At 47.4% G+C, this 103262-nt stretch overlaps 2 protein-coding genes and 1 non-coding gene across 4 annotated transcripts; 2 read left to right on the top strand and 1 right to left on the bottom strand.

Moving 5' to 3' along the window:
* Nucleotides 1-7314: 7314 nt before the first annotated feature.
* Rtl10 (retrotransposon Gag like 10) lies at nucleotides 7315-10880 on the top strand. Its single transcript, XM_036197982.1, is given in 10 exon segments — nucleotides 7315-7374; nucleotides 9196-9537; nucleotides 9539-9610; nucleotides 9612-9679; nucleotides 9682-9747; nucleotides 9750-9821; nucleotides 9824-9990; nucleotides 9993-10094; nucleotides 10096-10268; nucleotides 10270-10880. Coding segments are annotated over 9 exon segments (1092 nt in total). The 5' UTR covers nucleotides 7315-7374; nucleotides 9196-9385; the 3' UTR covers nucleotides 10490-10880.
* Gnb1l (G protein subunit beta 1 like) lies at nucleotides 7331-81541 on the top strand. Of its 2 annotated transcripts, none has more exons than XM_036197983.1 (7): nucleotides 7331-7374; nucleotides 53610-53749; nucleotides 54099-54224; nucleotides 58677-58839; nucleotides 62762-62860; nucleotides 66934-67149; nucleotides 81019-81541. In XM_036197983.1, exons 2-7 carry the CDS (start codon nucleotides 53625-53627, stop codon nucleotides 81268-81270), a joined length of 981 nt encoding a protein of 326 aa, XP_036053876.1. In that variant the 5' UTR covers nucleotides 7331-7374; nucleotides 53610-53624; the 3' UTR covers nucleotides 81271-81541. The 2 variants fall into 2 exon arrangements, with proteins under 2 accessions (XP_036053876.1, XP_036053877.1); XM_036197984.1 differs by lacking the exon at nucleotides 66934-67149 and adding an exon at nucleotides 63364-63508.
* On the bottom strand, nucleotides 58322-58427 carry LOC118590450. The gene has a single exon (XR_004945752.1). It is a non-coding gene; the product is annotated as a U6 spliceosomal RNA (small nuclear RNA).
* Nucleotides 81542-103262: the final 21721 nt, after the last annotated feature.

Genomic DNA, 103262 nt, shown 5'->3' with positions numbered 1-103262 from the left:
CCCCAATTAACTGCTTTCTGTTACTATCCTGTTAATTAACTCCCTAGTTCAGGGTAGAGGGCTGGGTATGCCAGCAGGTAGGGGCTGAGTGAAGCTGGGAGAGCCTGGTGGCCGGGTCTGCTTTGATCTGTTAAATAGGCCCCTCAGCCATTTGTCCCAAGGTTTGAGACTTCACAGATATAGGCACTGGGGGACTAGTAGAAGGCAATGGAAGCACCCGCCTAGCATGTGTGACCCCTCAGCACATCCCCAGTGACACATGTGCACACATGCACACTCATGGTGATGAGGTAATAAAATGAACAAATTTATTTCAACAAATTGGACAATTTAGATGAAGTGGACAGGATCCATAACTTACGTAAGTAGAAAATATAAGGAGCCCTATATGTATTAAGATGAAATTATTTGTATTAGTTTCATAGCATGTATACTAGTGAGCTTCATTATAAAACAATGAGGTTTGTTTTTAAGGTTTTATTTTATTTACAGGTGTGAATTTTGCTTGCACATTATGTGTATATGTTATGTGTGCCTGATGCCCTCAGACAACAGAGGAGGGTGCTGGACTGAAGTTAGGGATGGTTGTGAGCCACCATGTGGGTTCTGGGAACCAGATACAGTTCCACAATTAAATTCCTTAAAGGTTGGGGATTTAGCTTGCCTAGCAAGCACAAGGCCCTGGGGTTGGTCCTCAGCTCCAAAAAAAAAAAAAAATTAAGGATTTTTTTTTTTAATTTACTTAATTTTTTTGAGACAGGGTCTCATTGTGTAGCTCTGGCTGACCTGGAACTCACATCCATCTGCCTTCCTCTGCCTGCCAAGTGCTAGGATCAGGGGCATGGACTTTCATGCCCAGCTCCACAATTAAATTCTTGAATCTAGATATGGTGGTCTGGAATCTTTTAACACTCAGACTGAGGCAAAAGGCTTGAGTTCAAAGCCAGCCCAGGGTATACAGTGAGATACACACACACACACACACACACACACACACACACACACACACACACGGAGGGAGGGAGGGAGAGAGAGAGAGAGAGAGAGAGAGAGAGAGAGAGAGAGATATGCAAGCACATGAGAGAGAGAGACAGAGAGAGGCAGATGGAGAATATGTCATAAAGAAAACTCCCAGACCAGGTAATTTAACCAAATTTTGTCAAAAAGTGAGGGAAAATGTCAGCCACAGTAGTTATTATAGAAAATACAGGAGAAAGAAACGCTTTCCAACTTTTGATCTGATATTACCTTAATAGGAAAGCCAGACACATCCCACCCTAGGGGTTCACATCAATAATCCTAGCACTCTGGAGACTGAGAAGGGAGTATTGTGAGGACTAAGCTAGCCTTGGATGTAGAGTTGAGACTTCCTGTCCCAAACAACAACAACAGAAGGATGGGAGAGATGGCTCAGGGGTTAAGGAGGACCCTCACAGGCACCTGCACACACACACACACACACACACACACACACACACACACACAGAAAAATATAAAAATAGGAAAAGCCTATATAAATAAAAATGAAGAGATGCTGGGTGGCAAGAGCACCTGTTGCTCTTGCAGAGGACCCAGGTTCCTTTCTCACCACCCATGTGGTGGCTCACAGCCATCTGACTCCAGCACAGGGGATCCAATCTGAGGCCCTCTCTGACCTGGGAGCACACCAGCTGTGCACATATACATGCAAGCAAAACACTCACACAAAATAGGTAAATCTAAGACAATTTTTAAATTAATTCATTTATGCATATGTGTGTACCTGTGTGAATGTATGTGCACCATGTGAATGCAGGAGCCCCTTGAGGCCAGAGCAGGGCATCAGACAATAACATTACAAACAGAGAAAGTTACAAACAGATACCTGTTTCATATGTACATGCTGAATTCCATTTAAAATATGAACACATTGAAGTTAGCAACACATACAAGGGATTTATTGTGACCAAATGGGATTTCTCAAAGGAATGCAAGATGGTTTCTTTTGAACATTCTATCTGTATACTTTACATCTATATAATTTAGTACCTTAGCCAAATGGTAAATAAAATATCATAATTACATCGCTAGAGGAAGTGCCTTTGGCTAAGTTTATCGAACATTGTCTTGAAAACCACTCTCAGAAAACAACAACAACAACAACATTCTGGGGCTGCAGAGATGGCTCAGCAGTTAAGAGAAGAAGTGCTCTTCTGAGCACCCACACAGTGACTCACAGAGGTCTGTAACTCGAGTTCCAGAGAATCCCATGTCCTCTCCTGGCCTCTGAGAGCACCAGGCGCACATGTGGTACACAGACATATATGCAAGGCAAAACGTCTTGCATATGAAATAAAACTCCTTCAAACTAGCAAAAATGTGGGATGAGTGAACTAGGAACAGGTCAAAGGTGTCCACTGCTACTACCTTCCTTGTGTCACTGAAGTTCCTGAGCACTTCATGGGCAATAATAATAATAATAATAATAATAATAATAATAATAACAACAACAATGTATGTGTGCGATATGCACAGTATAGGATAACTATTGTGGCTTGAAAGAAAATGGCCCCCAAAGGGAGTGGCACTATTAGGAGATGTGATGTAATTAGACATTTCTCTCTCTCCTGCCTGTTCCCAATTATCTGGTAGCTGCTTCCCAAATAATTGACTTGGAGGCTTAATATTACTTATAAATGCTGGGTCAATAGCTCAGGCTTGTTACTAGCTAACTCTTACATTTAAATTAACCCATATTTCTATTTATGCTTTGCCATGTGGCTGTACCTTTATTAGCATGGTATGTTCAACTCTTGTTCCCTCTGCATCTGACTGGTAACTCCTGACCTTCTCTTTCCCAGAATTCTCCTAGTCTGGCTGCCCTGCCTATACTTCCTGCCTGGCTACTGGCCAATAAGCATTTTATTAACAATTCGAGCAATTCACATTCACAGTGTACAAAAATTGTTATGGTGGAGGCAGGCTTTGAGGTCTCATATATGTTCGAGCTACACCCAGTGTCTTAGTTCAATTCCTGTTGTGTGCCGATCAAGATGTAGGATTCTCAGCTCCAGCACCATGTCTGTCTGCATGCCACCATGTCCCATCATGATGATAATGGACTGAATCACTGAAACTGTAAGCCAGTCCCCATTAAATGTTTTCCTTTATGAGAGTGACTATGGTCATGGTGTCTCTTCACAGCAATTTAAACCCTAACTAAGACAACGATATACAGGTGCCCTACATACAGTCTTCCATGTCTATGGATTCTGAATCAACACATTCAGCCAGCTGTGACAGAAAGTATTTGGTGAGGGGGTGAGATCAGTGGGTAAATATGCTTCTTGCCAAGCCTGATGTCCTGTTTGATCCCTGGGACACAGACAGTGGAAGGAGAGAATCTCCCCCAGAAGTTGTCCTCTGACCTCCACACATGTGTGTGTGTGCGCACGCACACACACACACACACACACACACACACACACACACACACTGATAATAAACATTTAAAATAATCTTTGGATACACTCTTGCTATAAAGATCAAGCTAGCCTCAAACTCAGGATCCTTCTGCCTCGCCTTTCTGAGTTGAGATTATAAGCGCTGATATTATGCTCAGTTCTGCTGAAAAGTGTGGTATTGTGTTTCCCCAAAATATTGTGCACCCTAATAAATTTATCTGAGGTCAGAGAACAGACAGCCACTAGATACAGAGGCTAGAAAATGGTGGTACTCACGCCTGTAATCCTAGCATTTCAGAGACAGAAATCCCTCTGTTCAAGGCCACATTGGAAACAGCCAGGCATGGTGACACACGCCTTTAATCCCAGGGAGTGATGGTAGAAAACAGAAAGGTATATAAGGCATGAGGATCAGAAACTAGAAACATTTGGCTGGTTAAGCATTCAGGCTTTCCAGCAGCAGTTCAGCTGAGAGCCATTGGGATGAGGACTCAGAGATTCCCAGTCTGAGGAAACAAGACCAGCTGAGGAACTGGCAAGATGAGGAAACTGGTTTGTTCTGCTTCTCTGACCTTCCAGCATTCACCCCAATAACTGGCCTCAGGTTTGATTTTATTAACAAGACTCTTTAAGATTCCTGCTACAGAAAAGGATTAAAGAAGACTTAGAAAAGAAAGGAAAAGACACACTATGCTCACAGATTGGAAAACTTAATATTTTGTGCTGGTCTCATTCATACCGGGCATGTGAGCTACTGAGCCACAACCCTAACCCAAACCACCTGTTGGCAGGTGGTGGAGGAACTGGAACCCTTGGATACCACTGCTGGCAACCGGCTTGGAACACTGGAGTTCATCACAAACAAAACAGAATCACTGTGAAACTTGGCAGTTCTGCTCTTTTTTGGTGTATAGCTAAAGAATTAAAACCAGGGCTGGAGAGACAGCTCAGTGGTTTAGAGCACCGGCTGCTCTTCCAGAGGAACTAACCCACGTGGCAGCTCACAACCATCTGTAGATCCAGTTTCAGGGGATCCAACACCACCCTCTTTTGTCCGCAGAGGGTGCCAGGCATGCACATGATGCAGACATAAATGAACATAAAACATTCATAACATATACATTTTAAACATTAAAACCAGGGACTCAAACAGATCTTTTACAGCGTGTCCTGGATAGTTTTATGTCAATTTGATACAAGCTAGAGTTATCTGAAAAGAGGGAACCAATTGAGACAATGCCTCCATAGGATCTGGCTGCAAGGCATTTTCTTAATTATCAATGGGGGAGGCCCCGCCCATAGTGGGTGGTGCCATCCCTGGGCTGGTGGTCCCCAGTTCTATTAGAGAGCAGGCTAAGCAAGCTAGTAAGCAGCACCCTCCATGGCCTTTGCATCAACTCCTGCCTCCAGGATCCTGCCATTTGAGTAGTTCCTGCCCAGACTTCCTTCGATGATGTATAGTGTGTGGAAATGTAAGCCAAATAAACCCTTTCCTCCCCAACTTGCTTTTTGGTCATGGTGTTTCATCCCAGAGATAGAAACCCTGACTAGGACACAATGATTCCACAGCACTATTACCCACATGGCCAAAGGTGTAGACAATTCATTGTCATGAGGGATGAAGGGTAAACAGAATATGGACACTCAAAGGAAGGACCAGTCACTTTTTTTAAAATTTTTGGATGTTTTTGAGATAGGGTCTGACTATGTAGACCAGGCTGGCCTGTAACTCATTCTGTAGACCAGGGTAGCCTGAAACTCACAGATCCACCTGCCTCTGCCTCCTGAGTTCTGGGATTAAAGGCTGACTCTTTTTAAACAAAAAGTTTTTATTTTTATATGTAAGACTGCTTTTGCCTGAATGCTTATATGTGAGCCATGCATGTGCCTGGTTCTGAAGAAACTAGAAAAGGTAATCAGATACCATGGAACTGGAGTCATGGATGGCTGTGAGCCACAATGTGGGTGCTGGTAAACAAATGGAGGCCCTATACAAGAGCAGTCAGTGCTCTTAATATCTGAGCCACCTCCCCAGTCCCTCAGTCAACGCGTGAAAGGAAGGCAATTCAGACACATGCTATGGCATAGGTGAACCTTGAAAACATACTAAATGAAACAATTCACAAATGAACAAATGTTGTGTGAGCACCAAGTATGTGGGGTACACAGTCAAATTCAGACTCAAAATGGCGGGTGCTCAGGGTTTGGAGAGGAGGACTCCGCGTTTAATGGGTAGTTTCTAGTTGGATGAAATGGCTCTTGGAATGGTGGTGCTGGGTGCATGCCCTTGTGAGTGTATTTGTTACTATGACTACTGCATTGTATGCTTTACAGTGGTCACTACAATAAATTTTGTCATGCACATTTGAGGTAATGCCCTAAAATAAAACTAAAAGGCAATTTGAAAAAAGGCCTTTGTAGGAGGGGCTTGGTTGTGTGGTCTTTCGCACAAGCCTGCTGCTCACTCTGCTGTTTAGTCATGAGCTGGTTCCGGCTGCTTGGGGCCGGAGGGTGATCGGAATTCACAGAAACAACCCCTCCTGTAAGGGAGGAAGTTTAAATTATCAGGTCAATTAGGAAAGATACAACTGAAAAAAAATCCAGGTTTCATTCACACTTCAAGGAGGTGTTTCCTGGTTGGGTGCCACTTTTATTATCTTTGGCCCAGGCTACTGAAAACCCTACAGACCCTTGAAAAGTACAATGTGATCTTTGATTCCCGTTTCAAGGATCAAAGCGAGTGAGTTTGGGTGTAAATGCAGATAACATTTCAGAGCTCTTTCATGAAAGGAGTCACCAGAGCAGGGCAGACCGGGAGCTGGTGTGTTATACACGTGCTTGATTTCAGGAGTATTACCGTGCAGCAACGCCTTCTGTTCCTGGTCCTTGGACCATCTAAACACTATGTCTGGGTTGTGGGATGACACACGAGGACACGGAGGAGCTAGAGGGACAAATCCTCATATGCATATGAGGGGCACACAGGCTCATTTCCTGGTCTTTCTAAAATGCCCCAGTGCTGGGCCCCACGCTGGACTAGGCACTGTCCTGTCCAACAGGCGTTGACAGCCAGCCCTCATCGCCCTCTCTGGGTCCAGACACACAAAGACACACACACGCGAGACGAAGGAAAGCCACAGGCCTTCCCTGCAGCTGTTAGCTATGATTCCAAGCAGAGGGATGTGCTGCCTGCCAGCTTGCCCTGCTTCTCGCGGCTGGGGTGGAGATATGCAGACATTGGACCTCATTCGGCTCTGATCATGGGCACCAGGCGGTGAGAGGTACTATGTGGACCTGCCACTCGGGGAGATGCGCCTGCAGACTCAGCAGCTTCTCAGTACCGGGTCCCTCCCGACCCATGCTGGCCCTGGGCAGTCCTCCAGATGACAGCAAAAAATGAGAACGCAGCAGCCCCGCCTCTGCTCCTGTGGACCAGCTGGCGCCTGCGCACACGGCCTCTCGGCAAGCTAACTGAGTGCGCACTCCCATCACCCCTCGCGCCGGGCTGTTGCGCTGGCACCGAAGGGAGGTCTGCAAGGCAGAGGCCTCACGGTTCACGGCGCAGGCGCGGCGAGCCGAGCGTGCGCGCGCAGCCCTGCCGGAAGGCGAGCGTGGAGTGTCCGGGGCGCCCGAGCGCACGCCGGAGGGGGGCGTGGCTGACGAGGCGCTCGGCAGAATCCTAGGAAGCGGCTCGGACCTCGGCGGCGGGTTAGTGGGGCTGGGTCCGCTTGGCGGCGCGAGGTCGGGGGCGGGCTGAGGTGTGGGCTGTGTCCGGAGGAGTCATGCTCCCGCTCCCCTGATCTCGCTCAGGCTCTCCTCGCCCTTCACTTTGCAGGTGGCTGTGGGATCCTGGTCTCAGAAGCCCGCCGCTCTCTCCGGGGTCCGCCAGCACATCCTCTGACCCCGGCGGCCTCGCTTTGCGCATCCTCAGGTAGGTGGGCTTCATTGACCCCGAGCTTGTGAGCCGGATGCTCTGCATGGCGGTGGCTGGATGGCAGGTGGGCGGTGCAGGTTACCTCCATTCACTTTTTGACTTTGGGCAAGTTCTGTTCCCCGGTCTCCTGGGTCTTAGAGCAAAGAGCTCAGCCAATGTGTCAGGTACTGCCCAGCCTGCGGAGGAAGATTCCCACGCGCCCCTTCTAGTAGATTGCTGTCCAGTCAGGAAAAGGAGCGAAACTACCTAGTGTCAGGGAGGGTTGATGGAGAGAAGAGGGAGCGTTCCACAGACTGATAGGCAGGGGCGGTGTGGGATGATCTTGAGGCTCAAAAAGTGAGTGAGTGGCTCAGGGTTAGGAAGACCTAGGCTAAAGCAGGAATTGACTGTTTGTGCAAGGGTGGGGGTGCTTCTCTCCTAGGTTGCCAGAGGCACTCAGGCACCCAGGTGAGTGGGCAGATAACATCTAAAGTTAGTAGTTGGGGCAGGAGGTATGGGTGGCATACTGGTTTCTGGGCATGTATGACATGATGTTTGTGGGCAGCCTGATACCTAGCTTTGGGGCTTGGGGCCTGGCTTGTGGGCACTACTTTTTGAGAACTCACTGAGAGACTGGATCTGGCTCATGATTATGGAGAGAATCTCAGGTCAAGGGCTGGGCTTTCAGGTGTTAGTTAGGGGCCTATTTGAGATGCTCCAGAATGCTTGGGTGGGAGAGGTAGGTGCTGGTGGTACTTCCAAGCCACTAGGGAGGTGCTGGCACCAAGATCAACCTTGCTGAACCTTTCTGGGGAAACTGACTCTGGGTCAGGGGTAAACACATAGAAAACCAGGTGTGAAGATATGTGCTAGACTTGGTGCTCCTAGGAGAGAGCTGGGGAGAACTGGGCTGTGTGTGTGCAGGACGAAGCAGATCGTTGCGAGGAGGTCTCAAGTGTGGGCTTCCTCTCTGGAGAGACTGGAGCAGTGTGTGAGCTGCAGAGAGGGCTCCTTGTCCTACTTCCTTGTGTGGCCTTGTGACTACAGCTTGGAAGAAGGGTGGGTCCAACCGTGAGAGGGAGCTCTGGCCAGGTCTGGTGGTTACAGGAGAAGACTCCAAAGTGGAATTGCAGATTTTCACCTTTGGGGTTTAGGGTGCCAGGGTATTGACTGGGATGAGGGTGAGGGAGGTGTGCTGAGGATTGGGTAGCTTTGCCTGCAGGTGGTCTCTGGAATCCTGGGAGCAGGAGGAAACAGACCAAGCGAGGCAACCTGTCATGTGTACCTGGTCTGGGTGTGCAGGGATGCTTTGGCGTGCTCCGTTCCAGCTGTGTACAGTGTTCCGGCAGCTGGGAGCCCACTCATTCCACTCTGAAGGGTAGTCCGCAGCCCGTGAAATGGTGTGTGGTTACATGTGTCTCCACAGACGGGGTCTGCCCCTTCCTTGGCATTTACTAATTGGTGTGTGGCTGCACCACATCACCTTGCCACTCTTCCTCGGCAGTAATAGTAGTACCCAATTTGTGGGTGGCGGGTGGTCAGCATTCAGCACGAATGGTACTGTGACACACACAAATGGTACAAATGACAGTGCTACTGTCATTGCCCTGGAATTCCTTGATGCTCTGGATTGACAGCATCTGTCCTTACACCTTGAAAGTCACAGGCAGCATTTGTCTGTTTCCTTTACCCCCTCCCCACTCCCAGCCCCTGGGCCTCTCCTTCTACTCAGAGCAGCTAGTCAGGTCTCCGGGGGTTTTCTGCCTGCTGCTTCCTCCTGCCAGCTCAGTGATGATGGTTGGCCTGGTTCCTGCTCTTCCCTACCTTGTTTTTGGACAGATTCCCTTGGATGATGGCCTGCATCTGACAGTCCCTCCACTCTTACCGGCTTGGCACCCCGGTCCTCAGCATTTCCCTGGAATGGCAGTCTGCCACACCCTGTCCAGCTGCATCTTGGCCCGCTGTGCTGTGCCTGCCTCTTCTGTCCACACCAGGCCTTACGTGGGCCTTTCCTTCCTCTACTCCTGGCATGCTTCATGGCAGGAACCGTTGGCAGAGCCCTGGTAATGCTGTGAAGGTGACAGCCAGTTTCACCAATGCACACCCTTGGCAGCAGCAGATGGATGGTACCTCATGGCATGACCCCTTTGTGGATTCCTGGATTGAGAAATCCTGCTATGGGAACCCTGTGTGTGTACACCACCATGGATTGGAATAGCACAGCTAAGGATTCTTCTGGCACTAAGCCTACAGAAGGGGCTCTCCAGCTGGATGCATACCAGACCCCTGCCACTCAGGATGGACTTCTGCTGGATTCCTGGCTCCAACCTGGTACCGTTGATAGCTTTCCATGGCTGCTAGACTACTTTTTAACCCAGCTGGGAGATTATATGTCTTCCACTTTGAACACTATCAGGACAATCTCAACTGTGTCCGTGAGAGCCTCAGCTGACTGCCAGGCCTAGCCTAGCTTGGGCCTAGGTGGCTCCTTACCTCAATAGGGACCTGCCCTTGCCTGATGATTATGGACTCTCCTGCCAGGATCTCAAAGAAGTTATTCAAGACGCAAACAGTTTTGTTGAGTACCATGCCACTGTGTCTTGTCCTCTGCCTTCCACAGCAAGCCAGCCACCAGTGTGGTTCCACAGCTGCCCACAGTAAAGCATTACATAGTTCGGTTCTCAGTGGCCCTAACACTCAACATGGTGGCCTTGAGGCCTGCTTTAGCTGCTCTCTCCAACCCCTGCTTGTTCAGGCCTAACTATATCCAGAAGTTCTTGGCCTGAGCAGCAGCTGGCCAGGAAGAGCTCCTCTGGACCCCAAGAGCCCCTGAGCCAGTCCGGCTGTGCATGTAGCCTTGATTATAGTGCTGCGAGGCCAGCTGCCCCCATCCAAAGGACACAGATCCAAACTTGTCTCAGTATCTTCAAGATTTATTAACTCTTATTCTTAGAATCTAGAGTCAGCTCATCTGGGGATCTGAGAACCCCAGAAAATAGAGAAGAGCTCTAAAGCCGAAGGAGACCAGGAAGAATCTCTGGGTACCCCATGGTGGCTGGATAGTGTCTCAGAGATCCCACAAGATCCCAACCCTGCGTTCCCTCCTCATCCTTGCGTTCTGCACAAAGACTAGGTGTGCAGCAGTGCTCCTTGTGAGAAGCCGTGCACAGCAAGGGAGTCCCACAGCCATGACTCCGCTGACCCGTGGCTGGATAGCTAGACAGACAGGCATGTGAGCTTGCCCAACTCCTAACAAGAATGGGAGCCTGTGTTGGGCCCCTAGCTGAGGTCCCGTCCCACACCTGGAAGTTCCTATAGGAAAGACTGTAGATTATCCCCCATCAGGTGTAGCACTGGGGCCAGACGCTGCCCCCACAAAGAACCCTGTTGGTGTTTCTGCTCTCTGTGACCTCTGATGGTAGCCTACAATGGAAAGAAGGCTGCTTGAAGGATGCCATGGCTCCTTTGTAAATCCTTTGGTTGGTTTGGTTTCTTGTGTTTGAGACAGTGTTTCACTATGTAACTTTGGCTGGCTTGGAACTTGCTATGTACCAGGCTGGCCTTGAATTCACAGAGAACCACCTGCCTCTGCCTTGTGAGTGCTAGGACTAAATCTTTTTGTTTTTTAAATGGTGTATTTATGGAGTATAATATAATTGGATACATAGATGTATAATGATTCAGTTTGGTGATTGCTATTCTCTTTTCTTAAACATTAATCATTTCTTTGTATGGGATTGTATTTGCATACAATACAATACAATACAATATGGAATACATTATTGTCAAGTCTAAGGGCACACTGTGCCGTGGAGTTATCTGAGCTTCGTGTCTCCTGCTCTTTTCTGTCCTGTTACTATTATCTGCCTTCTCTTTCCGCCAAATCAACTCTGATAGCGTCCTCATACAGACGTGTGTGACATTTATCTCTCTGTACCTGGGCTTATTTTACTTAATAGTGCCTTTGGTTCCATGTTGCTTGGATTTGTTTTGTTGTTTATGGCTAAATAATACCCAGTTGTATGTATATGCTGCCTTTTTAGACAGCCACTCATTTGTCATTGTACACTTTGGCGGACGTATTTCTTATGAGCAGTGCAGAAGCAGCCATTTTCATCCTTCTGAGGGATAAGGTGACATCTTGGCTGAGAACCATGCTTCCTGGGGTCTTATTGAAGCCCTGGCCACCAGCTGGGAGGTTTGGATGCAGGAGGGTGGGAGCTAAGCCTCTTGCTCGGTTCAACTCTAGTCATTCTCCTTTTTACATGGCAATGTTCTCACTACACCTGGTTATGCTTACAAAAGCCCTGCCCCCGCTCTGCAACCCCTCTCTCTCTCTCTCTCTCTCTCTCTCTCTCTCTCTCACTCTCTCTCACACGCACACGCGCGCACACACACACACACACACACACACACACACACACACACACACACACGGATGCTTCAACACTTCACGCTGCTGATGGGAATGACTTGCATCTCCTGGCAGATTGAGCTTCCATTGCTGGCTCAATAAACCTGAGTTGACTTACTGCTGTGTTATGGTGGCTGCTCACAGTCTTCATTTAGTGAACAAAAGTTCTATACCCATTCTGTTAGCAGAGCCCAGCCAAGTGTCACAGGTGTGCATTGGTGGTCCCCAATGGGGGCTAGGAAGGTGAGAGGGTCTGACAGGAGGAGGTGGAGCTAGATGGAGGAGGGAGTGCCAGGTGTTGGGTGGCCTTGGGATCTGACTTCTGAGAGCTCTAGGTAAAGAGAAGAGCGGGTAGCAGTTGGGAATGTGAAGCCTGGGATTGGAATGAAGAAAGACCAGTTCTGCACAAGGATGAGTTTTTAGAGAGAGCTGAGCATGCACACTCCTTTGAGCCAAGTCGGTCTGAGGATGGAGATGTAGCTGCCCAGTACACAGCATGTGCCTACTTAGGAGTTCTTAGACGAGAGAGGAAAGCTTCCATAGACAGACTGCAGCTGGCTGCCTTCGGAGAGGCCGTGATGAACAAACATCCACTGAGCCTTAGAGCAGGTTGTTGGATTGTTTGGTAACTTACTAAGGAGACGTTTTGGATCCAAGTGGTTTATTTATCAATTGTTTCTAAGCACAGACATTGTATACACAAAACAGCTGGGAATGTTGCTAACAGAAATGATTTTGCAGTAGTCCTAGGCTTCTGTTCCAGGTTGCCCAGCTGTTCCTATGAGTGCTCGTCACTGGAACGGACTGTTCTGTTACTCTTTAGTTGTCTGTGGCTGGGCCTGTCTGTGGCTCTGATGGTGGAACCTGGATTGGCTCTCTGGGATGATGGCCTAGTTACTCGTTGGCCCTCACCATCTTGCTGGCCCCTAATGCATCTACCCTCCCACCTCTGTTGGACCTGAAATGAACTCTGCTGCTTGAAATTGCCATTGTTCCTGCTGACCCTGATCTTCCTAGACTGCCTGTGTCCAAAGGCCCACTGCTTGGCATCTCTGGTTGGCAGGCTTGAGAGCAGTCAGCAGAGTCTAGGTGATCTAGAAAATTAGTCTGGTCCTGTTTAGAAGAGGAGTCTACTCTCTGTGGTTGGGTTCTTGCTTCCTAGGAAAGAAGGGAGGGCCTTTTAGCTGCAGTGACCAGCTTGTCTGTTCCTAGGTGTCTGTAGGAAGAACAAGAGATTGGACTGTGGTCTTCAGACCATTACAAAGTAGCTTGTCTACAGTGGCATCAGCAACAGTGACAACAGCAACCCCCCTTGGCCAGGTGATCTAGTCCTTGGGAGGGAAGGCGATCAGATTAGACCTGTGTGCAGGGGGCTGGCCATTTACCCTTGCTGGCACTCGGACAGACGGTCTAGAGGAGGACTCCCCTGGAGCCAGACAAGAGGGCAGACAAGCCTCTGATTAGTGTGTGCTGCTCACTTCCCTGGGAAACATCCCGACATCTTATCTCTTAAAAAATAGACCTTGGGCATTAGCAAAAAGGTTTTTAAAAGACCTATCTCCAAGGAAAACCTTAGACCAGAGAAGACTGGTAATAAAGTCCTCTGAGACACTGGAGTACTTTGTAAAGCTGCAACATTTGAAGCACTTGGATTTTGGAATAGAGAGAAACAATAGTGAGGAAAACCATGTTAGAGCCATACAATTGAACATTTAGAACATTGTTGGTGGTGTTTCAGATGCATGTCAGTAAAACCACTTGGATAACTGGTTGGCTTTCTGGAATGTAGTAGAGCAGGATGCCTATATCAGTGTGCCAGCATACACTAAAGATGGACTAAAGATGACATTTTTTAAGGTCATAAAAATACTCATTAGCTTTCTTCAGTAATAAGGGCTGACTGAGATAATCAGTTTTGGAGGTTTTAGTCCACTACTTGTTGGTAGCTTATCATGGTGGCAACATGTAGCAAAACCATTCACCTCAGTCCAGGATGAGAAAAAAAAATGATAAGAAGGGGCAGAAGACCCAGTATCCCCTTCAAGGGTACTTCTGTGACTTGAAACCTTCCATGAGGCCCCTACTAAGGTTCCACTACCTTTCAGCAGAGCCAAGATGGGAACCAGGCCTTTAACACATGTGCTTTGCAGAGCATTTAAGACCCAAACTGGAGCCATGCTACAGAAAATGAGTAGTTCCATGAGTTTATGCTTTACACGTACGGAGTTGCCAGGGGTATGGCAGATGGGCTTCTTCTTACTATTGGTAGGGATCTACAATGCTTAGATTCACCACATTAACAGTTCTAGGCATGCATATGTCTGACCACTAGCCTACATGCTCACGCCGTGGTAGTTGTGGTATGTAATCATGGTGTGTGAGATCTGAGAGTGGGCTTGAGTTTAGTCACACCTTGTTTCTTCACCTGACCCCTGTTAGGTATTAAATAGTCTGTCCTCACTGGGTGCTCAGGAGGGCTGAATGAAATGAGGTTATCCACTGTGCCCTGGCTGAGGCCTACGCCCCTGTGACTGTCTGTCATTACATTGTGATCAGCAAAACTAGAAGAATTCAAGATCCAGCAGTAGGGCAGAGCAAGTAAAGCTGTCATTCTTACAGCTTCCGTCAGGATCGGCTAGGACTTAAAAATCTCAGGGACCTGAGTAGGCACCTCGTTTGCTGTCTACCCCGGGTGTCTGGGAATGGACTGGATATGCTCTGCTTGCTGCTGTACCTCAGAAACACTTACCAGCAGGTCCCCTATCTGCACATACTACTACACAGTCCAGTGATGCTGTCACCCCACTTACACTACTGCAGCCAAAGGAAGCCACAGCTGCACCTGAGTTACAAAGGTTCTCCTCATGTGGGCTGGTGTCTTAGGCACTGTTCTATTGCCGTGAAGAGACACTATGGCCAAGGCAACTCTTAAAGGAAAACAATTTTTTGTTTTGTTTTTGAGACAGGGTTTCTCTGTGTAGTTTTGGTAACCTGTCCTGGATCTTGCTCTGTAGATCAGGCTGGCCTCGAACTCACAGATCCACCTGGCTCAGCCTCCAGAGTGCTGTGATTAAAGGCATGTACCACCACCGCCTGGCTAAAGGAAGGCATTTGCCTAGGGGCTTGCTTACAGTTTCAGAGGTTTAGTCCATTTTCACCATGGTGGGAGCATGGTGGCCCACATGGCACTGGAGCAGGAGATGAAGAAATAGTTGAGAGCTACGTCCTGATGTAGAGAAAGAGACTCTGGGCTTGGCATGGGTTCTTGAAGCCTCAAAGCCCGCCCCAAGTGACACACTTCCTCCAACAAGGCCACATCTCTTAATCCTTAATCTCTAATTCTTTCCATTAGCGCCACTCCCTGATGACTAAGCATTCAGGTATATAAACCTATGGGGTCATTCTTATTCAAACCACCACAGGGGCGTTCGTTACTCAGTATTAAGCTGAGTAAGCAGCTGTTCACATTGGAGGCCATTGTGGAGAAAGGGTGGGCCTGTCATCTATGGTGTACATGTGTCTCTTCATGATTCTGGAGTGGAGAAATCCAAAGTCTACTTGCAGGCAGGATGGTTTTTCCTAAGACCTCCCCTTGGTTTGTGAGTGGCTATCTTCCCAGTGTCCTTGCCCAGTCATCCCTCTGAATGTGTTTCCATGTCCTAATCTACTGGGACACCAAGCATGCTGCATCAGGCCTACCTAAAGATACTCTACCTGTATCACTTCTTTAAGTACTGTATCCAAATATAAGCATGTTCTGTCACACAGTAGGAATAGGACTTCAGCTGAAGAATTTGGGGTACTTCAGCCTAGTACAATGCCCAAGACGTACATATGTACATATGTACGTATGTACGTATGTACGTATGTACGTATGTATGTATGTACGTATGTATGTATGTATTTTTTGTTTTTCAAACACAGGGTTTCTCTGTGTAGCTTTGGTGCCTGTCCTGGAACTCACTCTGTAGACCAGGCTGGCCTTGAACTCACAGAGATCCACCTGGCTCTGCCTCCCGAGTGCTGGTATTAAAGGTGTGCGCCACCACTGCCTGGTGATGAGTTTTATTTTCATTTTGTAGTTTTCAGCAGTGCTGTGGGTGGCTCTCTGTGCTGTGTGCAGCAAGGCCCCTCAGGGCCTTGGTCTTGGGGCCAGTGCTGAGGTGTGGAATTGCTAGTCTCTAACCTTAGTAGGCTGCTCCTAGTTGTTCTGTACATGGGCTTGTTTCATTTATTATTTAAGAAAATTTTCCCTACATGATGGTTCAAAGGCATTGTCCTGTTTTCCTAAAATCTCATGTGTTGCCTTTGACATTAAGCTGGAGTCTCCTTGTTAGTGTGACTGGGAGAAGGGAGGGTCTTCTGTCAAGGCCTGTGATGGGCAGAGAATCTGACAGCCATAATATAATGGCTGTGTAATCTGAGCATGCAATAAATTTTTCATGTGTGAGGCCACTAAGGGATGTGTGTGTGCGCACACACATGCACATGCCAGAGTACAGCCTGTTGTATCTTGACTGACAGAGGATCCTGTTTCTCCCTTTTCCATGGAGCATAGACTGGGTCTGGCCTCAGCCACTGACTGCTCCCTGGCTGCACTCTGGTCTAGTCTATCCTTAGTTAGCTGGTTTTATAAGGAGTCAAGATTTTATAGTAGAGAAATGTCCACCTGTCCTTGTTCCTCATGTTGGCTAATTTTTAAACCACATTTGGTCCCAGGGAGAGGAGAGTGTAGTGGGCTCTGGGGTGCCCTTTACCTAGCTCTTCAGTACTTGCATCTCACATCCTGGGATCACTGTGTCTGTGGGCAACATGCTTGAGCCTGCTCTCTAGGATGGCAGAATCCTGAGTTACCTTAGCGTTCCTTGAACCACTGTGTCCTCTGTAGCAGGCACTGAGCCCTGGAGGGCCCTGTGGGTGGGTGAGCCCAGCAAGCTAAGCGCCATGGCGTGGAGGTGGCTCTTAGATACTTGTCTGTTTGTCAGATTCTTCTGCTGTACCAAGGGCTGAGCTACCAGTGGCTGAGCTACCAGGCAGATGGAAAGAGACATCTGACTGCTCCCTTCCCCCGTCTGTCCCTGGTGTCTGTCTGTACAGTACAAGGGCCCAGACATTTGGCGCTGGTGGAGAGTGTCCCTACCACCATGGCTAAGGACACCTTCTCCAAGGGGCCTTGGTTACTGGGCCCTGAAGCTGGTCCTAGCACAAAGGATGGTCACACTTCCTGTAGAGCAGCAGGACTTGCCATGTGCTCAGACACAGAAGGGCTGTGGCCTGGTGCTAGCTGGGTTCCCCTCTGCCATAAGTGTCTCAGAGCAGGTTTCCTTCCTGACACCTCTTGGGCTCCTTAGACCACTCCTGAACAGTGAGTGCCCTTGGGTGCAGCTTGAGGTGCCTGCTCTGGGAGAACCCCTATCTGCCCTACAGCTCAGAAGCTCCATCCTGGCATCACCTTTTAGCTCAGTCACTGACTGGGAGCCTTTAGAGGCAGGGCTGACCAGTCCTCTGCCTCACATACTCCAAGAGATTTTTAAGCAGCAAGGGTGAGCCCACTCTCACTACTCTACTAGCCTGGCCTTGAACTGTGGCAGTTGTTAGCCATGAGGACTAGCTGTCTGTGTACCTGACAGGGACTTGATGGTGGCACTGCCGAGAAAAGACATAGATAGCTGGTGGGCTGGGAGGAGGCTTGATGACCTGTGCTTACTGTCCTGGTCTGTCACTTGGGCTGTATCTCCGTTGGGGCAGGCCTAATAGGAAGCTGGAGCTGGTCTCTGTCACCTAAGTCATTAGAGGGGCCTGTTGAGAGGGGCCTATGAGACCTGATGAGATGAGTGACCAGAAGGTACTGTTGTTGGCCAGGAGGTATGGAGGACTGGGGTTGGACACTGCCCCCAGGGAAGTACATGAATCCTGCTGGGCAGCAGCACCCCAGAGCAGAGCAGTGCTTGCCAGGTGCTAGGCCCCTGATGTAGAATGAGCAGCAACCTGTTTCTCCTGGAGAGATGTCAAGGCTCTAGCCCAGACTGCAGGGGTAGTCATGCCTGCTCAGGGCTTTCAGTAATATGGTGTCAGCTCAGCCTGGAGAACATCCTCGTGCAACCTCACAAAACTAGGTGAGGGCTTCCCTGGGCCTCAGGCCAAGCTGTCTGCCAAGGCAGCAGCCTGCCTGTCTTTCTCATGGAGGATGTCCCATGCAGCCCTGGGGGATGCTGCCCTCCAGGGAAAAGAGCCGCTGCCTACACATTCACAGACTGGTAGCAGTCAGCCCTGGAGTAAGTGAGGTGAGACCTTGATTGGAGTGTTGCCCTCCAGGCCTTGGGGAAGGTGCCAGTTCCCACGTTGGCACTGGGCTTCAGGCACCCACCTTCTTTGCTGTTTTCCTTATCATCCTGCCGTCTGTGCCTCCCTGCTGCCCCAGAGTGTTTCCTGGGTTCCGTATCTTTGAAGCTGCTGCCTCGCTGCCTGCCTTGGTACTTCCCAAGGCGGAGACTGACAGAGGATTCAGTGAATCGAAGGTCGCCAGTTGGGGCGCTGACAGATGCCCAGCCATGATACCATTTCTGATTTAATAACCGAATGGGAGGCTGGCCCTTTGTAATAATTAGGGCTAATTACTGAGGAGGTGTTGACAGACAGGCTGAGAGGAAACAAACTACCTTTATCCCGTGGCTTAGAGTCAGATTACTGGCCCAGTGCTATCTGCCCCTCAGAAAGTAGACGCTTCAATCACTCAGCGAGGCTTCAAAGGGGAAAGGCCCTGACAATGCCTGGGATTTGGAGAGCAGCAATGAAGTGCGCCTTTGACTCCGAGTCGTCACACGGAGCCCCATTCCAGGAATGGTTTCTTTGTGCAGCTTGAGTTACCTCGGCAGACCTGCTTCCCGCACACTTGGGGCAGGGAGGGGCTGCGTGGGCATGGGCAGGTCCAGCCTCCTGGAGTCTTTCCTGGGCTGAGCTGCAGCATCTGATGTAGGTAGAGACCAGGTCTCAGGACGCCAGAGCTGGCAGCACATGAGCCCTGCCTGGGAGTGTGTTGAGTTCTTTGTGGAACAGGGAACAACTTCACTGCCGCACTAGGAGGCAGGCCTTGCCCCTGTGGAAATGTTGGTGTTATTTATGGCAGGACCACCCCTCACAGGCCTTGAGGTCTCTCGCTGGGTTGCTCTGGAAGTAGCTCCCACCCATGTCTTGGGCTCAGAGCCAAGGCCACAAAAGTGATATTTCTCAGTGGCTTTCAGTCTCAGTGACTGAGAAGGTATTGGAACCTGGTTTCTGATGAACTGTATGGAATCCACGGGACAGAGGGCTATGCTCAATTCTGGGTGCCTGGGTTTTAAGATGAAGCACTGGCCACCAGGTCAGTTGTCTGGCTGGACAGCTCAGGGCCGCAGCTGCAGCTCCATGGAGGAGAGCATGTGGGACTGGCTTTGGCAGCAAGGATGCTGGCCAGAGCTGCATTGGGGGCCAGTTCTGAGCTTCAGGGCCTTGATGCCTCTGATTTCTTCCATCAGAGAGGCCTCTGCTCAGACCAGACCTGTTCAGGGAGTGCCTTCTCTGTTCTAGTGGATCCTGGAAGGTGCTGGCCAAGCAGGAGGTGGGAGGAAGCCCACTTGCACCCTTATGTGCATCTCCTGCATGTCTGCTTATGGCCTTGGCTGTGTTCCTTCAGCCTGCCCTGTTGGTGAATTCTGGATTCTGAGTCTTTCCCTGCACTGAAGGGAAAAGCTAACCTTTCTTTCCTGGCATGCTGCTTTGTGTCCAAAGAAAGTGCCTTCTGGGGCTAGGAGATGGCTTAGTGGTTAAGAGCACGTGCTCTTGAAGAAGACCTGGGTTCAGTTCTCAGCACCTTCATGGCTCTGGCTCCAGAGGTTCTAATGCCCTCTTTTGGCCTCATGGGCACTGCACACATGTGGTACACATACATACATGGAGGCAAAACACCCATACGCACAATCTTCAATCCAGCACTTGGGAGGCAGAGGCAGGAGGATCTCTGTGAGGCAGAGGCCAGCCTGGTCTACAGAGTGAGTTCTAGAACAGCCAAGGTTACATAGGAAAAATCTATCTTAATACCAACAGTAGCTGGGCGGCAGTGGTGGCGCGCGCCTTTAATCCCAGCACTCAGGAGGCAGAGCTAGGCGGATCTCTGTGAGTTTGAGATCAGCCTAATCTATAGAGAGAGTTCCAGGACAGGCTCCAAAGCTACACAGAGAAACCTTGTCTCGAACTCTCCCCAACCCCCCCCCCCAAAACCAGCAGCAGCAATGTTGTTTTTAGCCAGAAATGTCTAAACAAGAATTGAGTTTTCATCATATAGTGGTGGCAAATTAAGTACCATTAACCAAAGTACAAGAAAATGACCCCACATGTATTGCATCGTATGTTGTATTTGAATATAGACTTCCATAGACTGGCCAGGTGAGCAGGGGCCGAGCATGTTAGTGTACACAGAAGAGGGAGTCCTCTCTCTCTCATGGAGATCTTAAGTTGGGCGCCACTGAGGACGAAATCCAGGCTGAATGCAGACTCCTGAATTGAACCTAATGTCCTTTTCTGTCCCAGGACCTCTCTTGCATTTCCTCTCCTTGTGCCCTTAGCCTACTAACCCTGACGGTCTCCTCTCCTTACTATTGTTGCTAACCGTGGCAGTAGTGAGGCACAGCATCTTGGAGAATGTTCCTCGGATGGTCTGTCACTTGTTTGCCTCATGATCACACCGAGGCCGTGGGTGTAGGGAGGAAGAATGCCAAGATAAAGTGCCTGTATTTTCACATAAAATCATCAGTGTGTGTCGCCCATGTGACTCCGCACTGCCAGTGTTGACCTTGGTCGGCTGGCAGAGCTGGTGCTCCTCGGGCTTCTCCGCTGTGCTAGCTCTTTTCATCCTGCCCTTTGAGGAAGGGGGTCAGTGCATAGCCAGAGTGTACCGCGTGGGAGCCGGCTCTGCGCAGGATCTCTCTGGTTCTTTGTTTATCTCTCAGTTCTCTTTCTTCCTCTTCCTCCCACCCCCAGGGTCTGGCACTGTACCCCAGACTGGCTGAAATGTGTAATCCTCCTGCCTCAGTCACCCAGGTGCTGGAATTCTGAGTGTGTACCTCCATGCTTGGCTTCCATCAAATCTTTACCTCAGCATAGATTGGAAGACGCTTCAGTAGTAGTGGCAGCATTTGCAACAGTGAGGCGTAGCATGATGGCAGCAGCGTCAGGCTGCAGACAACTTGGTCCCGACCTGGCGGTCTGCCACCGGTCTCCTCCCTAGCTCCACTTTTGCCTTCTAGAATGCCCTAGAAACAGCCGAACACCAGGCATCCTTTTACTTACAGTCATTTTCTGGAAATTAGTCCACACCGTTGGATTTGTTGATAGCTTGGTCCTCGCTGTAGCCAGTTTGCTTGAGGAGGGTCATTGGGGTTGTTTTCTGTGGGGAAGGATTATGAGGGAAACTCAGCATTCATGGCGAGACTCTTGTTTGCACTTCATCTCTCTTGAGACACTAGAAATGGGGCTGCTGGGTAACACTTGCTGTGCACATTCAACTTTTCAGAGTGCTCACTCACCAGCCGCCACAGTTTCAGCTGCCACATTCTTGGCAGCATTTGGTTTCGTCTTTCTTACTTCTAGCCACTCAATAGGAACTTACTGATCTTGATTTTTGTTTAGTTTGCTTCTCCCTCATGGCTATGGTGAGCACCTTTGTCTGCTTATTTACCATTGGTTCATCTTAGATGGTGTTTGTGGTTTGTTGTTGTTGTTGTCTTTTTTTTTTTTTTTTTTTTTTTTTTTTGAGACAGGGTTTCTCTGTGTTCCTTTCCTGGAACTCACTCTGTAGCCCAGGCTGGCCTCGAACTCACAGAGATCTGCCTGCCTCTGTCTCCCAGTGCTGGGATTAAAGGCGTGTGCCGCTGCCGCCGCCGCCGCCACCACCACCCGGCTTGGTTTTTTGTTTTTTTGAGACAAGGTTTCTCTGTGTAGCCCTGGAACTCACTTTGTAGACCAGGCTGGCCTTCAACTCAAGTGTAGTACAGACCAGGCTTGGCCCTGAATTTAGAGAATGCCTACCTCTGCCTCCCAAGTGCTGGTATAAGACATACACCACCACCACCACCACCCGGCTTGTGGTTTATTTTTAAAATTATTTATTACTATTTTCGTTTTGTGTGTAAGAGTGTTTTGCTTACATGTATGTATGTGCACCACATGTGTACCTGATACCGACAGAAATCAGAAGAAGGTATTAGACCCCCTAGAGCTGGAATTACTGGTGGTTATGAGCCATTATGTGGGTGCTGGGAACTGAACCCAGGTCCTCTGCAAGAGCAGCAAGTTCTTTTAATCACTGAGCCATCTCTTCAGCCCCTCCCCGCTTTTTTCTCTTGATTTCTTGAGACAAAGTTTCACTGTGTAACAATCCTAGCTATCCTGGAACTTGTTTTGTTGACCAGGCTGGCCTCAAACTCACAGAGATCCTCCTGCCTCTGCCTCCTGAGTACTGTGATTAAAGGCATGCGCCACCATGGCCTGGCATATTCAGCCTTTTTAATGGATTTTTAAAATTGGTTTTAATTATTAAGTTTTAGAAAAATGAAACATTTATATACAATAAACTGCACATATTTAAAGTAATAGCTTGATAGTTTTCAACACCTGGGATAATCTGCCACACTGTCTTAAGCACAGTGGGCACATTGTCCTCAAAGTTTCCTCCAGGCCCCTTGTGTGTGTTCCCCTCCCCCTCCCTACACTTCCCTTCCCTGGGTTCCCAGTAGGTCAGTTAGCATTTCCTAGAATTTTATATAAATAGGCTCAGAGTCTTTACTCTTTTTGATTATTTTGAGACTCATTCACGGTGAAGCGTGTGTCAGTACTTCCTACCTCTTACAGTCGAGTGTGCATATGTTCCATTGTGTGGATATGTGGCTGTTTGTTCAGCTGTTGATGGATGTTTGGGTTGTTTCCAGTTTGGGACTGTTTTTAAAGAAATGACCAACTTTATTTCAGAGTGGTTGTACCACTGTGTAATCCCATTACAGAGTGTGCTGTTTGCTGCTTCACGTATTTTCCAGGAATTGGTGACGGCTTCTTCTATTTTAGCCCTTCTGCTAAGTACACAGTGACATTTTATTATAGTCTTGTTTTGTGCTTCTTTAGTGACCAAAAATACTATGTTTTCATGCTTTTGTCAATCACTTGTTTTAGGTGAAATGTTTGTTTAAATGTTTTTATTATTTTTAATTTTAAATATATTTTTATTGTCTTATTTGGAAAAATAAAATTCATTTTGTTGTTGTTTTTACTGTTTTTCCCAGGGGCTCTCTATGTAGTACAGGCAGCCCCCAAGGTGTTGGAATTACAGTTGTGTGACTCTGTCATTAATAATAACACTTTTTTGGTTTGTGCAGATGATCAAACCCAGGTCTCCTGGTAGGGTCTAGCACACCCAGGTCTCCTGGTAGGGTCTAGCACACCCAGGTCTTCTGGTAGGGTCTTGCATGGGAGGCAAGTGCTGCCAACTCAAGCTGCAGGTCAGCATTGAATTTATTAGTTTGTTTTTTGAGACAGAATTTCATTTTGTATCCTAGGCTGGCTTTCAACTTACTGTGTAGTTCATTCTGACCTTGAACTCTCACCAATCCTTCTGTATTAGCCTCTTGAGTGTTAGGAGTAGACATGTGTCACCATGGCTGGGACATGTTTAAAAAACTTAAAAGGACATTTCATTTATTTATTTATTTGTTTGTTTTGTGTATGTGTGTTTTCACATACATACTACCATTTATGTGTGCTAGCTCAATTTTTGTTTAATATTCAGTATACAAATTCTACCTTTCCACCTTGGAATCAAACTTACATACATTCTACCATTGACCTACATCATATCTCATCATACAGATTAATTATCAGATATACAGATATATGATTTGCAAGTATTTTTCCCAGGTGCTTATCTTTATATTTTCTTATAGTATTTTTTTAATTTTTCATAACTTGGGCTGGAGAGATGATCAGTGGTTAAGAGCTATTGTGGCTCTTGCAGAGGGCCTGAGCTCTCTTCTCAGCATCATGTCAGTTACGGCTCACAATTGCCGTGACTCTAGCTTCAAGGGAACACACACACACACACACACACACACACACACAAATAAACAAAAAATTCTGTGCAACTTTCAAGATAATCTGTTTTTATTTGTGTGTGTGTCACATGTGTACAGGTGTCCCAGGTGCCTCTGGAGACTAGAAGAGGATGTTAGATTCTGCCGAGTGGGCTCACAGGTGGTTGTGAGAGGTACAAGCAGTTTTGAGCTGCCAGTGTAGGTGCTGGGAACCAAGCTTGGGTCCTCTGGGAGAGCAGTGGGTTCTGTTGAAGTGCTAGGCCATCTCTCCAGCCCCTCCTAGTATTTTGTTTGTTTGGTTAGTTGGCGTGGTTTTTTGTTTGTTTGTTTGTTTGTTTTGACACAGGTCTCACTATGTAGCCCTGGCTGTCTTGAACTCACTCTGTAGACCAGGCTGGCCTCTAATTCACAGAGATCTGCTTGCTCCTGTCACCCAAGTGCTGGGATTAAAGGCATGCACCACCAGGCCCAGCCCTTATAGCATTTTTTTTAAAGAGCAAAAGTTTCTGATTCTGTTTAAGTCAAAGTTATTATTTTTCTTTTATGATTATGCCTCCTGAAAGTTTTTTAATGTATTACTGTGTGTGTGTGAGTACATGATGTGTGTGTGTACATATACTTGTCACAACATGCATATGGAGGTCAGGGGAGAGCTTTGTAGAGTTGGGTCTCTCCTTCCACTGTTAATGGGTTCTGGGACCAAACTTGGGTCTCCAGGCTTAAAGTGCCTTTACCTGCTGAACTGTCTTGCCAGCCCTGAAAGTTACTTAAAAATCATGAGTGAACATTGAATTATCCTGGGATGATCTCAGTCAGCTGGTGTGATTGGGCAGTTTTCTTCAGTGTTTTGTATTTATATCAGTTTGCTTTTGAATACTGACTCAGCTTCTCACTCCTAAGAGAAACTGTAGGTGGGTAGCCTGTACACTCTTGTTTGTTTTGGTTTGTTCGTGCCAAGGTTTCCCTGTTGTAGCCCTGGCTGTCCTGAAACTCACTGTGTAGACCAGGCTGGCTTTGAACTCACAGAGATCTGCCTGCCTCTGCCTCCGGAGTGCTGGGATTAGAGACGTTCGCCACCACTGCCCCTTGGTGTATGTGCTTTTGTAATGATGGGTTCTTTGCTATTTTTTTTCCCAGGATTTTGTTGTTGTTGTTTTGTTTTGCTTTTGTTTTTTGAGATAAAGTCTGACAAGCTAGCATTGGCTGGCCTGGAACTCAGAGAGATTCACTTGCCTTTGCCTCCTGAGTACTGAGATTAAAGGCATACCACACCGGGCTTTTTTTTTTTTTTTTTCAGGGTTTTTATATCTTATCTTCATAAGGGATATTGGTTTGTGTATTGGGAAAGTACCTCTCACCTCATAAGGCTAGTTAAGAACTACTGTGATCATCATTATTATTAATTGTTATTTTGTCTTTTTTTTTTCTTTCTGGAGCTGAGGACTGAACCCAGGGCCTTGCACTTGCTAGGCAAGCACTCTACCACTGAGATAACTCCCCATCCCCTATTAATTGTTATTACTATTGTTATTATTTATTGTTATTTTGATTTTCTGGAAGACATTGTGTAGAACTAGTATTATGTCTTATGTTTGGTAAGATTGTCTGATGATCACAGTGGTCTGTATTACTGTGTGTGTTTGGTTTTGCAGGGATTTGAGCAGAGCATGTAGCATGTGGGTTAGGAGTGAGAGTGTCTGCCTTGATTGTAGCAGCCCTGGGTCCTGCACCAGTGCTTCAGAACAAAACAAAGCCCAGAGTGCGGCTGCTCCAAGTCTGCACAGCTCTTAGGCCACCTCTTCTAAGCTGATCTTCACAGGCTCGATGCTGTGTTTGCAGTGTCTCACCCTTTCAGTGTTTGGTTAGTGTTTAATTTATTCCTTCTTTCTCTTCTTTTATTTCACTTACTTATTTATTGGTTTTTTGAGACAGGGTTTCTCTGTGTAACCACCCTGGCTGTCCTTGAACTCACAGAGATCCGCCTGGCTCTGCCTCCCGAGTGCTGGGATTAAAGGCGTGTGCCACCACTGCCTGGCTACGTTCCTGTATTCTTCAATGTTTCATTACACTTACCCATTGTAGGTATGTTTAGGCCTGTGTGTGCGTGGCATACATGTGGAAGTCAGTTCAGCCTGTGGTGGTTAGTTTTCCCCTTTGACCTGGGTCCCAGGAATGGAACTCAAGTCATCAGGTTTGGTGGCAAGTACCCTTAACTGCAGAGCATGTCTGGTCCCCTTCCTTCTTTTTAGTGTTGTTTTCTAATGCTCTGAATTCCCCTGTAGAAGAGGGAGGCTGGCCAAACGGAGTTGCCTTTTGCTCACTCTCCCCACAAAAATGAGGTCGAGTGGAGTGACCGCAAAGAGTGGGTACAGTGGAGCCCTTGCAGGGCACACCGCCAGAGCTGGCCTTCTGCTTACAAGGAGACCTCAGAGTCCCTGTTGTCTCGTGGAGAGGCTTCCACAGCCCTCTCAGGACCTGAGACATTTAGAGTTGTCTGGAGTTCATAGGGCTGTCACGCCAAGAGTAAGCTCACGTTTTTACATTCTCCACATACTGTGACCCAGTATCTGTGGTTTGGGCCATCAAGAGTCTAAATCTTCCTCTACAGTGCATCTACCCCCAGAGACCAGCAGATGCTGTGTGTCTCTGTTCTTGAGTATCTGCAATCATTCTGTCACAGTCCTTATCAGCTATTGTACCCCAGCCCCAGCTTCTGAAATTATAGACCTAGCAGAAGTGTCAGGACTCTGACTTCTAAACTGATGTGGTACCCCTGCCCCAGAGTACAGAGTGGAAACTGACATATAACCACAAGCCTGACATGCTGTGAACACTTGGGCATGACTGGTAGCCAGTCAGGTGGCAACCTTACTGTGCCCCTGTGAACCAGCTGGCCAACCCATAGTGCCCCCAAAGACACAAACCCAGTGTGACAGCCCCACCCACTGGAGAGCCTGCCACACAGCCACCAGTCTGTGCCTCAACAGTCTGCCAGGCCACAGCTTTATTCCTAGCAAAGCCATACCACACAACTGTATCACAGACACCCACAGGCTAGACCACTGACACAACCAAGTGTATCACCAATGAGCATCACAGTTAAACTACGCTACTGTGTCCACGTGGAATCTAAGCTAGCAATATGCCAAACTGATAAGGGAAGGTAGCTCCCATCGACAAGAAATGTCTCTCTTGGGGAAAGGATCCTTCAATAAAATTGAAGGAGGCAGCTTCTCTGCTTGCTTCTTGTGTAAAGTCAGAGATGAAAAGCGAAGGAATAGGAAAATATATTTAACAATAGAGAAGCCTGTTAGAAAATGAAGGTCATTATATAATGATAAAACGTTTCAGTTCATCTGTTGATAATGCATGTACCCAACACAGCACCACCAAAATACATAAAGCCAATGTTACTATGTTTAAAGGGAGAGATAGGATCTCACACAGTAATAGCTAGGATGTCAGCATCCCAGTAGACAAGTTACCCAAACTCGAACAATGAGACACCAAAGTTAAACTATAGTATAGACCAAATAGACTGGTATACATAGAACATTCCTTCTAGCAGCTGCAGAATACATTGTCTCCTCAGCACATGCAACTCACCAGTGTAAACCATATTGTAGACCACAAAACAAGTCTCTAAAAGAATTTTTGAAAATCAAAATTATCTCTCTTCTGACCACAAAACTAGAGACCAACAACAATAGGAGCTCTGGAAATTATAAAAGTAAACGAAAATTAGACAGTATGTTCCCAAGCAACTAGTAGGTTATTGAAGAAATTAAAAGGGAAATATTAAAAATGTTTTGAGATATATGAAAATAGAAATACAATATAGCAAAAATATGTGGGGTACAGCAAAAGTAGTATTAAGATGTTTGCCACTGCAGGTCCTACACCCACGAGGCAGAAAGGGTTCAGAAAGGGTGCAGAGCGTGTGGCTCAGGAACTAACCAAGGGAGGTGATTCAGCTGATGGCTCAAGCCCCAGAATCCACGTTAAGAACACAATAACAAAACCAAGAAGACACGGATGCTGTAGTGGTGTCTGTAATACTGTATTCCTACGGTGAGATGGGAGGTGGAGACAGAAGATTGTAGGCCTGCTAGCCTGGGGTGCTCATCACAGTGACGGAAACAAGACTGAACAAGGTGGAGGACGCAAACAAATGCTGTCCTCTGCCCGCTGCATTTCCGACAGTTCCTGGATAAAGACTCTCGGATGACAGGCTAGGCTCTGATCTATGAGTATAGTAGAATATCATTAGGAATCATTACTTTTTTTTTTTTTTTTTTTTTTTTTTTGCCAGTCGTTCATGTTTGGTTCTATCCTGGGTCTCCGGTGTTCAGCCTGTGGTTCCTAGCCATCCAGGCAGTGTCAGGTGTGGGCTCAAGTTGGACCAGACATGGGTCAGCCACTCCCACAAGTCCTGCGCCACCATTGTCCCAGCACTTCTTGCAGGCAGGACAGGTTATAGGTCAAAGGTTTTGTGGCTGGGTCGGTGTCCCAGTCCCTCCACTGGCAGTCTTGCCTGGTGACAGAACATGAGCAGTTCAGGCTCCATATCTCCTACTACTAGGAGTCTTCTCTAGGGTCACCCTCATAGGTTACTGGGAGTTTCCACTGCACTAGGTTTTTACAGCACCCCTCCCATATTCCTCCAATTCCAGTCATCTCTCAGTACTTTCTCCCTCTACCCCCATCCCTCCTGTTCCCATCCCCACCTGCCCCAGTCCACCCACAAAATCTATTGTTTCCCCTTCCCAGGGAGATCCCACCTTGAACCCTCCTTGTTACCTAGTCTCCCTGGTTCTGTGGATTGTGGCATTGATTATCCTTTACTTAACAACTAACTAATAACTACTTATAAGTGAGTACAAACCATGTTTGTCTATCTGGGTTTGGATTACCTCATTCAGGATTTTTTTTTCCTTGTTCCATACATTTGCCTACAAATTTCATGGTGTCATTTTTTAATAGCTGAGTAATACTCCACTGTATAAATGTATCACATTTTCTTCATCCGTTGTTCAGGTGAGGGACATCTAGGTTGTTTCCAGGTTCTGACTATTACAAATAAAGCTGCTGCGAACATAGTTGAGCAAGTATCCTTGCAGTATAGTGGAGTGACCTTTGGGTATATGCCCAAGATTGGTATAGCTGGGTCTTGAGGTAGATAGATTTCCAATTTTCGGAGGAACTGCCATATTGATTTACATAGGGCTGTACAAGTTTTCAGAGAGTCCCCTTGCTCCACATCCTCTCCAGCATGGGCTGTCACTTGTGTTACTGATCTTGGTCATTCTGACAGGTGTAAGATGGAATCTCAAAGTAGTTTTGATTTGCATTTCCCTGATGGCTAAGGATGTTGAACATTTCTTTAAGTGCTTCTTAGACATTTGAGATTCCTGTGTTGAGAATTCCCTGTTTAGATCTGTACCCCATTTTAATAGGATTATTTTGTTTGTTAATATCTAGTTTTTTGAGTTCTTTATATATTTTGGATATTAGCCCTCTGTTGAATGTGGAGCTGGTAAAAATCTTTTCCCGTTCTGTAGGCTTCTGTTTTGTCCTATTGACAATGACCATTGCCTTAGAGAAGCTTCAGTTTCATGAAGTCCTATTTATTAATTGTTGATCTTAGTGTCTAGACTATTGATGTCCTATTCAGGAAGTTGTCTCCTGTGTCAATGCATTAAGGTTATTACCCACTTTCTCTTCTGCAGGTTCTGTGCATCTGGTTTTATGTTAAGGTCTTTGATCCACTTGGACTTGAGTTTTGTGCAGGGTGATAAATATGGATTCATTTGCATGTTTCTTCCCCCCCCCCCCCCCCAGAGCTGAGAACCAAACCCAGGGCCTTACACTTGCTAGGCAAGTGCTCTCCCACTGAGCTAAATCCCCAACTCCCCATTTGCATGTTTCTACATGCAAACATTCAGTTACACCAGCACCATTTGTTAAAGATGCTTTTTCCTCCATTGTGTATTTCTGGCTTCTTTATTAAAAAAAAAAAAATCAGGTGTCCGTAGTTGTGTGGATTTACATCTTGTTTTTCTATTTGATTCCATTGATTAACGGTATCTGTTTTTATGTCAATAGCATGCAGTTTTTATTACTAAAATTCTTTAATAGAGTTTGAACTCAGGGATGATGATAACCTCCAGAAGTTCTTTTATTGTGCGGGATTGTTTTAGCTATCCTGGGTTTTTTTTGTTTTTTTTCATATGAAGTTGAATATTGTCCTTTCAATGCCTATAAAGAATTGTGTTGTAATTTTGATGGGGGTTGCATTGAATCTGTTGCTTTGGGTAAGATGGCCATTTTTACTGTATTAATCCTACCGATCTATGATCATGGGAGATCTTTCCATCTTGTGATACCTTCTTCAAAGACTTGAGTTTTTGTCATATAAGTGTTTCACTGTTTAGAGTGACCCCAAGATATTTTATATTATTTGTGGCTATTGTGAAGAGTGTTGTTTCTCTGATTTCTTTCTCAGCCCATTTGTCATTTGTATATAAGAAGGCTACTGATTTTTTTTTTTTTTTTTTTTTGCTGGAGCTGAAGACCGAACCCAGGGCCTTGCGCTTGCTAGGCAAGCACTCTACCACTGAGCTAAATCTCCAACCTTTTTTTTTTTTTTTTTTTTAGTTAATCTTATATCCAGCCACTTGGCTGAAGGCTGTAGGAGTTCCCTGGTAGAATTCTTGGAGTTGCTTATGTATACTATCATACCGTCTGCAAATAACGATACTTTGACTTCTTATTTACAATTTGTATCCGCTTGGTCTCCTTCAGTTGTCTTATTGCTCTGGCTAAAACTTCAAGTACTATATTGAATAGATATATAGAGAGTGGACAGCCTTGTCTTGTTCCTGATTTGAGTGGAATTGTTGAGTTTCTCTGTTTAATTTGATGTTGGCTGTAGGCTTGCTATAAATTACCTTTATTATGTTTAGGTATGTTCCTTGTATCACTAATCTCTCCAAGACTTTTATGAAGGGGTGTTGGATTTTGTCAAAAGCTTTCTCAGCATCTAATGAGATGATCATGTGGGTTTGTTTTTTTTTCTTTCAGTTTGTTTATATGGTAGATTACATTTACTGATTTTCATGTTAAACCTGCATTTCTGGGATGAAGCCTACTTGATCATGGTGGATGATCTTTTTGATGTGTTCTTGTATTTGGTTTGCAAATATTTTATTGAATATTTTTGTATCTATGTTCATGAGGGAAATTGGTCTGTAATTTTCTTTCTTTGTTGAATCTTTCTGTGGTTTGGGTATCAAGGTGACTGTGGCCTCATATTTGGCAATGTTCCTCCTGTTTTTATTTTGTGGAATATTTAAGGAATATTGGTGTTAACTCTTCTTTGAAAACCTGTTAGAATTTTGCACGAAAATCGTCTGGCTCTGAGGTTTTTTTGGTTGGGAGACTTTTAATGATTGATTCTATTTCCTTGGAGGTTATGGGTCTATTTAAATTGTTTAAGTGATATTGATCTAATTTTAGTAAGTAGTATCTATCAAGAAAATCATCAGTTTCTTTTAAATTTTCCAATTTTATGGAATACAGGTTTTTAAATTATGACCTAGTGAAACTTTGGATTTTTCTCAGTGTCTGTTGTTTTGTCCCCCTTTTCATTTTTTATTTTGTTAATTTGAATATTCTCTCTCCATCTTTTAGTTTAAAATTGGATAAGAGTTTGTCTATCCTGTTGATTTTCTCAAAGAACCTGCTCTTTGTTTCACTGATTCTGTGTATTTTTCTCTTTGTTTCTGTTTTATTGATTTCAGCCCTCAGTTTGATAATTTCCTGCCCTATATTCATTCCTCTTGGGAGAACTTTGCTTCTTTTTGTTCTAGCGCTTTTAGGTGTGCTGTTAAGTTGCTAATATGAGATCTCTCTGATTTATTTATGTAGGCATTTAGAGCTATCAACATCCTCTTAGCATTGCTTCCATTGTGTCCCATAAGTTTGGGTATGTGGTGAATTCATTTGCATTGACTTCTAGGAAGTCTTTAATTTCTTTCCTTATTTCTGCCTTTACCCAGGAGTCATTCAGTAGAGAGTTGTTCAGTTTCCATGAGTTTGTAGGCTTTCTGTTATTGTTGAAATCCAGCATCAATCTGTGGTGATCTGATAGGATTTGGGGGTTTATTTCAATTTTCTTGTATTTGTTGAAATTTGCTTTGTGATCGAATATGTGGTCAATTTTGGAGAATATTCCATGAGGTGCTGAGAAGGTGTATTCTTTGGTGTTTGGGTGAAATGTTCTGTAAATATCTGTTACGTTCATTTCATTTGGTTCATAACATCCCTTAGCTCCAGTATTTCTCTGTTTAGTTTTTGTCTGGATGACCTATCTGTTGGTGAGAGTGGGGTATTGAAATCTCCCATTATCATTGTGTGAAGGTTGATGTCTGATTTAAGCTTTAGTAATATTTCTTTTACAGATTTGAGTGCCCTTGAGTTTGGGGCATAGATCTTAAGAATGGAAATATCATCTTGGTGGATTTTTCCTTTGATGAGTATGAAGTCTCTTTCCCCATCTCTTTTGATTTTTTCCCCCCGGAGCTGAGGACCAAACCCAGGGCCTTGCGCTTGCTAGGCAAGCACTCTACCACTGAGCTAAATCTCTCTAATCCTTGATTATTTTTTGAAGTCTATTTTGTTAGATATTAAAATGGCTGCACCAGCTTTTTTCTTAGCTCCATTTGCTTGGAAAATCTTTTTCCAACCCTTTTCTCTGAGGTAATATCTATCTTTGATGTTGAGTTGTGTTTCTTATATGCAGCAGAAGGATGGATCCTGTTTTTGCATATATTCTGTTGGTCTATGTCTTTTTATTGGTGAATTGAGTCCATTGCTATTGAGAAATATCAATGACCAATGATTGTTAATTCCTATAATTTTGGAGGTGGTAGAATTTTTTTTTCTGGTGTGAGATTATTTTATTTCCTGGGTTTTTTAGTGTAGTTAACTTCCTTGGGTTGGAGTTTTCTTTCTAATATCTTCTGTAGGGCTGGGTTTGTGGGGAGATATTGTTTGAATTTGATTTTGTCATGGAATATCTTGTTTTCTCCATCTATGTTGATAGAGAGTTTTGCTGGGTATAGTAGTCTGGGATGGCATCTGTGGTTTCTTAGAGTCTGCAGCACATCTGTCCAGGCCTTCTGGCTTTTAGAGTCTTCATCGGAAATCAGGTGTAATTCTGATAGGTCTACCCTTATGTTACTTGCTTTTTTTCTCTTACAGCTTTTAATATCCTTTCTTTGTTCTGTGTGTTTAGTGTTTTGATTATTTATGAGGCCAGGAGACTTTTTTTTTTCCAGTCCAGTCTATTTGGTGTTCTGTAAGCTTCTTGTACCTTTATAGGTAGCTCCTTTTTTAGGTTAGGAAACTTTTCTTCTATGATCCTCTTGAAAATATTTTGTTGGCCTTTGAGCTGAGATTCTTCTCCTTCTTCTATTCCTATTATTCTTAGGTTTGGTGTTTTCATAGTGTCCCGGATTTCCTGGATGTTTTGTGTCAGGGATTTTTTAGATTTATATTTTCTTTGACTCATGTGTTTATTCTATCATATCTCCAACGCCAAATTCTCTCTTCCAGCTCTGGCATTCTCTTGGTGATGCTTGTGTCTGTAGTTCCTGTTCGCTTACCTAGGTTTTCCATTTCCAGAATTCCCACAGTTTGTGTTTTCTTATTTTTATTTTCAGGTCTTGAACAGTTTTGTTTCCTTCAACTGTTTGTTTTTTCTTGGCTTGTGTTATGGATTTCTTCATTTCCTCCAATCTTTTGTTTGTCTTTTTCTTGATGTCTTTGAGGGGTTTATTCACTTCTTTGAGGACCTCTGCCATCTTCATAAAGCTGATTTTAAGGTCTTTTTCTTATGCCTCATAATGTTGGAATAGTCAGGGCCTGCTGTGGTAGATTAGCTGGGCTCTAGTGGAGATGTGTTGTCTTGGCTGTTGTTGATTGTTTTCTTTTTTTTTTTTTTTAATTAAGAAAACTTTTTCATTCATTTTACAGACCAATCAAAGATCCCTCTTTTCCCTCCTCCCATTCCCCCAGCTTCCCCCAACCCCCCCCCACCCCTACCCCCCACAGGAAGGCAAGGCCTCCCGTGGGGAGGCATATCCAGTAGAGGCAAGTCCAAGCCCTTCCCCCTGCCTCAGGGCTGCACGAGGTGTCCCATCATAGGTAGTGGGCTCCATGTTGTGGATTGTTTTCTAATACTGGTGTCTAGGCATTCGGGTTTGGGGTGATTATAGGTCTAGGTGTCAATTTCTGAGTTTGTCTTTGTTGGATGGGTGATTTGTTCCTGGGTTTCTGTTTCCTCTCTGGTCTTCTGATCTGTGTAGCCAGCAGAGAGTTACCACATGTTTGCCCTGTTACTTGAGCAGAACAAGAGTTACTACTTGTTCTGGCTGGTGTGCCCTGTACTTGAGCAGGAGATGTCCACCTGCAGTTGAGCAGGGGTGTCCACCTGTACTTGAGCAGGGGATGTCCATCCACCTGCACTTGAGCAGATGTCCACCTGCACTTGAGCAGATGTCCACCGGCACTTGAGCAGATGTCCACCTGCACTTGAGCAGAGGGTGTCCACCGGCACTTGAGCAGATGTCCACCTGCACTTGAGCAGATGTCCACCGGCACTTGAGCAGAGGGTGTCCACCTGCACTTGAGCAGGGGTGTCCACCGGCACTTGAGCAGGGGTGTCCACTGGCAGTTGTGTAGGCACATAGCAGTAGGGGTGGGTGGTGGAGAGGGAAGGGAAAGACCCAGTGGATTGGGTCTTTGGGAACTGAATTGAGGCAGTGGGATAGTTTTGTAGGCGGACAGCTTATCTGTTCTTCAGTCAGCTTATTCTTAATGGAAGCACCAAGAGTGTGCAATGGAGAAATGACATTCTCTTTAGGCAAATGGGACTGGGAAAATTGACATCCTTATACAGAGAATAAACTAAGTACCATGCCTCTTATCATGTACTAGTCAGTTTTGCATTAACAAAGCAAATACCCAAGAAAATTGATTTATGAAAGAAAAGATTTATTAGCTCACAGGTTAGAGGTGCCAGTCCTAGGTTAGCGACAAGTTGTTTGGGCTTCAGGAATGCCTGATGGCAGCAACAGAGAGCATACAACAAAGCAGAGGAAGAGGCTGAGGTTCCACAGTCCTGCTCAGGGGTACACCCCCGCAGTACCCTAAGAGTCCCCCACTAGGTCCCATCTCCTAAAGATTCCATCACCGTCCAGTAGCAGCACTCTGAAGACCAAACCTTTAATGCATGTGAACTCTATAATTTTGTGTTGTTTTTAAAGAATTATTATTTCATATGTGTGGGTGTTTTCCTGTGTGTATGCCTGTGCACCATGTGTGTGCAGTGCCCATGGAGGGCAGAACATCTTCTGGGCCACTGGGTCTCCCAAAACTAAAGTTACAGATGTTTGTGAGCTAACTTGTGAGTGCTGGGAGATGATTAGACATTAACAGCCCAAGAAGAGGGTGGAGGTTGAAGAGGTGGCACTTGGTGAACAGCAGGGTAACTGGTTGATGATAGCCTATTTCAAACTAGCTAACAGAATGTTGTCCAGTGCAAAGAAAGGATGACTGTTTGAACTGGTGGATGTGCTAGTTACTCTGACCTGATCATGGTACCATGTGTGCATATATGGAGATGTCACACTGTGCCCATAGACTCATACATTGCTGATTCAAAATGAGGACATACAAGAGAAAGTTGTGTGAGTGTGGTACTGGGGGTCAAACCCAGGGTCTTGCTCATGCTAGGCAAGTGCTCTACCACTGAGCTACACTCTAGTCTGTTCCCTCTAGATGAGTGGTTCTTAACCTTCCTAATACTGCGACCCTTTAATTCTTCATGTTGTGGTGACCCACTACTATAAAATTATTTTCATTGCTACTTCATAACTGTAATTTTGCTACTGTTAGGAATCTTAATGTAAATATCTGTGTTTTCTGATAGTCTAACCCCTGTGAAAGGGGTTATTCAACTCCCAAGGAGGTCATGACCCACAGGTTGAGAACCACTGCTCTAAGCCATTTTAACTGCAACTACAAATATTCATATGTTGCATTTTTCATTTTTGTTCAGTTTAGAATATTTTCTAATTTCTCTCCAGATATCCTCCCCCTGACTCATAAAAATTGTTTTCAAATATCTGGAGATTTGCCTTTTTGTTGCTGATTTCCAGTTTCGTTCAATGTTCAAAGAATAGACTTTCTATAATTTTGATTATTTGAAATTTGTTGAAGTTTATTCTATGGTCCAGGATAAGGACTGTCTTGATCATGTTCTACACACATTGAGCTATTGGATGAAACTGTGTGTGGACCTTGTCAGGTGGATGGAAAAGCTGACTCAGCTCTCCATGTACTTGTAAGAGCATTTTAAATACTTTTATTACATTTATTTTGGTTGTATGCACATGTGCATGTATGTCACAATGCATGTGTGGAGGTCAGAGGGCAACTTTGTGGCATAGTTTGCCTTCTTCTGTCATGTGGTGTCTTAGTTAAGGTTTTTATTGCTGTGAAGATACACCATGTCAATGGCAGCTCTTATAAAGAAAACATTTAATTGAGGTGACAGCTTATAGTTTCAGAGGTTAAGCCCGTTATCATCATGGTGGGGAGCATGGTGTTGTGCAGGCACATGTGGTACTGGAGCTGAGAGTTCTTACATCTTGCCGCAGAGGCAACAGGAAATTGACTGAGTGTCACACTAAGGGAAGCTTGAGCAAAAGGGACCTCAAAGCCAGTCCCCACAGTGACTCACTTCCAACAAGGCCACACCTCCTAATAGTGCCACTCCTTTCAGGGGCCATTATCCTCAGACCACCACATGTGGTTTCTGGGGATCAAACTGAGGTGGTCTGTGTTGATGGCAGTACCTTTAACAACAGAGCCATGTCACTGGCTCCCAGTGGGCCTTTTCATGAAAAGTTCGGGTTTGTTTTTTTTTCTAGAGCTGAGGACTGAATCCAGGGCCTTGTGCTTACTAGCCAAGTGTGTGTGTGTGTGTGTGTGTGTGTGTGTGTGAGCATGGGTGAGGGACTGTTTATGGGATCGTGTGTGTGTGTGTGTGAGCATGGGTGAGGGACTGTTTACGGGATCATGTGTGTGTGTGTGTGTGTGTGTGTGTGTGTGTGTGTGTGTGTGAGCATGGGTGAGGGACTGTTTACGGGATCATGTGTGTGTGAGCATGGGTGAGGGACTGTTTACGGGGTCATGTGTGTGTGAGCATGGGTGAGGGACTGTTTATGGGATCGTGTGTGTGTGTGTGTGTGTGTGTGTGTGTGTGTGTGTGAGAGAGAGAGAGAGCATGGGTGAGGGACTGTTTACGGGATCATGTGTGTGTGAGCATGGGTGAGGGACTGTTTATGGGATCATGTGTGTGTGAGCATGGGTGAGGGACCGTTTACAGGATCATGGGCATTTTACCAGTGGATGTTCTACTGACAAAAAGTTTCCTTCCCTCCCCCAGTAATTATAAACTGCGTCAGTAAGAGGTGGAGCCTCATGAGTTCCTTCTCTCTTTTGTGACAAGATGTTGATGGGCCCAATCTTGTGCAGATAATTACAGCTGCAGTGAGTTCAAGAGTGTCATGGCTGTGTCATACCCAGAAGGTAGCATTCTGTGATACATCCTCTCATCCTTCGTCTCTTACCCTTTCTCTGTCCTCTCTGGGTGAGTTCCCTGAACCGTGGCGGGCCTGAGATGCGCTGTTTAGGGCATTCCACAGTCACTGCTCTCATCACTTGGCTCGGTCATGAGGAGCTCTGCAGTTACTGTTGACCACTGCACAAAGAAGCTTCTCTGACGAAAGCTGACAGCAGCGCCGCCCTTTAGGCTGGTCTACACATAGTTACTAGAAGGCAGTGTGATAGACAGACACATCGTGTCCAGTTAGCAAGACAGTAGCTGCAGCTTGCCCACTGGGGCCTGTGATTTCCCAGCCACAGGCTTTTAATCAGATGGATGGTTCAGACATGAGTTTCCTCCTGTGGAGCAAACCTCAGTTCTGAAGAAAGCAGTTGTTTAGGAGCTGGAGAGACGGCTCAGAGCACTGGCTGCTGTTCTTCCAGAGGTCCTGAGTTCAGTTCCCAGCAACCACGTGGTAATTCACAACCATCTATAATGAGATCTGGTGCCCTCTTCTGGTGTGCAAGCATGTGTGCAGATAGAGCACTCATACCAAAATAATAATAATAATAATAATAATAATAATAATAATAATAATAATAAATTTAAAAAGGAAAGCAGTTGTTTACACAAGTGTGCTGTGGGCACAGCTTCTCTAGCAGTAAACCAGTCCTCCCCAGCAGCCTATAGTAGCACTTGTCAGCCTTGTGAGAGCTAGCTGTTGAAGAACCTTCCATCTCAGTTCCAGTTGGATTTCTTTATGTCGTGGGACTGGGTCATTTTTTTTCTCTTTTAGGGGGCCTGCCGCCCTGCCCCCAAATAAATCACACATGGAGGCTTATACTTTCTTATGAATGCCGGGCCTTAGCTTGGCTTAGTTTCTAGCCAGCTTTTCTTAACTTCAAATTATCCCAACTACCTTTTGCCTCTGGGCTTTTCCCATTCTCTTAGTTCTGAAAATCCTACTCTTACTCTGTGGCTTGCTGTGTAGCTGGGTGGCTGGCCCCTGGATACTCCTCCTTCTCTGGCTGCTAGCTCTCTCCTTTTCTTCCAGATTTATCCTATATATACTCTCTGCCCACCAGCCCCGCCTATCCTTTCTCCTGCCTTGCTATTGGCCAGGTCTTTATTAGACTATCAGGTGTGTTAGACAGGCACAGTAACACAGCTTCACAGAGTTAAACAAATGCAACATAAACAAAAGTAACACACCTTAAAACAATACTCTACTACATTTCCCCTTTTTTATCTAAATAAAAATGAAAGGGTTTTAACTTAAACATAGTAAGACTATATACAATAACAATTATCAAATAAGGATTACATTCACAATATTCTGTCCATTTGTAGCTAGCATATTCAGAGAAAATAATGCATTATCTCTCCTATCTTAGTGAATCCAAAATTTTACACCTAATTTACTTTCCATCATAACTAAGGAAAACTTCAACTATAACTATTTAGTCTTTAACTCTATCAAAGACCCAGAAGGATATAATATTATCTAACAACAAAGACATTTGGCTACCTGGACAGTCACCCAAAGTTTCTCTGCAACATTGGGGCATCCATCTTCAACCTACAGGCCTAGAATATCTGGCAGACTCTTCTATAAAGCAGGAATTTTGGACTGTCCTGCCTTGTTTTGGCAGAGTTCAACAGTCTTTTTCCTGTGTGTCCTGCATGTCCAGTCTGCACATCATATTGTCATCCGTCAGAAGCATGAGCAGTTTCTTTGCCCAGTGGCTAATCTTGCCACAATGAAAGCAAACTCCATAAAGAATTTCTTCAATGCCCATCATCTTCTCTGAAATAAATTGATACTACCAGGAGCAGATGTGTCTATTGTCATGAAAAGCCCTAAGTTAACAAAACATTTTAACTGCCATATTCTGTAGGTCTTTGAAAGTTTTGAAGACCATCTATCTAAAATATGTCTCCATATGATCTGGAAAGCATACCTAACATTTCTACAAATTTGATTGTTACAAATAACTAACTAATGACCTATGTTTCTTGATTGTCCTATATAGTTTATAATAGCTTTCAAAAACTAGAATTCTGGGGCTGGGGAGATGGCTCAGTGGTTAAGAGCACTGAGTGCTCTTCCAAAGAACCCAGGTTCAAGTCCCAGCACCCACATGGCAGCTCACAACTGTCTGTAACTCCAGTTCTAGGAGATCCAATACCCTCATACAGACATATGTGCAGGCAAAACACCAATGCAAATAAAATAAAAATAAATATTTTTTAAAACCCCCAGGATTCTCTTACATTTTTAAATAAACTGCATGGGTACAATACCTTAAACAAGAATAGAAACATATATATACAATATGTTGTAACAAAATAACCTTAAATTTGTATCAATATACAAAAATCCTTTAAGCAAGAATAGAAACATATATATATATATATATATATATATATATATATATATATATATATACAGTGTAACAAAAATAACTTTAAATTTACATCAATATACTATATTCTCCTAAATTATAATATCCATAACCCACCAAATAACCAAAAGCCTCCCACACACCCCCAACTCTTGGGAATGTGGGTATAGTTTTCTCCATACTTCTTTCTGCTGTGACAGGTGTTTTTTAACTTAGTTTTTGTTTCTACTTAATGTACTAGCTGCTCCCCACTGCCTGGCAGAAACGGCACAGCCAAAATTCTTAAAGGAGCCACATAGTGTCTCTTTCTTTCCTTATCTTTTTTTTTTTTTAAACTCAGATTTCTTAAGCTCTGCATGGAAATAAGGCCCCACATTGGGCACCAAAATGTTACTGTTTTTTTGGCTCTTTTTTTTCTTTTTGGGATTCCACCACCCAACTCCCAAATATTCTTAATTATGAATGCCTGGCCTTAGCTTGGCATAGTTTCTAGCCAGCTTTCCTTAACTTAACTTATCCCATCTACCTTTTGCCTCTGGGGTTTTCCCATTCTCTTACTTCTGTATCTTACTCTTACTGTGTGGCTTGCTGTAGCTAGGTGGCTGGCCCCTGGAGTCCTCCTCCTTCTCTGGGCTGCTCAATCCTTGTTCCCTCTCTCCAGTTTTCTCCCTTTTTTTTGGAGCTGAGCATCGAACCCAGGGCCTTGCACTTACTAGACAAGTGCTCTACCACTGAGCTGAATCCCCAACCACTCAGTTTTCTCCTTTATGTTCTCTCTGCCTGCCAGCCCTGCCTATCCTTTCTCGTGTCTTGCTAACTGGCCAGTTCTTTATTAGACCATCAGGTGTTTTAGACAGGCACAGTAACACAGTCACAGAGTTAAACAAATGCAACATAAACAAAAGTAACACACCTAAAATAATATTCTACAACAGGGACACATATGTTTTCAGCAATAGGGTCTTACCCTCTGTCATAATTTGAATAAGATTGGCCACCAGAGGCTCATATAATTGACTATTTAGTCACCAGGGAGTAGAACTCTTTGAAAAGATTAGAAGGATTAGGAGGTGTGGCTTTGTTGAAGGAAGTGTGTCACTGGGGGTAGCTTTGAGGTTTCAAAAGCCCACACCAGGCCCAGTCTCTCTCTACCTATGATCAGGATATTAGTGCTTCTCTAGCACCATGTCTGCCTGCATCTACTATACTCCCCACCATGATGATAATAGACTAAACCTCTGTAATAGTAAGAGATCCCCGATTAATGCTTTCTTTTTTAAGAGTTGTCTTGCCAGTACTAGTTGGAGCTCACTGACTCTGGACTGACAGTTCGGGAACCTGCATGGGACCGAACTAGGCCCGCTGCATGTGGGTGACAGTTGTGTGGCTTGATCTGTTTGTGGGGTCCCTGGCAGCAGGAGCACATGAACTGGCTTTTTGGAACCCATTCCCTGTGGTGGGATACCTTGCTCAGCCTTGATACAATGGGGAGGGGCTAGGCTCTCCTTCAACTTGGTATGCCAGACTTTGTTGACTACCATGGGAGGCCTTGCCCACTCTGAGGAGTGGATGGGGGTAGAGTGGGAGGGAGGGGGAACTGGGGTTGGTATGTAAAATGAAAAAAAAATTATGGGTTGGGGATTTAGCTCAGTGGTAGAGCACTTGCCTAGCAAGCGCAAGGCCCTGGGTTTGATCCTCAGCTTAAAAAAAAAAAATTAATAAATAAATATATTTAAAAAAGGAAACAAAGAGTTGTCTTAGTCATGGCGGCTCTTCGCAGCAGTCGAGCCCTGACTAAGTCACCAGATAGTTCTGGTAGGTGACCAACCACTGTGGCAACTGCCTGTGTTGTTGGGGACTCAAGGGGCTTCCCTGACTAACAGCATGTGGAGACAGCTCACCCCTGGAACTCAGAATTTCATTTAATAGTTTATGGTTTCTGGGAGCATCTTCATCCACCCATTAGAGTACTTTTTGTTTCATTTATTTGTTTATTTTGTGTGGAAGTTGTGGCACGCTCATGTTGCGGCATGTATGGGGGTTGTGTGTCCGGAGGATACCTTAAGGGAGCTGGTTCTCCACTACTGGATCCCAGGAATTGAAGTTGGGTTATCACTTGGCAGCAAGGACCCCTACACTGTTGAGCCATCTCTATTTTTAAAATTTGCTTCATCAGATATCAGGTCTCCTTGAGCTTTTTCATATATCTTTAGTTTGCGTGACCCTCTGAAGCGCAATTCTAATTAGCCTTATTAATAAAAGCTCAGAGTTAGATACAGAGGGTGAAAGCTGAAAGATCAGAAAAGCAGAGCAGCAGCCACTAGAGACTTGTTACCTCTATGAATCTGACTGAATGCAGGGCCAGGATCCTGCCTCCACCTCCCTAGTGCTGGGATTAAAAATCTGCATCACCACTGCTCAGCTGTTTCTCTTTTAGACTGGTTCAATCTCATATAGCCCAAGGTGGCCTCGAACTCCTGATCTTCCTGCTTCCTCCTCTCAAGTGCTGGGATTAAAGGTGTGTGCTACCACTGTTTGGCCTTTAGGTTAACTAGTGGCTAGCTCCACCCTATGATCTCCAGGTAAGCTTTATTTGTCAGAACACAAACAAAATATCACACAACAACCTTCCCCTTCCTCCTCCCTTCTTCCTGATGTTTACATATACTCACTCCCACATAAATGCACAAATGCACATATATAAAAATTAGAAGCTAGGGTCTCTGCATGAGAGAATATGTTGTGTTGTCTTTCTGAGCCTTGGTTACTTCACTTAATATAATGTTTTCTAACTTCATTTTCCCAATTTAATTTTTCTTTACAGATGAATAAAATTCCTTTGTGTAGCTGGGCGGTGGTGGTATACTACCCGTCTACAGAGCGAGTTCTAGGATAGCCAAGGCTACACCACGAAAACCTGTCTTGAACAATTTTTTAAAATTCCTTTGTGTATATATACTGCATTTTTGTTAGCTATTCGTCAGTTGATGGATGTCTAGGCAGATTGTTTCCTATCTTTTGCTAATAGAGCAGCAATAAACATGGACCAGCAAGCATCTTTGTGATAGGATGTGGAATCCACATTTTAGTTTGGTTTTTCTTCAATTTTCCCATGAAGCACACTCTCAAGAAACTTGGACCAAGTATCATAGGACCACAGGCTAAAATTTGGCCAACTGAATGCTGGGAACAATGAAAAAAGTTTCAGTCCAGTCCACATGGCATTCAGGGAACTGAAAACCTGTTGAGAGTGAGCACTTTGCTGACTGAGCTATTCCTTGCCCAGCTGCTGATTTTGTAATATCTTGACACTTTGTTCAAGGTGTTTATGGTCCTAAGAGTTTTCTGGTAGAGTTTAGTGCCTTTTAGGTATAGATCATATCACCTGTACATAAGGACACTTGGACTTTTTCTTTCCTATCTATATTCCACTTATTTCCTTTTCTTATCCTGTTGATCTAGCTAAGACTTCAAGTACTATACTGAACAAGAATGGAGAAAGTAGTTGTCTTTATTTTGTTTTTGGTTAAGTTTTTTCCCCATTATAACATGTTGGCTATAAGTTTATCATATATATTTATTATGTTGAAGTATGCTCCTTCCATCCATAATGTCTTCATTATTATCATTAAGGGATTTTAGATTTTATCAAAGCTCCTTTTTAATCTTACCAAAGGCCATCTATTGAGGTGATTATAATGATCATTGTTGTTGTTTTTGTTTTTGACTTTTGAGACAGGGTTTCTCTGTGTCATTTTGGTGCCTGTCCTGGATCTTGCTCTGTAGACCAGCTGGCCTCGGACTCACAGAGATCCACTTGGCTCTGCCTCCCAAGTGCTGGGATTAAAGGCATATACCACTGCCGCATGGCTTCATTTATATATATATATACACACACATATATATATACGTATATATATGTATATATATGTATATATATTTTTTTCAAGAGTTATTTATGCATTATATGTAGTGTTCTACCTGCATGTATGCCTGCAGGCCAGAAGAGGGCACCAGATCTCATTATAGATGGTTGTGAGCCACCATGTGGTTGCTGGGAACTGAACTCAGGACCTCTGAGAGAGTAGCCAGTGCTCTTAACCTCTGAGCCATCTCTCCAGCCCCATTTATATATTTTTAATATGTATATTTTACTTTATATGTGTGGGTGTTTTGCCTGAATGTATGGATGTCCATCATGTGCATGCCTGGTACTTGGGAAGCCAGAAGAGGGTGTCATATCTTCTGGAATTGTAGTTACAGACAGTTGTAAACTGTCATGTGGGTTCTGGAACTCAAACCTGGGTCCTCTAGAAGAGCAACAAATGCTCCTAACTCCCTGTCGATCGCTATATCTCCTGTTTTTTGTTTTTTGTTTTTTTTTTGAGACAGGGTCTCTCTATGTAACCCTTACTGTCCTAGAACTTGCTCTGTAGCCCAGGCTGGCCTCAAACTCACAGAGATCCACCTGCCTCTGCCTCCTGAGTGCTGGGATTAAAGGTGTATGCCACTATACCTGACCAAGTGATCATTTTGATGTGTTCTTGAATTTTTTTCCCAAGTGTTTTATTGAGAATTTTTAATCTGTGTTTATCTGGCAGATTGGTCTGCAGTTTTCTGTTGTTACATTGTTATCTCACTTGGCATCACATTAATACTGACTTTGTAAAATGAATTTGAAAGCATCCTTCCATTACTATTATGGGATAATTTGAGGATTGGTGTTAATTTTTCTTCATAATAGCCGGGTAGAATTCTGCAGTGAATCCTTTAAGCCTAGACCTTTTTTTAGTTTAGAGGTTTTTTTCTTTTAAATTACTGTTTCAACCTTATTATTTGTTATAGGTATGTTTAAATTATTATCTTTTCTTGGTTTAACCTTGGTCCTAAATGTGACAAAATATAAGTTTTCATGTTTGCCCATTACAGTTTTTTGAATTTGATTGCTATCTGATGTACTATCTCCCTTTTAATCTCTGTGTTTACTAATTTGGGTGATTTCTGGGTCTTCTCTCCCTGTCTTTAGTTAGTTTGGCTGAAGACTTGCTGATTTTGTTTACCTTTTCAAAGAACTGGCTCGTTCTATTGATTCTTTGTAGTGAGTCTATTGTTGTTTCCATTTCAATCATTTTGCCCTGACTTTGGTTATTTCTTTCTGTCTGCTCCTTTTGGGTTTGGCTTGTTCTTATTTTTCCCAGGCTCTGAGATACACCGTGAAGTTCCTTGTGTGAGAGCTCTCTGATTTTTCTCTTGTGTAGGTGATTGCAGCTATGAGACGCTGGCTAGGACTCCTTTCCTTGTGTCACATGTTACCTTTTCATTTTCATTCATTTCTAGGGCTTTGTAATTTCATTCTTGAGTTTTTCAGTGACCTTTTCGTCATCCAGTACTGTATCGCTCAATCTCCCTGACTCTGAATTTTCTCTTGTTGATTTCTAACTTTTTTTCCCTTGTGTTCTGTTAGGACATAAGTAATTACAATTTCCTTTGTTGCTGACACTTGCTTTGTTTCCTAACAGGATATATTTTAGAGAAAGCTCTAGGGGCTGCCGAGGAGAAACGTGTACTCTGCAGTGTTTGGACGGAGTGTTCTGTAGATGTCTATTAAGTCCATTTGATTTTTATTCTGATGTTTCTCTGTTCTTTTTTGGTTGGGATGAGCTATGTACTAGAGAGATCGGGTGGAGTCACTCAGTATTATTATGCTTAGATTAATTCATTACCATATATTTAGTAGTATTTCTTGTATAAAATTACGTTTACCCCTGTTGAGTTTAAAATTACAATACCACATACACACTTTGCACTGAGCATTTCATTCTCCCACCAAAGCCAGGAGGTGCCGCCCAGACAGCGAGGCGCAGATCCAGGAGACTTGGGAAGTATAAATTGCAGCGTTTTTACTGCACAGTTTGCTGCCATTAGAAACAGAATAGTTTAATTGGAGAAAGGAAAAATTCCCAATTTTTTCCTACCATTATTCTCAATTAAGTATTGAAATTAGTGTATTATATTTGGATTGTATTTGCTTAATTTTAAAAGTTATTGGTTGAGTTGCATAAAATATGTTTAATGAAATTTAGCTTAGGATTAGGAGAGAATTTTTTGTTTTGTTTTGCTTTTTGAGAAAGGGTTTCTTTGTGTAGCCCTGGCTGTCATGGAACTCACTCTGTAGACCAGGCTGGCCTTGAACTCACAGAGACCCACCTGCCTCTGCCTCCTCAGTGCTGGGATTAAAGGCATGCGTCACCACCAACTGGCTCCAACAATTTTTGAAATAACTCTATAAACACACTTCTGCCATTTTGTTATATATTAATCTAAAGCCACGCCCTCAGAATCAACAATAATAAAAATCAAGTTCTCTATCAGCCCTGAAAACACTGACGATTCCTTATATTCTGCTGTATTAAATGTTCGGACAAGACTTAATTTTTTATATAAAAATAAGTGCATTAATCTCATTAGCATGTAATCTTGCTTTTATCTTTAATAGGTGTCTGTATATCCAAGAATTGTTTTAGAATAAATTTATGACTTACTATCAGTAAACCCACTGTGTGTATTTATAGACCCAAGGCTGTATAAAATTTTCTCAGGTAGAAGTGAAAGAAGCCTGGCTTTAAGGATGCTGCTTCTGCTTCTGTTACCACAGTGAAGTGCTTGCTGGATGCTAACTAGAACAGAGGGGCTACTTAGCACACAGTTTGGGGGAATGAAAGTCCCCATGTGGGCAGCCCCAGTGGTAGCCTCTGGTAAAGAGCCAGAGGAGATGGCATCATAGCGTATGTGTGTGCAAGAGAGAATGGGCCCTTCGTGGACAGGGATCCAGAGAGCTGCTGGGGGACCTGATTCTCTCTTGCTTTTCACGCCCAAAACCTGGAGACTAGTTCTAAGGGCAGGGCTCCCTCGACAGTGGGTGTGAATTGTTATAAATAGGAACTACCTTGTAAAGGTTCCACACTGCATTGGGACTGAGCTCTAATACAAATGTCCTTGAGAGAGAAGCCCACCAGATCAGCTGCCCTGGCTCCCATGGCTGTATTCCTGCTGCTTTTCAGAAGTTAATCATGATGTAGTCGTCAGTGGCTTGAAGAATGCTCATCTTTCCCAGGCTTTCAGTCATTGATTTAAGTGCTTCCTTTTGCTCTGATCTTGTCTCTCACATAGTTCTTAGACTTTATTGCCCTGAATGTCTCTGCTTTTCTGATGGTTTGTTTCAGTATTTTTTCTTTCCAATTTTATATTGAATCTCTCTTGATCAGTCATAATGTCCCCTGTTGTTTTCATGGTTTGTTACCACATTTCAAAACAAAACAAAACAAAGGTAACCAGTGGTGGCACCCACCTTTAATCCCAGCATTCAGGAGACAGGGACAAGTAGATCTCTGAGAGTTCAAGGCCAGCCTAGTCTACAGAGGAAGTTCCAGGACAGGCTCCAAAGCTAACCAGAGAAATCTCAAAAAAAAAAAAAAAAAAAAAAAACCCAGGAAAACCAAAACCAAAAACTAATGCCTGGAGAAATGACTCAGTGGTTAAGATCACATTTTGTCACAGAGAACCCAGGTTCAATTCTTTGTACCTACATGGTGGCTTAGAACCATCTATAACTCTAGTTCCAGGAATTTGACCCCCTCTTCTGACCTCTACAGATACCAGATATGCATATGCTACATAGACATACATGCAGGCAAAACATTCCTAAACATTTAAAAAAATTAATTTAATACAGATACACCACAAATATATATATATATTGCCATATGACCTATTGTCCATGCCCAGATTTTCTCAAATAGCTCCAAAATCGGATGTCCCCTAAATAGCCTTCATGTCTCTCCTTTGCTATGGGGGTGTCACAGCATGCATGTGGGGGGAATAACCTTGTAGAGTTCTCTTCTGCCACCATGTGGGTTCTGGGGCTCAACTCAGGTTGCCAGGAAGTACCTTTATCCACTGAGGCACCCTCCTGATCCTAGCCTTTCTTTTTTAACCCCCCCACCCTATCCCTGTTTTTGAGACAAGGTAGCTCTGTAGCCCTGTCTGTCTATCCTGGAACTCTGAGTAGACCAGACTGATCTCGGACTCACAGAGACTCACCTGCTTCTGCCTCCTACATGATGGGATTAAAGGTGTATGCCCTTGTGCCCAGCCTGGCTCTCTCTCTTTTGATCCTGTATCTGATTTAATATCTGAGGTTCACGTTACATTGAGTTGTGAGATCTCTCTGTCTCTCTCTATCTCTATGTCTTTCTCTCTGGATAGGGGTTGAGACAGGGTTTCTCTGTATAGCCCTGGCAGGCCTGGAACTCACTTTGTAAACCAGGCTGGCCTTGGACTCAGAGACCTGCCTGTCTCTACCTCCTGAGAGCTGCCCAGCTGGTTTTGATATCTCTACAATCTATTTTAATATCAAAGAATCACTGCCTTTTGTTTCTGTAGTTTCTCTTGACCTTAGCCATTTTCACATGCCAAAGCTAATTTTCTTATGCAGTGACCCATGTCTGGATAGGTCTGTTTCCTCATGGCCGGCTTCATGTTTGGATGTTGTCATCATGGGTTCATACAGATTGTGCCATGACATTTTATCACATATCATCAGGAGATAAGCAATGCAGCTAGGTGTCTTCATTGTAAAGGTACACTTTCCTTTGTGACTGGTAACAAAAAAAAAGAGTAACCCTGGAAACCTATTTCCCAGCAACTTTTTACCAGATTGGATCTTTTCAGACCTGATTTAGAATGCATCCCCTTCACCCCAGTTTGCTTTGGTACTGTGGTAAAACACTAGGACCAGAAGCAACTGGGGGAGTTTGTTTGGCTTAGTTGTCCTGATCACAGACTGTCATTGAGCGAATTCAGGGCAGGAACTCAAGCAGAGGCAGGAACTTGAGACCAGGGAGAAACACTGCTTACTGGCTTATCCTCCATGGCTTGCTCAGCTTGCTTTTTTATGCAACCTGGACTACCCGCACAAGCATGGTACCACCACTGGTGGACTGGACTTTCCTACATCAATCATTAATCAAGAAAATGCCCCCTACATACTTGCCTGCTGCAGGCCACCCTGATGGAGGCATTTTGTCAATTGAGGTTCCTTTTTCATGGATGACTCTAGCTTGTGTAAAGTTGACCTAGAATTAGCAGCACAGTAGAGTCATAGAGAGGGAACCTCTCCATGAGGGTGACCCTGAGGCCTCTAGACAAAGGCTGCTGTAATTTGCCCAGGGGGACACTGTTATCACTTACTGTGTGTGGGCCAAGGGCCTTTGGCACTTGTAACATTTATAGGAAAGGTCATCCATTTCCCAAATGGCCAGGTGGTCTCTCCTGTAAATTTTGAAAATAATCTATTGTGCTCCAACATCTTGAAGAGCAGGCAGAACCAAAGTGTGCTCTGCGTTGTTTTCTGATCTTTTGCCCTCCCACTCATGGTGGAAGAGACAAGAGGTACAGCCTCAGCACCACACAGCCACACTGTGCATGGGCCATGCACAAGGGCTGAGGCCTCCACTGGGGCGGCCAGGGGCCAGGAGAGATAGGATAATACAATTATTCTCAATTAGATTAATAAAGAATAATTAGGTGTCATAAATCAAGTAATCATAGGATATTGTCATAGGAAAAATATGTAGGTAGAATTAATTAGTTTTCAAATAAAGCGTTTATTTTAATTGCCTGAAATGATGGAGCCCTTAATTGTTGATGCATCATTTTGGCCTGGGCTTTTCGGCTGTTGTAACAGCGTGACGTGACGGGTTTGTTCCCTGCATTTCTGGGGAGACAATAGAGGAGATCTTGATTTCATCACCTCACAATGAGCCTTCTGCTGTGAGGTTCTGGAAACTCCCACCATGCCGCAGGCAGGCAGCAAGTGTGGGCTGAGCTTAGGCTGGCAATGCCCAGGGTCATGTGTGTGAGAACTCTTGTACATGTATATGCATGAGTGTGCATGTGAGCACAAGTGTGCACGTGTTTTGGTGTGTACTTGAGGGTCTGTATGCCCTTGTGTGTGGAATGCATCTGAAGGGGATGCATCTGTGTGTGTTGGTGTGTATGTATGCGTGTGTAAGAGTGAGCATCTGTGTGTCTGTGTGTATACCCATGCCTACAGTATGTGTGGTGTCTGGATTACACTCCATGCCTACCGGAGTGGCCTCCTACAGGGGGATAGCCTGTCAGACCTCATTGCTTGGACCTGTGTGACAGGATGCCCCTTTCCTGGCTTTGGGGCTTTCCTTTTGGGTGAACGTGTTGTAAGAGATTAAGTTCTTGGCAGTGGTGGAGCTAGCGCCTGTGGACCTGAATCTGGCAAGAACACAGGTGAGCTTTGGAGGGCCTACAGCTGCCCTCTGAGCCTGTCCTTTGTGCGCCCTGATTGAGGCAGGTCTTCCAGCCTTTGTGATCTTTGCAGGGTCATCTGTCTGTGAGCAGTGTGAGGTCATGTCTTCTCTGCAGAGGTCACCTCACATTTGCGAAGAGTTAGCTTTTAGCAAATGATGAGTTTTTGTTTGTTTATTTGTTTGGTGTTTTTTTTTTTTTTTTTGGTTGTTGTTTTTTGTTTGTTTTTTTGGTTTTTCGAGACAGGGTTTCTCAGTGTAGCTTTGCACCTTTCCTGGAACTCACTCTGTAGGCCAGGCTGGCCTCGAACTCACAGAGATCCACCTGCCTCTGCCTCCCGAGTCCTGGGATTAAAGGCGTGAGCCACCTCTGTAGGGCCTGGGTCTCCTGGGAGCCTGGCTTTGGCTGCTGTATGCCTTCCACTGTGGTATGGCTCAGAGCCCATACCTGCATTTCCTGTAACAGGAAAGGTGAGAGCATAGGACAGTGTGGAGGTATGGCACTGGGGGAGGCTGCCTTTGCCTCCCTGGCCTCTCTACTGCTCATAGCTGAGTGTGGCCTCAGCCTGTAGGCCCTCCTCCCACATTCCGCACCAGCCTTAAAGCCTAGTCTCCACTCTGGAAGAATCCTGCCCAGCTCTTTTGCTCCAATCTTTTCTTTGCTGTGTTCTTTTGACGGCTGCAGCTACTACCCAGGTTGGGCAGAGCTGCCCCTCCCTGCTGCATGTAAGTAGAGTAGGATGTGCCCCTGCCCAGTGGAAAGACTCCTGGAACAATCTGCTGCAGGCCTATGCTGCCTGCCTTTTCTCCTGTACCTTCATCCCAGCTCGTGGCTTTGGGGGCCACCCCTGCCTGTGAAGAAAAGCCAGCGAGGAACTGGGCTGGTGTGAGGGGCGGACTGCAGACAAGGTTGAATGTGTGGTCTAGGGCACTGGAAATTTCTCCTCTGCTGCAAGGTGTAGATCCTAGCAGGTTTTTTTTTTTTTTTTTTTTTAGCTTAAGATTGAACCCAAAAGAATTTTCTTTCTTTCTTTCTTTGGTTTTTTTTGAGACAGCGTTTCTCTGTGTAGTTTTGGTGCCTGTCCTGGGTCTCGCTCTGTAGACCAGGCTGGCCTCGAACTCCCAGAGATCCACCTGGCTCTGCCTCCCAAGTGTTGGAATTAAAGGCGTGCACCACCACCACCCAGCTCCTAGCAGGTCTTAAATACAAGTCCTGTGCTTTGTGGAGTGCTCTGTCTGCTAGGCCAGCAGTTCTGTGGATGTGGCCAGATGACTTGGTCCTGCCCCTTCCCATGTACTTTTCCTGGCTGCTCTGCCTCTTGGTGGCACATACCTTAAGAGCATTTCAGGCCCATTCCCAGGAATGTGGGGCAGCTCACCCAATCGTTTCCTGCCTCTGTTTCTCAAAAGTAAAGAATATGCTATTCTCAGAGTGGTTATAATTAGAAGTTTTAGCCTAGCAATGATGGTGCACACCTGTATTCCCAGCACTTAAGAGGCAGAAGCAGGCGGATCTCTGAGTTCAAGGCAGCTTGGTCTGTAGAGAGAGTTCCAGGACAGCCAGGGCTACACAGAGAAACCCTGTCTTGAAAACAAACAAACAAACAAAAATACTTAGTTTTGGCAGTTCAGGCCAAGATCCAGTTGGGCTGTTTGTTTCACTCTAAGGACCCCACACAGCTCTCATTTGTAAGCATGTCTGCTGAGCAGTGCTGGCACTGGGCACAGGGCAGGGGTGGCACAGCCCATACTCCCCAAGCTGGCAATGGGGCAGGAATGGTATCCGTCATCCAGGCGTGCCATTACTCTACTTTAGGGAGGAAAGACAAGGGACTCCAGAGTGGAGGGCTCCCAAGGGAGTCGCAGGAGTGAAGCCTGCTGGTAGGGTCAGCCCAGTGCATGTCAGGATGAGTACTATGAGTATGTGGGGTCACTGTGGGAGTGAGGGGTCACTGTGGGAGTGTGTGGGGTCACTGTGGGAGTGTGAGGGGTCACTGTGGGAGTGTGTGGGGTCACTGTGGGAGTGTGTGGGGTCACTGTGGGAGTGTGAGGGGTCACTGTGGGAGTGTGTGGGGTCACTGTGGGAGTGTGTGGGGTCACTGTGGGAGTGAGGGGTCACTGTGGGAGTGTGTGGGGTCACTGTGGGAGGGGCACTCTTGAATACCGACTCGTGGAACACCAAGGGAGAGGGACGTGGGCTCTTGTGAGAAAAAGAGATCAGGCCTAACTGAAAAGTGTGACAAGTCGGGGTTTATAGCAGGGAGCAGGTGGAAGTGTAACAAGTCTTTCTCTGTCCTGCCAGCTCCCAAATAATGACATGGAGACTTCTTATTAATTATGAAAGCTTAGCCTATAGCTTGAGCTTGTTCCTAACTAGCTCTTACAACTTAAATTAGTTCATTTATATATTAATCTGCACTCTGCCACGTGGCTCATGGCTGTTACCTCTCCTCCTGCACATCCTGTTTACTCTGCCTCTCCTGAGTCTCCATCTTTCTTCCCAGAGTCCTCTCTGTCCCCACAGTCCTGCCTATCCTCTCCTGTGTAGCCATTGACCACTCAGCTCTTTATTATACCAGTCACAGCAATACATCTTCACATAGTATACAGATATTCTGCATCATGGGGGCAGTGCATGGGAAAAGGTAGAGGATGTATCAGGTGTCCAGGGACCCAGACTGAAGGCAGACTAGGGTAAGCAGGTGTCACTTGATGGGTAGTAAAGGCTGAGGGGACCTGATTATTCTGAAAGCGTGCAGATAATGGGGGTGATATTAAATTGACTTAGAGTTTTTGCTAAAAGTGTTCACATGGGCCTACTAGAAGGACCAGGAGCCTGAATCAAACTTGGCCAAGCAAAGGCTCCTTTTCTGTGGTGACAGAAAAGGAACCCAGGGCCTTGAGCTTGGTAGCAGGTGCTCTACTGTAGAGGCAACAAGACCTCTATATGGAGTTCCCAGATTGTGCTCGCCAAGGAGGGATGACAGACTTGGATCTTTGTAACACCAGAGCTGACAGATAAGGTGGGGATGTGGGGTTGGGAGGCCTGGGGGTGCCCACCAGGAACATTGACAGGCTAGCAGTTGGGGTAATGATGGGCTGCACTTCTGGCAGCCCTGTGGTCCATGCGAAGAGCTGGCTCTTCTGCAGCCACAGAACCTGTCTGCATGATGGACAGCAGCATCCTTTTCCCAGAAGGGCCAGAAGTTGGATACTGAGCCAAAAGTTTCCTAAACCCTCTCTCCGGCTGCCTTCTGAAGAAATGTAGAGCTCTCTGTCACTCATACGTCCTCCCTTGCACCCCAGGTCTGCATCTACCACATGGCAGGCCTGTTCCCGCCACCGCCTGGTCCCAGATTTGTCCTCCGAGGCACACAGTCACCTGTGAACACGCTGCATTTTTGCCCGGCATCCCAAGCCCTGGGGAACCCACTCCTTTTCTCAGGGTGAGTAACAGCTGCCCCACCCCAAGCCCAGGGTGATGTCCAGCACTGGGCTTCACAGAGCGTGGTGCTTATCTAAGGTGCTGGCAGAAGACACTGCTTGCCACACCTTCAGAACCTGCCTGAGACACTGTCCATTCTGGAACTCCTTGGAGGAGCAGAGAGTCATGCCTCTGACTCACACCACTGAGTTCTGACAAAGTACCCCTCCTCCAGGCCCCCTGGTCCCCTTTGCTGACCTTCAGTTTGGAGTCTATTGCCTTCCACTGGATGTGTGTGGTGTTGGCCTAGAGCAAGTTCAAGATGTCTACTGACTGCAGCCCTAGCCCCTATCTATGCTTGACTCCAACAGGTCTCAGAGTGGCCTGGTGCACATCTGGAGCCTGCAGACCAGAAGAATAGTTGCCACTCTAAATGGCCACAGGAGCCAGGGTGTAACCTGGCTGAGGACACTGCCCCAGGGCCACCAGCTCCTCAGGTGGGTCACAGCAGCGCAAGGGGGCACCAGGTCCCAGGGGACTTAAGCTAGGACTCTTTGACAGACCCCTGTGACTGCCTTTAGCCAGAGCCGAAGGTGTTAGGAGCATCTTGCCAGCTTGGCTGCAGCTTGTGAAGAGTGTAGGACTAGCTCTAACCTTTGGGAAGTAGACAGGTCTGGGAGGTGCCATCTGAGGTAGCTGATACCAGCTCAGAAGGCAGCTGGTAGAAAGGCTCTGGGTTGTGGCTTAGAAGTGGGCACAGGTAATCACACCATGGATGAATAAAGCAGGGCCCAGGCTCAAAAGAGCTGAAAGTTCAGCCCTCAGGAGTCCCTGCTCACCCAGGCCCGGACACTTGGGTAGCCTGGGGCTGGCACTTACATAAACACCTATCTCCCAGCCAGGGTGGTGGTGCTGCAGCCCCTTCTGCAGTCCCCACTGAGGTCGGGGCTGCAGGTGTGGCTGCCCAAGTGCATTTGCACCGCACTGGAGACACGGCCCACCAAGGCTGCCTGGCCTCAGCTGTGTTTGGGTCCAGGTCTCTCCAAGAGGCCCTGGAAGGGGTTGTGTGCTTTCAGATCCCAGGGCTGGAGGAGCCCAGCCTTGGTTGCACCTGGGCCACAAGAGCTGCACCGGCTAGCGTTTCTTTACCTTCCTCATTATGAAACCACTCATTTACAGGCTTATGAGGAGTACATAAACCCTTGTAGCACCTGAGTAACCACTGCCGCCCAGTCAAGGACAGTACCACAGCACCGCCCACTGTGCCGTGGGCAGCAGCCCAGGACTGCTAAACTGTCTTGCTGAATGTCTGGAAAAAGAGCAGATTTTTTTTTTTTAATGAGTTTTTCCTAACTTTAAGTTAGGGAAACAAAAGACTACCAGGTACTTAATGCATACCTGTGGTCCCAGTGCTCAGGAAGCCAGACAGGATTGCTGAGTTTGAGGCCAGTTTGGGATACCCCTGGCTTCTGCCCATTTTTCTACTGGACTGACTGCATTTTTCTTATTGATATGTGAAGTCCTGTTTATTTTACATAGCATCATTATTCTATTGCAGATTATCTCTGCAACAGGGTGACATATATTTGTACTCTCCTACGGGTGTCTTCATAGTAATGGAGTCACACTGGTCAGGCCTTCCCCATGTGGTCGGGCTCCTGAGTCTTATGAAGGAGCTTATGCTAAGACATGGGTAACCAGCCTATCTCCAGAGCTCACTGTTGCTTCTTTTAGACTCCCGGTTCCTCTGTTGATGTGGTATGCAGACAGAGCCCACTGTCCCATCATCCTTCTGTTCTCCCTCCATATTCAGCCCTGTTGACAGCAGTACCAAGGTCAGCGACAGGAAGGAAATGCTAACAGCTGCATGTGGGTTCTGGGATCAGTTGCCTGGTCCTTGTTTCCCACGACCTGGTACTTTTCAGGTACTCTGTAGAATGCCCCCAGGGTCAGGGTGAGACAGGCCCTGGGTTTGGGGAGGAAGCCCAGTGTGGTGACTGCCAACCTTGTGGTGTTAGAGGTACATGAGTCCTGTGTCTCCTTGGTAGGTGAGACCGGCCTCAGTCACCCAAGTGTCTGCTGGCCCACTGTCAGCATCAAGAAGTTGAATTTCCCTAATCTGAAAATCTGAAAGCTTGCTTCTTGTTGGTCTTTGAAGCAGGGTCTCACTATGTATTTCTGGCTAACCTGGAATGCCTTATGTTGTAGACCAGGCTGGACCTGAATTCACAGAGATCCACCTGTCTCTGCCTCCTGAGTTCTGGGATTAAAAGTGTGTGCCACCACTGCCTCCATAAAAATCTGAAAGTTTTAGTGTGTCATGTCAGCTCTCATAAAGTTTCAGATTTCAGAGCGTTTCATGTTTCCTGTTTTCACAATAGAAGGTTTACCTAGTGAAGTTTACACAAATATTCCAAACTCTGGAAATATTTGAGCACTTGCAGTCCCACGTGTCTTGGAAAAGAGGTCCTCGTGTGGGCCTGATGGCCCTTAACAAAACAAATGAAGTGAAAATAAAAGATGCTGTTGGCAGCGAGGCCTTTAGAAAATGGGGAAGCAGGGGACTTATCCCAGGACTTGGGAGGTAGAGGCCCAAGGATCTCTGTGAGCTTCAGGATAGCCAGGAACTCTATAGAAAGACCCTGTCTCAAAATACAAAAAAAGGAGGCAGAGGAGGAGGAGGAGAAAAGAAAAAGAGGCCCTCAGCCCATGGTATTTCCTAGGTTCTTGAGAAGCAGGTCGTAGAAGGGGGCAGGGGTGTGCAAGGACATACAGGCCTGTTAAAGCCAGTCCAGGCCCTAGAAAATTCTGGGGCACTTTGAGCCTGTGCTCATACCTGGTTTTTTCCACTAGTAACTTCCTTCAGTGGCTCCTGCCTGCAGTAGTTCTGTCTGTGTTCTTGTGGGACTCTGTTTCCTCATCCCTCCTCACTCCGGTTGGCAGAATGCTGCTGTAATCAGAACTCAGGAACCCATGAGGAAGAGTGGTCCCTGGCTTGCTGCCAAGAGCATCTTCTGTTTCATTTGTTTGGTTGATGCTTCCTCACTTCCCACACTACAAGATACTTGAGCCCTATCCTGGTCTTCCCTTGCTCCAGCCCTAGAATCCACATCTCCAGAAACCTGGCTGTTGTGGTTAGAAAACTGATGAGTTTGAGCCCCGGGCTGTCCGTGGGTGGCACATGGGGACAGAAACTTGAACCTACATTGCCCATGTTGTCACATCCACCTATGTTCTGCTGTGTGTCCATCCTATCTGCATGTGTCTGGCCACACACATGTTCACACTGACCTCTCGGTTCTGACATGACCCACAGTTTTATATGCTCACCAGCTGTGCCACAGCTCTTTGGAAAGGAACCACATCCCTACATCCACTACTGGCTCCGATATTTGCTCTGCCAGAGAGGGTCTACTGTTTTTACAGTTATGAATCTTTAACCATATAGTCTCAGTCAGCACCTCTCCATGTGCCTCAGCTTAGCTTCCTGAACCAGTGTCCTGTCATCTGCATAGTTAGAGCAGTCCCTCACCTGCTCCTGGCTCTTGCTCAGCTGGCTGGGGCTGTTTTCATTGTACACAGTGACAGTCACACTGTCTGTGGATCTGTGGGTTTGGCACAGCACTGCCATGTGTCCATTTCCCCAAGGCCACATGAAGCAGCCTGTCCTCCCACAAAGCCTAGAGCTACCCACTGTGGGCCATTCTCTCATGGCTCTCTACCTCTGTGCCCATTCCTTTTCTAGAAACCACAGGGCTGCAGTTACACACTGCAGAGCCTTCAGATCTGGCTTCTTTCACTTAGCAAACCGTGGCTCAACTTCCTTCCAGCTGTTACGTGTGTCAGCTGTCGGCACCGTCCCTTGCTGAGTAGCACTCTGTGGCACAGAATACTTGGCTATTCTTTTGTGGCAGAGCAGCTGGATTGTTTCCAGCTCGGGTAGTGATGCCTAGAGCTGCTCTCTACATGCTTGCCTGGCATGTTGATTGACTGTAGGTCTCAGATATACTTTGGAAGAGACCCGAGTGAGATCTGAGTCCTTAAAGGCAGTTTACAGAGAAGAAGGGGTGCAAGGCATACTTTAGTGGCGTTCAGTGGCAGGAGGCTAGTCATAGGTGCACGCCTCAGTGTCCACATTCTTTTTTTTTCTTTTTCATTTTTTTAAATTAATTAATTAATTAATTTTTCTATTATCAGCTTGATACAGTATAAACTCTTATCTTAATAGTGAAATGTTTCATTGAGGCTTGCTCAGTAATTGAGTAAGACCAAAACTTATTATAAGCCACAATCCTAGGGTCCCCCTGCTATGTAGCCTCCCTGGTTCTATGGGTTGCAGTCTGATTGTTCTTTGCTTTCTATCTAGAATCTACTTATGAGTGAGTACATACCATGTTTGTCCTTGGGTTTGGGTTACCTCACTCAGGATGGTATTTTCTAGTTCCATCCATTTGCTTGCAAATTTCATGCTGTCATTGTTTTTCTCTGCTGAGTAGTACTCCATTGTGTATATGTACCACATTTTCTTAATCCATTCTCCAGTTGAAGGGCATCTAGTTTGTTTCCAGGTTCTGGCTATTACAAAGAGTGCTGCAAAACTACGCAATACTTCACGAATTTGCATGTCATCCTTGCTCAGGGCCATGCTAATCTTCTCTGTACTGTTCCAATTTTAGTATGTGTGCTGCCGAAGTGAGCACCAGTGTCCACATTCTCAGTCTACTGAATGTCCTGGCCTCAGTGCCTTAGATGCCAACTCAGCTGTGAACACTGAGGGAGAATCCCTCCTCATCTGAGGCCTCTAGCCTGGATGGTGCAAAGCTTACTTGGCCGTCTTCTGGAAACATGGCCACCTTCAGCATTGAAGGGCTGTAGACCAGATAGATGCCAGTCCAGTGGGTACATAATGCTTACAGTGTCTCACAGACCTCCTTCCCTTGCTTTGTCAGCCAGGGCCGGGACCTGCAGCTGTGCCTTTGGGACTTGGCAGAGGGCAGGAACACCATCATAGACTCAGTTCAGTTGGACAGTGTGGGCTTCTGCAAGAGCTCAATCCTGGCCAGGGGACAGCTATGTTGGATGCTTGCTGTGCCTGGGAAGGGCAGCGATGAGGTAAGGACCAGCCCTCTGGAGCTCCCTTCCATGCACTAATGACACTGGGTTTGTCTTAACCAGACACACTTGCCCTCCCCTGGTAAGAAGGGCCCAGTGCTACCGCAGGACTCTCTACCACTTACCTACTCCGCTGCAGCTCCAGCAGCCTCAGGCTGATGCACAGCCTGTGAGCCCTGATCCTCCCAGGGCAATGGTGAGAATCAAGAAGGGTCCAGGCAGACCTTGGTACTCAGCGTGGTGCTTTTCCTGGAGGAGGGCCACTCAGGGCTGTGGCTAGGCCTGGGTGTTTGTGCACACACATACACATATGCATACACGTCTGTTCACATATTCATGTACATACACGTATGTATAGAGAGGAGCCTCCAGGAATTGGGGGCCTTGGTGTTAGCCTGTTGGAAGAAGCAACAGAGACACGCGTACAGGGACATGGTGAAGAGAGGTGGTGCTGCAGGGGAATTCACAGAGGGTGGAGCCACAGCACGGGGCAAGAGAAGGTTCTGGAGGCTGCCTGGGGAGGGATGGCCACAAGCTTGGGGAAGGGAGAATACAGCCTGAATTTCAAAAGCCAGAAGGGTTCAAGTCTGGAGGTAAGAAAAGGTACAGAGGAACTCCTGGGCACCCAAGCCTTCTGTGAAACAAACTACTCCACAAACTGGCAAAAAGAAAAGGAACAGGGGGAAAAAACATCTGAAAACCGCAACCCTGCAGCGTGAGGCAGGAGCACCGGAAGTCCCTGGAGACGACCCTGGGCGGCAGCACTGGGACCCTCTGCTTTCTGTAAGAAACTAACCCTGTCTCAGGGCTTCACCCTATGGAATCGCCATTGCCCTGTATGCAGAGCTATGGGCACAGGGCATGGCCAGTGATGAGCAGCCAAAACACCAGGGTTGTGCTTCACCACAAACACTCAGGACAGGGAAACTGCACTCCACACCTGTGCATTCTGGGAAGGGTGGTGCATGAGGAGGCAGAAGTCACAGATACAAAATCTGCACAGCCCACAGACCGTGACAGAGACTGTCCCTACGTGAGAGCTGAAGGATACCCCATTGTGGCAGCAGGGAGAGGCTGGATATAGGGGGGGCCTCAGGTAGGAGCTATGGTGAACCCAGGACTGTCTAGGAGCCCAGTCTGGATATGTACCGAGAGCATAGAAAACACAGCATCCATCCTGTATCAGGGGAGCAGGATCCCAGGGTCAGACCCAGGGCAGCACCCTGCCTAGCCTGCTTCTCCAGGCCCCTGGGAGCTGAAGGAGCAGTGCCCAGCCTCCCTGTACATGGGGCCTCCTACAGACTCTGGAGCTTTCCATCTGGCACCCAACGCCAGCTTTTGTTTCCAGAAGGGAAAATGTTAGGTTTGGGCAAGTGTGGCCACCCAGACGGCCGTGAGGGGTGGGAGCATGCTCCCAGGCACTGTTTGGGCCTAAGCCAGTGATGCTTTTCCAGGGCCCAGTTTAGGCAGATTCCAGGCAGACTGGAAAATAACCATTTGCCCAGGATGTGCTGGCAGCTTCTGAAGTTACAAGATCCGGCTGTTGAGATGGCTCAGCAGGTAAAAAGTGCTGCTGCCTAGCTTCAACCTGAGTGAATTTCTAGACCCTGTGTGGTGAGAGAACTGTGTCACAAAAGTTGTACACACACAAACAGAGAGGGGGGGGGTGAATACATAAATGTAATAAAAACTGTTTTGAAAATATAAATGCCACCTGCACAGACTAGGGCCAGGAAGCTGGTTAAAACTGCACAGAAGCCTGTGACCTCCACAGAGGAAGACTGCACTGATCAGCAGCCTGAGAGTATCTGAGCTCTCTTAGCCCTTAGAGTGGCATCTTGTGGGTCTGTGGCTTGGGGTGACCTGGTACTGCCTGGCCTGCTGTACAGGAGGCAACTCCCCCACACACACATTAATAAAACTTTTAACAGGTTTTTGGCAAACTGGCAAGAAAAGTGTGTGTAGCTCCTAATTGGTGATTTAAATGCAATCATGAACAAATAAATGCCTGTTACTATCTCATTATTTATGAACTAGATCTGCTTGGAGACAAAATGACTTTTCTTGGGCAGGAGCCAGGCCTAACCCGGTGCACGGGCCTGATCTGCCAGCCCCAGCAGGAGCTGCCTACTCGTGCTGGGCTGTCGAGGGCCATGGGCCTGAGGAGACAGGACTGTGGATAGGAGCCCCCTCCCCTTCTCTGCCTTCCGCCCAGCCGGGAGCCCCTCTAATGCACACTTGCTGGCCCACTGCCTCCGCCCATCTGTTTCCCTGCAGCTGCCCTACTTCCTGGTCTGTGTTGTCCTCTGTCCTGGCTCCCTCCATACATGCCCCCTTCCCATATCTTGGGCACCCCTTCCCGTGCCCTCTGCCCTCGGGTGGTGGGTCTGCTGTGTAGTCTGACTAGTCACCAACCCCTCTGGGCACTGAGTACTACCTCACGGTAACCTCCCTGCCTCCCTGGAACTGTATCTTCTGGGCACTGTCGTGCTTACCGGTCCCTGGAGCTGTGACAGCCATCCTGATGCCTTGCCTCCGACATCACCGGCGCCTAGGACTCTCCCTTACCGCCTCCCACAGACAGCCAAGTGTTCTTCAGTCTGTCTCCTAAAGGCCTAAGCATGTTTCCTCCCACTGCAAAGGCAGGGGTTAAAAGACTCACCTGCAGCAGATGAGACGGAGATCCGTGGGCCATTTCTAGTGCTTAATTCGGCCACTAGAAGTCCACTCACTATGGGGACTCTGGTGAGATTTCCCTGTCACAGAGCACCCTGGCCCCCATTATCGGAAGTGGGCACATCAGCAGGACTCTAACTGAAGGACCAGGCTGTGTGCTTGGCATTCTGCATTGCCTGGAAGCAGCCCTGGACCAAGCCCCACAGGACTCAGGTGGCTACCCAGACCCTGGCGTCTCAGAAATTGTCCTAGCCTGGCCATACTGGTATATGCTGTCCAATTAATTCCCTCCATCCCTTTGGAGCTCTGATGCCTTGTGTGTAGACCAAGGCATGCTAAGTAGATTTGTATTCATGCTCTTGCTAGTTGCCATGGAGAATTGCTCTTGCTGGTACCTAGAGACACTCCAGGATTCCAGAATCAGCTCAGCTCACATGACACCAGAAAGTACACATAGGCACAACAGTGCAGTAGAACCCCAGGCAGATAAAAGACATAGGAAACATCTGGTCTGTGCTGGGCTGCAGCATGTCATATGGGGCCCTTCTGTTCTGCTAAGCTCCCAAATTAATAAGGGTACTAGGTTAGCACCGTAGATACAGGATATCTGGGAACCCAGTCCAGTCTGGTCCTTGTGGATGGTGCTGGTGAGAATACAAGCAGTCCACTTGGATTTGCTTACCCACATGGGAAGCTGGGCCATGTGGTTCACAAGGCCTATCTCAGCCCATGCACAGAAGGGTCTGGCATCTAGATAATCTGGGTTGGTAAGTCAGGTACTTGGGTACAAGGAAACCAGGATCCAGTTGCCTTAGCTCTGGCAACATGCTGATTTCCTAGGTAGTTCAGGCTTCTGAACAAGACTTTGCATCATTTTATGTGCCAAGGTTGTTCAAAGAGAGCCCTTGCAAATCCTGACTGAGGCTAGCAAAGGAAGGAGGATGGCCAGAGTAAGCCAGGCCTGCTTTGGCAAACTGGGGCAAAGGCGTGCCTGCCATAGTTGCTTGCTGGTGAAGGGCTGGCCATTCAGGAATGATGCGAGCATTTGTTTTGCAAGGACCCCAGGAGCATCTAAGCCCTTTAGCCTGTGCAAACTAATTAGGAGGCTCTGCTCTCAGGTCCCTACAGGGAGAGGAGCAGACAGAAACTCCTAGCAGCCTTGGCTAATCGCCTTAAACGTCTCTTGTTTGCATAGCATAGACTCAGCTTGGCATCAGCCCAAATCAGCTTGTTTTCTCACTGTCAGGTTCAGATTCTGGAGATGCCATCCAAGACGTCAGTGTGTACCCTGAAGCCGGAGGCAGATGCCAAGCCAGGCATGCCCATGTGCCTGGGGCTGTGGCAGGTAAGACAGCGTGCGCCAGCCACACCCAACAGCCCTGAGTCATGCCCCACTCAGGGTTGGATTTGTCATCAAATCTATGGGCACTATCCTTGAGAGAACATGTACCTGCTGTCCTCTGTGGTCCAACATTGACTGGACATTGCTTCTCCCAGGCTGCTGCTGTTGCTTGGAAGAAACCCCAACAGAAACACTGCAGGGAAATCAGACTCCAGTACCCACCCTCCACAGGCCCTGACTGGCTTGCCCCACAGATGCCCAGATGTGGCTGTGAGGAGGGACAGTTGGGTCAGCTGTGGAGCTTGCTCCTATAACACATGTACTGTGGTCCTTGGCTCTGCTGAGGCTGTGGGGAAAGCTGACTAATGTCAGCAGCCTGCCTGGGCCTGGGCATTCACTTTCACTACTTCTCTACCTTATAGAGGTCGCGGGAACATTAGCAGATGATTTCTCCACAGTCATTCCTGGGGAGTCTAACCTGTAGCTGTTTCCTTTGTTCTTGATAGCTGTTTCGGTTGGAGGGTCTGGGGCCACCTCCTGGGGCTGCTGCAAAAACTGGGACCCAAGCAGTCATCACAGCCTCAGGTCTGGAGTCCCATGTAAACAGTCCCAGACCTTTCCAAGGTGAAGCCTTCCCCTGGCCACATCCAGGTCAGCATCTTTCCCTCCTGGGCCACTTCTGTTTACTGTCATCTGTAAAGAGTTACAGAAGCCTCAGAGTCTTAGCTGGCACAGACACTGCAGTAGGCAGGCCACAGGGCAGCTCCCATGTGAGGAGGGATTGTAGCCCTTTTGGCCATCTTCCTACTTCTCACTGGTGATTTCTGCATCATGGCTTGCTGCCTCCTTGAGCTCTTCTGTAAGTGAGGTGAGATGGGCCTGTTCAGTTTGGAATCCCACAAGACCCACAAGAGGCATGGGAGGGCATCTCTGTGCCTGCCCCAGGGATTCTGTCTGCATGGAAGGCAGAAAGATGTCTGGCCTGCTTTCAATTGGCTCTCCTTACAATTTCCTTTTTTATTTTTATCTTATATGTATGTTTTGGCTACATGAATGTGTGTGCACCACTTGTGTGCCTGGTATCTGTGGGAGTCAAAAGAGAGCTTCGGATGCCCTGGAACCAGAGTCACAGACAGTTGTGAGCTGCCATCTGGGAGCTGAGAGTCAAACCTGGGACCTCTGCAAGAGCAGCCAGTGCTCTGAACCACTGCGGCATCCCTCCAGCCCCATGCAGTTTAACTGAGAGGGTTGAGTTAGATCTGAAGTCTTGAGTGAGCCAACCCTAGTGTGCAGCCTTTGCTGTGCAGCTTCTTGGAGAAAAGCCTTCGGGGCATCAAGGCTCCTGAGAGCCTAGCTGACAGAGCTCCTGGGCCCACAAGTCTGTAGCCTGACTTGGGCAGAGCCTACTTCTTGGCCTCAGTGTGTCCAGATGGGGTTTCTCAAGAGTTTCTGGGCACTTCCCTGGGAAAATAAATGTGTCTTCATTTTGCCTCCCAATCTTACTCACACTGAAATATCCAAGGAGATGACCATGGTATCCTGGCACGGGCACCTCTAGCTGTACCAATCCTGTTCTACACCTTGGAAAACATGGGTCATTGCCCAATCACGTAAAAATTCCATCAGAAAAAAAAATGTGTAGAAAGGGATGTACAAACTTGTTAAGGTAATTAATATAGTTGACAGAAGGACAAATCAGGGTTTTGTTGGTGATACAGATCCCATGTAAAGCCTACAGCTGCAAAAAGCCTCTGGTTATAGGAATGCTCTGTGTCCTCCTAAATCCAGAAGTCCTAGGATATGAACTCACCTAGGATCTGAGTGTGGCAAAGTGTCCTGACCTGATGTATTTTCTGAAACACTCAGGTCCATCTTTAATTCATGCTCTAAAGTAGCTGCCCTCCATTGCTGCAGTGCTAATTACAGGATAGGTCGGGCTGTAAATCAGGCCTGAGCTAACATCAGCAGTACCCACCCTCAGAGAAGGCTCCTGTCTGAGTCTTGGGGCCTCTCCAGCTGAGCTGTGCACTGTTGGGGTTCCTGTAGGCCCTGGCCTGCTACCATCTCTCAGGCTGTACTTCAAAGGGCCGAAGAAGCAGAGCCAACCTTTGTCTCTAGCTTCCAGCTGAGGGCAAGGGGAACTGCTAAAGAGGGCAAGGCAGGGTGACTTGAGATCGTCAGCCCTGCGGCGTCAAGACTGTGACCACCAGAGGCTTCCTGGCTATCAGAACACTGGCCAGCCTGTGGTGCCTGTCACTGGGAGGCTCCAGGAACCAGGGTGGATCCAGTAGAGTGACATGGTGAAGTGCTAGGCTGTGGTGCTAACTGGCAGGGCCTGAGAGACCAGTCTGGCACCTGCTCTGGCCGTCCTGGGCACCATGGCAGAGGGGTCTTTCCTAGCAACCCCTGAATAATCTATGTTGCTCAGAACTCAGTCATAAGCTTTGCGCATGCCAGCTAGAGCTGATACCAGTGATGAGGGGAGCTCTGGACCACAGGAAAGCAGAGTAGCCAGAGCCATAGAGATGGGTATAGATGCCACCACAGATCACTGCCAGGGCTCTGTCCAAGGAGCTGAGATGGTTCTCTCCAGTGGGCTTCTAGGGTAGCACTACCAGGTAGCCATGCTGTGGGCGGTGATTAAGAGTGGCAAGAGTTGATGTGCGTTCTTGGTTGGGGTGCAGAAGGTTCTGGGATTCTTCCACCTGGCATTGCCTCTGTCCTGACCCAGCTCACAGCCACTTGCCCAAGCAGCCTGGGCAAACAGTGTGGGCCTGCACAAACCACTTCTAAGCAGATGACCTGAGAGACATCAATAGGGAGTTCATCCCGTGACAAAACTCAGGAACAGTGCAGCTGTGCAGCCTGGGCCTCTGCAGAGCCAGGCAGAACCATTGTGCCAGGTGCTGCTGGACACACTCAGAGACAACCTGGACAACCTTGCCTCTTAGGGTTGTGGTCAAAGGACACGGTGTGGGCTCCAGCCCTAGAGGCAACTGGAGGCGATGCTAGAAGTGAATTGCCCAGGAAAACACAGGGGGCTTCCTTCATGTACCTCCCAGGAGCCCCACTCCTTCCTGTCCGTATGTGTGAACTTGAATTACCAGCAGGATACAGTTTACAAGCTATTTCTGGGGACGTATAGAGACCCCCTTGGTGGCTCTGGCCTTGGCAAGTTCACTGTATTTGCAGAAAGTCTGGTAATTATGTCCTTCTTTCCTTGTTATTACCTTCCAGATATTGGTCTACAGTGGGCCCTCCTCCTCTCCCCTCCCCGCCCAGGCTCATACTGCACCACACCCCCAGCCACAGCCTGGGCTGACCCAGAGAGCCCTGGCCCTTGTTTGTTAGATACCTCCAGCTAGCCTGGGCCTCCGTGCTCAGCCCTGTGCAGTTTCTCTTGGGCTGCTGTGCAGGGCAGGGACTGATGGCATGTCCCTGAGGCTGACTTGGAATCCTGCAGCACTCTTCTTTTGTAGTTGTTTCAGAGGCTAAATAAACGAGCGTCAGCCCAGGGCGCAGAGCCCTCTGACCCTCGCCCTCATCCATCACGATAGTGAGGGCCTCTCACACCGAACTTCAAGGGTGGGGGCTTCTGCAGCTACATTAACAAAGCCCAGAAAGTCCTTCTCACTGAGCTTGAAATCTTCCTGCCTGGTGGTTCTAGATGACTGCTCTCAACAAGGAGTGACTTCAAGTCTTACCCTTACGTGGGGAAGATGAGGAAGAAGTCTGAGTCTGTCCCTAGCTGCCCCAGGGTGCTGGTGGGGGCCAATGGGTGTCATGTCATCCTTGCTGTGGACAGGATGCAGTGTAGGTGGAAATGCATTACTGTGTGAGTCCTGGGGGCTCAGCTGGACTGGTCTGGACTCCAGCTCCTCAGGTACTGGGCTGTGGTCCTACCAGCCCCATGAGAGGGATGTGGGAGGCTGCTAAGATTATAGAAAGCAAAGGAACTGTTACTCTAGCTGGGCCAACCCCACTGTGGGCATGGCTGGAGAGAGAGCTGTTCCCACAGCCCTAGAGCTCATTGGAGACAAGACCCTTTGAGAGCCAACGGCTGCCATTCCCCACAGGCTAACTCCAGCCCCCGCCCTCTCCTTCTGGCTGGCTATGAGGATGGATCGGTAACCCTATGGGACATCTCTGAGCGGAAGGTGTGCAGCCGAATCGCCTGCCATGAAGAACCTGTCATGGGCCTTGACTTCGACTCTCAGAAGGCCAAGGGCGTCTCAGGCTCTGCCGGGAAGGTGCTGGCTGTCTGGAGTCTGGACAGCCGGCAGTCCCTGCAGGTCAGTGCACAGGCCGGGCCTCATTTATCCTGCTCTGCACTAACAGTCTGATAGGCCGAAACAATATTTAGGCATGAAGAGGAGCGGCCGCAGTTCCCTAGCTAATTAATCACTCGGAGGCAGTAGGGGAGCAAGGCCAGTGGGCGTGGGCTCACCATTCACATGGTTTGGGTTTCTCCTGGACCTCGGGTTAACAGCCATCAAGTCTTGTCCATCTAGAAAAAAGACACATAATGTCCAGGCAGACCAAACTCCTTTGTGAAAACTCAGAGGAATTTGGTCAGTAAGGAACTGATTAATCAAAGGAAAAAAAAGAAAGAAAAAGAAAAAAAGAAAACTTAGAGCAAGTCCTGCAAAGCCATGGCCCGATGGGATCTGTAAGCTGGTCCTGGGGAGACTGTTTGCTCACAGGTCACAGGGAAGCCCACCAAGCAGTAAGGCCTTGGCTGGGCAGGGCTTGCTAGAGGCAGCCCCACAATGTCTCATGGACCACCCCACTAGGAATGGCCCCAGGATTGCCTCTGTCTGCTGGAGTGCAGCATAATGGGCCTAATGGCTTGTCCCCATTTGAGATGGAGGGATTGTGGCAGGGGCTGTGAAATAGGTATCCAGGACTTGGTTTTGTACAGGCCTGGCAAACTACAGGCTGCCAAGACCCCAGAGGTGGCATGGATACCCTGATTCAGGGTAGGTAAGGAGTCTGTTACCAGGAGTCTCGGAAGACAGACCTGGCCTTGGCCAAACAATGGGAACGGCCCTGGTGGGAGAGCTGCATGCCATACAGAGTATCATGTGGCCATAGCCCAGCTCCTAGCCTCCATGGACCTGTCTAGGGGCCATGCCAACCCTTCTTTGGGGCATGGTGGTCCAAGTTGCCTCCACCCAATAGGAGGCTTCAGAGGTCATTGCTGCAGCCTTCCCAAAGTGGGAAGGAAGCCTTGCTCAGTAGCCTCATGCTGCCCAGCTCAAGCCTTGTAGCTGAGGATACTGTTTGCTTTGAACACATCTAGTCCAGGTCTAAGTGAATTACCACAGTTCCTGAAGCATGTGGGTGTGGAAAGGCAGGGCTACATTGGTGCTGCATGGCACCGAGGGTCTTAAGGGCGTCGTTAAACCCAGGGTATAAATTAGAGCCTGATCATGAGGCCACTCTGGGAAAGGGGCTGATTGTGGACAGTAGATAGGGGGCCACAGGAAGTCCTCGATCAGAAGGTAGCTGATGTGGAGTAGAGCTGTAAGAGGTGCCCCAAACGACATGCCATGGCTTGGGCACAATGACTGTGGCCAAAGAGGGGCAGGTGCAGGAGTCCCTCCCCAGGAAATAGAGACAGCATAGATAACTTGGCCTCCCCACCACCAATGCCCAGGAGGAGAGGGAGTGGGCAGTGAGGCCTACCGGTAAGGCAGGCACATGTCCATAACTTTGAACATTGACCATCCCTGGGGCTCCAGCTGTACTGGGCACACAGTGGATGAAGAGTAAAACTGTCTGTGTGTCCATCCATACATTCATCCTTCCCTCTGAGAGTTTCCTGCCTGCACAAGAGTCCCTAAGCCCTGAGAACCATGGCCTGCCTGCCTGTGAGCATGTGAGAAAGCACGGTGCTCAACCACTCGATCTGTGTGCCAGAGTCCCCACCTCACTAGGTGCTGAGCCCAGCAGGTAGGCTTGGGGTCTCCTTCATACACCTGCTCCTGCCTCTGGCCTGGTAAAGGGTAGCAGCACCACCCTGTGGGGTCCAGCATCCATTCCTTTATGGCTTGACTCATCAGCCTGAAGGCAGAGGGCTGACGCCTAGGCAGCTCCTGTAAGATCTGTGCAGCTCCTCCTCAGTCCTCTTGTGCCCTGCACCTGGGAAGAGGCCCTTCCAGCCCATGTCTTCTTGGGATCTCCCTACATGTTTGGGAAACAGCTGCTGGAACTTAAGACTTAATTTATGGGCATGTTCCAGTCCAGAGATGAACTTTTACTCTACTAATGAATCGAAAAGTTAAAGCAGAAGGGGAGCTGGGAGCTGTGGCCTGAAAGCAGTTGGGGTGAGGTGGGCAGGGCCTGGCTCAGCAGCGCACATCAAAGGAGGTAGAGAGCCCCAGGCCCCCTGCTGAGCTTGCCTTCCTGCTTGGGAGGGTAAGAATGACTCCTGAGTCTGGTGAAGGTGCAGTGCTGGTTAACCCAGAGGCTGGCTGGTCCAGTGTTAGGGGCCCCGGAGATCCTGGTTCTGTAAAGCCCAGGCTTGGGAAAGGAAGCGTCTGGTAATTTGCCAAGGCAAGCTATTTGAGGTCATTCTTAACACCTGGGAGCCAGTGAGATGGCCTCCGGCCCACAGCATCCTTACTGGTGCCATGACAGCAAAACATGGCTGCCTGCCTTGGCCCAAACCCCACGCTGGTTCAGACGTGCTTTCCTCACATCCTCCTTCTAAAATCTCCGAGGAGCCCAAATCAATCTCCCAGCCACCCGGGACACAGATCCCTGGCTGAGGCGCCCGCAGCCTAGCATGGGTAATCAGAACCAGATGGTGCCGCGCCGAGCATTCCTGGCACCTGAGGTCATGAGTTGTAAGAGCCACTGGTGGCCAGAGATCCTTTGGAGGGACCTGAGCCCTGGCCGGGGCTGTCAGGGAGGGGCTGCTGTGACCAGTAGGATGCTGCAGGGGACAACCTACTGGAGAGTGCCTGGAGAACCTCAGGGACATTAGCTCACGTCTGCCTCCCTGAGGTGGCTCTGCTGCTAGCCGGCAGGTTTGGGCCTCAGATCCAGGTGGTACCCAGGCCCTGTTCCTTCCTCCACATGGAGTAGAGCCCACAGCCTTGAAGCAGGGATTGATTTACAGCCAGTGGTATTTCAGGTCGTTAAGTAATAACAAGACTCCCCTACCCAAGAGAGCCCTGGGCCAGAGCAGCCCCGTGTGCTCAGCAGAGTCCCCGCCTCGTGTCCCTCTGCAGTTCTAGTTGTGCTACAGTCACGGCCTCACCAGAGCCACTGGGGACAGCTGGTCATCTCCATGTGCCCAAGATGCCTGTGCACACTGGAGCAGAGCATGGGGTTTGCAGTGGGACTGTGGGTACGGTGCATACCACTGTCTGTCTACGAGGAATATGGGAGCACAGGGCACTGCCACTCTTCCTGCTCCTTGGATCTTCCCATACTCCAGAGCATGGCCTCCAGGGTGAGCGCTGGTCTTTTCCAGTTGAGGTTCCTACCAGGCTCCCAGTCCTCCAGCTGGGCTGTCTCTACCTCCATGCCATGCCTGTTTCCAGGTAGGAGGATGAGGTCGGAGCGGACTTATCCTAACCCAGAGGGCCATGCTTGGTCAGAGGCAGCACTTTGGCCCCTCTGACATGAAGAACTCGTAGGGAGGCAGGAAAAGTCAGTGTGAGGGCTTCCCTATGCCCCTGCACACCTCTTTGCCTCTGAGGATCACAGTCAGAGCTCTCTTGGACCTTCTTGACCAGACACAGACTACTTAGCAGCCGGGCATAGGGTTAAAAGCTGCTCTCATCTCTCTGGGAATCAGCAGTGTTAAGTTCCCGGGACAAAGAGTTAGCAAGGAAGAGTCCCTGAAACAGCCCTGAGAGGGTTCCAGTGGCCCCTCTGTGCCCAAAGTCCCCTCTCTACCTTGGCCAAGCCAACATTCCCAGGGAGATGATAAAACAGTGTCAATCCAGTCTGCAATCCAGCCCCCAGACCCCCCAAGACCTTTAGATAACACTCCAGTCTCAGGAGGAGCAATGGGTCTATCTGCAGGCCTGGGTGGGCCCCACATGCTTGCTCAGGCGCACCATGCCACAGTATCTGCCCCAGTGCCGGCTTTAAGTATGGCCTGTGTGTGGAGCCCAGTGAGGACAGAGGACAGTGTAGAGGTAGTGTTGGAGGGTCCACATCTGCAGTCAGATGCCTTGCACACAGAGGACCTACCTGAGCTCTTGGATGGCTACACTCTGCAACCCTTTTAACTGCTTGTGCCCGTATAAAGCTGGGGCTCTGCCCAGTGAGAACATAGAAAACGGACAGAATGTCCAGGCCACAAGAGACAGCAGAGGGTGTCAGCAGCTCCATGAATTGGAGCCCAGCACCGGAAGGGCAGGGGAGGGCGTGGCAACAAGAAAGCTGGAGGAGGAGTTGCTGATGGCGCTGGTTGGGACCCAAACTTGTCATACGTAAGCTGGTCACTTTGGATGGAACTGGGTAGTGACAGATTCTCACTAGGTGAAGTTCCTTCCATGTCTGTGGGGGTGAACTGGGTTGTGAATGGATTCGTTTTGGCAGATGTGTTTGTTGCCTGTCTGACTGACATAGGCTTCCTTCTTTTATTTGTGTGTTCTGTATGTACAGTCGTATGTGCATGTGTCTGCATGTGTGTGCATGTAGAGGTTGACCTCTGGTATCCTCATCAGTCACTCTCCACCCTATTTTGTTTAAGATTCGTTTTATCTTAAAGTGTGTGTATGTGCATGTGAGCAGAAGCCAGAAGCAGGTATTAGATCCCCTAGAGCTGGAGTTAGTTACGGGCAGTGGTGAGCTGCCTGACATGGGTGTAAGAGCAGTACTTGTTCTTAACTGCTGAGCCATCTCTCCAGCCCCAGCCAGTCTCTTTTGTTGTTGTTGTTGTTGTTGTTATTTAAAGCTTGATACAGTATAAATTCTTATCTTAATAGTGAAATGTTTCATTGAGGCTTGCCCAGTAATTGAGTAAAACCAAAAGTTATTATAAGCCACAGTCATCCTAGGGTTCCCCCGGCTATATATATAGCCTCCCTGGTTCTGTGGGTTGCAGTCTGGTTGTCCTTTGCTTTACATCTAGTATCCACTTATGAGTGAGTACATACCACATTTGTCCTTCTGGGTTTGGGTTACTTCACCCAGGATGATTTTTTTCTAGTTCCATCCATTTGCCTGCAAATTTCATGCTGTCATTGTTTTTCTCTGCTGAGTAGTACTCCGTTGTGTATATGTAACACATTTTCTTAATCCATTCTTCAGTTGTCAGGCATCTAGGTTGTTTCCAGGTTCTGGCTATTACAAATAGTGCTGCTATGAGCATAGTTGAGCATGTATCTTTGTGGTATGATTGAACATTCCTTGGGTATATGCCCAAGAGTGGTATGGCTGGGTCTTGAGGTAGATCGATTCCCAATTTTCTGAGAAACCGCCATACTGATTTCCACAGTGGCAGTCTCATTTTTTAAAGAAAGAGTCTTTTACTGAACCTGGAACTCACCAGTTCACCTAGATTGACTGTTAGCAAGCCCCCGGAATCCTGCTGTCTCTACTTCCCCAGTGCTGGGGTTACAGGCACTCACCACTGCTCTAGGTTTTTTATGTGGATACTAGCAGTGCAAACTCAGGTCCCCGTGCTCACTTAACCAACACTTTTTTACCAGCGGAGCCATCTCTACAGCCTGGATTTTCCTCTCGACTGTTAATTTAGAAAATGCAATTGTTTTCCTGTTAGTATCAAGGCAATGAAATGAAGCCTGCCGTGGCACTGTGGTCTCAGCTTTCCGGAAGCGGAGGAATTTGACAATTCTGGCCACACAGTGAGACTCCATCTCAAAGAAGACTAGTTCTAAGATAACCCCCTGCAGCACATGTTTGTGCTGGTTCAATTTGGGTCTGTCGTTGACTGGCACCCAAGCTTTTACCACAGTTCTGCTGCTAGTGTTGAGGGCTAGGGGCTCCAGAAGAGGTCCCTGCTCTCCTGCTCAGAGGCTAAGTCTGGGCAGGAGTTATCCTTTTTATAGCTGTTGCGCTGTAGAGCTAGAGGTCCAGGGTGCGAGACCTGGGGCCTCCTGTTGCTCTACACACACTTGGCCTGAGTGGCTTCAGTCTGCATGCTGGGCTTGGGGCGGGGACCTCTTTTTCTAGACTTTGAACTTCAGGTGTGAAGATCTACAGATTTGTCTGATGAACACTTTGGTGACTGGTAAGTGGCTGTCAGCCTCATTCTTCAGTCCCGTCCTTGTCCCATCTTACTGGCCTTCAGCATACTGGGTCACCTGACACCTGTGGAACATGGCACTTGTCAGCCCCAGTTCCTCTGCCTGTGCCCCCATGAAGTAGGCCTGGAGCTGGTTCCCACACTGCCAGGTATCATCACCCCTCATTTCTAGGTGGACCCTGTATTCATTTGTTCTCTGGCCTCTGAGCTGATTGCAGTGTTTTTTATGGTTCCAAATGTTTGGTTCCCCACCCCACACCCCAGTTATCTTCTAGTTTTCAAATTCTAACTTAATTACATTGTGGTCAGAGAACAAGGTCTGAATGATTTCAATTCTTTGAAATGCAGAGGGCTGGTTCCGTTTGCATCAGTGGCCCACATGTGCTTGAGAAGAAAATGTCTGTCTCTCCAGACACACAGCTGTACACATAGATGCCTGCCTAGGCACACATGTGGCCAAGGCCCTGAGGTACAGGAGAACCTCACGCTGATCCTCTCCCTCCCTCTTCCCATCGTTTCTCACTTTATGCATTTGAAAGCTAGCTTGAGAACAGCCAATAAAGTAATTATCTTCCTAGTTTTCTTCAGTCACCTTCTGGAAAAGAAGTCTGCCCACCGGCTGTTAGTGGGGCTCACACCGAGTTTCCTATGTGGGTTTTAGTTTCCTTAGTCCTGACCCTTCAAGATGTAGCTGTGTCTTATGGAGCTAGCTTTTGCCCTGCTGATGCTTTCTTTTTCTTTTTCATTCTTTCACAAATTTTCTTTTCTTTTAAATTTTTATTTTTTATTATTTTTTTTAATCTTTTACTTTATTTGCATTGGTGTTGTGCCATAGGTGTTGGATCCCCTGGAACTGGAATTAGAGACAGTTGTGAGCTGCCATGTGGGTGCTGGGAATTGAACCTGGGTCTTCTGAAAGAACAGTTAGTAGTCTTAACCACTAAGCCATCTCTCCAGCCCCTTTTTAAATTTTTAAGAGATTTTTATTTTATGTGTGCCTGTCTGTTAACCACGTTGTGCAGTGCCGGCAGAGGACAGGGAAGACGACAGACTCCCTGTGAGCCAACACATGGGTGCTGGGAACCAAACCCGGGTCCTCTGGAAGAACCGTGAGTGTTCTTAATGGCTGAGCCATCTCTCCAGCCCTTTATTTTAATTTTTGAGACAGATTCATGCAGCCTACACCGCCCTCAATCTCACCATGTAGCCAAGATGACTTTGAACTCCTGATCCTGCCCCTAAGTACTGGGATAACATGGGTACCACACCAGCCCAGAATGTCTCATTTTATACCATAACAATCCTGGGTTTTTGTTGTTGTTTGAAATGTAGGGTTTCTATATATAGTCCTGGCTGTCTTGGAACTTACTATAGACTAGACTCAAATTCGCCGAGATCTGCCTGCCTCGGCTTCCCAAGTGCTAGAATTAAAGACATGTACCACCATGCCTGGCATGCTGGGATATTCTTGAATGGTAGCCCTCCTCCCATAAATTAAGGCCATGTTTCAGTCCTTTGATAGGATCTCAAGGTGGCTAGTGTGGTGGCCTCTGAGTGTATGTGAGTCAGTTCTGATGCACCTGTGCTCTGGAAGGACCTCTGTGGGGCCGAGTCCTGGATCCCACCTGCATGGGCTGTTGGCAGGTCAACCCTAGCCTAGATATCTCCCGAAGTGGATCCCATACAGGTTTCATAGACATTATGTCTTTGATTTTTTTGTTCGTTTGTTTGCTTGCTTGCTTGCTTTGTTTTTCAAGACAGGGTCTCTGTGTATCCCTGGCTGTTCTGGAACTCCCACTGTAGCCCAGGCTGGCCTCAAACTCAGAGGTCCACCTGCTTCTGCCTCCTGACTGCTAGGATTAAAGGTGTGCCCCACCACCACCACTACCTGGTGTGTCTTTGTTTTAGTCTTCAAAGCCAAGTCTGGTGTCTCACGCCTACAATCTCAGCACAGGAAGTGGAGCCAAGACCATCAGGAGTTCAAAGCCAGTCTTGGCTACATAGTGAGCTCAAGATCTACCATGCCCAGCCTAAATCTTTTTTCATGTGATTTATTCTTTGATCCACGACTTCTTTAGAAGAAATTAGCTAATCTCCAAATACTTGTTGATTTTGTAGGTATCTAATCTAGTTAATCCTGTTCTCAGTCTCAGTGTTTATGAACGCATGGCCTGATTTTAGTCCTGTGTGGCATTGTCTGTGAGAGCAGACCTCACATACCTAGAGAAGACAGGTGCAGTGCCAATGCTGGGCAGTTCAAGTCATTCCTGATTCGAGCTGCAGTCTACTTTTCTACCAGTTCCTGAGGAAGGGTCTCGGGACCCTGTCCTGTGCTTATCACCCTTCGTTTCTGCCAGTTTTGTTTCATGATCTTTGACATGTTTCAGATGCTTGCTTCCTCCTTGCACATGGCCCATTCTTCCTGAGGTTATATGTAGGGGTGTGTGTGTCTGTGTCTGTGTGTGTATTGTATGTAAGTGTGCCAGAGCAGGGGACGGGGAGGAGAGAGGGAGAGAACACTTGGGATGGAACCCAGGATTTCCCAGGTGCTAGGCAAGCCCTGCTACTGAAGTGTACCCAGCCTGGAGTGCCTCCTGGTGCTCTTTGTCCTGAAGTCTGGCCTGAGCCGACATGAACAGCAGCCTCTGCTCTCTTACCTTTGCTCTTTGACAGAACATCTTTTCCATGCTTCTGCCTTCAGCGTGTCTTTATGTGTGTTTGAGAAATTATCTTTATGGATAACATGTTATTTCTTGTCCTTTGTTTTGTTTTGGTTTGGGTTTTGGTTTTTTTGTTTGTTTGTTTTTGAGACAGGGTTTCCCTGTGTAGTAGCTTTGCGCCTTTCCTGGATCTCATGTTGTAGACCAGGCTGGCCTCGAACTCACAGAGATCTGCCTGGCTCCACCTCCTGAGAGTTGTTTTGTTTTTGTTTTTTATTTTGTTTTGACAAGATCTCATCATGTAGCTCTAGCTTGCCTGGAATGCTAACCTTGAACTTACAGAGATCTGTGTGCCTCAGCCCCCTTCATGATGGGATTAAAGAAAGGTGTGTACCACCATACCAAGTTATATGTTGCTTTTTTAAATCTTTAACCCTCTGCTGCTCGTTTCTGTTTGTCCATGCTGATTGAGTGCATCTGCACCTGTGAAATGGTGGGTGTGTTCTCAGACACTCGCTGTGAGTCTGTCGCTGGCTGTCACCCGGGCTTCTACATACATCCATCTTATATTAATTTTGCTTTAATCAATTTTTTTAAACTTTAAAACACTATTTTTTACATTTACTTTTTAGTTTTCATTTCTGTGTTGCCGATGAGTGTATTCCATGTACACTAGTGCTGGCGGAGCACTGGATCCCCTGGAGCTGGAGTCACAGGTGGCTGTGAGCCACCAGGTGGGTGCTCAGGAGCAGCCAGTGTGCTCTTCCTGCTAAGCATCCCTGCCCCACCACAGACATCACACATCCACACACGCACTCACACACAGAGTGTCTGGTAGTTATCAGCAGCTGCCACCTACTTTCCTGTAGGCCAGGTCCTATCCAGAGTTCAACCCCTTTATCTGGAAGAAGACATTTTTTATTTATTTTGTGTTTGTGTGCTGTGTGTGTGCACCGTGAACATGCAGAAGTCAGAGGACAGCTTGCAAGAGTAGGTTTACTCCTACCTGTGGGTCCCAAGGATCATAGGCTTGGTAGCAAGTACTTTTGCTCTCTGAACCAGCTCATTGGCCCAGTTTACTTTTTTATTAAAAATTTCTAGTCTGTTATTAGCCCTGTCCTGTCCATTTTATTCTAATTGATATTTTTAGTTCTATATTTTTTATTCTTTTTATAATTTTTACTCTGTACTAATAATTCCTATCTGCTTAATTCATAAAAATAATTTTATAATTATTTTGACTTATTTTTCTTTAGATTTTTTTTTGTGTATTTGTAGTACATGTGTGTTTGTGTATGCTTGTTCACATATGTATGGATACGTGTGTTCATATATGCACATGTGTTTGGAGCCCTAAAGTTGACATTGAGTGTTTTCCTTGATAATTCTCCACTATTGCTGAACTAAGAGCTCCCCAGTTCTAACTAGTCTAGCTAGCCAGTTGGCCCAAAATCCTCTGTCTCTGCCTCCCAAATACTGGGATTACAGGTAGGCTGCTCCACCTTCCCAGCGGCCGCCCCGCCTTCCTGGGTTTTCCATGGGTCCCAAAGATTCACACTCAGGTCTTCATACTTGTCACCATCTGCACGACCCTTTTCCTTTCATAGACATCTTTCTTTGATATGTTTGATACCTGTACTGTTTGGGGGATCAGTTTCTACTGATGGGATTTTCCCTTGATTATGGAACATGTAGTTCTGCCTTTCTGTGTCTAGTAAGTACTGCTAATGTGGTAGACATTGTAAATGCATGTGTTGAAGACACTGGATTCTGTTATCTTGTGCCGATGTTCATTTGCCTCTTCTCTAGTGTTTAGTGGCTGGCTGGTCACATTGGACTTGTGTGGGCATGGCTTCATGCTGTCTTGGGGCAGATTTGTGGAAAAGCCATCTCAGCTGCCTTCATTGTGGTGGCATTGAAACCCCAGCCCCCCCCCCCCCCTTAGACTCTGGCTTCTCACTTTGTTAGATATCTAGAGAAGGCCACACTCCTAGGTTGGATCATTATTTCTGATGTGAGGCCTAGTAGCTCAGCCCATCTTTAGCTCTCACTGTTGACCTCTCACCCCGCCACAGCCTCCCTCTGGTAAGCCTATCATCTGCTGTGATGACATACAGAGCCTAGACCTCAAACAAGGTCTTCTAGGGAACACACATCTAGTCCTCAGTCCCCAAAACATCACGTCTCCCTTCACTCCACCACCTCAACCTCACAGATCTCAGCCTTCTAGCTGCCCCAGATTTTTATTTGTCTCCTCATCTTAATTTGACTACTATATTCTAGCTAGATTTTGTCCCCAGGCAGAGAATGCCAGGGCCCCACCCTACCTGCTGTCCAGGACCTGTCAACAATTACCTTGTGTGTTTTGTTCACCTTCGTGATTGTTTCCAGTAAGATGACTAGTTAGGCATTGGGCACTTTATTGTAACTACTTTATCAAAGATGAGCCTGTTTGCTGAATGTAGTCACAACTCCTGAGTGTGAACTGTACCTTTGATCAGTGTTAGGTACCAAGTTTTATCGAACTTATTGCCTTGAGTTTGGAACCCAAATGATCCCCAGCTTCTCTAACTCACGTCTGGCTTATCAGATGCTTTGCTCTTTGAAGTCCTTCTGTACATGGCTCAGATTTGATTTGACTTTGGATGGAATTTAATCTTTAAAGTCAGAGAATATTTATACTTTTATTGCTTCGGTATTATCATATACAGATATGCAAAGCAAATACCAGAAAACTAAAGCATCTCTTCTCAGGTGGAAGAGGAGAAGGAATGTGCTGAGTTGCCATCATTTATGGTGATATGGTGATCATCTCAGATGTGAGGTCAAACAATGAGCAAGTCCTCAGCAGCACCCCATCTTTGTCATCACCGCCCATGCTTCTGTTAGTTACATAACTGGTTCTCCTAGCCATAATCCCCATGTCTTGGACCTAATCCTGTAGGTGAGTAGATGAGTTCTGTCTGCCAGACCGTTCACTATAGTCCTCTAGCCATCTCCTGCAAGACTGGAATTAATCTTCTTGTTCTTCCAGAATGACTTACGGGAGCAATATTCTTTCAGCTCTTACATGTTCAAAAATGTTTGTCTACTGTTTTCACAGTTGAGTGACAGTTTGGCTGGATATAAAACTCTTGGACTGTGTTCCCCCTCTGCCTGTATGAGCTTTGCTATGTAGCCCTGGAACTTTCCGGTGACAGCTTCTACTGTGCCCTTGTCTTCCATGTGATTTTTTTTTTTTTTTTTTGGCCTGGCTATACTCTTAGCCCTAATAATTTTAGAGCATATCTTACTATTGAAGTTGCTCTTCTGTTACCCTCCATGTTTCTCTGGTCCATTGTAACTGTTTTGTTCTCACTTGGTTTATTTTCTGATCTTCCTGCCCTCCTGAACCTCATCCTGCCTCATTCCAGGTCTCCATTGGTGCTCATTCCCTTCATCATCCTTTTCATCCTCCATCCTGGGCCAAGTCCCACAGAATAACCTTTAAGAATAACCTACTTCATCGGGTTGTGTTAATTTGTAGGTCAATTGCTCTGTGACCATTTCTGCTCATGCCCATGGGTACTGTCATTCCCCCTCCCTCCCTCCCTCCCTCCCTCCCTCCCTCCCTCCCTCCCTCCCTCCCTTCCTTCCTTCCATTTTAAAGCAAAATCTCACTATGTAGACCAGCCTGGCTTCAGACTCACAGAGACCACCTGTCCCTCTTCCTCCAGAGTACTAGGATTAAAGGCACGGGCCACCATGCCCAGCCTCCTTGTCATCTTTGTGGAGATGAATCATTGTCTACAGAGGGAGATGTGTTCCTGCAAGAAGGCACTGAAGATAAAGAGACTAACAGAAAGCTTGTGGCTCAGAGGCAGGCCGCTCACAGGAACAGAGCTGTCAAGTGCCTTCGGAGTACAGGGCAGGCCTGTGTAACCAAGAGAGCTGCCTTTGTTACTGTAGCAGAGAACCTGAGGCAGGCCAATGTATAAAGGAATTTCTTATTTAGCTTGAAGTTACGGGTTTAAAGTCTGGGTGGCCGCATCAGTCTTGCACTTGGCAGGGTGCCATGGTGAACGGCGCTATGGAGAGTATTCAGAGGAATAGACTGCACTGACAGCAGAACCAGAGAAATGGATTCCTTCTTCTCTTCCAGTGCTGTTTCCCTCCTCCAGCACTTACTCCATGTTTTTCTTTTTTTGGTTTTTCGAGATAGGGTTTCTCTGTGTAGCTTTGCGTCTTTCCTAAAACTCACTTGGTAGCCCAGGCTGGTCTCGAACTCACAGAGATATCTGCCTGGCTCTGCCTCCTGAGTGCTGGGATTAAAGGCGTGCACCACCACCGCCCAGCTCCATTATCTATTAAAACAGAATGCCTGAGACTGCTGAGCCCAGGTAGTGCCTAGAGAATAGAAGTTTAGGGCCAGAGAGATGCGCAGTGGTTAAGAAGACTAGCTGTTCTTGCAGAGGGCCCAGGTTCAATTCTTAGTACCATATGGCAGCTCTCTGTAGCTCCTGTCCTAGGGGATCCGATGCCCTCTTCTGGCCTCTGTGGGCCCTACACACACATAGTACAGGCAAAACACTCAAGTACATAAAATGAAAATAAAATTTTAATTTAAAAATAAGCTTATTTGGCTAGTGATGCTGAAGTCCAGGAGACTCAAAAGCCTGCATCTGCTGAGTTCCAGTCACAACGTGGGGACTATCCCTAGACAAGACAGAACAGGCCTCTGCCTCCGAGGAAGCCACTGACAGGCCTCGCCATCTCACATATCCCTACTTCCCCGCCAAATACCCTACCTTAGATAGCGCTAAGAGGTGGGTTTGAGAATTGGGTTTCTGACTGTGACTTCTGAGGGACACAGTCAAGCCACAACACCCCACTCCCTTCCCTGTTTCGGGGCCTCGTTTGACTTGGAGTTACTGTTGATGGAGTCTGCATTGCCCACATTCCACAAACGTCACTGGAGGTTTCTCCGGGAGACACGTTGACTATGCTGGCCCCTCCACACTGAGAACACAGGACCTGGCCTCCAGGTTCCTCCAGGCTAGAGTTGTCTACGTAGCCTGTGGAGGGCACAGCCTAGCCCCGTGGCCTTGTGTGTGCTTAGGGAAGCCCCTGCTATGATCTTGGGGTTGAGGAAGAGGCCAGATGGACAAGAACGTGTAGCTGTCACAGAGCCCATGACAGACCAGGGGCAGGGAAGGGCTATTTGTGGCCGAGGACTGCAGCAGACCCAAGGGCAGCCTAATTCTTCCTCTTGCTCTGCCTGCTTACAGGTGTGCAAGACTCAGGAACTCACAAATCCTGGGATTGCCGAAGTCACCATCCGGCCAGACCACAAGATTTTAGCCACAGCAGGCTGGGACCACCGCATCCGTGTGTTTCACTGGAGGACAATGAAGCCACTGGCTGTTCTGGCCTTCCACACTGCCTCAGTGCATTGCGTGGCCTTCGCCACAGATGGCTTGCTTGCCGCAGGGTCCAAGGACCAGCGTATCAGCATCTGGTCACTCTACCCCTGCCCTTGACTTAACTGTGGGATACTGCTGTTTTACTCCAGTCTTGACCTGGCCCTGTGGAAAGTCCTCAGGGGCCTCTGAGGACAGCAAATTGTGGCCAGAGGTCTGTGGAATCCATTTTCTTCATAAGGGTCTCTGTTCCTTTTGTGACCTGTCATTCAGATGACAGTACCTGATGATAGACACCTGGCCCTGTAGCTTGGTAAGAGGCATAGCTTGGACCTGGTAGTATGGCCAGCCTGAACATATTTGACAATAAATTTCCCATTGCCGACCTGAAGGCTCAAGGTGGGAACTTTCCATAGAGATATCCCTGTGTTCTCCCCTTAGAGTCAGACAGTCAGATCTCAAGCAGGCCCATCATCAGTCTTACGTTAAGCAGGCAGTTCTGGGTGCAGGTACTCAGGGCTTGGCCTTGGGAGGCTGTCAACCCCACAGTGGCTGTCTGCCACATCCTCCTGGCTCATTGTCCCAGAAATGTTCAGGAACTCCTGACACCCAAGGCCAGGATGAGGAAAGGATGAAACTTAGCTCCCTAAAGAGGGGGGCGGGGGTGGGTTGATGGAGCGACTAAGTGGTCAGGGAAGGAGGCACTGTGGAATGCAGTGCAGGCCAGACAGAAGACCAGGAAAGGCACTAGCCTCTGAAGGGATAAGGTCAAGGGGACAGCCCAGAAACCAACTGAGACAGGCACAAGCTAGAGCCCTCTCCAGTACCCAGGGCACAAAGCACAGCCATAAAGAACACGGAGTAACAAGGCTTTACTTAGGAGTGAGTGCCCAAAGCCTCTGAGCACGTGCATAGCTGACTGGTGAGCAGCCTCTGAAGTAGTGTTGGCTGGTTGGAGTTGTAGACTGCAAAGGTGAGGACGCAGCTAAGGAGTGGGGACCTTGGGCCTTTAGAAGAACCCTGTACCCTGAAGAGCTGGAGCACCCCAGTGCTGCCCTGCCAGGAACTGCTGACCTTAGAGTCCAACTCCACTCTGGGCCTCTGGTCCATGACCGAACTCTACACATAGCCTGCCGAGGCCGAATGTGTCTGTGCCACAGCCTGATGTCCCCAAGCTGGGGGGCACGTGTGGGAGGACAGTGAAGGAGTGTGAGGTCCAGGTCAGTATATACAGCAAAAATTATGGCTTGGTGTCACAGCTCCAGGGCCAGAAAAGGCTCAGTTGGATCGTGCCAAGGTGGTTACACACAGTCCAAGAGGTGTCCGTAATGGGAAGCTAAGAAGCCCAGTTGGAAGAGGAAATGGTTGGGAGATGGGAACGTGACCTTCTTCAGGTGGGATGGGAGGATGTGCCTTTTGCCGCACACTGAGGGAGGCAGTTGCCAGGGGAGCCCAGCATCTTCAGAGGGCTTCATGGTTGCTTCTCTTTATGCTTGTGAAAGGTATGGCTCCAATGAAGCCATGAGATGTTACCACAGCAACTGCAGCCCCAGCTGGGAATTTCTAAATGCAGTGGATCTAAGCTGCCAGTGTGTAAAAGATGGCACTCAGTTGCCAAGGACAGGCGGGAATGTTTCCTGCAATAGGCTATGAATCGGGAGCCTCTTCAGCAGAATCTGACCAGCAGAGCTCTGTGACAGGGCTGACTGTCCTGGAGTCCCTAGAGACAGGGTGGGCCAACCTGATCCACATAGGCAGAAGCATGTAGATCTAGTGAGCGGTCTGACTCTGGTCACCAAAGCAGCCCTTGACCACAGGCACGGGCCTCTTCACTCTTGGAAGAAAGTCCCTGCTACAGTACCACAAGACACACTGCTCATCCCGCTCCCAGACTCCCCCAGGGGACCTGACACCCTGTCCCTCTGAAATTTGGACAAGGCCCCAAGTTTCTCAAGGTAAAAGGTGGGGTGCCTTGGTCTCCCCCTACCCTCTTCCAGAGTTTCTAAGGGAGGGAGAGAAGGAGGCAGAAAGACAAACGAAAGGGAGGGGTGTCAGAGCTTGTGTGTCTTGGGCAGGGAGAGGCAGGAGCATGCCTCTTACAGTCCCAGTGTGAACTGTCCCCATCAGCCCGTGTCTAAACACGTGGCCCCCAGATGGTGGCGCCAGTTGGGAAGGTTGTGGACCTTTCAGAGGGAGAGACTCTGGAAGAAGTGGGTCCCTGGGGTGGGCTTGGGTCTATAGCTCAGCCTCTGTTCCCCCCACTGCCCTTCCTGACCTCACCACATGACCCGAACACCCTCAAACCATGAGCCAGTAACCCTCCCTCGCGGTGCTTCTGTGCGGGTATCCAGTGACAGGATGCAGCTTGCACAGCCGCTCACCAAACCCAGGGAGCCCAAGGCAGGAGCGTGGAATCAGACTCACAGCTATCCGTGTTGTGGGATAGTCTTTTTGTACACTGTGACAATGTGTCTCTGTACCTTCTGAATGGTTTAATAAAGAGCTGAATGGCCAATAGCTAGGCAGGAGAGGATAGGCCGGACTTCCGGGGAGAGAGGGGAACTAGGGAAGAATCTGAGGCTTGTGGGATTAAGCCAGCTAGACTCAGTATGGAGCAGTAACGAGCCACGTGGCAGAACATAGATTAATATAAATGGGTTAATTTAATTTATAAGAGCTAGTTGGGAAACAAGCCTAAGATAAGGCCAGACTTTCATAATATTAAGTCTCTGTGCCATTATTTGGGAACTGGCGGTACAAAGGAATCCGGCAGCTTTGTAGGGCACAGGCTAGTGCTTCAGTGGCCCCTTAAGAGAAGTTGCAACAGAGCCTGAACTTTAATCCCAGCACCCAGGAGACAGAGGCAGGTGGATCTCTGAGGCCCAGGCCAGCTTGGGATATGAAGAAAGACCTGGTCAAAGAACATGTATGTGGGGGGGGGGGGGGTTGTAGGAAAATTGGGGAGCCCATCTATGAGTGGGAAAGATAGCCCAGTTCTTGTCCGTGCCCAGACTGCTGTGATACCCCAGCAGCACCGGGCAGCGCTGTCCTCCAGTCGCCTTTCCCCAACACCTTTGGAGATGCTCTCCCTGCCTGTGTGGGTCACTCTGGCTGCCTCATCTCACAGTTCTGCTGCACTTTCCCCGTCCCTTCCTGTCACACACTTGGAGGTGGCAGCCAGTTTCAGCTGCCGTGGGTTTCCTGGGACCCTTCTGACCATGGCCTGGTGGTTAGACAGCTGCTTCCTCCAAATCGGAACGTCCTCTCCTGCCTGGGAGGAAGGAGGCTCACAGGACTCATTCTAAGACTCTCAAGGCCCCTCTCCAAAGCTACAGAAAGCAGTATCAGTTACTGGGGAGAGAGCACTCTCCAGTGGCCCTGCCTGCAGGTTGGACAGGGAGCCCCAGGCACGCAGCTCTTGTGAGAGATCCCCAGTGCTGGCACAGGTCATCTCAGCTGCCTTTGTGCCACCTACACTTCTGCAAGTGACTCCAGTGAAGTCATTGGTTCGCTAAGCCAGACTCGAGTGAGACACTTTCTTTTCCTGTGTCCAATATGGGGTGGATAGATGTTTGTACAGGTCTCCCCAAGAATAGACAACCACAGAGGGAGTGGGATGTGGAAGAACCACAGCACCTGGGTCTGTACATGGGATGCTCTGGGTACCCCAGTACTCAGTACATGGGGCCGTGTAGATCCAACTCTGTAGTTTCTTTCCCAAGCCCAAATGCCTATCCTGGCAACTTGCTGTTTTCTTTCTTCTGTTTCCCTTGGGAGTCATTTTAAATTGAATCGTCCTCATTGGCTGAGCCATGAGGCCTCCATGAAAGTTGTCCCTGTGTCTGGGCAAACAGCAGCTTCCTGTCAGTTGCAGCAAAGGAGTCACACAAACAGAAGTGCCGCCCAGAAGCAGCTCCTGAGCTTCCATGCCTGCACTGTGCATGTTCTCAAAACAAGCCAGGGGCTCTGGAGGCAGAGGCAGAGCCCCAGACCAGCTGGCCAGTCACCTGAGAGAGACAGACGCCACTCATCTGCCTCCCAGTGGCTGCCCACATCCTTTTCCATCACGGGAGACTACTCACAGCTAGAGAAAACGAGTGCCAGAAATAGTGGCGGCATTTCTTGTGCTCGGTGCTGGTTCTGGGCTGGTGTATTCCGTCGGAACATCCTTTCCATCTGGCTTTTCTATGTAGCCAAGGCTACCCTAGAACTCTGCCCCTCTATTTCTGCCTCGAGTATGAGATTACCCGTCTGCCTCCACACCCAACTTCCCTGTTGGGTGTCTCTCTGAGTCAGGAGCACAGGCATGAAATAATTGTTCTTAGCGTTTCAAGGGGGGCAGTCAGGCGATGGAAGGATGGTTCCTAACCTGATCCTAGCAGATGCTGTGGCTGACAAGCAGGGCTCTGAACTCCAGAGGAGCTGCCCCAAGTCCTGCCCCACATTCCCTCTATCTGGCAAATAGGGTAGCCTTAAGAATTCCTGCTTGGTAGCTTTGGTAACTCAGTCTAAGGTTTGGGTGCTGCTGTAGTCTGTGAGCTCCAGCAGAGATGCCTAGCAGCTCTGCTGCTGCAGCTGACCCCCAGGGACTCAAGCCCTGGCGTCATGGTGGCGTGGCCACCTGAATAGATGTTGCCTTGGACCTCTCTATGCCCACCCCTTCCTGACTCCTCTGTGAGGCTGTCGATAGCCCTCCAGCCCGAGGGTAGTCACCACCTGCCTAGTGCTGTGCTGCTAGCTAGGCCCCTCTGGGACAAGTGGCCCTGGCAGCACTATGTCTTCTCTTCCCTGGATAACTTGGTGAGCTGGCTAGTAGGATTTTGTTTTGTTTTGTCAACTTGACATAGCTAGGAGCATTTGGGAAAACACCTTTATATGGCAAGTCTGCCTGGTACTTTCTTGATTAATGATTGACTCAGGTGGTGCCAACTCTGGGCAGGTGGTCCTGAGTTGTATAAAGAAGCAGGCTGAGCAAGCCATGGGGAGTGAAGCAAGCCAGTAAACAGCACTCCTCCATGGCCTCTGCTTCAGTTGCCGCCTCCAGGTTCCTGCCTTGAGCTCTTGCCCTGACTTCCCTTAGTGCTGGACTGAGACCTGAGAGTTGTAAGCTGAAATAAACTCCTTCCTCCCCGAGATGCTTTTGGTTATGGTGTTTATCACAGCAATGGACACTCTTTAACGCAGACAACGGGGGTCATAGTGAGTCTGGAGCTTAGACCTCTGGGAGAAAGCTAACCAGACTGCATCTGGATTTAGTGCTGGACACTGAGGGTCAGATACTGTGAGGGCGTCTGAGGAGGGACTCCCAGCACAGCATGCAGAGAAGCCACCTGTCGCCCGGGGCTGGCTGTGCTGACATGCAGTGCATAGCTCTAAACTTTGCAGGGAGTGAGTGGTGTTCGCTGAAGTGTTTCCCACCTGTGTCTGCCAAGAAGCCACAGAATTCCCTCTGCACAAAAGGACTGTTTGCACAAAGAGAAAACATCCCTTCGGGGCTCGTTAGAAACGCTTGATTCTCAACTAGGTATAACTTCATGCGGAACCCCGACGTAGCAGACAGCAAGCTGGCATCAATGACACCATTAAAACTGAACTTGCTGTATGCCTGTGTCTCGTGCAGACAAGGTGCAGAGCCACCAACCCCAGCAGCTCTGGGAAAGGCATGTTGCTGCCAGGTCTGCAGGCCCTCCTCTGCTGTGAGGCCCCCACCCTCACCTCCACTCCCACCCCCAGCCCCCATAGGTGTTCTTCAGTTGCCCGAGGACTCTGGGCGTCTCAGGTAGCTTGGTACATGAGCTCTCCTAACACTTTGTTGGCTCTCTGGAGTCAGCAAGCTATTCTCTGGCCCAGGTACCAGACAGGAGGGCAGTGTCTGGACAGGATGGATAGATGGGAAGGGTGGTGTGTTTACCTGGTAGAGCCTGATGGGACTCTACAGGGAAGATTGACTCCTCAGCTCTGCTCAGGGAACATGTAACACTGTGGACCATGAGGGGACAGGGCGTGGCTAACAGTATCAAGCCAGGATTGGTAACAGGCGCTCATTTCCGTGGAAGTGAAGGGAGGAGGGGCACAAGTTTGAAGCCAGCCTGGGCTGTGCAGCAAGATAACCATGTCACAGAAAATGAAATAAGAGTAAGTGCATTTAGAAACGAGACAGCTCCTAGCACCTGAGAGACAAATGGGTCTGTGTGGAGGCAACCATGTCTACATAGTGAGTTTCAGGCCAGCCAGGGGTATATAGTAAGACCCTGTCCCCCAAAAAATAAAATGAAAATAAATGGGATCTAAATGGGTGCTTCAGTAGAAGGAAGCTATCTCAAAAAAAAAAAAAAAAAAAAAAAAAAAAAAAAAAAAAAACCAAAAGAATAAAATGAGCTTTCATGGTCCACCCCTGCCACGGAGGGGGTCTAGGAGGAGTGGCATGCCTGCACTCTGCTTCCCCATGCATGGCCCACAGCTGCCCCACCACACACACAGCTGCCCCCAGTGCTCTACCCACAGCTGTCCTCCATGCGCTGCCCCCCCCTCCCACACCATGCACTGCCCACAGCTGTCCCCAGTGCACTGCCCAGTGCTGTGGAACAATCCTTTTCTACACTATGAATATGTATTACTCTCATTGGTTAATAAAAAGCTGACAGGCCAGTAGCTGGGCAGGAAGTTAGGTGGGAAAGCCAAACTGAGAATGATGGGAAGAAGAAGGGCGGAGTCAGGAGGGAGGCCAGCCAGCCACTGAACAAGCAGGACATGTAAAACATAAGGGAGGTAGTAAGCCACAAACCACATGATAAAGCATAAATAGAAATATGGGTTAATTTAACTGTAAGCATTAGCTAGTAACAAGCCTGAACTATTGGCCGAGCATTTATAATTCACATTCGCTCTCAGTCGGATATTTGGGACTAGACAGTCAGGACAGGAAGTATCCGTTTACATGTGGCATTCCAACATGCAGCTGAAATTTCCACATAAAACCTGACAAAACTTTAAAAAGGATTCTAGACACACAAGAACAGAATCAAGCATGGCTTCTTGGTAGCTGCCTTTTCTCCGGTGGGCTCTGTTTGCTGGCCGTGAGCAGAGGCATGGCTCTTTAAAAAGATGACTTCCTGGCTTGGTGCTAACAGCAAAAACAGCTCTTTTAAGAGGCGCTACCACCAAACACTTACATGGTGTTTATGAACAGCCAGAAGCATGCTGCTCTGTGGCAGCATGGATCTAGAAACTTCCCAGAGTTGGGGTGGTAAAAAGGACCTGGTGGTAAATGTGCCTCCACCAGGAGACTAAAGTCTCAGGAACCGAGGGGCAGGAGCCAGAGCCAGCATGCCATGATCTAAGTTATACAGCAGTTTTTTTGCTCATGCAGACAGAAAAGGTTACAGATGTACTGTAAGGACAGATTCAGACAAAAAGAGCCTCTAAACAGATCACAGTGTGTTTAAGAATATGTGTAGGCATGGGAGAAAATAGAAAAAGGGTAGAGAAAGTCCTTAAAAAGGAATAGAGTGATAAAAATATATAATAAGCCACATAAAGATGGAAAATAGGGAGTCTGGAAACCGTATGTTATTGTGTTGTTTTTAATTTTTGACTGCTAATGAACAAATGAGAACTGCTGAGAGACATTGATTATGGAAGCTGCTGGATTAAACCAACCTATATATTTTAAAAGTATCTTCACTTCAAAATTTAAGTCAAAAGATATGTTACTTTGGGAAAGAAGTTCTGCTTTTACTTACACAGGAAATGAGAGGCTGTGGATTTGTTCTGGGTTAAGAAAAATCAGATTTGATCAAGGAAGACTCCCTGGAAAATCTCCGGTGGGAATGGATGACCCAGATGATCCAACATTTCAGAGTGCCACTGTTGGAATTTTCTCTGAGTTCTGCATCCAGAACAACTTCAGAGTTACTGGCTGAGATGATCCAGCCTCACAGAATATTCCAGTCAAGATTTGGCCATAATCCTAAATTATCTCAGGGTTCCCCAAAGATTACTAGCACCCCCAATGAATAGGAAATGGTCTAGGGAACTATGCCCACATTCCCAAAAAATAATTTATGAATGTTTGTCATCATTTATGAGGGTTAGTTACAAGTTGTTATGGATAATGGCCAGGAAAAAAGCTAAACCAAGGAGATTAGAGTCAGAGATCTTGTTCTCAAAAGAAAAGGGAGAATATAGAAATAATAAGATATTGAATCTACTTTAATCTGGAAAAACAACTACTAATCTTAAATATTTTATGTTAGTATAGATTTTGGTTTATTGATAAAAATTTAAAGTTAATTTTATACTGCATGAGTATTTCTGCTCTTGTTTAAGGTATTGTGTTTTTGCAGCTCATTTAAAATTATAATATTAAGAAATACAGATTAATAGTCATCTATAGTAGCAAACTTACAGTCATGTTAGTTAGGTTTTCAAGGTCATACAGAGATATATTTCAGATAGATAGGTCATCTTCAAACACTTCAAAGACCTTCAGAATATGGCATTTAAAATGTTTCAAGAACTTAGACTTTTGACAGTGAGACATGTCTGCTTCTCATAGCACCAATTAATTCAAAGAGGATGATGGGCATCGAAGAATCTCCATATGGAGTTTGTTTTCTTTATAGCAAAAGCTAGCCATGTGGGCAAAGAAACTGCCCTTGCCTCAATTGTTGACAGTTACTGTCCAAACTGGACCAACAGGACACAAGAAAGGTGACAGCTGAACTTTGCCAAGACAAAGTAGGACAGTCCTTCAAATTTTTCTGCTTCACAGGAAAGTCTGTCAGATATGCTAGACCTATAAACCAAAGATGGATGCCCCAACTTTACATAGGAACTTTGGGTGACTGTCCAGACAGCCTTGTGTCCCTGTCATTAGATAACATTTCACCCTTCTGGGGTCTTTGATGAAGTTGAAGACTAGATAGTTATAATTTTCCTTAGTTATAATAGAAAGTAAATTAGATACAAAACTTTAGACTCACCAAGATAGGTAATTAAGTATTTTCTCTAATTTTGCCAAATGCATATGGATTAGATAGTGTTATTGTAATTCTTACTTAGTAACTGTTTTTGATGTATATATTTTACTATATTAAGATTAAAACCATCAGGCGGTGGTAGTGCACTCCTGTAATCCCGGCACTTGGGAGGCAGGTGGATCTCTGTGAGTTCGAGGCCAGCCTGGTCTACAGAGCTAGTCCAGTACAGGCTCCAAACCTTGTCTTGGGGAAAAAAAAAAAAGGTTAAAACCTTCCTTTAAAATTAGACAAAAAGGGGGAAATGCTGTGGAACAATCCTTTTCTACACTATGATTTGTATTACTCTCATTGGTTAATAAAAAGCTGACAGGCCAGTAGCTGGGCAGGAAGTTAGGTGGGAAAGCCAAACTGAGAATGCTGGGAAGAAGGAAGGCAGGGTCAGGAGCCAGCCACCAAATAAGCAGGACATGTAAAAAAATGTGATAACAAGCCACAAACCACGTGGCAGAGCATAAATAGAAATATGGGTTGATTTAAGCATAAGAGTTAGCTAGTAATAAACCTGAGCTATCAGCTGAGCATTTATAATTAATACAAGCCTCTGTGTGGTAATTTAGGAAGCGGCTGCCAGGTATTTGGGAGTTGCTGGTGGGACAGAAACTTCTGTGTACAGCCCACAGCTGCCCCATGATGTTTTGTTTTTTGTTTTGTTTTGTTTTTGTTTTTTGGGTGTTTTTGTTTTTGTTTTTTGTTTTTCGAGACAGGGTTTCTCTGTGTAGCTTTGGAGACTGTCCTGGAACTCGCTCTGTGGCCCAGGCTGGCCTTGAACTCACAGAGATCCACCTGGCTCAGCCTCCTGAGTGCTGGGATTAAAGGTGTGTGCCGCCACCACTGCTGCCGCCGCCGCCGCCGCCGCCACCACCACCACCACCTGGTGCCACAGCCATTTTTACAGAGAAAGCATGTCAGCTTTCTCTTTAAAAGATGCCCACCTCCACTACATGCAGATGAGGGGTCCTGACTGCTGCTACCAAGCACTCTGTGCCTTACGATGCCAGGGCATCTCTGGAGCTTCTGCATGGACCTGAGGGACCTCAGCATCAAGGTGGGCCCAGCACAGTAGGGGCATTTACCCAGGGCATAAGGCTAGAGGTATTTAGTTCTCTCTTTGTAAACACGGACTGCTTCAGAATTGGCTCGTCCTGTCACTGTTGCTGGATAATAAACTGATGGTGTGACAGCCATCTGTTCACCTAGAGGCTGTGGTCAGGGGTCTAAGAGGAGCTTGGCCACAGGGTGTGTCTCTGCCACATAGTCGTGTCTGAAGCATCTACTCTCCCTCCTCAGCCTTCATCGTCCTCATTTATGTACACGGCCCTTTGGCAGGGGCTACGAGGGACTGGTAACAAGATGTGGCACAAATGACTTTCTTTCATGGGAGAATGATCTCAGGGGAAGCAAACTTCTTACACGGAGTCCCCAAGAGCACATCCAACAAGCCAGGAGTAACCCAAAGCTCTCTATGATATGTGTGTTTCAGGGCAGCCTGGGCTATGCAAGGTATTTGTAGTCGACAGTGATGTGCCTCCTCCATCAAGACCACGCCCCCTGATCCTTCCTACATAGTCTACCGACTGGGAACCAAACATTCACATATTAGTCTGTGGGGGGCATTATTATTCAAACCACCACATTCCAATTCCTGCTCCCTATAGGCTTGTAGCCATATCATAATGCAAAATGCATTCAGTCCAACTTCAAAACTCTCCATAGTCTATAACAGCCTAAACACTGTTTCAAAGTCCAAAGTCTCTTCTGAGACTCATGGCAATCTGTAATCCCCTGTGAAATCAAAGTCAAAAAGCAGATCACATACTTACAAAAGGAAGAAAGGAGAGCATACTGAGGTGATACTGGACACAAACCAGACTAAAACTCAGCAAGGCAAACTCCAAATTCTGCATCTCTGTGTCCTGTTGGGGAATATTTTTTTAAGGTGTGTTACTTTTGTTTATGTTGCATTTGTTTAACTCTGTGAAGCTGTGTTACTGTGCCTGTCTAAAACATCTCTTGGTCTAATAAAGAGCTGAATGACCAGTAGCAAGGCAGGGGGAAGGATAGGCGGGGCTGGCAGGCAGAGTATATATGGGAGAAGAGATCTAGGAGCCAAAGAAGGAGGAAGACTCTAGGGAACAGCCATTCAGCTGCACAGCATGCCACAGAGTAAGAGAATGGGAAAAGCCCAGAGGTAAAAGGTAGATAGGATAATTTAAGTTAAAAGCTGGCTAGAAACTAAGCCAACCTAAGGCCGGGTAATCATAATTAAGAATAAGCGTCCCGACTGGGTGGTGGTGGCACACACCTTTAATCCCAGTACTCAGGAGCCACAGGTAGGCAGATCTCTGTGAGTTCATGGCCAGCCTGGGCTACAGAGCGAGCAGGATAGGCACCAAAACTACACAGAGAAACCCTGTCATGAAAAACCAAATTTAAAAAAAAAAAAAAGAGGGCTGGGGATTTAGCTCAGTGGTAGAGCGCTTGCCTAGCAAGCATAAGGCCTGGGTTCAATCCTCAGCTCAAAATAATAATAATAATAATAATAATAATAATAATAATAATAATAAGCCTCCATGTATGATTTATTTGGGACCTGGATGGCAAGACTGTAAGGATTATGTCCCTAGTTACGTCACCAGCCTGCGACAGCACCCCAGCCTAAAAAGCGGGCGTGCCCTCTCTGTGCTTTTTTTCTTTTCGCCTCTCCTTCCGTATTCTCTCTCCCTCTCTATCTCCCCTCCCCCTCTCCCAATAAAGCTCTAGAAAGGTAACCATGGCTTGTGATTATTCCACCACCACAACATCGTCGGCATGGCCACAAGCACCGCCGCCGCTTAACCAACAAAGACCCCCCCCCCAAAAAAAAACCAGTGTCCAATGTCAGCACGCGGTTTCTTGAGAACAGCTCCTTTCGGTGTTGCTAACCGCAACACTTCTCTCTCGTGGGCTGGTTCCACTCCCTGTCTGCAGCTCTCCGCACGTGTCCCGTGATGCTAGCAGTTCCAACATCTTGGGGTCTCCTATTTAATCTGGGCTTCACCTTCACAGCTTCATGCAGTGGCCTCTCTGGGCCTCCATGTAGGGACACCCTGACACATGCCTGGCCTCAGTGGCTTTCCTTAGTCACAGATATTCCACAACCCCTTTCTTCTATCCTTGACTCCAAAGCCAGAATCATGTGGCCGAACCTGCCTAGTCCTGTGTCTTCATAGGGCTGGAACTTGGCCCCTTTGTTCAATTACATCTGTATCATCTTTCTGTTTTTGATGCTTCCCTTCAGTGCTTAAACTTTTCTTTAATTCCTTTCCACAAGTTGGAAGCTCAGCTGGATGGGGTCTTGCCCTGAGGTCCCCTCCCCCTTATTCCATTGAGCGTCAGGCTTTACTTTAAAGTTTTTATCTCCTTGAGCACAGCACTTTGTTCCAACAGAGCATTTCCCGGTGCTCCTTTTCTCCTCAAACTGTACAGTTTGCATTTTTCCTGGTCCAGCTAGCTCCTTTTCATTATAGGTCATTATAGAGTGGTTACTAAAAACCACAGAACAATCAATACTAGGTTATCTTGAAATCTCCTCTGCCAAAGCCATGAGTCCACAACTCCAATTTAACCACAGACAGATTTTCCGGACAGGGGCAAAAAGCAGCCATATTCTTTGCCAAAATATCTAGGCCACTTACTAATATTTTTCCCTTCTGAAACTTGTTAAGCTGGGCCATGATAATTTATATTGCTCTCAGCACCACTGTCTTCCATGCTCCACTAGTATGGCCTCTTAAGCCTTACTTAAAGCATTCAGCTGTTTTCTTGATCCCAAAGTCCACATTCTGCCAACAAGCAGTGTGATCATCCTGTCACAGCAATACCCCACTCCTGGTACCAACTCCTGTCTTAGTTAGTGTTCTACTGCTATGAAGAGACACCATGACCACGACAACTCTAATAAAGGGAAGCATTAATTGGGGGCCTGCTTTCAGTTTCATAGGCTTAGTCTGTTATTATAATGGTAGGGAACAAGGCACTTGGGCAGTAGCTGAGAACTACATCCCAAACCACAGGCAGAGAATATGACTGAACCTGGCATGGGCTTTTGAAACCTCAAAGCCCAACCCGTGACACACTTCCTCCAACAAGGCCAGACCTCCTAATCCTTCTAAACCTTTCAAACAGATCCACTCCCTGGTGATCAAGCATTCTAATATATGTGCCTGTGGGGCATGCTCATTCAGACCACACAATACTGCCTCAAAAATCAAACAAGGTTAGGCTGGATCTGGCAGTGCATGCCTGTTATCCCAGCCCTGTGGATGGTGAGGCAGAAAGATTGCCTTCAAGTTGTAGGCCAACTTGATCTACATAGCATGTTCCAGTCCAGCCAGGGCTACAATATGAGACCTTGTCTCAAAACAAAACAAAAACAAAACAAAAACAAAAACAAAAAAAACACTTAGCCTACAGATGTAGCTCACTGGTAAAGCTTGCCCAGTATGCCCAAGGTTCTGACTTCCATCCACAGCATCATAAAAAGCAATTAAAGAAAAGTATAGCCATGCAGTGGTGGTTCATGCCTTTAATCCCAGCACTTGGGAGGCAGAGGCAGGCTGATCTCTGTGAGTTCAAGGCCAGCCTGGGTACAGGACAGCCAGGGCTGTTACACAGAGAAACCCTGTCTTGAAAAAAAAAAAAAGAAAAGAAAGAAAGAAAAGAAAAGAAAAAGGAAAAAATACAAATTGGACAGGCACAGTGACACACGCCTTTAATCCCAGCACTCAAGAGGCAGTAGCAGGCAGATGTCTGTGAGTTTGAAGTCAGCCTTTTCTACATACCAACTTCCAGACCAACCAGGGTTACAAAGAAAGACCCTGTCTCAAAATAACAAACAAAACAGAAAAGAAAGATATGTCATGTTTATTTGCTGTAATGTTTCTGGGGTGAAGCTGAGGCAGGAGAATCTCCAGTCTAAAGCTAACCATCCTGTGTAGTGACGCCCTGTAGAGAGCAGATGGGCAAACTCTCCAAGTAATCTCAGAGACTCATTCTTTCTCAACAAATGTGTCTTCCCTGAGACTTGGAATTGTCCTCAGGTCTGATATGGTCACTCTCTAGTTTTTGTTTCGTGTTTGCAGAGGGCTGACTTTTGTTTTGGGTGGGTTTTGTTGGGTGCTTCTATTTGCTGCTTGGTTGGCAGGTTTTTCTGCAGTGCAGGATCAAACTCAGGACCTCATCACAGTCGACAGGCACCAGACACTCAGCACCAGCCATAGCCTTCTACTAGTGTTTTAAAAGATCATTTATGATGTTCCAATGTCAGGGGACTTTAAGCTTTTACCTCCACAGTGCTTGGATGTGAACACTCCACTGAGTCAGCCTGCAGCTGGCTAAGAGCTGCTGATAGTACAACACAGTCTCCCATCCCTGGGCATTTATTGAATGACTATAGCTGGTGTGGTATAAATGAGCTGTCACCCAGAGTCTCGGGCATTTGCATATTTGGTCCCCAGTTTGTGGCAGTGTTTTGGGAGGCTTAGGATGTGTGGCCTTGATGAAGAGAGTCTGCCACAGGGGTCAGACTTTGAGGTCGCATCCCCAGTTCATGGCTTCCTGCTTATGGTTTGAGATATGAGCACTCAGCTGTTCCTGCCGCCATGCCTGTCGCGGCTGCCACGTTTTCCTGCCATGATGGACTCCCAGCCCTCTGGAACCATAAACCAAATAAACCCTGCCTTCTCTAAGTTGCTTTGGTCACAGTGTTTTATCACAGCAACAGAAAGTAACTAGTGCACTAGATTTTCAGTGTTGGACATTTCCAACATAGATCAAAGTGAAGGGAAACACAGCCCTGCAGCCCTTGCCCATCTTCAGTGTTAAACAAAGGCCTTGCTAGTAGTCCCCTCTCTGTCCCTTGTCTTTCTGGCTCTACAAGTCCTGGGGTGGGAAAAGCTTGGCGCTTGGCTAAGCGGTAGAGCCATTGCCCGGCATTCATGAGGCCCAGGGTTTGATCCTTAGCACAACAACAGCATCATCAACAAATTAATAATAATAATAATAATAATAATGCCCAAGGCTATGCCAAACACCATGAAGCCCAGGTAAAGGGGCTGAGAGCCAAGCAATAGCTGATTCATTTTCTGTTGCTGTAACAAAATAGTAGAGACAAGATAGGTTATTTAGAGAAGAGGCTGACTAGTCCAAAATTGTATAGCTCCATGTAGCTGCCTTGTGCTACTTCAGGTTATGACACAGGGCAGGAGGGTGCAGGAATGTGCCAGAGGCAGAGCACACTGCAGCCTCCCTTCCCAGCTGCTCTGGAGAGACCAACTCACCCTGCAAAGATCACCAATCTTCCTCTGCCATGAGCCACCTGACACCAGCAGGATGTCGGTCAGTCTTGCCCAATACTGGCAGGATGTCAGTCAGTCTGGAGAGACAAACCATGTTCATGCTATAGCAGGAGAGGAGGAAAAGGAGGTAGCCAGAAAGAGGCTGGAATGAGAGGAAAAGATCCCAGCAAGTCGTTCTTTAGCACAAGAGAAATTGCACTTGGTAAAATTCACCTTCCCTTACCATCCCGTTTTGAAAAGGAGTGTGTGTGCGTGTGTGTGTGTGTGTGACATACACTCACATGGGTATAAGACCAGAGATCACAGCAGGTGTCCTCCTTGGCCATGTGCCATGTTATGTTTTGAGCTGGGTCTTTCACTGACCTGGAACTTCTAGCTTCAGCTAGGTCAGCCATTCCAGTGTCCCAGGACTCCATTTCTCGGGTGCTGGGTTCCAGGTATGTGCTGCTGCACCCAGCTTTCCACTTGGGTTCAGCAAGCACTTTACTGACTGAGCCATTGTCCCAGTTTTGACAAGGTTTTAACAAAAGTTCCATTCCCCAATAAAATCCTCCCACCCTGTGGTGACGGGCCTTCCCACGCCTGCAGCCCTTGGCCCACGCTGACCCTCACTGAGGCTTTGTCCTTTCTGTGGGTGTGTGGAGTCCTGCAGCATAGTGCCAGCCAGGCCAGGCTTCCTTTACTCAACACCAGGGCTGGGGCCTTCTGTAGTCACTTAGGTCAGCACTTCCTTCCTTTTCCACTGCTGAGCTGTTCTTCCTGGCACAGTCACCGCCCTGCTGCTGTGGCACACCTGCGCTTTGGCCTGGGTTGGACAGGGGCTGCTGTGACGGTTGAGCACACATCTCTTTACCTCTTTGCAGACATACTTGCTCCAAGCCTCACCCCCAACTGGGTCAGTTGCTGGGCAGCATGCCAGCTGTTCCTCGATTCCACTGCCTGATCCCAGGCTGATGTGAACCTCAGATGTGGGAGCATCATGGTTCCCTACATCCATCCCCTACCCACTACTGAACTCTGCAGCCACCTTTAAATAATCACTAAGAGGCTTATATTAATTACAAACCATTTGGTCTATTGCTCAGGCTTATTACTAACTAGCTCTTACATTTAAGTTAACCCATTTCTATTAATCATTGTATTGCCATGTGGACCGTAGCTTACTGGTACTCTGGCATCTTGTTCCTTCAGCAGCTGCTGGCGCCTGCCCTGATTCAGCCCTTCTTCACCTTCAGTTTGAATGTCCCGCCTAACCTCATTCTGTCTGGCTATCGGCCCAAACAGCTTTATTTAGCAACCAATGAAAGCAATACATATTCATAGCATACAGAAAGACCATCCCACAGCAGAACTCCTCTATCCTGCCAGGCACAGTGGCCTGGCTACCTGTGAATGTTACCTCTCTCCTCAGAGCAAGAGCTGTGACTCCGACACCATCAATGGTGTGAAAGTCCCCGTGCACTTTTGCCACCCCCCTGCTGGGGCAGACTGGACCCAAACCCAGACAGCAAGTAGTGTCACTGGTCCCCTAGGGTCAGGGACTTGTGCTGTGCATCTATGATCTCAACGCTGCACAAGGAAGGAACTGAGAGCGAGGTATCAGGGGACCACAAGTGGCCAGGGGCTGGGGTGGGCATGAGTCTCGGCACTGTTCATTGGAGGAAGGCGCTGGGACATTTGCTGTCTTCTTGGTGATAGATGCATGGCAGTACTGACCAGTCCCATGTGTGGCTTCACAGATACCCTCCACTCTGGGGGCGAGGAGACATGGTCAGAGCAGGGATGTCTGCAGAGGCCACATCTAGGGAAAGGGTACTAATAGCCGGGCTCCCACAAGGCAATCACCAGCCTTCCTAAGTCTCTCAAGGATATCTCCACTGCAGTTGGGCCCCCTCAGTTAATCCAGTCTGGGCAGCAGCCTCACCAGCAGGTGTAGGGCTACCTGGGGCAGAAGCTCCAGAAGACGGCTCCCACTGAATAGGAAAGCATTATGCTTGGTAGGACTTGGGGCTCCAGGCTGAACTCTTGCCTGGAACACACTAGCTATCTGAAAGGGTCTATCACAGACCTCTCCACTATTACTCTCTGATGTTTGGACCTAATAGCCATGTGTGAAAGGCAGTTCATGCATTGTAAGGTACTGAGCAGAGTTGGGTATGGTGGAGCACTCGGGAGACGGGGGCAGGTGGGTCTCTGTGGCTTTGAGACCAGCCTGATCTACAAAGTGAGTTCCAGGACAGCAAGGGCTCCGTAGAGATTGCGTCTCAAAAGAATGCTGAGGAACATTCCTAGGCTCTACTTACCATTTACCTGCATCCAACCCCACCTTAGTGGCAAACAACAAAACATTCCCAGCCATTGTGGAAACCTCGTAGGAGAATCACTCCTGTTAGGGAGGGACATGGGTGGGGCGGGGTCTACAAACACTGTATGGATTTTATTGTCAGATATATGTAAATGCACATGACTTGGGGCTAGGGGTTTGCTCAGTGGTACAGGACTTGCCTGGCATGTCCAAAGGCCCTAAGCTCCAGCTCCAGCAAAAAGCAAAAAGCAAAGACAATACTGCCATCCACCTGACCCCTTTATAAACATTGCCACCGGACCCTGCAATACTGCCATCCACCCGACCCCTTTGTAGGTGTGGTTCAGTGGTGCTGAGCGTGGTTTGTGCAACTGACACCAGCATCCACCTCAAGAATGTGTTATTGTGCAAAACTGAAATGACTCTGTAAACAGCCCCATCCCAGCTCCTGGCACCCACCGCTCTACTTTCCTTATTTTATGTGAAGGTTTTTGTTTGTTTGTTTCTTAAAAGTACCAACCTGAGCCAGGTGTGGTGGTGCACACCTTTAATCCCAGCACTCAGGAGGCAGAGCCAGGTGGATCTCTGTGAGTTCGAGGCCAGCCTGGTCTACAAAGTGAGTTCCAGGACAGCCAGGGCTGTTGCACGGGGGTGGGGGGTGGAATGCTAACCTGTTCCACTCAAATTCCCATTCAAAATTGTTTTCAGATTTATTTTACTTTCTGTGTATAAGAGTTTTGCCTGCATGTATGTATATGCACCACTATTGTGCCTGGTGCCCATGGAGGTCTGAAGAGGGCTTCAGATCCTCTGAAACTGGAGTTATGGATAGTAGTGACCATTATGTGGAATAGGTCCTCTGCAAAAGCAACATGTCCTCTTAACTGCTGAGCCATCTCCCCAGTTCCTCATTCAAAATTTTAATTCAGCTAGGCATAGTGCCCCACGCCTTTAATCCCAGCACTCGGAAGGCAGAGGCAGGTGGATCTCCGAGTTTGAGGCCAGCCTGGTCTACAGAGTGAGATCCAGGACAGGCTCCAAAGCTACAGAGAGAAACCCTGTCTCGAAAAACCAAACCAAAACAAAACAAAACAAAAAAACAAAAAACAAAAAAACAAAAATCCAAAAACCAACAATAACAAAAAAACCCTAAAACTAAAAACAAAATTTTAATTACTTTCTGTTTTTAATTTATTCTTACTTTGTGTGTGTGTGTGTGTGTGTGTGTGTGTGTGTGTGTGTGTGTGTGTGTTGAGACTATGTAGCCCTTGACTATCCTGGTAGCCTGGTAGTGTAGACCAGGCTGGCCTTGAACTCACAGAGATCCACCTGCCTCTCACTCTCATTAAAGGTGTACGCCACCCCCGCCCAGCGTTTTACGTTATTCTGTATTATTTGCATGGGTATTTTACCTGCATGTACCACATGAGTACCTAGCGTATGAGGAGGCCAGAAGAGAGCTTCAAATCCACTGGGACTGGAATTACAAATGGTTGTGAGATACATCCGGGTGTTGGGAATCGACCTGGGTCCTAACCCAGAGCCGTCTCCAGACCTCTGGTGGCCTCATATGCGTGATGTCACTGAGAACTGGTCCTTTGATCACTAGTGATTTACTGAGCAAACTGTCAATGCCCTTCCTTGCTGCAGCAGGTGTCTGCCTCCGTTCTGAAGGCCAGGTGATAGTCCACGGTGTGGATGAACACTTAGTGTCTATGTATCTACCCAGGGTCACATAGGTTGCTTCTGCCTTTCAGTTATTGTGAGTGATGCAGCTGTGATCATGGGTGTGCACATGCAGGGTGGAGCCCCTATTTCAATTGTTTTGAGGTGTCCCAAGAAGTAGAACTGCTAGACCATATGATAAAATCATTGAATCTCTGCCCCACCCACCCCAGCTGCTCTGATGTACACCTGCCCCTGAGGTACCTGGGACCTGTGATTGCAAGCTCCTTCTATAGTTACTATTTATTTTAGCTAGTCATTTGTGGGGTTTGTTGTTGTTGTTGTTGCTGTTTTTGGTTTTTTGTTTGTTTGTTTGTTTTTGTTTTTTGGATTTTTTGTTTGTTTGTTTGTTTTTTGTTAACCCAGGTTGGCCTCAGACTTGTCTAATCCTCTGCCTTGGCCTCCTAAGAGCTGGAATTACAGCTAAGAGCTTCCACAGCTGGCTTGTCTTTCTTCCTTTTGCAGAACTGGGGACTGAATTCACCTGGATTTTGTCTCTTGGGTGTTAGGCATGAGCCCACCACTAAGCCCACCTCAGCCACACTGCTATTTTCTGTTTGTTTTGTTTTTAAGAATATCCGTCTTCCTTTAATCCCAGCACTAGTGAGGCATGCAGATCTCTGAGTTTGAGGCTAATCTGGTCTACAAAATGAGTTCTGAGACAGCCAGAGGTCCACAGAGAAACCCTCTCTCAAAAAACAAAACAAAACAAACAAAACCCAACCAACAACCAGCAAATAAGAACAGCCATCCTAGGGGGCGTGAGGTAGTATCTTATCATAGCTTACCCCAGGCTTTCTGTTACTGTAAGCCAGCCTTTGGTGATCGGATCCTTGCCTTCTAGATAATCAGTTAGTCTAGATAGAGGCAAGACAATAGACTGGGAATCCCCTGAACCAGTGCTGGAGGGAAACTGAGGCACCCAGAGCGAGGGACAGCCTGAGACTGAGCAGTAGGTCAGTCAGAATGGCCTAGAGGCCATTCTGGCCCAGCACCTGGTCCCCAGGAGGCCACACCCTCTGGAGCTGTTGAGCAGCAGCCTGTGAGGGAGCAGGGCTGTGCTGGGTTTCAGAAGCCCAATGATAGCTTCTTGAGCCAGGAGAGATACAGCCAGTTCCCGTGAGGTGGGGTCTGACTGTGGGCTGGACTCCTCCGGTGAATACTCCCACCTCAGGAAAGTCCACTCACCTTGAGGGAGGGGCCTTTACCACAAGAGGAGGCCCAGGAACAGTAGGGTGGCGGGTCTATGTCCCCAAGTCTACCAGGCTGACCCTATCCACCAGCTCACCAGCCTCCAAGAGTCAGCTGTACAGGGAATGGTTCTGCTCCACCCACCTAGGAGCAGACCGGGGCCTGGGGTGCGGGCTCTAATGCAGAGTCCTCTCGGGAGCTTGTGCTTCCATTGCCACCCTTGCTGTGTGGTGACAGCATAAGAGAAACTGTCTTGGGGGCGGGGCTCCTAAGAAACCTGTCTATGATAAAAGGTAAGTGTGGAAGGCAGGTGCTGCCATGAACCAGGGCTGGAATGGCGGAGAGCAGAGGGTATGGGGTATGTGTGGGCAAGGGCCCAGTAAAAGACAGGCAGTCATGTCTCAGACAGGTGGGAACACTGTGAGGATGAAGCCTGAACCCAGAGTCCTGGAATGGAGCAGGGAACCGTAGCAGGGGGGATGAAATTGGCACCTGGAATTGGCAAACAAAAACTGATAAAGGATGTTGCACCGCCATCCCTTACAGTTAAGAGGACAGCTTAATTCGTTCTGTGAGAGCTTAACATTCCCCTCCCCCAGCAGGCTGATGTGAGCGAATACCTTTGCCTCTGCTGTTCCCACACACAGACCTGGCAGCATTACACAGACATGGAGTCTCCAGACTTCATCTAAGGAGCCCATCTGGTTTGAAGTAATACAACAAGCAGGAAAGGGAACTGAATCAAAGGCTTGATGTGTGGTTAGGGAAACGCAGAGAACGTGAGACTCACTGCCAGGAGGAAGGTCCTGCAGCCTTGCAGGGCCAGGGGCCCAGTCTCTACTTGCTCTGGGCTGGATCCATAGCAGGATGTGAAGGTGGGTTGAGAGATACTGGAGGAGCAGTGGGGAGGAGGGACCCATTGGCCAAGCTCAGCTGGGACCCCAAGAAACACACACAGGACAGGAAACATAAAAAAAAAGAGTGGCCAGAGCCCAGAGTCCATGCAGACCCCCAGCCTTTACACCGACCCAGCACCACCACAGCACAGAGGGAAACTGAGGCACACAGCCCAGTCCGAGCAGCCTGTCCTGCCATCATGCCTCCTTGGCCATCCCTTCATCCCTGCTAGTGCCCTGCTCCTTCTGGCTGCCACTTTGATCTGTAGTTCACCTGGAGCTGGGTGTCTCATCCTCCACACTGTCATCACGAGGATCACACACACTCCGGATCCCCAGCTGGGGCTGGGGGCTGGAGCTGCAGAACAGCCAGGGTCTCCCTGTCAACAACTCTAGGCATCCCTCGGCAGCTTCCCTTGTCCTCTGCATCCCAAATGTTCCTCTGGGGGAGACCCAGGGCAGCATGGTGCTCGCCCACTTTCCTTTACACAAAGGCACCATTGCCGAGCAGGCGCTCCTGGGGACCACTCGCCGCCGGCTGCCTGTGGCTCTGGACATCATCTCATCCTCCCTAGTTAGTATAGTTCTCCAGTTGGGTGTTTATTATGTTTCTGAAGAA

This window comes from Onychomys torridus, chromosome 8, assembly GCF_903995425.1.
Source record: "Onychomys torridus chromosome 8, mOncTor1.1, whole genome shotgun sequence".
NCBI lineage: Eukaryota > Metazoa > Chordata > Mammalia > Rodentia > Cricetidae > Onychomys > Onychomys torridus.
This window is presented reverse-complemented; position numbering and strand designations above follow the sequence as displayed.

Bases quoted from the DNA above. Each gene is read 5' to 3' on its own strand.
- Gnb1l (XM_036197983.1), top strand. From the start codon at position 53,625: ATGGCAGGCCTGTTCCCGCCACCGCCTGGTCCCAGATTTGTCCTCCGA. The intron at 53,750-54,098 runs GTGAGTAACAGC...TGACTCCAACAG, and splicing joins AACCCACTCCTTTTCTCAGG to GTCTCAGAGTGGCCTGGTGC. The intron at 54,225-58,676 runs GTGGGTCACAGC...TTGCTTTGTCAG, and splicing joins CAGGGCCACCAGCTCCTCAG to CCAGGGCCGGGACCTGCAGC.